This window comes from Patella vulgata, chromosome 5 (genome assembly GCF_932274485.2).
Source record: "Patella vulgata chromosome 5, xgPatVulg1.2, whole genome shotgun sequence".
Taxonomy (NCBI): domain Eukaryota; kingdom Metazoa; phylum Mollusca; class Gastropoda; family Patellidae; genus Patella; species Patella vulgata.
In genome coordinates, this window is record NC_065883.2 from 53,562,123 (window position 1) to 53,706,301 (window position 144,179).

General features: G+C 34.7%; 6 protein-coding genes and 1 long non-coding RNA gene across 12 annotated transcripts in view; 5 read left to right on the plus strand and 2 right to left on the minus strand.

Moving 5' to 3' along the window:
* Positions 1–3,827: 3,827 nt before the first annotated feature.
* Positions 3,828–60,574, plus strand: LOC126821815 (probable helicase senataxin). Of its 4 annotated transcripts, XR_008788174.1 has the most exons (23): positions 3,836–4,179; positions 5,209–9,228; positions 10,946–11,361; positions 15,039–15,624; positions 17,715–17,851; positions 19,962–20,070; positions 21,541–21,756; positions 23,834–23,940; positions 25,991–26,125; positions 29,522–29,674; positions 36,035–36,140; positions 40,238–40,342; positions 40,587–40,714; positions 48,351–48,434; positions 48,570–48,743; positions 50,242–50,304; positions 52,515–52,622; positions 53,718–53,887; positions 54,181–54,267; positions 55,025–55,171; positions 55,440–55,547; positions 56,848–56,935; positions 57,217–60,574. XR_008788174.1 is itself a non-coding variant. In XM_050550315.2 (22 exons), the coding sequence occupies exons 1-22, from the start codon at positions 4,110–4,112 to the stop codon at positions 57,343–57,345; spliced, it is 7,383 nt and encodes a 2,460-aa protein (XP_050406272.1). In that variant the 5' UTR covers positions 4,070–4,109; the 3' UTR covers positions 57,346–60,574. The 4 variants fall into 4 exon arrangements, 3 of the variants coding, with proteins under 3 accessions (XP_055957143.1, XP_050406272.1, XP_055957144.1); XM_050550315.2 differs by lacking the exon at positions 50,242–50,304 and having other exon boundaries at positions 4,070–4,179; XM_056101169.1 differs by lacking the exons at positions 17,715–17,851; positions 50,242–50,304 and having other exon boundaries at positions 4,070–4,179.
* Positions 60,575–61,211: 637 nt separating this feature from the next.
* LOC126821821 (peroxisomal trans-2-enoyl-CoA reductase) lies at positions 61,212–69,876 on the minus strand. The gene is made up of 8 exons (XM_050550333.2): positions 69,719–69,876; positions 67,354–67,481; positions 66,952–67,117; positions 66,503–66,584; positions 64,778–64,874; positions 63,606–63,713; positions 62,527–62,638; positions 61,212–61,725 (listed from the first exon to the last, which is right to left on the minus strand). Exons 1-8 carry the CDS (start codon positions 69,846–69,848, stop codon positions 61,643–61,645), a joined length of 906 nt encoding a protein of 301 aa, XP_050406290.1. The 5' UTR covers positions 69,849–69,876; the 3' UTR covers positions 61,212–61,642.
* Positions 69,877–70,077: 201 nt separating this feature from the next.
* LOC126821816 (protein phosphatase 1 regulatory subunit 37) lies at positions 70,078–88,991 on the plus strand. Of its 2 annotated transcripts, none has more exons than XM_050550319.2 (12): positions 70,078–70,500; positions 71,742–71,839; positions 72,595–72,640; positions 74,142–74,242; positions 74,765–74,884; positions 75,434–75,584; positions 77,643–77,788; positions 78,567–78,686; positions 78,870–79,011; positions 79,977–80,143; positions 81,047–82,523; positions 86,085–88,991. In XM_050550319.2, exons 1-12 carry the CDS (start codon positions 70,200–70,202, stop codon positions 86,189–86,191), a joined length of 2,976 nt encoding a protein of 991 aa, XP_050406276.1. In that variant the 5' UTR covers positions 70,078–70,199; the 3' UTR covers positions 86,192–88,991. The 2 variants fall into 2 exon arrangements, with proteins under 2 accessions (XP_050406276.1, XP_055957015.1); XM_056101040.1 differs by lacking the exon at positions 86,085–88,991 and adding an exon at positions 84,098–84,231.
* Positions 88,992–90,979: 1,988 nt separating this feature from the next.
* Positions 90,980–99,830, plus strand: LOC126821819 (actin-related protein 10). The gene is made up of 13 exons (XM_056101041.1): positions 90,980–91,123; positions 91,682–91,754; positions 92,066–92,145; positions 92,344–92,452; positions 92,747–92,854; positions 93,430–93,497; positions 93,622–93,701; positions 93,869–93,904; positions 96,624–96,703; positions 97,145–97,218; positions 97,982–98,063; positions 98,330–98,531; positions 99,114–99,830. The coding sequence occupies exons 1-13, from the start codon at positions 91,047–91,049 to the stop codon at positions 99,254–99,256; spliced, it is 1,212 nt and encodes a 403-aa protein (XP_055957016.1). The 5' UTR covers positions 90,980–91,046; the 3' UTR covers positions 99,257–99,830.
* A 16,533-nt stretch (positions 99,831–116,363) lies between these two features.
* LOC126821822 (uncharacterized) lies at positions 116,364–123,670 on the minus strand. Its single transcript, XR_007680504.2, has 4 exons — positions 122,199–123,670; positions 119,333–119,465; positions 118,558–118,633; positions 116,364–117,787 (listed from the first exon to the last, which is right to left on the minus strand). It is a non-coding gene; the product is annotated as an uncharacterized LOC126821822 (long non-coding RNA).
* A 2,740-nt stretch (positions 123,671–126,410) lies between these two features.
* LOC126821434 (leucine-rich repeat-containing protein 74B-like) lies at positions 126,411–135,213 on the plus strand (the record flags this gene model as incomplete). The annotated part of the gene is made up of 7 exons (XM_056101006.1): positions 126,411–126,554; positions 126,921–127,028; positions 130,007–130,100; positions 130,975–131,052; positions 131,274–131,359; positions 131,957–132,145; positions 135,208–135,213. Coding segments are annotated over 7 exons (705 nt in total), but the record flags the coding sequence as incomplete, so codon positions are not given.
* A 7,105-nt stretch (positions 135,214–142,318) lies between these two features.
* The window catches only part of LOC126821818 (coiled-coil domain-containing protein 85C), a 5,684-nt gene continuing 3,823 nt past the window's right edge, over positions 142,319–144,179 (plus strand). For both annotated transcript variants that reach the window (XM_050550324.1, XM_050550325.1), the window contains exons 1-2: positions 142,319–143,370; positions 144,078–144,160. In XM_050550324.1, the coding sequence (XP_050406281.1) occupies positions 142,695–143,370; positions 144,078–144,160 (759 nt within the window). In that variant the 5' untranslated portion in view covers positions 142,319–142,694. The remainder of the gene's footprint in view (positions 143,371–144,077; positions 144,161–144,179) is intronic.

Here is a 144,179-nt window from a genome sequence, read left to right on the forward strand (position 1 = left end):
ATCACTTGTTCCGACTGATCTTGAACCGAGTGATCTTTGGTCCGAGTGGTCATGGATTCTTGTCGTAATTGTACTTGAATTTCCTATGCTGTCACCCCTAATACGAAATGATATCTTCCGCAGAGTGACGTAACCATCTTCCATATTGGTATTTTTCTCTGGGAAAAGTTTGTGATATTTCAATTTTTCAAGAGAGAACTTGTTTTCATCGTTGTGATAATTAGTTGTGCAATGGATTTTATCGAACGGGAGTTCATTACAAACACACAGGTAAGTTTATAATAACCAACGTTAAGTAGTTTGTTCATAATCGAAGAAATCCGTTTAAAATTTACGATGAATCAGACAGTAGTACTAGGGTTAGGCTACTACTACTAACTTACCTAATGGACTAACACAGCACTCTCTTTTACATCACCATATACAAATTATGCCAAATTCCCTTTGGTATGGGCCTCCCTAATTTGCATGACGAATGACAAGCGAATAATGAATGACAAAGAATTTCTAAGCAATAACTGCTCCCTTTAGGCCAATATAATTCAACTACCGTATTGAGTTTAATAACTATCGACTTAATTTGTCTTTTTTGGGGTAAATAATATTTGATTTCAATTGGATGAAATTGATCAGGGAACAGCCTGTATTACACTAGATAAAAATCTCATCTCTTAACCTTCCGTCAGTATTTCTCAATGTTTTTACCTATGTTATCGTAGCTAGTATCAGACCTCTTCTCATACAAAAAATGAATCTGCCATTCATCTGGTGACTTGTCATTCACTTTGTTATTCGTCCAGTGAATCTGTGCCATTCGTCTGGGGATTCGTCATTCACTTGGTCATTCGTCTGGTGAATATCTGTCATTCTCTAGATCTTTGTTACTCACTTTGTCATTCCTCCGGTCGGTGGATTATGTCATTCAGTTTGTCATTTGTCCGGTGAATCTGTGTCATTCTCTGTCATCTGTATGAAATTGTCTATTAAATGCCCCTAATTACTTACAAAAGAATAAATATGTGACAACCCTTGTAGACCGCTCGGACCATTTAGCTGCTGTGGGCATATGTTTTGTTGTCTGGCAACATATCTTTTTGTCATTCGTCCGGTTAGTCTGTGTCATTCGTCTGGTTTACCCCTGCCATTCATTTTGTCGTTCGACTGATGAATTCCTGCCATTAGCTTTGTCATTTGTTTGTTGAACCCGAGCTATTCTCTGTCATTCGTTTGTTGAACCCGTGAGGCAATGTCATTTGTTTCTTGAACCCATGCCATTCTCTTGTAATTCCTTTGTTTAACAGTGTCTCTTGTCATTCGTCTGGCGAACCTGTCATTCGTCTGGTGAACCTCTATCAATCTCTGTCACTCGTATGGTGAACTCATGTTATTCATTTTATGAAGTTCTGTCATTCCCTTTGTCTTCGTTTGGCGAACCTCTGCCATTCTCTCTGTCATTCATTCTCTCTGATATTTGTCTGGAGAACCCAGTCATCCACTTTTATTCGTCTGGTAAACTCGTGTCATTTTTTGTTATTCATCTGGTGAAGCTCATTTTGTCATTCCCTAAACTTCAGTTATTCCCTGTCATTCGCCTGGTGAGCACGTCTCATTCATCTTGTCATCCGTCAAATGAAGCCCTTTCATTCTCTTCATCATTCATCTGGTCAACTCGTATTATTCTCTGGCATTCGTCTGTCGAAACTGTGTCATTAATCTGGTGAACCTCAATCATTCACGTTGTCTTTCGTCTGGTGAACCTTTGTCATTGGTGTGGTGGAACTTTGCCATTCTTTGTCATTCGTCTGGTGTACCTCTGTCATTTGTCTGGTGAACCTGTCAAAATGTGTGACACGGAGAATGACGCAACTTCACTGGACGAATGGCAGAGGTTGGTCAGACGAATGACAAAGTCAATGACAGTGGTTCAGCAGACGAATGACAGAGAATGACACGTTCACAAGACGAATGACAAAGAGAATGACTACCGGATGAATGTCACAGCTTCACCAGACGAATGACAAAGAATACAATAGATTCGCTGGACGAATGAAAAAGTGATGACAGAAATCACCGGACGGACGAATGACAAAGTGTGTGATACTGAAAATAACACAGGTTCACCAGATGAATGACACAGAATGACAGAGGTCCATCGATGAGTGACACAGAATGATACAGGTTTACCAGACGAATGACACAGTGAATGACGACAGAAATTATCTCAGACGAATGACAAAATGTATGTCACAATTTACTGGACGAGCGTACACTAAATAGGAAATAATGTTTTACCTACAAATACTTCAAACGTCTTTATTTATTTTTCTTAAACATAAAAAATGTTTTAGAATTTAATTTGTCGGACAAATAACAAAGAGAATGACAAAGATTCACCAGATGAATGACAGAAAAAGACAGCCAGACGAATGACAAAATGCATGACAGAATTCGCGGGATGGACGAAAAAAGTGAGTGAAACTTGTCATGTCATTCTCTTTGTCATTCATCTGGTGAAGGTCTGTTATTCAATTTGTCAGTCTTCTGGTGAACAAGGCATTATCTTTGGCATTCAATAAACAAAACTATTAACTATACTATTCCATAGAATTAAACAAAGCTATGGAATCTTACTTGACATAATTTTTATACAAGAAAATAATAAATAATATCTAGACTCAGTTTATCATTCCAGTGACTTAAATTAATAAATTGATTTATCCTAAATATAAATTTTACTGGTGGATGGATGGCGGATGCCAAGGTGTCACCACTTATAAAGAAAAAATAAGTCGATAGTTATTAAACTCAATACTGTAGTTGAATTATATTGGCCTAAAGGGAGCAGTTATAAACAGGAATTTCTTGTCATTCGTCATTTGCTTGTCATTCATCATTTGCTTGTCATTCATCATTTGCTTGTCATTTGTCATGCAGATTAGAGAGGCCCCTTTGGTATTAAAGCATTTCACCATATGAATGTTGAATATTAACATGGCCAACATTTTAAAGTGGATGTATTGATGTCACAGTTTTTTGTGTAATAATTTTTGTCCAATTAGGAAGGTTCAATTAGCCAAAATGGCCATGTCTGCAAAAATGCGTCTTTTTGATGGAGATTTAAGGCATAGTTAAAATCAGAAATGAACGTTCTGAATTCTACTGAAATGAAATAAAATTTGATAGGATAAAAAAAAAAATTCTGCACAGTCTAAAGTGTGTGTATGTGGCTCTGCCACCTTTCTTGAATTTCACCTTCTTGTTAGAAAGATGTGCATTTCAGATTTTAACGAAGCCTTCAAAGCATTTTTGGCATTTGGACGTTTTGGCAAAGCGAAACCTCCTGTTTATATCCCAATGATCTCCGATGGTTTTGATTTTGGCACATATTGGAACATAACTTCCTGGATAGCTGTTTATGACAGATGATGTTATATGCTTCCAGAATTGCTATTATATTTAGGTGTTGTGCAATGAAATAGGACATTAAACCCCCATCATTTATTCCTTTATTTAGTGGTTGAATTAAATGAATCAAAATGTTATCACATTGTGTTGAGTGTGGTGTTTTTGAAAGACTAGATGATAGTTCTTAATGTATTTAGAATTTATGCTTCGTTATGGTTCATCATCCCAAAACTTTATGAATGAAAAATCCTGCACTGTTGAAATTTACAAAGAAAAACAGTCTAAAGTTTCTGACCAATTAGTACCACTGACCGATATGTTTCACAAATAGCTATCACAACAGGTCAGTTATTAGGCAGAAATTTTTTAATTTATGCGATAGGACTCATGAATAATAACACTACAGTTGTATATAAAATATTTGTTTTGTTTTTTACAACAAATAGCGGAATCTGTACTTTGTGACAATATCATTTTATTTGTAAAATGAAGGATACAGCTGCAGGTTGTAGCCCTATACCATAAGCTCAAGTGTTCAATTTAGTATAAATCTTTATTCTTTTGTGGGGGCGGGGGGAATTTGTTGGTGTCCCAAATAATTCACTAGTGGTAAAAACCCGTGAAATTGAAATTGATTCATGAATTAAATAATTAGCTCATCATTCCACTTTACCTATGAATAATTCATCTTTTGCATTTCCAGTATGGGCAACCTCTTTTCATTTGGACAGTCAAGTCAAGAAAAGGATGAAACAGCACCATTTTGCCAAACAGGTACAGATAGCTTATCTATTATATCAGTAGAATATAAGAGATGAGAGTGGCTATTAACCCTTAACCGGTCGACGTCATTTTGATGTCAAGTGGTCAGGCTTAATAAAGGCTGACATGAAATATTTTGTATAATCCGAGTCGGAATAATTCATAAGTATTTCAACCACTTCAAGCGTCTTTAACGTTCCCGACATCGTTAAATTATGTTTTTCGTCAAAAAATGTTGAACAAAGACATGTTTTTCTCAGTGCCCTTGGCAAGACAAGTTCCTGTCTGACACGCATGTGTGGCAATATCAATTAAATACGAAACTAAATACTCAAATGCGCCTTATAAAAAAGCTTCTTGCTGCGGTCGACTACCACTTAGCTGTATAACGTTGTGGTGATTATATTCGACAATGACTAGTTACGGGTTAAGACTTGGTTATCCCAGGTGTGAGTGATTAGTTTGGGTCATGTTGATTAGACTGATTAGACTTATGGCAGGCGTTTATTTATAATATTCCAAAACCCCAGCAGGGTTTCCATGGTAACAATTTGGCAGGGTTTGGGAATTTATTACCAGGGTTGTACTGATCGCGTAGATCGATGTGCTATTATCCCATATTTGCGGTAACTAAGTTGCCTTGTGTTGAATTGTGACATTGTTACTTGACATAAAAATAAAGGGATAGTATATAGACAAGTATGTTGATGTAACACCTGTGAGGTTTATAAATCTAGATATAAATCCAATGTTGGAACACCCAGAGGTTGGGAGTTGGGGTGCCAAAGTTTAGATTGTTGATTCTATGCTGTCAGGTTTTTGAACGTTTAATACAGTGTTATTCAACATGGCACCCAAGGGTGTTAATATATTTAGGTACGGCGTAGTACTAAATAGTTTATTTATATGGCAGCATGTATGTATTGATAAAAACTCATGTTAAAATGGATCATGAGCATGAAAAACATTTTAAAAATTCTAAACATCCATAGTTTCCAGTAATAATGCTAATTAATTATACGTTTTTCACACTCTTTTCAGATTCAGAGACAGACTCTGAGGCAGTAATTATGTCAGATGTGAGTGTTTTCCAGACTACTTCCAGTTCATTACAAGATGACATCATATGTGTTAGCGACAGTGATTCAGACTCAATTTTTAGTCATTTTAACACACAAACAAATCATAAAATTAAGAAAACATCTATAAAAACAAGTTCATCAAAAAAAGTTTCATCACCTAACAAAGAGCAGCTTATTATTAATGAAACAGCCAGATCATTGCTTTCACAAAAATTTAAAAAAAAATGCAAATCCAAAAACAATACACCCGTTACCAAGCCTAATGCATCACGAGAAACAATTTCACCAAAGCAAGAGGATAGTTCTATTATCAAAAAAGATCCATCAGCCAGTCATTGGCCAATATTTTCGGAATATGTTCAAAACAATTCTCAATCAAAACTGAATAAAAGAAAAGGTTCAAGATTAAAGAAACAGGCTAATGTTAAATCTAATCTGAAAGTTACTAAAAGTTATAGACAGAGACTTGCGCAATCCTGGAATGGACGGCGTAAAAATTGCAGTCAACCTGCCATTAGCGATCTTTCAACAAGTGCTGATGGCTCGTCAAGTCTGGAAATTGATCAAGTAGAATCGTGGTCTGAATCAGATTCAGATTTTGAAACGAGTCCTATTCAACAAAAGACAAGAGTTTTGCAGAAAAAAAGTACATGTAGTACATCAACTGTAAATGCGAGTCAAATTTTATCACCAATTTTATCTAAAAAACGCATAAAAAATAGAACTGATGATTCTCTATTAAAAACAAAAATCATTTCTGATTGCATTAATGTCCATAATGAGCGAAAAATAAATTCTAGCCCTGCATTAATGTTCACTGAAAGCGACGAAGAAAAAATCACTGAACTACAAATCCCCCAAAAGAATTCAGGCAAGAGGAGAGATTCATCATCTCCTACTTTAATACCAGAATCAGATGATGAAGCAAGTCAACCATTTCCTGAACTATTACCTGCAACAGTGCATAAACATCTGCCAACCTTAGATTCTGATGAAGAAACTCAACAACCTGATTATACTGATGATGAGATTAACCACATATTCGAAAGTCAAGTAGTGGGGAAGAGCAGCCAAGAAAGTACAGTAGTAAGGAATGTGCCTCTTCAAGACAGTGCTGATGAATCTACACAGGAACCTGATTCAATGTCAGAAATGAGTCCCAATGTTGCTAGAAAATTATCTGACAGCATACAGTCAGATAGTTCTGATGAATTACCAGATTGTGATTTTCTGACTCAACCATTTGAAGTCAGATCACCAGATGTTTCAGCAGCCAAGGACAAAATGGACAAAACACCCACAGATGCTAACATCTCTTATCCAGTTCCAGTTAGTTCTGGTGTCCTACCACATTCAACTGATTATGTTAAATTTAACTCCAAAGGAAAATCCAATCTTTATTTTCCTTCTCATTCGAAGAATAACCAGGCCGAAGTATTGTCACCTCAGGTGAAACCTTCAAATAATAATTTATCAAGATTTATTTCAGACCTTAAAGGAAATGACAATACTAAGAAATCCACACAAACAATTTCCAAGACACAACCATTTTCTTTAAGTCCGCTAAAAAGTCAGAATATATCAGTTTCTAGTCCTACACCAAGCATATTTGAAAAAATGGCAGCATCTAGTCAAGCCCTAATGAAGGACAGTCAGTATCATAGTGATGTAGAAATGGATGAATGCATCATTGTTCCTGTTTTGAAATTAGGGAATAGCAGCTCTGTTAATGATAATTCTGCTCCTTTCAGTGATAACAAGGATACTGATGATAGTGGTGATGACAAAAAAACTGGGGATGGTAACCCTTGTTTGGGAATATTTGAGTTCAAGCATCCTGAAGCTTTTAAGGACAAATCAGATAAAAGTATAAAAAATTCTGTAAATTTTGGAGCGGTAGAAATAAAGGAAGAAGTTGATAATGGTTGGAGTTATACACAGGCTGATGATGATGATGATGATGTTGTGGAAATCTTTGATTTGGATGATGAAGATGCTTTGTTTTGTTTGTCTCAAGTACCAGTCAATATCAAATCTGAACCGGTGTCAGAAGAAGAGGAGGAAGTAGTAGGTGATGATGAATTTGGCGCAATGGCCAAATTGTATGACAACGAAGAAGAGGAAATTGAACAACCTAAGCTAAAACAGGCTAAATTCGATTCCTCATTAAAACAGACAATAGTGGAAGCAGCAGATAAAGATGTTGATTTATTTGATTCTTATTTTCAAGATGATTTTACCGATGATGAAGAGAAGGCGATAGAGGAAGGTAAAGATGCTGATGAAAATGAGTCTGATGCATTTTCCGATGAAGATATTTTTAATCAGTCAACTACTAACTTGTGCGACAAAATTAAATTTGATAAATCTGAAAATGAAATAGAAAATAACCAGACAAAACATCTAGCTACTGGTGCTAATACTGGTTTCCAGGAGAACAATATATTACCCATGTCCAAACAATCGTCAGAAATAAACTTAAATCTGATACCAGATATAAAGAGCATAGAAAAAGATGGAATTAAATTGAGTGAGGAAATGGAAGATATATCGAGTAGAGAGATAGGTAATGATTTGACTTTTATTAATGCTTTTTTCGATGATTGTGGTGATGCTTTGCCAAGAAAGATAGATGCAATGAAATTGAAGTGTGATGATGTTGATAAACCTGTAATGGGACCACCCACCATTGTAACTCCTGACCAGGACGTCACATCTGCTTCTATTACAACAAATATTACTCCTATTCTGAATAAACCTGAAACAACTAGTGATGATGAAATCTATAATGATTTAACCCAAATTGACAAGGACGTCACATCTGTTTCTATTACAACAAATGTTACTCCTATTCTGAATAAACCTGAAACAACTAGTGATGATGAAATCTATAATGATTTAACCCAAATTGACAGTTTTCATAGTCCTGGACATGTTACATTATACAAATCTGATGAAGAAGACAGAGGTACTTCCACTAGTTCTAAAACTAATTTCAAGAGAAGAAAGAAACTCCTTTCAGAAAGCAGTATCGAGAGGGCTGTTGATGATAAAGGAAATTGCTGTTTAGAAATATCAGAGGATGAGATATATTATGCACCTACACAGCTTATTACTGATATTACTGAGCCTTCTACTTCTAGTGATGATCTTGCTGTGATTGAAGATTTGCTTGCTAAAGGGAAGACATTAAATAAGAGTAAATCAGTTACTAGTAACAAACCTAAACAGATCATTCAAATTAATCCTCAACGACAAGAAAGTAAGAAAGAAATAAGAGATAAATATAAAAGGGCCAAAGAAATGAATATTAGCAAATCTGGAAAACTATCTTCGCATTGCAAATCAACATCATCTAGCATACCAGCATTATGCAGTAAACCCACTGTCAAACCGTCTCCATCTAACAAACCATCTTCATCTTCACACAGTAATAAATCTTCATCTAGCAAACCGTGTTCATCAAACAAACCATCTTCATCCAGTAAACCAATGTTATCCAGCAAACCTTCAACTGGTAATTCAACTTCATCTAACAAACCATCTCATTACAGTTATTCAACCTCATCTACTAAACCCTCTCCAAACAGTAAACTACCCATATCTGCTCAAAAGGTATCAAATGAACGATTAGATTCAACAGTGGAAAATTCCACAAAATCCAAAAATTTTTCTACCCAAAAATCAGTTTCCAGATTTTTGAGCAAATCAAAGCCCCATTCAACAGTTCCCATTTCCAAGAAAAATTCCACTTCTTTCAAAGCAAACCAAAGTAGTAGTTGGTTGAATAAAAATCATCAAGTTCCTGGGATTTCCACAAAAAAGAAAAAATCAGCAACGAAGAGACTGAAGTCAGTTGATGAACCTTTTAGTCTGACACAAAAGATTACTATGGCTAGAAAGCAGCTGAAACACAGGAAAAATCAAGCTAAAGCTACAGAGGTTGCTATTGCTAAATATAATAATACTAGAGATGAAAGTAAGTACTGAAGAATGAGGTACTAACCCTTATTTATATACATCGTCAATATCCCCAGTGTCTCATTCCGTTCTACTCCATTAACCCCTGGGTTAATCTATGGGGGTGGGGTGGACACGTTTTCAAGTTATCTGCCCTTGGATGATTGTGCTATTGTTATTGACCAGTCCCATAAATCTTTAGTTGCAAAGGAAAATGGCAAAGGGAAGTAACTGCTTTGATGATTGTTCTATTTTTATTGACCAATCCCATAAATCCTAAATTGCAATGGAAAATGGCAAAGGGAAGTAACTGCCATTGGGTAATGTAAACAAAACACTAAGACTCCCCTTCCAGACAAGGTTAGGATTTAGGAATTAGCCAGATGATAGCCTAAATAGAGAAGTTCAAATTATACTACAATTATTAAAATTATTATATAATATATTAATGAAGGCCTGACATGTGTTTATATAAATATTTTTATTGAGAATTAAATTGCCAAGTATAAGTTCAATAATAATAAACATAACAGAATGAAACATTTCAGACAAAGAACGAATAGTAATAATAATAACAAAAGTCAAACATATAGATGTTATACATATTTGAAATCAGCAAAAGGTACTACAGATTTTGATAATACAATTAAATATAAATAAATTAGAAATGTATACATTATTTACATAAATCATTCAGTAAATTTACATGAAAATGGTTATCTACCCTTATAAAAAAGAATGCGAAATGAAGGCTGTTTAATTAGTAAAACAGGTTTGTAAACCTGGACAGATAATCAGAAATCTTTAAAACCCTATGGATTAATCCAGGGTATAGTGGAATAGAACGGAATGAGACCACTGGGGATACCGAGGATGATTTATATATAAGGCTTCAAATAAAGCATAGTTTTTAAAAGGGATGAAGCATGTAACTACAGCTACAACATTTAAATTGTGGTAACATGCTTCATCCCTTTTAAAAACAATTTTGTAATCCAGAGGGGAGCCATGATGGCTTAATCTGTATGGGACTGACCTACTTACTATGAAGTCCTGGGTTCAATACTGTTATTGGCTAAGAATGTTACATGAGATTTTCCAGCCTAGTTTCATCTTTTGAGTGATGCTACTAGGCAAAGACAGAGTTTTTGGCAAGGAAGGGCATCTAATTATTTGAAAAACCGAGATCCCATGTGAACATTGAAATGCATAATAAGAGAAGACTTTGCAGTTATTCAAAGAAGAGTAGGTGGACATTCCACTGTCTAGGCAAAATTTCCCTACACAGCATACTGCATGGTGTTAAATTCAGAGAGCATGTCCACTTCTCAATTGGAATGACAGCTCCTTCCATAATTTTGCACATGCATATATATTATTAGATCTATTATCAACTCATTTACAATGCTAATAACATCACTGATTTACTAATGGAGCAATTACCTATAGAAAAAGTGTAATGGATTTTGAATAATATCATATTCAATTTCAAATAACCTTATCCTGAATTAATTGTAGAAAACCAAGTTCAGATTGCCATGATGCTTATGATGATGCTAATAATATAGACTTTTAATGAACCACGTCACAGTATTATGTAACTGTCTGTCTTTAATATAAAACCAATTCTTATGAAATTCCCAATGCCGATTTCAAAAAGAAAAGGAATCTGATCTGATATGCTCTTTTGCATTTATTATATTTATCAACTGAAACGAGTTCTTTTAAATCTTCAGTGGAAAACTTAACAGGTAGTGATGTCCAGCTACCAGATGTTAATGATATCTTAAATAAACAGTTACCTATTCTTTCGTGTGATGTCAATGAAATGCGCAGAGGTATAGAATTGGAGAACGCTGAAAATGTTCCAAAAGAACCATCTGCTGCAAGAGAAGGTGTGACAAATAATGAAGCACGTACCATAAAAGCAAGGACTTTGTCAGACAAACCAGATACAGTAATTGATCCATATGCAGAAGCTTCTACATCTATGTGTGCTTTGACTGACCATAATAAGTTTGTTGAAAAGAATGAGACTCTTGTCAGACATAGTGTAAATAAAGTCAATAAGAATAAAAGACAGAAAACTTTTGACAGTGATAATGAAATAGGACCCACAAAAAATGCAGAAATAATAGTGCCAGCCAAAAAGGTATGTATACGGCTGTACGCATTTCTGCGCAGGTTTCCGCCACCAAAGAACTCAGTCTATGCAAATGTAAAGGGACTGCTTCCATGTAAGCTGTCAGGTTTCCTGCTGTACAGATAAATCCTCACTTATGAGGTCATTTTCGTGGGTTTTCCCAAACTTTACAGCAGATTTTCTGGAAATAAAGAAAATCGCATGCATGAACACTGCATTTCTCCGCTAGCAAAAAGTCATACATTTAAAACAGGCCTAATGAAATGTTTCTTTGATACAAAATTTGGATATAATGCATGTAAAGCACCTAGTAGTTGACCCTTAAATCAATGGTATTGTCAAACATAACACACTTCCAAATTATACAACAATAATCAAAGATGGTTAATTTCATGGTAGGCTAATCAGAGTTGTTGACAACGTTATCTGGTAAATGTTGATGTGATAGAACTGGTTAAAGAAATTCCAAATATAATTTTAACACAGAGATCTTTGCTACTGTAAATGCATAATGAAGATTTGAAGAAACAGGAAGTGACACAAACAAAATAAAAAAAAAACAAGTTTTCCTTATATATAACATACTGAAGTCGCGATCGATAACAGATAAACGGGCGATTTTCAACTTACTGATAATTTCTTTGAAAATGAAAAGTTGTTATATTAATTAGACTGTGAGAGGATAGCTGTTGAAAACTAACAATTTCTACCCAGATATTGACCGTCATGTAGGGGTCCAGGGGCCTCTCCCTTGAAAATTTGGAAAATTAGGCTGGCCAAATGCGTTTTCCTGCTATTCCGCACCTTAAGTACAGCAACTTGAAAGTGGTTAAATATAGCCTTATTGGTGTTGTGTCGTGTTAATGAAATTCTCGGTTTGAGTCCACTGAATCTTGGCCTGCAAGGATGAGAATTAATATGAATGCAGTATTTGATAAATTAAGATGGCCTATTTGTCGTTTTAGAGTGCATACCAAATTATGATTTGTGATCCAATTGGCGGAGACAGAAGTAATTGTAAAAAAATAATGATATGTCTCTATAGGTCTACCGGAATAAACTATTATTATCGCTTAAAATTTGTAATAGAGAATTGATAAAAACAACATACTCCACAGGCTATTTCTATTTTTCTTGCTTTCTCTTATCTAGTGACAGTCAATTCTTTTATGAATTATCAGGTTGACCAGATATCCTGTCACAGTCTCATATAACAACTTTTCGTCTTCAAAGGAATTATTGGTGAGCTGAAAATCGACTGTGGATCAGTTATCGCTCTGTACTTCAGTCAGTTATATGAAAGGACAACTTGTTTGTGTCACTTCCTATTTCTTCAAATCATTGTTACGCATCTACTGTATCAATGATCTCTGTGTTAAAATTATATTTGGAATGTGTTTATAAAGATCTATTACATTTATGTATTATTGGCTGACACCAACATTGTCCTTTAATGTGGACATAATATATTTTTACCACCTGTGTCTGTTGTTCATTGGCCTGTCAGTTGGTCAATTTCTTGTCAACACTCGACGGGTCTAAAGCAATGACCTTGTTTCACAAGGTTGTGGACCCTCTAGTAGTAGGAGTCACAATTTTTATACGTCCACATTGAAATGTGGTCGTATATTGTCGTTGCCCCCGTCCGTCCGGCTGTCTGGCATCCACAATTGCTTGTGGACGCTCTAGAGGCTAAAGTTAATATCCAATTGACTTTAAATTTATACACAGTGTTTAAGGTCATGAGACAAAGAATCTTATTGATTTTCTGCCAGAGTTATGTCCCTTGATCACCTTGAAAAATCTTGTGGACGCTCAAGAGGCTAAAGTTGATATCTGATTGACTTTAAATTTATGCACAGTGTTTAAGGTCATCAGACGAAGACGCCTATTGATTTTCAACAAATTTCTGATAATTACTGCCAGAGTTATGGCCCTTGAAAACTTTGAAAAATCTTGTGGACGCTCTAGAGGCTAAAGTTTTGATCCGACTGACTTTAAATTTATACACAGTGTTTAAGGTCATCAAACGAAGAAGCCTATTGATTTTCAATGATTTCCGATTATCACTGCAGAGTTATGGCCCTTGATCACTTTGAAAAATCTTGTGGATAGTTATCGTCTGATTGATTTTATATTTATACACTGTGTTTACGCCTATATTGTTTCGATGGACTTTAGATTGATACATAAAGTTTAAAGATACTTTCCCAGAAAAGTATTTATCAGTTGGTTATTTTCAATAAAAATATGTCAAATTTGGTATATATGGAAAGGATAGACACCTAATCTTACTAGAAAAATACTGGATTACCCGAAAAACGCCCATGTGTAGGGTGACCCACCATAAATAAATATCTCCAAATTTCTCGACAATTACGCCACAATATTTATATATATGCCAAGCCTCAAATCAGTTTCACACAATTATAGTCACTAAATAAACGATCATGTTGTACTTAATTAGCTATGACCATTAATCATCTATAAATAATAGACTGAAAACTGGTTCCAAATGTCGTCCATAACATCCAGACACTTTTGAAATTAGTCTCGCTTAACCAGTCTATCGACCATTCTACGTCTGATTGACAGGTCGGGATAATCAAGACTACTTTTTTACGAAACATAACAGAAAGCTAGAACAAGAAATTGAATTTAGAAATAAGCACTTTAGACAACTCAACAATTGTTTTAAGAAACTTGTAAAAGTAAAATGAAACTACTGCTAGTATCATGTTCCTGCTAAAGAAAGTGATTCAGAGATAGTATTTGTACTAAACCAAAAGATGCCGCTCCTAACGGTACAGTTAATGATAAAGCAATTTAAAAAATAAAACAAACGTAATTTCTAAAGCTGCTGTAATAACCAAGAAGTTAAATTTTACTGCTATTCAAAATCGTCAACAATAGATTTTTTACGGCTGTAATAGTTGATACATTTGTAGAGAATTGCACGTGCCACGGCTATTTATCGACTCAAAGAGAGTGCGGGGTAGTCAGAAATCAGTTCGAGACACGCAACTGAGGCATGCACATTTAGCCGTGTCGAGACCAACTTTCTGTAGAGTGCACGGGTCACCTACCATGGGTCAAGTACTGGGCAAAATTGTCAGGGTATCACTAACTGGCAACCCGACTGTTATCTGCCAGCTTACTGTGTGCCAGCTTAAGTTTTGTTACCGATAAAAGTATAATTATGCGACAACTCTTGTTGACTGCCCTGACGATTTAGCTGCTGTGGGTGTATGTTTTGTTGCCTGGCAACCTATCTTTATCAGATCTGGATGAAACTTAAAGTATATGTTTATATCCAAAAGATCTTGGTTCCTTTTGATATTTGTGCATATCGGACTGCAACATCCTGGATTATGACCACTGATTGTAGCTTGTTCTCTATCCATCTCTTGGAAATTGTGGGCATATCTTGCATGGCAACTGCTGGTTTTATAAGATGGAGCTAGGCAGTTTAACACTTGAAGACAATGTGGAGTAACTTGAACTTAATTCTTTGCTGAATTGGAAGCCACTGTAGGAATTGCAATACAGGGGAGATGTTTTGATGTATACTAGTGTTAGCTGCGGAATTTTGAACATGTTTGAGTGAGATGAAACAAGCGCTTGCTTCACTTTGTAGGATCTTGTTAATGCTCTTTAAGTATTTAAATGTTGTGTTCTTTTTTCAGAAGAAAGAATGCATTGAAGTAATAGGTATTAAGAAAGGAAAGGAAAAGGTGAACACAGCTACTAGCACTGCTAAAGACAGTGTTTTATTAGATGAACTAATTGATAAAATGGGTCCAATCAATCAACCTACACATCTCCCATTTCAAAGAAAAGTTACTCAGTTGAAACAAAGTTCAAGTACAGCAATCAGTTTGGCAGCTTCCGTTCACAAGCCCTTGGAATCATCATCTAGTGTTCCTCTACATTCATACAAATTAGATAATGCTAATTCGGTGTCAAAAGTTCCAAATACATGTAATCAGTCAAAGGTGGACCCTAGAAAGCAAAAACATGCACTGCATTCAGCACCAGCAGCTTCATCAGGATTACCAGCAACTGGCATTTCAGTAAATTTAATGTTGAAAAATAATCAACAGCCACGTCAGCCTCTATCTACATACAATGCTGTCTCAAGCCACTCTGTTTCAAAAACTGTTATGTCAAAGCCAGCAATACAGGAGAAAGCACAAGTTAATAAGATATTTAAGCTAGATGATTATTATAGAATTATTCTCAGGTGGAATCCTGTTTGGTTAGATGAGCAAGGTAAAGATTATTTATACTATCTTATGAATCACATAATTCATCTATGGTCCCAGGTTCAATCCTGGTGTTGGCCGTAAAATTTTCTTTGGAATTCCCAGTGTGGTTTCCCCCTTGTCAGTGTTGTTGGATAGAGAACCTTATAGTGTCTGTTTATTTGTATTGTTCGTAAAAAAAACCCTGAGGTCCCTTGTACACAATACTGCGTGATGTATGTCTGTCTTCATTAGATCTGTTGGTGCAGAAAAGTAGGGCATTTAATCTCATTTCATTTTCATTCTGTCACACCTTTTGGAACAAAATAAATATAAGTTGACTCTTCTTCTAAGTTCTAATTGAGGTAGATGTTTATTTCATTTGGACAACAATAACTTTGATTCTGATTGAGTGAGAGTGATGAAACTTGGTAAAGAGCATTTTCTGCTTAGCTTAAACATACAGGTCTTTCTTTAGGCCTGAAATGTTATCTAAATTATTAATTAGACATTAATTAACTTATCCAGTAAGTGGATTGTGATCCGATTTACTGCATAACTTTCCTTCTCGATTAAACGATTAAATGTATAATCGAGACTATGCTGTTTAACGTACTGACTTTAGTAATGATGACCGAGGCTAGGCAGAAATTTAATTCGCTTAGTTCTCGGTTCATGGTGGATCTATTTGAATGAAATTTTCAGCAAATTGCCTTTACGTTATCTAGTTTTTAATTATTATAGTGAGAAATGCCAACTCGTTATCGAATCTCCCATAATGTATCTTTAAGCATAGTGATAAGAAATGGGTTCATCCGGCTGTCTGTCTATCTCTCTGTCACACTTTTTTGGGAACACAATAACTCTGCTTCTAATTGAGTTAAAAAAGCAATTTGATTGAACCATGACAATATTGATTCTTCTTGAGTGAAAGTGATCAGTGGTGAAGCTTTGCGACATCTTCATTACGTCAATAAGTTCAATAATGAGCATTTTGACTAAAGCTAAGCAACAATAAGCATTATAATAGGTCAAAACTTTGGAACAAAATAACTCTGCTTCTAACAGAAGATAAGTGAAGATAAGCAATTTGATAGATGGATGATTTACAAAAAATATGCGGGGACATTAGTTAATAATTGTCATCTATTTATTTTAGGATTAAGGCTGTCCCAAGTCTTACTGTTAGCTTGCTAATCACTGTTACACCCTAATAATGGTTGAGTTGGAATTTCGTGTAAATTGGACCGAAACTGACAGACGAAATGGCTACTCCTTCAGAGTCCTTGTACGCAAATAGTGTAAACATATATAATACCAAGTTTGTGGACTCTCTAGATGTCATAATTTTTATCCGATTTTGATGAAACTTAAAATATGTGTTTATATCCCAAAGATCTTGGTTCCTTTCGATATTGCCACATATTGGACTGTAACTTCCTGGATCATAGCCCCTGATTTTAAAAAATTGCGATTTTAGCTTGTGGAACCTGTAGGGGTCACAATTTTTATCTGATTTGAAAATATATCACCGTTACACTTTAATGATAATTGAGTTCGAAATTTCAAGCAAAACAGACCAAAATCGTCTGACAAAATGGCCAATCCTTGTGCGCTAATAGAGTAACTAAAAGTATGTAATGCGAATGCCAAGATTGTGGACCCTGATCTTGGTTCTTTTCAAGGATTATTGCCCCTGATTGTATGAAAAGGTCACAATATTTATACAATTTAGAAAAAAAACATTTAAAAATATCACCGTTAAACCATAGTGATGGTTGAGTTTGAATTTCGTAAAAATCTTAGCGAAACTCATAAACAAACTGACTGCTCCACGTACGCACATAGTGTAAAAGTATGTAATACCAAGGTTGTGGACCCTTGAGAGGTCACAATATTGATCCGATTTTAATGAAACTTAAAATATATGTTTATATCTGAAAAATCTTGGTTCCTGTCAATATTCACGCATATCGGACTGTAGCTCCCTGGATCATGGCCCTTGATTGTACGGAAAATCTTTTTTTTTTTTTTTTTTTTTTTTACTTGTTCCCAGTCCCTCTCTTGAAAATGTGGGTGTATCTTGCATAGTAACTGCTTGTTAATGTATCATTACAGATAATGCCAAGAATAATGGACAACCGCCACCATTACTAGGAAAAGCAAATGTATTTCAATTATTAGAATCTTATACAAATATACAAGAGTACCAGGAAATCATGCTTAATCTATTAGCTTTAGAGACATGGGAGATGGTTAGTTTCAATTCGTTATTAATCTTTTAAAACTTGTACAGGTACTCATGACTGTCACCCATGACTGTGAACTGTGTTTGCTATGCTGTATCTTGAATATAATTTGTCATTAACACGTGACACATAAGGCTCTTTCTTTTTTGTGTTCCAGTAAGGGTTTTTGGCCATTTGGGCTGAATATGAACAAAGATGTTAGATCCTTGTGGTATAATAAAGATACTAGAAGTTCCTTAATAATCCTTCAAATTGTACTGTTCACCTTTTTAAGACCATTTTATCCTATGATTTTGGTTTCTTAATGGCATGGTTAAACCAGGATTGTTATTATAAATTAAAATATACTTGGGTCAACAGAGGTCTTGCAAATTTCCATCACTAGCGTTACTAAACTTCAATTTCCTTGAAAGTTAACAGAATAACAATGAAAAGTTTCGTTGGTTACAGTATTTCGCCCATATATTCCGGACATGTCCGACGCTATTTTCCAAACCTCCGAAATTGTCCGACCAGGAATATGCACAATCGGACATCATGATATGGTGAAAAATATTCCAAATTCCAAAATTAAGTGGACTGAGTGCATAACTACCACTGAACTATTCTTATTTCGGAAGTTCTGCATTCATTTGCTGCCATATAAACAAAGACACCTAATTTTAAAGGAATATTACTGTTTTGAATTTGATGTCGAAGCAGGATTCGGCAAGCTTTCATTCAATCATCAATGTATTACAAAAATGCATAATTTTGTAGGAATGTTGCTGACATAAATTTGAATACCTATTTTTATTACATACAGGATTTGAATATTTTGTTGACACATGAATTTTATATGCCCGCATAGAAATGTAGACTATATTGCCGTCGTCCCTTCCATCTATCCGTCCGTCCGTTGTCCACAATTTCCGTTTATAACGTCGAGAGTTATGGCCCTTGTTTCACTTTGTTGAACCTTGTGAACGCTCTAACGCCAAAAGTTATCATCTTGTCTTTGTGAAATTTATATGCATTATTTGAATTAGTGAAACAAAGAAGTCTATTGAATTTCAGCAGTTTCCGTTTATTACGTCTAGAGTTATGGCCCTGGTTTCACTTTATTGAACCTTGTGAACGCTCTAACATCAAAAGTTATCTGCCGATCTGTATGAAATTTACATGCGTCTTTTAGATTAGTAAAGAGAAGAATCCTATTGAATTTCAGCAATTTCTGTTTAATACTTCTAGAGTTCTGGCCCTTGTTTCACTTCGTTGCACTTTGTGAACGCTCTAACCTATACTAAGTCATCATGCAATCTGTATGAAATTTATATGCATCATTTAGATTAGTGAAACCACGAAGCCTATTGAATTTCAGCAATTTACATTAATTACTTCTAGGGTTATAGCCCTTATATCACTTTATTCAACATTGTAAATGCTCGAATGATGAAAGTTATCCGATTCCGATATGTATGAAATTTATATGCATCATTTAAATTTGTGGAATGGAGGACGGAGGTCTATTGAATTTCAGCATTTTCCATCAATTATTTCTAGAGTTATGGCCCTTGTTTTACTTTGTGAACCTTGTCATCGTTTGAATGACAAAAGTTATCATCCGATCTGTATGAAATTTATATGCATTATTTAAATTAGTAAAACAAAAAAGCCTGTCAAATTTCAAAATTTTTTGTAAATCACCTCCAGAGTTAAGGTCCTTGTTTCAGCTTGTAGAACCTTGTGAACCCTCAAACAGCAAAAATTATAATCTGATCTGTATGGAACTGTCTTGTAAAGGCCCCCAATTACCTACAAAGGAATAAATATGCAACAACCCCTGTCAGCCGCTCAGACGATTTAGCTGCTGTGGGCGTGTGTTTCGTTGCCTGGCAATTAATTGTGGTATGAATTCGTCTGCTAAAATAACGATAAGAGTTATGCCCCTTTATTTTCGATAAAATAAGAAAAATTTTGAAATCCCATCACTGAATGGTCCTATGCCTATGGTAGGGTGTAATCTAACAAAAATGTCCCACATTTAACTTCAAAAAGATACTGCTGATTTCTAAAGCGACACATATCATTCAAAATGTGTCATTTTCACTACATTATCATTTTCTTGTTTATCTAGATAACTCGTGATTGGAAGGAAAAACATCACAAACAGAAATCTGATGATTTCCAGATAGGACTTGAAAGTATACAAACAGAAGAGGAGTTTATCCGATTTGTATGGCTTGGTATGTAACATAGCTTAATGATATTAAGTGTTGTCATCTTACATAACAGAGGATTTATTTTTGTCTCTTGCCTTGTAAATCTGTCTGTCTGTTACACTTTTTGGGACACAGTAACACTGTTTCTGATTCAGGTCGAATATTCAAACTTGGTGTAGCTGTGCATTGAGTGAATGTATTGACTGATTTTGATGATGAACATTTTCTGCAGAGGCTAAGCAGAGATTTTTGGACAATAATGCTGATGAAACTTGGTGTATGGTTTCAATGCATCAAAACCTTGACTAAGTTCAATAATGAGCATTTTCTGCCCAGATTAAGCAAGTGATAAGCAGTTTGATTGCTTAATGCTTTTATAAAAAGATAAATCGGCAATTAATTAATTGGGATTGGAGCAGGGGATATCATTGTTTAATGTTGTCATGTTAAAAGTAGGAGAGAAAGAGAGAAATGGAGTTTAACGTCCACTCGACACAAACACGTGGGGTCTTTAGCAGTGGGAGGAAACCAGAGGATCTGGAGAAAACCCATGAGGTTGGACAGGCGACCCTATTCTTTGTCATGTACAACTGGGGAATTGAACCCACACCAGTTGACTCAATGATAGACTTTATAATCTTTAAGTGGCATTTAGACATCGGAAACACATAAACAGAACACAGTTTTTATGGGATACAATCATTAATTTTATTCTAAAAGCACAATGTTTCGACAAGTATCCTCTTATCGTTCTCGAGCACAATGACATTTGGTTCGTTCGTTCGTTCATTTCTGGAGTTTTACGTCCACTTCCACCTAAGGTGATATCGTAGACAAGATATCTAGACATTTGGTTCGTTCGTTCGTTTCTGGGGTTTTACGTCCACTTCCACCTAAGGTGATATCGTAGACAAGGATGTTTCCTAAGAAACTTACTGGAGGAAGCCGTATGGATTAAGCTTTGGTCCAGTTTAATTAGACATTTGGTAAAGTTGAGGTCAATATATACAAAATTCATAGTGAAACCATCAACATGGATTAAAATAACAGTAACAAAAATAATATAAGAGGTAAAGGATATTTAACAAAAACAACAAGCACAACATGGTAATTAGCTGGCTGAATAAACTCTAATACATGAGTAGGGGGTTATTAACTCATATGAAGGCCTTCAAACGGTGCTATGAATAAACAGGGTAAAGCTGATTAGACACAGATAGTGAGGCCATATATGCATGAAATTAAATATGATATGGATTTATAAATACAAATATAACAATACACAAATAATGGACAGGTTTGGAATAATCTATAATAGCGAAAACTTAACAATTAAAAAGGGGGAAGTGGAAATTTTAATACAACCAAGGGTGCTAAATTACTACAGTTTGTCTTGGGTGTTTTTCTATATTTACCAACCTGTTATTTGGTCAACATATAGATTGAAATAACACACAACGTATAAACAATAATTTATAATATTTTATTTATTAGGCATTTTATCTCCAGAAGTATTTGACCGTGGTAATTATCCTAGAGAGATGGACTTGGTGAGAATTGATATGTTTGGAGTGTATTTACATGAATGTAAAAAAGGGAATAAGCAAACACCACAAAGTAAATGTTATCCACAGATGGCTTTTGTAGAAAAAGTGATGGTGCACAAAAAACAAGAGGCTGGTGCTATAATAAAAAGAGTGATGGCATTAGGTAATCTTAAAATGTATTCCTTTTAACTCCCTCCCGACAGCCATCGCTGTAAGTAATCTCGGAGTCGGTCTGCAAGCAAACATTAGATCATTCATTCTGTGTGGATTCTCCCAGTGACGGATCAGGGCGAGGGCAACAGTCAAATATGCCTAGGGCAAAAATATTTTTTTCATATTTTGTAGAAAAATATAATGAAGACCCATTTCCCCAAAAACGTGAAATGAAGTGTCCTTATTTGGATGAGTTTTGAAATTACTAAGTACGGGATCTAACGGGCATCAGATACACACCACAAACCACCATTTCAGGTCGAAATTTCAAAAACAATTCATGGGGGAGGACCCCTGGACTGCCTTTAATTTAACTGTGAGAAATTTGAAATTTTTAAAAAAATGCAAAACATGCACATTAACAGTAGAATATGTATGAGCAGCCACTCCTATTCAGCGACATCTCCTTGTAAGTGGTCACGATAAATTTCCCCCGTAGAAATTCATTTGTTTCATCTCTTAAATCAATGGTCACTCCTCTAACGCGGCCAGCGGTCACTATTTTACTAATAAATTTAACAAAACATCGCCTATTCAACGGCCATTGTTGAATGATACCATCTTGTCGTACTTCATAGCACCTCTGCTAATCCAGTGATTAGCCGAGTTTTGTCAGGACCATCTAGTATCTAATTTTCATTGCCGCTTTGTTGCTAAGCAGAAGTTTTAGCCGCGCCTATATTACAGAGTTACACCCCCTGAAATTGGTGACGAATTCGGCGATGTTTTTATTTTTGGAACATGAGCTTTTTCGATAAAAAAAAATTACTTTATGGATTTTCTTCAAAAAAATGGGTAAATATTATCGAATACATCACAATGGTAGACAGTAGAGTAGTATCAATGCTGGTACAAAATAACAAGTTTACAGAAGTTATATCAGAGATTTGAGTCAAAGAATTTTTGTTCTGAAAAAGTTTCAGGGATGGCCAAATTTACCGATGCAAGTATTGATGTTTGCCCCCAATGCATCCAAGCGTAAAATTTACTTGATGTCAGCACGAACAAACACTGAGATTACGTATTAGAGGTCACTCCCGTTAAGCGGTCATGAAAATTCCCTTGAGTGGCTGCTTAATGCAGATTCTACTGTACTTCAAAGCAGTATTAGGTAAGATTAGATAAAGATCTGACAATTCTCGCTATAAGAGTTTTAAAAATAGATAATGAAAAAAGAATATGCTAAAAATTTCAGTCAAATTATTTCATTCTGAGCCTTGATATCGTCGAAACAATTATAGTCTAGCCTCAATTGTCATTACTACTGTTGTTACGATGGCCGAATTTACAATAATTGAATAATGCATCAACTTCATAACGTATTTAAGTCTACTTATATCACAGCAATCCAATGGCATCGAGAGTTGATTATGGTCTTGGTAAGTTAATTATTGTCTAATTAATAATTTATATAACAATTCAGGCCTAAAGAAAGACCTGCAGTACGCAGATTTAGCTCTTGCATAATGCTTGTTTAAACATACATTATGCAAGAGCTAAATCTGCCAATTGCACATCTTTGTTTAAGCCTGAGATGTTATCTAAATTATTAATTAGACATTTATTCACTTATCCAGACCATAATCATCTCTTGATGTCATCGCTAGCCTTCGATATTTTCTGGATTAGAATCCTATCAGCTGATTAACACTCATTGATAATTAAATTAAAAAAATGGAGAATCGAGACTATGTTTTTTTTTATCAAACCAACTTTAGTAATGATGATCAAGGCTAGACCCAAAATTCAATCGCTAAAATCTCGGTTTAGAATGGATCAATTTGACTGAAATTTTCAGCAAATTCCCTTTACGTTATCTAGTTTTTAACTAATATAGTGAGAACTATCTAATCTCCCATAATGTATCTTTAATTAAAGTTCTAATAATAGTTAATAATAATTATTGAAGTTTCTTAGAAAAGACTTCAGAAAATGTCAAGTAATGCTGTTGGTTTTTTTTTTTTAAATAAAACGAAAGTGAAAGCCTACCTTTTCTTGTATTATCTAATTTCTTTTGTTTTTTTTAGAAAAACATCCATTGATCAAAGGTCGGACATTGATAACCATGAAAATCATAACTAAAGTCAAATATAGAAAGTTTTCCCCAGATAGTTCGAAACTCATGAAATTAGAGGTACAATCTGTTATTTAATTTCAATACACTCAATCAAATATGATGATTATTCAGTAACCTCATGCATGCTTTGTCACTGGCAGCTTGCTCAAGTGGAGCTTGACCATTCATCATGACTTTGCTTAATCCTGGCGCACACTACGCGACGACATTAACGATTTTGGCTGCCGACGATGAAAAATCAAATCCTCGCCTAGTGTGTGCACTCGGTCGGTAAAGATTTTTCGTCGCCAGTGACCATCGCAGTTATGGTCGCCAATATCAAACATGTTTGATATGATTGCACAAGCCGTCACTTCGACGGCAACAAATTGTGTAATGTGCTCACCATGGCGACAAGTTAAGCGACAACCATGGAAATAAATGCACCTATTAAACCAGTCATTTTTGGTTATTCTTCTCATTTGACATAACCACACACGAGGTTTCTCAGAATTTTGTTTTCTGTTGCATGTATAAGTGGTTTGAGTAATCTAATTTAGGCCTAACTGATTGAAATTAAGTTTGCAATTCTGGCACTTCTTATTTAATGTGTGAGCTATCGTATACATGGTAGTCCCAGTGGATTGTTCCGTTTGTATAGCAATATACTTAATAATAATAATATAGTCGCAGGATTTATAAATGGTACTTAGAATGGGTGTTTTTTTCCAGTACCTGTAGCGAGAAAACGAAGGGTGACAGTTAATCACTCTCCTGGGCGTATTGGTTGTCCCATCTTGGTTGTTTGTTTGGTAATGAGGATTTATTATCTTTAGGATATTCTGGAATATTTCTGGACTCATCCTCACGTAGCCTATTTTCTATATATATATTCATGTTGCAATATAACTATTGTGGCGATATACAACATGCTGTTTGTTTGTGAAATAATCGTAATATAGACCATAATTATGGCCTGTGTATAAACTTTTTATGCACCCACATTTTCATGTGGACGTATATTGTCATCACCCCTGTCTACAGGTCACAATTTTTATCCGATTTTGAAGAAACTTAAAAAATATAGGTCTTTTCTCCCAAAGATGTTGGTTCCTTTCAATATTGGCATGTATCAGACCATAACTTTATGGCTTTTTGATAATCGTGCATATCCGTACGTAACTTCCTGGTATATGGCCCCTGATTGTTCGAAAAATCGCATTTTTAGCTTGCGGATTCTCTAGAGGTCACAGGTTTTTTTTACCTATTTTAAAATCTGTTTAAATATATCACCATTCCATCATAATGAAGGTTGAATTCGAATTTTTGGAAAATTGAAATGAAAATGGCCGCTCTTTGTACGCAAATTGTGTAAAAGTATGTAATACGAAGGTTGTGGACTCTCTAGAGGTCACAATTTCTATACGCCCAAATTTTTATACGTCCACAATTTGTTTGTGGGCATAATTTTTATCCGATCTTAACGAAACTTGAAATATAGGTTAATCTCCCTAAGATCTTGGTTCCTTTCAATATTGGCATGTATTGGACAGTAACTTCATGGATTATGGCCCCTGATTGTACGAAAAATCACGTTTTAGCTTGTGGACCCTATAGACTTCACCATTTTTATCTGATTTTGTTGAAACTTGAAATATAGATCTTGGTTCCTTTCGATATACGCGCATATCAGACTGTTGCTTCCTGATTTATGGCCCCTGATTGTACAAAAAATCACATTTTTAGCTTGTAAACCCTATAGAGGTCATAATTTTTATCCAATTTGGATGAAACTTAAAACATATCTTTATATCTCAAAGCTCTTGGTCCCTTTTGATATTTGCTCATTTCAGACCATAACTTTCTGGATTATTGCCTATCCATCTCTTGCAAAATGTGGGCGTATCCTGTCTGGCAGCTGCTGGTTATAGTTTTTTTTTTTTTGTTTTTCCGAAATGACAGATCGATATACAAATTACTGCTCATTAACAATTGACGGTTTCAACTTCCTGTATTCATGTTTATTTCGTAGGGTGATGAATTTTGAGTTGTTGCTAAAGGTCTGTATTATTCCCTCCCTGAACACTTTTAAACTTCTGATCATGCCTTGTATTTATGGATATTTTAGGTCTTAACAAGTCTGGTAACAAATCAACGTCAGATATCAGCACTAGCTTATTTTCCCCGAAATCCACTTCATAAAGATATACTAAAACCTGGTAATAAACAAATCTACTCACATCAACGTACCAATCATTTACTGGTAAGTTTTTTATATGCCCACATTTTCATGTGGACTTAAATTGTCGTTGGCTCTGTCCGTCCGTCTGTCCACAATTGTTTGTGGACACTCTACAGGTCACAATTTTTATCCGAATTTAACAAAATTTGAAATATAGGTTTATCTCCATAAGATCTCAGTTTCTTTCGATATTGGCATGTATTAGACCGCAACTTCATGGATTATGGCCCCTGATTGTATGCAAAATCGCGTTTTTAGCTTGTGGACCCTATAGAGGTCTCAATTTTTATACGCCCACATTTTCATGTGGACGTATTATGCCGTCGCCCCTGTCCGTCCGTCCGTCCGTCTAAAATTGTTTGTGGACTCTCTACAGGTCACAATTCTTATCCGATTTTGACGAAACTTGAAATATAGGTTTATCCCCAAAAGATCTCGGCTTCTTTCGATATTGGCATGTATCGGACCGAAACTTCATGGATTATGGCCCCTGATAGTACGAAAAATCACGTTTTTAGCTTGTGGACCCTATAGAGGTCACAATTTTTATCCGATTTTTTTGAAACTTGAAATTTAAGTTTATAACCCAAAGATCTCGGTTCCTTTCGATATTCGCACATATCGGACCGTAACTTCCTGAATTATGGCCCCTGATTGTACGAAAAATCACGTTTTTAGCTTGTGGACCCTATAGAGGTCATAATTTTTATCCGATTTAAAAAACCGTATTATTATATCACCGTTACACCCTAAGGAAGGTTGAGTTCGAATTTCGTGAAAATCGGCCCAAAATTGACAGACAAAATGGCCGCCGTTCGTTCTCAAATAGCGTAAAAATATGGTATATCAAGGTTGTGGACCCTATAGAGGTCACAATATTTATCCGATTTTGTTGAAAATTGAAATGTAAGTTTATAACCCAAAGATCTCGGTTCCTTTCGATATTCGCGCATATCGGACTGTAACTTCCTGAATTATGGCCCCTGATTGTACGAAAAATCACGTTTTTAGCTTGTGGACCCTATAGAGGTCATAATTTTTATCCGATTTAAAAAAACGTATTATTATATCACCGTTACACCCTAAGGAAGGTTGAGTTTGAATTTCGTGAAAATCGGCCCAAAATTGACAGACAAAATGGCCGCTGTTCGTTCTCAAATAGCGTAAAAATATGGTATATCAAGGTTGTGGACCCTATAGAGGTTACAATTTTTATCCGATTTTTTTGAAACTTGAAATATAAGTTTATAACCCAAAGATCTCGGTTCCTTTCGATCTTCGCGCATATCGGACCGTAACTGCCTGAATTATGGCCCCTGATTGTACACAAAATTGCATTTTTAGCTTGTGGACCCTATAGAGGTCATAATTTTTATCCGATTTAAAAAAAAAACGTATTATTATATCACCGTTACACCCTAAGGAAGGTTGAGTTCGAATTTCGTGAAAATCGGCCCAAAATTGACAGACAAAATGGCCGCCGTTCATTCCAAAATATCGTAAAAATATGGTATATCAAGGCTGTGGACCCTATAGAGGTCACAATTTTTATCCGATTTTGTTGAAACTTGAAATGTAAGTTTATAACACAAAGATCTCAGTTCCTTTCGATATTCGCGCATATTGAATTGTAATTTCCTGAATTATGGCCCTTGATAGTAGGAAAAATCACTTTCTTGTTAGCTTGTTCTCGATCCATCTCTCGAAAATGTGGGCGTATCCTGCCTGGCAGCCGCTGGTTATCTGATTTTGTTAAGTTTGAAATGTAAGTTTATAACCCGAAGATCTTCATTCCATTCGATATTCGCACATATCGGACCATAACTTCCTGAATTATGGCCCCTGATTGTATGAAAAATCATGTTTTTTAGTTTGTGGACCCTATGCGGGTCACAATTTTATTCTGATTTATCACTGTTACAATTTGAGGCCACAATTTGAACTGATTTTAAATTTATATTCATATCACAATGATCTTGGTTCCTTTAAATATTCACACATATCAGATTGTAACTTTCTGAATTATGGCCCTTGATTGTACGAAAAATCACGTTTTTTAGCTTGTGGTCCCTCTATAGGTCACAAGTTTTATCTGATTTAAAAAAATGTTTGAATATATCACTGTTAAACCATAATGATGGTTGAAATTGAATTTCGTGAAAATCAGACCAAAACTGCCGGACAAAATGGCCGCCCCTTGTTCACAAGTAGTGAAAATATATGGTATATCAAGGTTGTGGACCCTCTAGAGGACACAATTTTGATCCGATTTTGATGAAACTAGAAATACAGGTTTATAACCCAAAGATCTTGGTTCCTTTCAATATTCACGACTATACCAGAGGTCACGTGTTCGTAGAAGATCCCTTGGCAGTTGCCGTCATGCAGCTGTTTGAGCAAAATTTCCCTCATAGCACACTGCATGGCATATGCCCGTCTTCATTAGCCCAGTCGGTGCAGAAAAGTAGGCCATAAAACCACAGTTCATTTCCATTAATATCTAATGTAATTAACAGAACACAATTTTATGGTAAACAATCACTGGATTTATTCTAAAAGCACAACGTTTCGACAAGTATCCTCTTATCGTTATCATGCACAGTGTACAATACTTGATAATGATAAGAGGATACTTTCAGCTTTGAAGAAATCCTATTCTATATCAAATCCAAATATACTATTGTGAACTTTTCCGAGGTCATAAGAGAGGTCAAAAGGTCACTAGTATACCTAATGAAGCTCAAGGGAACATTTTTAGTTTATAACAGATAATAGATATTTTAAAAATAGATTTAAATATTTAAGTTTAAATTCTTGGACATACCTAAATTCTTTTCATGTAAATTGACTGACAATTACACTGTAACCCAGGTATCATTTAATCTTGTGTATCTAGCACTAATTTCTTTCACATTCGTTTAATATCCAATCTTTGTTTAAAAATTCGTAAAAACTGTTTAAAATTGCAATAAATTGTTAAATTTGTAATTCTGTCCAGTTTAAAGCTGACCATTCAATTTTGATAAAAAGTGTCCAATTTACAAGTGTTTAATTTCTCAATCACTGTTAAAAAATAAATTACCCAGTTGATTAATGACAGTGGTCAGGAAATTAAATACTTGTAAATTGGACACTCATTATTAAAATTAATCAGTCAGCTTCCAACTGGACACAAGTACAAATTAGATGATATTTGGTGAATTTAAACAATTTTTACGAATTTTTAAACAAAGATTTGATATTAAATGAATGTGAAAGAAATTAGTGCTAGACACATAAGATTAAATGATACCTGAGTTACAGTGTAAATTCCCCAGCTGGTTAATTTCGCAGATAGAAATGATAGCCTTAGGCACACATACCAAAGACATCCATGCTTATTCATAGATATTCTTCTGTCAATGTATCCTTTTTCAGACTGGTTTTGATGTATCACAGAGTCAAGCTATTAGTTCTATATCACAGGCAGTTAAACAACCAGTGATATGTCCTAAAATCTGTATTTTACAAGGTCCACCTGGTACAGGAAAATCTCATACAATAGTTGGTCTCTTAAATTCCATAATTAAGGTTTGTTGTTTTCTGATAATCTTTTTGTAATCAATTTGTTTCAGGCATACTCATAACTGATATATACAAGGTTAAATGGTATAGGTAAATGACAGGGATAAATTATGAATGAATGAATGTGTAAGGATAAATTATTTATGTATGAATAAATCATTATGGATAAATAATGTATGTATGAATAAATGAAAATGGATGAATTGATTATGTAGGATTAAAATGAAATGGGGTTTAACATCCTACTTTTGTGCTCCATATTGGCTAATGAAGATGGGCACACATTATACAGTGTGCTATGAGGAAAATTTTGCCTGGACATAAATTACCAAATCCGTATTGACTTTTCAGTCTATGCAATTTATCTGCATTGTGTATTAATTTATATAATTAGTATTCACTGACTATCATACTCTTCACAGTGGCCCTGCTTGATTTGTCAATACCGGCGCATAACGGCTGACCACAGTTTGGCAGTTTTGCGCGGAGTCACTTGATTTCACCGGAAGTCGACAAAAGTTCGGCTGCGGCGTACGCCGAATGCGCCGCTTTGGCGTCAGCGGCGAACACCGGCGCAAGATGGTGAACATGTCAAAAAGAGATAAAATTCACGTTATTTAGGAAAGCCATAAAACACTAATCTTAAAGCGTTAAAATTAAACCAAATGTTTTGTAGTTGAATTTGAGCTTCGTAAAACCAGAAGTTCATATGTCATTTATTTTTTCTCAGTAATATTACTAATAATAATTTTCTGCTTATTTTGCGGGCACTTTCAAGTCATACTTTCAAGAATACTGCTCTTGATTAAAACATGTCATGTAACCGGTTTAATATTATAACATTATCCAACGCCATATTGTTTATCAGCCGGGTCACTTGATTTGCTTCGATACGGTAACCTAACCGGTATACGCCGTAGTAGAAACCGGCTCACCTATCAGCCGACAAATCAAGCAGGCCCATCGTTTTGTTTGATTAGACCTAATCCCACTTAACACTGCTGTAATGGAAGCAAATTTATGTTTCAAATTATGACTGGTCAATAGTCCAATTAACAACCAGTAGCTAACTGCGTAACAATATCATTCGAGTTTAAACAGAGCTCCAGATATGTTTACATAGCGTTACATCATAACCCATGAAATTTATTATGCTCAATTAACAGTGCATAGGAGAATATTACAGAAAAACTAATTGTGTGACAAATGAGGCTATCAAAATGGTCACAATGTAAACAATACTGCATGGAGATGAACAATACTTTCGCCGTTTTTAATACCTTAAATCACTGTCCAAAGTATCAGAAGTCAATCCAGCAATAGCCAGAGAGGGATTTCTTGGGTCATTGCTTCAGGAATATACTGACTGTTGGCAGTAGTGGAATATCTGGATGTATTAAGGATTTCTTCTGTAAGAGATTTCTTTGACAAAGGTACAAATATTTGAAAGATGTTGACGTCTCATTGCATTATAAGGGTTTTAGATAATAATTAAAACAGTAACGATGTTCACAATGAAGGGTTCAGTAAAGATAAAAATGGCTGTGTGAAAACAATAGAAATAAACATAAAATTTAGATGCCTATAACTTATTCAAGGATTGATCATTTTCAATAATTTTTGGCCAATATGGTCTTTGGTAAGACCCATCTTATTGTATATGGTCAAAAAGTCTATACAGTGGACTCTGTCACTTCCGACATTGTACAGGACTCGATACAATATGCCGGATTATACAGCATGACGGAATACTCAATTGTCTCAATACCGGAAGTATTATTGTACCTCGAATACTGGAAGTATTATTTTAATGCACCTTTGAATACCCTGAAAGTAAAATCTGATAAACCCTTCTGTACATTCAAAGGTTAGTTGCAGAATTGACGAGTATTTAAGTAAGAAGTGGTACTAACATCGCTAGTCATTTGTAATTTAGTACACTAGATATGATTGGAGTGACAAATAAGACGTATGTTTCAGCAAATGAAAAAATTGATTTGATTACTAGGGGGCAGTGATGGGATTTCAATATTTTAGTTGTCGGACATTTTCTTCCCGAAAATAAAGGGACATAACTCTTATCGTTATTTAAGCAGGCGTTTTCAAACCACAATTAAGAATCACTTGTCAACAAAATATTCAAATTCATACGTAATAAAAAAAAATAGGTGCACCTCGTTATTTTTCAAATTTAATTCCCGTACGGTATTCAAATTTGTGTCAATAATATTCCTACAAAATTACATGACATCGTAATACCATAGAATGAAAGTATCCGTATACCGGTTTCAAATTCCCCCAAAATTACCGTATTTTTCGGGTCATAAGTCGATACATTTTTCAGCGAAGTCGACCGGCATACGTCTTATACTCTGTTTCGATTTATATACGGAAGGTAAAAAAATGACATCCCCGAAATTTATTTGACCGTAAACCGTAGTAAACGTCGCTCTATAATACAACGAGCAAGTGACACCAACTGCTAAAAAATCCCATTCGACTCTAAGCGTGCGCTCTCGTCTAAAACAATTTCCGTAACTAATAACGTTATTCCAATCAAAATATTCTTCAAAATTTTTACCGTGTTTATGTATTCATTTAAAAACATAAACCCCATTCAAAATATGATCATAAATCCGACAATATGCCATCAAAATAGAATCTTTTCTCCCGACTTCAGACGTATTAGATTCTGCACGTTTACACCTCTTAATTCCACGTGTCTCGCGAGATTTCTACTTTCATTTTGCGTAACTACTTACGTTATTCCAATCAAAATATTCGTCAACATTTTTTAGCGTGTTTATTTATTTATTTAAAAACATAAACCCCATTCAAAATAGGATCATAAATCCGACAATATGCCATCAAAATAGAATCTTTTCTCCCGACATCAGACGTATTAGATTCGGCACGTTTACACCTCTTAATTACACGTGTCTCGCGAGATTTCTACTTTCATTTTGCGTGTGTGTGAAATAGCTTTATTTAACTTTGGCTTCCACTGAAGAAATATCACAGACAAGTTATCGGACACAATGTATATTGATTTGTGGTGTTATATACTATTAGGATATGTGACATATGACTAATGTCTACGGCCGACATCAAGGAGATTAAAACATGAGACAATGGAGAAATCACGGGATAATCACATAGATAAAGTTTATTGGATTGATATATAGTCTGACAAAGAAGAAGCAATGATTTCTGTTCAGGATTGAATTGATGAATTGTCCGACAAAGAATTAAGTCAGTCAATCAAGGCAGATTAAGTAGTTAATCAAGGTATGTGTATAGACCGTATAAAACGATAAATACGTTGATCACTTAATTACCTAATCAATCCAGCCTATTATCAACGATAATCGGGTTGAGTGGTAGTTATACACTCAGTACACTATATTAATTTCGGAATTTTGAATATTATTTACCATGTCTTGATGTCCGATTCGGCATATTCCTGGTCGGACATTTTACGACGTTCGGAAAAAAGCGTCGGTCAAGTCCGGAATATACGGGCAAAATCCCATCACTGCTAGGGGGTCACAGTACGATAGTGCCTGCCTATTAAGATATGGTTTCTTATAAAAAAAATTTAGCAGTTTTTAATGAGTTTATTTTTTTGCTTTTGCAATTTATATATATTGTTGCTGTATTTGATGTGAGAAACTCAAATGAAATACCAAGCGCTCTCTTACAAGAGATCATAAAATTATCAAGGTAATCAACAAAGACCGACACATGGTTTAAGCTCACCGATAATTGATTGGTGATTGCTTGCTGGTTAACACCCACTGATTGAAAGCCGGATTATCCAATGTTAATTCAATGCAAATCGTAATTCGGAATATTCAGAATACGGTCTGCTCAAAACATTTTTGGTTGAAGTAATGAAAATAAATCGGGATATGAAAAGGATGTGATTTCACAGAATGCTGTAGTATTCACATGGCAGAAGTGACAGAGTCCACTATATTAGACTTTTAGCCTGGAATATTGTGAGGGGTTAAATAGGCCATGCCTGTGTAGTCCAGTCAATTTATGATTTTACCCCCAAAAAATTGCAAGGAAACGTTTTATGTATTTTTGCATTTATTTAGGTTTACCAAATTTTGTGCTTCGGAAAGCGGTAAAATCCAAGATGGCCGACATTTGCCTAATCAATGTACAAGAAAGCCCTAAACTGTTGGTTTAGGACCCTATAAATGTGTTATGAACATATAAATTAATGTTTTAGGGTCATTCTTTCATTTGAAAATATAGCCAGTAGTGTTAAAGCGGTAAAACCGTTTGATGTAAGACGCTATAAGTGTAATATGAACATGTAAATTAATGTTTTTGGGGTCCTTCTTTCATTTGAAAATATACCTTGTGGTGTTCACTTGTTCTTTAAAGTTGTAAAATCCAAGATGGCTGACATTTGCCTAACCAATGTACACAAAAAATCTAAATGTTTTTTTATTTAAGACCCTATTAATGTATAATGAACTTATAAATTAATGCTTTAGGGGTCGTTCTTTCTTATGAAGATATACCCAGTGGTGTTAATTGGTCCCTTATACCTTTTAAGGGGAACCCCTACCCCCTACCCCCCACCCCCCACCCCACCACCCACACCCCCACAATCTGCTACCGATAACCCAAATTTACAAATAGGCTTTACCCTGCACTGTTTCATCATAAATATAGCACCTTTGGTATCTGAAGTAATGTTTTTGGGGTCAATATTTCCTAATGTATCAACAATGTCATTGATATCACCATGCAAAAGGGCACTTATTATTAGTTTGGTACCTCAAATCAGCCAAAAAAAGTGTTGGTAAACTTAAGATTCATAATTGCTAAAAAATTTAACTAGTTGTACAATATGATACATAAAAAAAACTCCATTAACATTATAGAACAATATTATCTCATATTTTAAACTGTTGGCTTTACTATAGTGCCATACAAATTAAGTCATAAATGGAATCGGATTTGTCATGTAAACTGCCAAGAATTATTGTCCCCCGCCTTTCGAAGAAAGCAGGGGACTATTAAAATGGGGTCTGTCTGTCTGTCTGTCTGTCCGTCCGTCACACTTTTTGGGACACAATAACTCTCTTCCTAATTGAGCTAGAATGTTCAAACTTGGTGTATGTGTTTATTAGGTCAATGCCTTGATGGAGTTCGAAGATGAGCATTTTCCGCTTAGGGTAAGCAGAGATAAGCAATTTGATTGGTTGATGCTTTGGGACACGATAACTCTCTTCCTAATTGGGCTAGAATGTTCAAACTTGGTGTATGTGTTGATTAGGTCAATGCCTTGATGGAGTTCGAAGATGAGCATTTTCCGCTTAGGGTAAGCAGAGATAAGCAATTTGATTGGTTGATGCTTTGGGACACGATAACTTTTAATTGAGCTAGAATGTTCAAACTTGGTGTATGTGTTTATTAGGTCAATGCCTTGATGGAGTTCGAAGATGAGCATTTTCCGCTTAGGGTAAGCAGAGATAAGCAATTTGATTGGTTGATACTTTGGGGCACGATAACTCTCTTCCTAATTGAGCTAGAATGTTCAAACTTGGTGTATGTGTTGATTAGGTCAATGCCTTGATGGAGTTCGAAGATGAGCATTTTCCGCTTAGGGTAAGCAGAGATAAGCAATTTGATTAGATGAGCATTTTCCGCTTAGGGTAAGCAGAGATAAGCAATTTGATTGGTTGATACTTTGGGGCACGATAACTCTCTTCCTAATTGAGCTAGAATGTTCAAACTTGGTGTATGTGTTGATTAGGTCAATGCCTTGTTGATTGATGCTTTAGGACAAGATAACTTTGATAGAGAGTGATGAAACTTAAGTGTATAGTTGATAATCAGTTTGATTGCTTGATACTTTAAAAAAAATAAATGTGCGATAAATTAATGTGTCATCTATTTATTTTGGTATTTTGGCGGGGGACATCAGCCTCACTGTTGGCTTGTTACACAGTGGGGTTCCCATACAGTAAAATAGGAATGAAAAGCCACATCCTTATTTCAAATAGCCTGTGCAGCATAATTCAGCACTTTGGTGTTACCCAGGCGCAGATTTAATTTACTTTGTGTTTATCTGAAGTTGTACCTTTTAATGGAAAATGGCTTAAAAACCTGAACTTTACCCTCAAAATTTGGGACTTTCCAGTACTCCAATTTTGGTAAACTTTTAGGATGTCATTGAGCACACCCAACGCTACCAAAAACCTTCAAAAAGCCTTTTCATGCTATTTTTGGGGGGTTGACCCCCTTTTTTTCATAAATTGACTGTACTAGTCTTCTGATCCCATTTGTTTGTAATGAATAGAATATTGTTTATAAAAAAAGAATATTTATAATGACTTATAGAGTGATAGGACTCGTGGTTGTGTTTGTCTGGCTACACCATCAAATGGCGCGGCTGATGAATTAATGAGAAGATTAATTAGAGATAACAGAAAGACCAAAGAAAATAGTAAGTTTTAGATTTATTTGAAGTGTGTATTAATGTCAACAATATATAGACGGAATTAAAAAAAACTAGGATCTCTTTCAATTAAGGCAAAAGAAAGTGTTGAATTGGTTGATGTGTTGCGTTATTGTCCCCCAAAGAAAGCAGGGAACTATTAAAATGGGTTCGTCTGTCTGTCTGTCCGTCCGTCCGTCTTGGCTGAGACTTAAGAACACAATAACTCTCCTTCTAATTGAGCTAAATTAAGAACACAATAACTCTCCTTCTAATTGAGCTAAAATGTTCAAACTTGGTGTAGGTGTTTATTAGGTCAAGGCCTTGATGGAGTTCAAAGATGAGCATTTTCTCCTTGGGTAAGCAGAGATAAGCAATTTAATTGGTTGATGATTTGGGACATGATGTCTTTACTTCTAATTAAGTGAGAGTGATGAAACTTGGTGTATAGTTTAATTACATCAATACCTTGACTAAGTTCGATAATTAACATTTTCTGCTCGGGGTAAACAGAGATAAGCAATTTGACTGGTTGATACTTTGGGGACGATAACTTTAGTTCTAATTAAGTGAGAGTGAGGACACTTGGTGTGTAGTTTTATCTCATCAATACCTTGACTAAGTTTGATAATCAACAGAGCGATAAGCAATTTGATTGGTCGAGACTTTGGAACACAATAACTCTCCCTCTGTTGAAGTAGAATGTTAAAACTTGGTGTAGGCGTTCATTACCTTGACTAAGTTCAATGATGAAAATTTTAAGTTTAGGATAATGAGCGATAAACAATTTGATAGGTCAAGACTTTGGAACATAACAACTCTGCCTTTAATTGAGGTAGAATGTTTAAAACTTGATGTAGATGTTCATTAGAGCTAATCAATTTCATTGGTTGATGCTTTGGGACAAGATAACTTTGATTCTATCTGATAGAGAGTGACGAAACTTAGTGTTTAGTTGATAATCAGTTTGATTGCTCGATACTTTTTAAAAAATAAATGTGCGATTAATTAATATGTGCCATCTGTTCATTTTGGGATTTCGGCGGGGGGACATCAGCCTCACTGTTGGCTTGATTGTCCCCCGCCTTTCGAAGAAAGCAGGAGACTATTAAAATGGGTTCGTCTGTCTGTCTGTCTGTCTGTCCGTCACACTTTTTGGGACACAATAACTCTCTTCCTAATTGAGCTAGAATGTTCAAACTTAGTGTATGTGTTTATTAGGTCAATGCCTTGATGGAGTTCGAAGATGAGCATTTTCCGCTTAGGGTAAGCAGAGATAAGCAATTTGATTGGTTGATGCTTTGGGACACGATAACTCTCTTCCTAATTGGGCTAGAATGTTCAAACTTGGTGTATGTGTTGATTAGGTCAATGCCTTGATGGAGTTCGAAGATGAGCATTTTCCGCTTAGGGTAAGCAGAGATAAGCAATTTGATTGGTTGATGCTTTGGGACACGATAACTTTTAATTGAGCTAGAATGTTCAAACTTGGTGTATGTGTTTATTAGGTCAATGCCTTGATGGAGTTCGAAGATGAGCATTTTCCGCTTAGGGTAAGCAGAGATAAGCAATTTGATTGGTTGATACTTTGGGGCACGATAACTCTCTTCCTAATTGAGCTAGAATGTTCAAACTTGGTGTATGTGTTGATTAGGTCAATGCCTTGATGGAGTTCGAAGATGAGCATTTTCCGCTTAGGGTAAGCAGAGATAAGTAATTTGATTGGTTGATGCTTTGGGACACGATAACTTTAGTTCTAATTAAGTGAGATTGATGAAACTTGGTGTATAGTTTCATTACAGTAATACCTTGACTAAGTTTGATAATGAGCATTTTCTGCTCAGGGTAAGCAGAGCGATACGCAATTTGATTGGTCGAGACTTTGGAAAACAATAACTCTCCTACTTTGATTGTCGAGACTTTGGAAAACAATAACTCTCCTACTTTGATTGTCCCCCGCCTTTCGAAGAAAGCAGGGAACTATTAAAATGGGTTCGTCCGTCTGTCTGTTTGTCTGTCTGTCCGTTCCGCTTATGGTAAGCAGAGATAAACAATTTGATTGGTTGATCTTCGAATTGAGTAAATGTTCATGCTTATTGTCCCCCGCCTTTCGAAGAAGGCAGGGAACTATTAAAATTTAATGACAGAAAGAAAACAGTGAACTTTGCACAACTTGCAGCAAGATGGAAAATAGACCCGTTGATACAACCAAACTCTAGATCTGTAGGCATAGAACGTGTTTTCCCCTTAATATGCTATAATTATTCCATCAAAAACATTGTATGCTTAGACTATAAGTAAAGATATACTGTTTGATTGTTCAATACTTTGTAAAAGATAATTTGTGATAAATTTATATGTGTCCTCTAATTATTTTCCTATTTCGGCGGGGGACATCAGCCTCACTGTTGGCTTGTTTGATTAGTGATGGGATGAAATCTAAATGTCAACATTTCGGACTGACAACCTTTTGAACTCAATCAAAAGAATATGTCCTCAACGCTACGGACTCGAGAAGGTGACATTTCGGATTCTGGTCTCTGGTAGGTAACATTTCGGACTTGGGAATAAATTTAAAGAAAAGGTTGAACACAAACAGTCAAAGCACTTTGTAATAAGCCAAAATGATTTTATGAAATCATTTGTTATCAAGTACAGCATGTAGATCACAGACTTTCTTTGTAGACTGTAGTAAAGGAAGGGCTGTATTTCAAATGTTGAATGTCATATAATATGTGTTTCTTTGTATCAGTACTATTTTTTTATATTTGATATAAAAAAAAGTAGGCAATGGTTTTATTTGAAATGAGCCAACTCAAAATTCAAAAGAAAATATTAACGTGAAACATGTGGTTATTGAAAGGCTCTACCAAACGATAAAACATCCGTTGCACTTACGGTTCTTTGATAATGATTGTTTCCAGTAAAGATAATATATTTTAAATGCTGATAAATTTATTTGAAAATGTTCTACTCAAACACCCAAAAATATTTGCACGGCATCCATGGTACCAACGAATATTTTAAGGATAATCTGTAAACTGCACTTTGACATAAATTCCTCGACAAGCGTACAATAGAAAGCAGTACCTATCGGAAAATATTAAAAATGGCAACTAATTAAAGCTGATTAACCGTGGCTGTATGGTGGATGAGGAAAAATATGAGTCATGACCGTGTGTTTCAAGTAAAATACATTCAGGCTTTCACAATTATAAAAACATTGGCCATGATGGGTCAATCATTTTCATTTACTATTTGATAAAAGAAGAACAAAGAATTATTACTAAATACACAAAATTGTCTACAATGTTTAATTTATTCATCGTTTATTATTGTCTGAAACCTCATTATTATGACGTCCAAACAGTCGTTAAGTAAGTCCGAAAAGTTGTCAGATTGAGTCCTAAATGTTATTTATTATTGTCCGAAACCTTGTTATTATGGAGCCTCAACAGTTATTAAAGATACATAAGATAAAGAGATGGCAGTTCTCACTATAATAGTGTAAAGGTAATTTGCTGAAAATTTCAGTCAAATTGATCCACTATGAGCCGAGAAAGAAGCGGGTGAAATTTTTGCATAGTCTCGGTCATCATTACTAAAGTCATTTATATAAACAGCATAGTCTCGATTATCCACTTTTTCTGATTTAATTATCAACGGCCGTTAGCGGCATATAGGAATCTAATCCAGCCAACATCGAAGGCTAGCCTTGACATCGAGAGTTTATTATGGTCTGGATAAGTTAGTTAATGTCTAATTGATAATTTAGATAACATTTCAGGCCTAAAGAAAGACTTGTAATAAACAGATTTTGCTCTTGCATAATGCATGTTTAAGTAAGTTGGAAAAGTCGTCAAAACTGAGTCCGAAAAGTCGTCAGAGTCCAAATGGTTGTTTCTATGGAGTCCGAAAGGTTGTGGTACTGAAACGTTGTGCTACTCTTTATATTCTACTTATGTAGCAAGGATTAGGATAACTTGCACACGTCAGCGGGTATTCTCTAGGTTCTCCGTTTTCCTTAAAAGTATACATATAGAAAAGTAAACATGTTAATCCCAAATTTACCTAGCTGAGTAGAATTTATATACTTTTTAATGTAGATAAAGATAAATTAAGAGTTGTTAGAGTAGGTAATAGTAGTAGTGTACATCCAGATGTAAGAAGTCATTGTTGGGATGTACTAATAAACAACAAACGAAAATCAGGTATGTTCTTTTCCATTATTTCATTTATCTTATTGACTCGGTCATAATGAAGATCATGACCATTGTTTTGGGGGTTTTTTTTCTCCAAATTTAAGAAGTTGAAAACTTATGTATACACTTGGATCTTTCAATTCTGAAAGTTACCTTTCTCCAATGAAATTTACAATCATCCATTTATAAAAGTGGCATGTTTTTATTGTACTTCAGTATGTTAATATTATAAGTGAATGATTTCTTAATCCAGTATTAAGAGAAAAACAGAAACAGAATATTCCTGACAGTGTTCAACAAGATATGAAGAGACTAGAAGAAAGAATAGATAAATTAAAAAAAGAGCTTGAAACCTTTAGGAAACAAAAAGATAACCTTAAGGTAAGTATAACAAGAATTAAATGTCTTGAATGTGGTCTTGATGAAAACCCTGGAGGTTCAGAGAAGACTATACTCTTTCTCAGTTACAAACTTGATGTCAATACCACAGAACTTGACTCATTGACAGACATTATGATTTAAATATTAAAGCAGTGTTTTTTCATTTCTGCTTTACTGGTCCCTGAAATGTCTCCTATTTTCATTGGTATAAAAATATACAATATTAAAGATAGATTGCCAGGCAAAGAAACATACGCCCACAAGAGCTAAATTGTTCGAGCGGTTGATAAGGGTTGTTGCATATTTATTCTTTTGTAGGTAATTAGGAGCATTTACAAGACAATTTCATACAGATCAGTCCATAATTTCTGTCGATTGAGGGTTTACAAACTGAAACAATGACCTTAACTCGAGAAGTAAATTACAGAAATTGTTGAAATTGAACAGACTTTTTCATTTTACTAAATTAAACAGTGTTAGAAATCTATGAGTGGCGAGTAGCTGTCTGAGATTTCTCTCATGAAGCGTCTAGTTTTGTTCTGTTCGAACCAGTGATGGGATTTCAAAATTTTTCTTGTCGGACCTTTTTACCGAAAATAAAGGGACATAACTCTTATCATTATTTAAGCAGGCAATTTTAGACCACACACAAAAATTATGTGTCGACAAAATATTCAAATTCGTACGTAATAAAAAATAGGTGCACCTCATTGTTTTTCATATTTAATTCCTGTACGTTATTCAGTTTTATGTCAGTAATATTCCTACAAAATTACGTGATGTCGTAATACGATAGAATGAAAGCGTACTGACCTGTACCTATTTCAAATTCCTCCAAAATAACCGTGTTTTTCGGGTCATAAGTCAATACATTTTTCAGCAGAAGTCCAGCATTTTTCTTATACTCCGTTTCGACTTCTATACAGAAGGTAAAAAAATGACATCCCAAAATTTATTTGGCAGTAAACGTCGCTCTACCACAACGAGCGAGTGACACCATCTGCTAAATAATCGCATTGGACTCCAGCATGCGATATCGTCTAAAACAATTAACTACTTACACTATTCCAATCGAAATATTTGTCAACATTTCCTAGCATTCTTATTTCTCTATTTAAAAACATAAACCCCGTTCAAAATATGATCATAAATCTGTGAATATGCCATCAAAATAGAATCTTTTCTCTGACATTAGACTTGTGAAATTTGTCACGTATTCATGTTATAATTTCATGCGTCTCGCGAGTTTTGTACTTCCGTTTCAGTTATTGTACTATAAGTGCATGTGATCAGAAACAGAGCTTGCTTTGTCTAGTATTTTTATACGCCCACATTGTAATGTGGTCGTATATTGTTGTCGCCCCTGTCCGTCCGTCCGTCCGGTGGTCCGGCGTCAACAATTGCTTGTGGACGCTCTATAGGCTAAAGTTAATATTCGATTGACTTTAAATTTATACACAGTGTTTAAGGTCATGAGATGAAGAAGCCTAATGATTTTCAGCGATTTTCGATAATTACTGCCAGAGTTATGGCCCTTGATCACTTCAAAAAATCTTGTGGACGCTCTAGAGGTCAAAGTTAATATCCGATAGACTTTAAATTTATACACAGTGTTTAAGGTTATGAGATGAAGAATCCTATTGATTTTCAGCAATTTTCGATAATTACTGCCAGAGTTATGGCCCTTGATCACTTCAAAAAATCTTGTGGACGCTCTAGAGGTCAAAGTTAATATCCGATTGACTTTAAATTTATACACAGTGTTTAAGGTCATGAAACGAAGAAGCCTATTGATTTTCAGCACTTTCCGATAATTACTGTCAGAGTTATGGCCCTTGATCACTTTGAAAAATCTTGTGAACGCTCTAGAGGCTAAAGTTAATATCCGATTGACTTTATACACAGTGTTTAAGGTCATGAGACGAACAAGTATATTGATTTTCAATGAATCTTTATGACTTGAACAGCTAAATCCATGATGTTAAAAGTTTCGTATACTAAAAGTTAGCATGGGGCAGACCTTATTAAAAACCAAACAAATTCTAATGGTTTTCTGATAATTACTGAATGAGTTGTTACTCTTTATCAGATTTTAATGTATTATAAATGTTTCATTACCGAAAAAAGTAAAAATATGTGACAACTCTTGTTGACTGCCCGGCTGATATAGCTGCTGTGGGCGTATGTTTCGTTGCCTGGCAACCTATCTTTTAGATATGTGTGTGTGTGAAATAGCTTTATTTAATGCTTGCTTCCACCGAAGTGATTTCGCAGACGAGTTATCGGATACTTATTGATTTGGGGTGTTATGTATCTATTAGGATATGTGATATATATGACTAATTTCTACGTGTTGTTGGCTGACATCAAGGAGATTAAAACGTCCGTCAATGGAGGAATCAAAGGTCAATCACATAGATTTATAATCACTCTTATTGGATTGATACATAGTCCTACAAAGGCAGATTAACTAGTTAATGAAGGTAGGTGTATAGATGGTATAACACGGATAAGTATTTTGATCACTTAATTACCTAATCAATCCACCCTATTATCAATGATAATCAGGTTGAGTGGTAGATATACACTCAGTACACAATATTAGTTTTGGAATTTTGAATATTATTCACCATACCTTAATGTCCAACAATTTAGAACGTTTGGAAAATAGTGTCGGACATGTCCAGAATATACGTGCGAAATCCCATCACTGGTTCGAACTCATCAGGCTTAAGTGAGATTGTGCGGATATTCCCCTTATATAGTTGTCAGGGACCGGAGCACAAAATGGGTCTTGGAAAGTCTGGTGCAGTGCTTACTATTACCGGAGCAACTGCTTCTGTTACTGGTGAACAGAGAGACAGCTAAATAATTGCCGTTATAAAATTCTTATTTGCATAGACTATAAGGCTATGTCGTTTAAAATAACAAACAAATGGGAATTATTTGGATAACTGGACTGGGTTATTGCAATGTGTAGTAATATGCACTAAGTTTGTCTAGTACTATTGGATAGTTAATTTGGAACTCATCCAAACATGCATTCTTAGTCTACAATCAGACTTAGTATTCAACTGCTATTTGGCAATAGTGTTGTCAGGTTTTATGATCATGACATGATAAAAACAGCTAGTTATCTTCACTAAGTTTTAGATTTGCCATATATATCGCGTATATTGGTGCGGAAAAATGTCTGGGCCTCTAAACTGAGGAGCAGATCAACTCTATCGTTACAGGTTTTCCGTTACTAATTGTGGATCTTTGTTTAGGCCTGAAATCTTATATAGATTATTAGTTTGACATTAATTTACTTACCAAGACCATAATCAACTCTCAATGCCATTGTATGGCTGCAATATAAGTAGATTTAAATATGTTTAGTGGTCAATACGGTAACCGTAAAAATGGATAATCAAGACTTTGTTTATTATCGTAACAATGGTAGTGATGACAATCGAGGCTAGACTATAATTATATTGCTAATATCTAGGCTCATAGTGAAGTAATTTGACTGAAATTTTCAGCATATGTGACCCGTGCTGGCAAAATAAGTTGGAATGTGCAAAGTCTAATAATGAGCTACAGACAAAACAAGTGAAAATATTTATTTTGATCGAAATAGCAATAAAACATCTTAAAACACCTTTATTTAGATGTTTTGTAAGAGTACCGTATTCTTAAATCTTTCTTTTTTCTGAAAAATCTCGGCGAAATTAGCTATGTTTCAATGCTCGTAGCGGAACGAGCAGTCAATCTCTTTCTGTAATACTTAGCCGTGAATCTCTAGTTTATAAATATGGCCAAAGTATTACCAATTATCCCATTTCGCAACGAATATAAACAAGTTTTTAACCCATACAATACGTAAATGTACTCGTCCCAGACACCTCGCACGCTGCATTGTAGTATCATGGCTGAGTTCTGGGTTCTCACTGTCAGTTTAAAAAATTGAAAGTGGTGATAAAAATTTGATTTTGGCAATAATCTTTTGCCTAATTGGATATTATTATTTCAAATTCTATTATCATCATGTGCCGGAAACTTGAGAACAACGAACGAGTCGAATAACAACATTTCTTGAGACTGAAAACGATCCAAAAACATCTCTTAATACTAGTCTTCCAAATAAAATTGAAATTTCTATCATTCTATCAAGAGTTCAGATTCTGATACCATTACGGTACCCAGGCCTCGAAATGTTTAAAAAAAGCTACCTGTCGCAAGCGTCCGGTAGCTTTTCTTCATACCTGTCACTTCAGTAAATAACCTGTCATTCTCAATTATGAAACTCAAAGACTAATCACATCACACATATCCATACATATAGGTACACACACACGTGGTTAGGTCTTTGAGGTACATTGCTCTATATAAATATCATAATATAATATGAAACCTTTTTATTTCTTCGACATTGGAATGCCTAAAAGTTCTTGAAAGTCGGCGAATCTGCTTTGGCTCAGCGACTCGAAGATTCGTACAATTCTATCATCCGTATCCACGTGAATTCCGCAAAGTATCATGGGACCACACTTCCGTACTAAATCGAATACTTCACCGTTGAGTTGTAGAATTCAGATTTTAAAATATCCGTAATAATTGAATATCAAAACACAAATCACACCTGTGCATGGCACCGTATTTACATGTACCGCGTGCGAAGGACAGATAACGCCACCTGGAATTCCCTTTTCACATATCCGGACTATATTTACGCTACGAATTATATTTATATATGAAATATTTTTCCGACCTGATTTTTTGATTTTGTCAAATTGTCTTATAAATTATTCATAGCCTTTATTTATGGAAATTGTTTAAAACTTTTTAAATGATTAAATACACCAAGCAACGAGCCGTGTGTATTTCCATTCCAACCACTACTATATTTACTGTGGTGTCGTTACGGTAGAATTATTTCAGGTGATTTGGGGGTGCGTTTTAAATTATTGTCCCCCGCCTTTCGAAGAAAGCAGGGGACTATTAGAATGGGTTCGTCCGTCTGTCTGTCTGTCTGTCTGTCCGTCTGTCTGTCCGTCACACTTTTTGGGACACAATAACTTTCTTCCTAATTGAGCTAGAATGTTCAAACTTGGTGTATGTGTTTATTAGGTCAATGCCTTGATGGAGTTCGAAGATGAGCATTTTCCGCTTAGGGTAAGCAGAGATAAGCAATTTGATTGGTTGATGCTTTGGGACACGATAACTCTCTTCCTAATTGGGCTAGAATGTTCAAACTTGGTGTATGTGTTGATTAGGTCAATGCTTTGATGGAGTTCGAAGATGAGCATTTTCCGCTTAGGGTAAGCAGAGATAAGCAATTTGATTGGTTGATGCTTTGGGACACGATAACTTTTAATTGAGCTAGAATGTTCAAACTTGGTGTATGTGTTTATTAGGTCAATGCCTTGATGGAGTTCGAAGATGAGCATTTTCCGCTTAGGGTAAGCAGAGATAAGCAATTTGATTGGTTGATACTTTGGGGCACGATAACTCTCTTCCTAATTGAGCTAGAATGTTCAAACTTGGTGTATGTGTTGATTAGGTCAATGCCTTGATGGAGTTCGAAGATGAGCATTTTCCGCTTAGGGTAAGCAGAGATAAGCAATTTGATTGGTTGATACTTTGGGGCACGATAACTCTCTTCCTAATTGAGCTAGAATGTTCAAACTTGGTGTATGTGTTGATTAGGTCAATGTCTTGATGGAGTTCGAAGATGAGCATTTTCCGCTTAGGGTAAGCAGAGATAAGCAATTTGATTGGTTGATGCTTTGGGACACGATAACTTTAGTTCTAATTAAGTGAGATTGATGAAACTTGGTGTATAGTTTCATTACAGTAATACCTTGACTAAGTTTGATAATGAGCATTTTCTGCTCAGGGTAAGCAGAGCGATACGCAATTTGATTGGTCGAGACTTTGGAAAACAATAACTCTCCTACTTTGATTGTCCCCCGCCTTTCGAAGAAAGCAGGGAACTATTAAAATGGGTTCGTCCGTCTGTCTGTTTGTCTGTCTTTCCGTTCCGCTTATGGTAAGCAGAAAAAACAAATTGAAAAAGAAACTATTATAAATTAATTAAATATGTAGTATGCAATAATGAATTGACATTTAATGACAGAAAGAAAACAGTGAACTTTGCACAACTTGCAGCAAGATGGAAAATAGACCCGTTGATACAACCAAACTCTAGATCTGTAGGCATAGAGCATGTTTTCCCCTTAATATGCTATAATTATTCCATCAAAAACATTGTATGCTTAGACTATAAGTAAAGATATACTGTTTGATTGTTCAATACTTTGTAAAAGATAATTTGTGATAAATTTATATGTGTCCTCTAATTATTTTCCTATTTCGGCGGGGGACATCAGCCTCACTGTTGGCTTGTTTAGATATAATACTCCATAATGCTATAAACTAGTGTCAAGCAGATGAAAACAAGCGTAGATGGTGTGAAATTCATTGATATAAAATTGTCTACTTCCAAACTGTGTGAGTAACTGTAGCCTACGACAGAGGGAAATGTAAACAGTGCAAATGGCGGCTTTTCCGTGCTTTTCAAGTAAAATTTAGACCAACTGTCGCAAGCGACAGGTAGTTTTATTTGCTACCTGTCAGACGAAAAAATCGCCTGTCGGCGACATGTAGACAGCCGAACATTTCGAGCCTTGGTACCTCAAAATAACAGTAGACCTATTGTACACGCAAAAATTTTAATTCAGTCGTGACGAAGATAAAAGAACACACGTTTAGCTGAGACAGCTTTGTTGATAATCAAGAAACTGAACTAGGATTACCCAATCAACAATCTTAATCTCCTGAGCACTAACACAAAGGTGATAATTAATTGGTGAGATTAACATAAATTATTTCCATAAAAATTATAATATGCAAAACCCAGATTAATAATGTATGGATGATTCTCTTTTGTTCTAAATTATAACACAGCGAGAAATATTAAACGAAAAATAACAAATATATTGCATGGTTGCCATGTGATTTGTTTTAGAACATACCAACATCTTTAATTTGCTTTATCTCAAAACTACCTTTTCTGACTTGGGCAACTTCAAATAAATATAGCTCAGTCAATTTTTGCCCAATTCGTACCAACAATCTCTACATCATTTTAAAGGTACCGGTATTGAGGTGGAGAATGTGAAAATAACAATGACTCAATTTTTAAAATTTCCTCATTGCGACTCAGTTTGCTAGCACGGGTCACATATTCTCTTTTCATTGCTAAATTCACCTTTGTTCTTTGTGACTCTGGTGGTTTAAAGGTCAAATTTTCTGTTTTTGCACTAGGAAGATTTAAAGCAATACACGTCAGTGTAAAATATAAAAATTAAAGCGGTGTGGATTTCCGGGAATCCCAATCTGGGAAAACCGGCGTTAATTTCTGACTGGGAAACACGTATCTGGCGAGTTTTCATGACAAATAAAACTGACGGATCCATTGTACATAATAGCTCACGGAATATAAATGCTGTATTGGTAAATGTTACCGGGGAAAGTTTGGCAGGCTTCGGGACACAGCCTATAGGCTGGAGTCCAACCATGAAACTATTCATTGTGTTAACCCTTATTACTTTCCTCCAATTGATAACCCAAATTTATCTCTTTGTTTTAGGCAGGCAAATGTCAAGTTGATCTGAATAAATTGGTTAATCAGCAAAGAAATTTAGAAAAACAGTTTGCGAACTCTCTGAATAAGGTAAAACTACAATATTATTAAACATATTAATGTCCAATGTTATATATAAACTAATAACCAATTTAAGTATTTTATGGATTCACCTCTTCAGTGAGAAACCCAAACATGTTTTTCTGAATTTTTACTTATTTACAGGATATAACATTAACTGGTCAAGAAGAATTTATGATCAAAAGTAATATCTTATTACATGCTGATGTGGTCTGTGGTACACTTAGTAGTTTTGGAAGTCAGAGACTTCTAGACATTCTTAGAAATGGCCGATCTGCTAATCGTAGAGAACATTTTACATGTTTAATCATTGATGAGGTAAGTTAGGAATAAACATAAAATGTTCATCGACTTTAGGAATAGACATCAGATGTGTATCTACTGTATAGTAGTAGCGAAAATAAGATGTGTGTCTATTGTATAGTAGTAGACATTAGATGTGCATCTACTGTATAGTAGTAGAGAACGTAAGATGTGTGTCTGTTGTAGTAGTAGACATAAGATGTGTATCGACTGTATAAGTAGTAGAGAACATAAGATGTGTCTACTGCATAGTAGTAGTAGTAGACATAAGATGTGTCTACTGTATTGTAGTAGACATTAGACGTGTGTCTACTATATAGTAGTAGATATTAAATGTATGTCTACATTAGGAATAAACATAAGATATGTTTATACTTAGGAATAAACATAAGTGGTGTATCTACTTTAGGAATAAATGTAAGATTTGAAATTACTTTAGAAATGTAAAATGTGTACCGGGTATCTACTGATTAAAAAATGTAAGATGGGCATCTACTTCAAAAACTCTGATGATCATCAGAGAGATTTGAATTACTTGCCTACAATATTTTGAAAGTTTAATCTCTAAAAGCAATATCAGTCTAACTAGGGTTTAATTCCAGTTAAAATTTACAAAGATATAATGGAATTTGTCAACGATTGCTATCCTCTGCGAGCGATATAAACTGGATAGGGTGAAAACAAGCCAACACCGCTATAATGCTGTCACAATATATCTTTGAATATATGTATAGCGATTCACCTTCTCACAATTCATGTATAGAATCGCAATACGCTGAATTGATGTATCGTGATTCTTTTTGATAGGTTTTTTTTTGTCGTTTCAGTACGTAACCTTAATTATCCAGGTCACACATTATCCATAGGCACACAAACACTCTTAAATTTTCTTGGTCCTTATTTTGATCCACATCAGGAATAAAAATTCAATTATTCATTTGCCGGTATACTGTTGTTTTCTTGGTAAATATTAACCTGTTATAAATCGTGATACAATTCGTATCGTAGCACCTGACCCGCAATGCGTATCGAATCTTGACTTTATTTTCATAAGTAAATGTTAAATAATCAATCTGAATACTTTTTAGCGTGGATTAGCCGTGAAAAATTAGATAATATCCACGAGATGTAAATGATGGTTGCGTGTACAATAGACATATTGTTATTGTCAGGTTCCATAAGGGTATCAGAATTTGCATCACTGATAAAAATTCCAATTTCATTTGTAAAGAAACTTACAGTCAGGCTTGTTGCTCACATTAGAGCATTTTGGCGGCGGTAATTGCAAAAGTGGGGGACTGTTTTCTCACTCAAGAATTGTCACTATTCGACTCATTCTTATGTTTCTGACTCATGGGGATCATATAATTTGAAAGAATAATATCCAATTAGGCATGCTTGTATATTTTACATGCCATAAGAAAGCACAGTAAACGAAATTCAATTATAAAAATATTTATTTCTATTCAAAAAGAATTAGCAGACATTTTGATTATTTCCCTTTATCTTTAAGACAAAATGAAACATCAGAAAATCACCGCTTGGATTAATTATTAAGGGCAAATAATGACTTGAGGTAGGCTTTATATATATATGTACCATGGCAATTATCAATCAACTAATCATTAATCCAAGACATTTGATTAGTATATATATATGTACCATTGGCAATTATCAATCAACTAATCATTAATCCAAGACATTTGATTAGTATCACTCATTAACACAATCCGAAATTATCAGATAGTTGAATAAAAGTAGGACGTGTATGTACTCTAAGATATCACCTTAGGTGGAAGTGGACGTAAAACCCTAGAAACGAACGACGTACTCTAAGAATGAATATGGTGTTGAATGTCTTACTTTTCTGCTCTGACTGGACACACACAATACAGTATGCTACGGCCTACTCTTAAAACAAATTCCAACTGTCAAGAATTCTTTTACATGCACCCCAAAGTGTACACGGGACCTCAGTATTCCGTCCCATCCGAAAGACTATTTATTTCCCTTGCAAGGCCCCAAGTCCGGCACCCCTGTCAAGGGGGAAGCATGACGGAAAATCACGATAAACTTTCTGGTCCAACAACAGGATCGAACACAATACCTCTAGGTTAGCGCAGGGCTGGGGTAATGGTAATGGAATGTAATCATTACATTTTTTAAGTAATGGCCATGTAATGAGTAATGGAAGATTTCAAAAGTAATGAGTAATGGAAATGTAATTAATTACATTCCAAAAATCATGTAATGGTCAATTACATTTCAATTACTTTTCAATTACATTTTATAGCACCAAAGAAGTAATGAAGTGTATCTGACACAAATCCAATTCATTATAATTCTAAAAAAAATATTTAAATCAGTTTTAAAAAAAAATAAGAAAAATAAGAAGGCATTAAACATTTTCTTTTATTACTTTTTATGTAGGAACCTTTTTTAGACATGTAACCTAAGAAGTGGATTTCTGATAAGATGTATATTATAATCAAAGATTAGTACTAATTTGCAGCCAATCACTCAGTCAATCAATCAGTCAGTTAGATTAAAAGACAATAAATAGTCTTACTGCACTTTCATCTTAATCTTACGGTAACAAGTGACAAAACAAACAATCACCTTCAAGTATCTCATCATTTTATGGTTACTTAAAACTAATATACAGTATATTTTGTTTTAGAGTCATGCTGAATAATTTACCAGTTATTATACAATATATTATAGAAAAACTATTTGGACTGATTATTTTTTTTTTAAAAATTACTTAAAAGATAATACAGTTAATTAACTATAGTTTTGATTCATTTTTCAAGTCATACAGTGAAAATGTCGGTTTTTGTCACCACTGCCCGTCACTATAAAATTTGCCTTGATGTTATAATTGCTAGAAATAATAATTCATAAACAAATATCTATTAAGTGAATCAAGGATTATTTTGAGTTTGATTTTGTAGGTACTTCATGGCAGAAAAATAAGGTCTTTTTAATTTCTATGAAAAATGTTGTTTTTTTTTATTTATATAGTCATAAAGTAATGGGTAATGGTAAATAATTACTTTCAATGTAATGGGTAATGGTAATTAATTACATTGCTAAAAATGAGAAAGTAATTGTAATGATTACATTTAAAAAGTAATGGTAATGGTAATGTAAATAATTACATTGGCAATGTAATGGCCCCAGCCCTGGGTTAGCAAGCTAATGTCTTACTCACTGAGCCACCATGGTTCCATCCATTTTTGGATTAAATTAGAATGTGTATGTACTTAAGGAATAAATGTAAAATTTGTATCTGCTTTAGGAATAAACATAGAATGTATATCTTCTTTAGGAAATAACGTAGAATGTGTATCTTCTTTTGAAAAAAAAAACCCCATAGAATGTGTATCTTCTTGAGGAATAGACATAGAAGAATACATTAGGAATAAACATAGAATGTGTATATACTTTGGGATTAAACTTAGAATGTGTATCTGCTTTAGGAATAAACATAGAATATGAATCTGCTAGGATTAAACTTAAACTTAGAATGTGTATCTACTTTAGGATTAAACTTAGTATGTGTATCTGCTTTAGGAATAAACTTAGACTGGGTGTCTACTTTAGGAATGGAGTCAATAGACTTAAAATATATATTATCTGCTTTAGAAACAGGGTCAATTGACATAGAATGCATATCTGCTTTAGGATAAACACAAGATGTGTATCGGTTTTAGGCAGATACTGGTAAATAGAATTTGAAAGTATTTTGGATGGGAAAGCATATTTATATTTTGATATTTACAGGCAAGTCAAGCATCTGAATTGGATTGTTTGATACCATTACAGTATGGTGTTAATAAGATGGTGTTAGTCGGTGATCCCGAACAATTACCTGCTACTGTTTTATCTAAGGTAAGACAAAAAATTAGACCTCAATATGTTTTACCTTACTTATACCTGGAAATATGAATATGTATTTGTTTTTATACGCCCACATGGAAATGTAGACGTATATGTCTGTCGTCCACAATTTCTTGTCAACGCTCTAACTCCAAAAGTTATTATCCGATTGTTTTAAAATTGATATATGTGGTTTACATATTGATATATGTGGTTTACATTAGTGAGATGAAGAAGCCTATTTATTTTCAATAATTTATGTTCATTACGTCTAGAGTTATGGGCCTTGTTTCACTTTGTTGAACCTTGTGAACGCTATTACACCAAAAGTTATCATCCGATCTTTGTGAAATTTATATGCAGTTCCGTTTATTACGTCTAGAGTTATGGCCCTTGTTTTACTTTATTGAACCTTGTGAACATTCTAATGCCAAAAGTTATCATCCTATCTTTCTGAAATTTATATGCATTATTTAAATTAGTGAGACGGAAGAAGCCTATTGAATTTCAGCAATTTCCATTTATTATGTCTAGAGTTATGGCCCTTGTTTCACTTTATTGAACCTTGTGAACGCTCTAACATCAAAAGTTATCTGCCGATCTGTATAAAATTTATATGCATCATTTAAATTTGTGAAACAGAGGCCTGTCAAATTTCAACAATTTCTGTAGACTACTTCCACGGTTGAAGCCCTTGTTTTAGTTTGTAGAACCTTGTAAACCCTCAAACAACAAAAATTATAATCTGATCTGTATGGAACTGTCTTGTAACCTACAAAGGAATAAATATATGACAACCCTTGTCGACCGCTCAGACGATTTAAATAAGTGGGTGTATGTTTTATTGCCTGGCAACCTATCTTTTCTAATTTACAATATTTACATTGGTAGGTTAATGCTTCAAGGACCAATGACACAAATGGTCCTAACCAAGGCACATGAGTGACATTCAAGTTGCCGTGTGGGATTTGTTGAAAATAAGTTTAGAGCTAGCAGGGATCACTTTGCGACTCGTTGGATTATTGGGGAGCCTGAGCAATCTCTGATAATTGATTTTTTTTAAGATGTTTTATTGATTTTTGTCCGAAAATAAATCTTTAATTTCAGAAAGCGGGTGAAATGAACTTTGGCCAATCATTATTGGAAAGATTATATAACTATTTTAAACATAATGATGAACGAGCTATATGTATGTTAAAGACACAGTATAGAATGGACAGTACCATATTTTCCTTTCCTAATAAACTCATATATAATGATGAACTTAATACACATAAGTAAGTCGATTTAATTAGGGTTCACATTTTGTGGCAAAGATTAAATGTAATGATAATAAGGATCAATAAAATTGAAGGTTTACTGGGGCATTTCCCTTTCTATAAATCAAATGATTGTTTGATATCTGTTACCAAATTTATTGTAATCATCTTCCTTAAATGAAAACAAAAATGATTTTAACATTTTGTATGTTAAAAATATTGATATGAAGTTTTCTTACCATTATTCAAAGATTGAATCAGTTATTTAACTTATATTTTTCACAGTTTTTTTTTTATATTATGTCTTATAGAAGTGTTCAACAAAATAGTGAAAAGTTTCCATTGATCCCATATTTAGTGTTTGATGTGATTTGTGGAAAAGAAACAGCCAATGCCGAGTAAGATTGCTTGACATATAACATATTTTAATATGTAATATATAATTAGAGTAGGAACTAATCCCCAAGGGTTTCTCATCTTGCTGTTGTTGTTCTTTTATGGGTGACGCTTGTCAAAAAAAAGCCCATGGTTCTGCCAATTCAAGTATGATCGATTTGGAATGCTTATTCCTTGGACAGTTGTGCATCGATTGACAGACCTTTGATATGTCACAATTCCAAGATCTGGGCAATAGCATCATGCTCGGTTCCCAGTTCTTGTACTTGTTTTTTTTTAATACAAATTTTAACAGTATGTTACAAACACTGACTGTGGTCAGAAAATATTATTTTATGTGTGTATAAGTCTTGCATGTGCCTTTTGAAATAGACCCCACAAGTCAAGGGTGGCTGATAAGGGAAGTGTGCCTAGTTGTTCAGATGGGACACATGTATACTTAGATATTGATTAAGAGAGGCTTTAACACTGCGGTCCGAGGAAAATTCACTTACCTTGCATTGCACATGTAACTATATAAATAGAAATTACCAGATGTTTGTCTCAAAATAATAGAAGCATTGTCTAGATTTCAGTCCATATCCGGATGTAGGTAAACAAGAGTGCATAGCAACACCTATCTCACCATCTCATGGGCTCACTTTTACCCTGTCTTAGAGTAATATCACACACTTTACACCTTGTAGCAAAGAAAAAGTGTAATGGATTAATAATTTATTTTGCTTCAATAATATTAATGGTTTGGTTGTTGTATTTCAGATCTATTTGTAACACTGCTGAAGCTCAGTGTACAGTAGAACTTTGTCAAAATATTGTGAGAAGAGCTAAACTATCCCAATCTAGTATAGGTGTTATATGTCCATACCAATCACAGAAAGCTTTAGTTCTTGCAGGACTAAAGAACAGGTCAGACTAAATTCAAATCTAACAATTTTATTTGTTATCATCTAAAATCTTTACTTAAAAAATACTTATAAAATCAATTACCTCTATATTAGTATTACTAATTCCTATAGTATGCTAAAGGAGTATAATTTACAACTAAATTTTTGGGTGTATTTTCTTATCTAAATATAGAAATATTAGTGACATGCATATTGCCATACCAGTTTAAGAGTTAGAATTATGTCAAGAATTTGGTTTTCAAGTGATTTCCTTGTATTTTTAATTACAGCAATCTGAATAATATAGACGTTGGAACAGTCGATGGTTTTCAAGGTAGAGAAAAACCTGTAATTATATTAAATTGTGTAAGATCACAAAGTGCCTACGGAGGAATAGGGTAGGTGCTAATTTGATGCATGTCAATTGAAACAAAATCTGAGTTAACTAACCCATATTCCATTAACCATATTCTTAAACCCTCCCAAAAATACTGTCAAAGAATATAGCAAATTGAATTATTAGTTTCACCTCACTTGATGGTCTCGGTCACCCAGAACCACCGAGCCTTCGGCGTACGGAGTGTCTGGGTTTGTTGCCAACATTTGACAAAAAGTTCCATTGCCCATGCGTAACCGGGAGTTTGGTTTTTATACGGCCACATTGAAATGTCGTTGTATATTGTCGTCGCGATGGTTCTCCGTGTTAATATCCGATTGACTTTTACTTTATACATATTGATTTTCAACGATTTCCGATAATTACTGCCAGAGTTATTGCCCTTGATCACTCTAAAAAAATCTTGTGGACGCCCTGGAGGCTAAATTGACTTATACACAGTGTTTAAGGTCATGAGACGAAGCGGCCTATTTATTTTGGCCCTTGATCACTTTGAAAATTCCTGTGGACGCTTTAGAGGCTAAAGTTAAAATTTGATTGATTCTATATTTAATACAGTGTTTAAGGTCATGTGACAAAGAAGCCTATCAATTTTCAATGAATTCCAATTATTATGGCAATTGATATTAAATGTTTTGTATGCTAAATGTTAGAATAGGTCAGAAGTAGAAGCCAGATGGGTTGTTACTTGTAATCAGATTTTAATGTGTTGTAAATGTTTCATTTCTGACAAAAGAATGTGTTGTAAATGTTTCATTTCTGACAAAAGAAAAAAATATGCGATAACCCTTGTTGACTCCCCGGACGACTTAGCTGCTGTGGGTGTTTGTTTTTTGCTTGGCAACCTATCTTTTATATGGTTGATTATCCTGTAAATTTTTGCAAAGTCAAGTAAGAGTTGCGACCCTTCCCGTTTTAAACCCCATAATTCATGCATTATTATAAACAAACATAAATCGTGACAATGAATTGGGATTAATTCAAAAACATAGATATGGTCCAGGAAGAGACAAATTTTACAAAAAAAACATTGAGAGTGTTGAATATTAAACTGGCAATGCAAGTGGATTTTCTGAAATGGCAATTCTTAAATTAATTTCATGGGTATCAACATTTTGTTTTAGAACTAGTTACCTCCCTTAGACTTTGTTCATGATAATGTAAAAGACCGGATAATCTAGCTAATGGCCTATTATTCTCAAATGTTGAAAACCCATCCAGACTAATATTCATAGATAGAAACTATCTGTCTGAATGATAGAGACTACTCATTTGATAAAGTTTATATAATTCGGTTTCAGTTTTCTAGCAGATAGACGAAGAATGAATGTAGCTATTACAAGAGCTAAGAGTGCTCTGTATATACTTGGTAATCTTAATTCATTGAAGGTAGGCAAACACAAATTTACTTTAGACTAAGTAATATCTTGCTTGCAGGTTGGTGCAGCTTGTCGGCTCCTATAGTAAGTGGTATCATAGGCAAGTAACATATCATGTCCTGCTCCCTTTAAAAATGGTTGTATATTGCTGATCTTATTTCATTTGCTTGACATGATTTTAAAAAAGAAAATTGTTTATAATTTGTCTTATAGTTTATATGGGACATTACTCTGAGTATATTCATTTCCTGAAAAGTAAAATATATAAAAAATGTTCATTTCAATTTGTAGAAAAGTGGTGATTGGAGGCTTCTTATTGAAGATGCTGTTAGTAGACGTCGTGTTATTTCTGTTAATAAAGTGGCTGACTTCTGTTGTCAAACAGATGAATGTTTTAAACGACGAACCCAGACTGTGTAAATGGCTATTGAGTAAAACTTTTCATTGGATCTTATTATTACAAGTGGATTGATGTGTTTTAAACACAACATATGTCTTACCGTCTTTCAGTTTTTAGTTTATTTATTGAAGAATCAAAACTGCCTACCAATGTGTTGAAATACCAGGAAAAAACTATGATCACAATTTAAACACATACTTATTTTGTTATGAGTGACTTACTGTTTGAAAATGTTAACACTGGATAATGTTTAAATTAACTGAAATATCTAATGTAACAAAATAGTTACTTGTTTTCAATTCTTGTACTTAAAGGAGTTGTTTTTTTTGTTAATTTTAAAGGCGCGCGATTGCTCACGAGAGCCTGCCGCACTCCTGAATGTCGACAGAGGGAAACTTTTTCTCCCTCCCCTTAAAATTGAAAACCGCTCTCCTTATTTGTAAAACTGGGACTTGTGTATTTTCTTATAAAAGAGTGTGAAAGACTGAACATTTTTAAAGAATATTTGAACAAGTTTTTTGTTTACGTAAAGTTACTCACATTCCGATCGCTGACATACTGTCATTTTAAACATTTATTTTGTGTATTCAGTTAGTGAATAACAACAAAAACAACAACGTGGTTTTAATTTTCAATATATCGGATAAATACTATACAATACACACAATGTTTGTGATCGCACATTGTAATAAAATTCTGATGAATGTTACTAAAATCAGATGGCTTCTATGTACGAATGGTAAAATGTAACTGAAAACTAATGTAGAACTCTCGCAAGACATGAGAGATGGTACGCAAAAATTTTGGAAGAAAGATTCTATTTTGATGGAATTTTCTAGCAGTTATGATTATATTTTGAATGGGGGTTATGTTTTTTAAACAAAATTTATACAAGCTATATTTTGAAATGTCGACAAGTATTTTGTTGGTAACAGACTCTTAGAAAAATTAATTTTATGTGTTATTAGTTTCATATCTTTATTTGTGTAACCCTGGATAACTTATGAACAGCTCAATATTTTTAGCTGAAAATTTCTGACAAGAATTAGCTATTTTTTTTTTACAGATAGCCCATGAAGCAGGGGCTGAACCTTTAATAATTTTTCATTAGACAATGGCAATTATTGTTATAGTTTGGAGGCTCAGTGCTGGGGGGTGTCCATCAAATGGGCACAAAACCAAACCAAACTTTTCCATAGAAAAATTGTGCATAGAATACGTTGCCGAGTGGTAATCAGTCTGCCGATTGTTTTTTTTTTTTCTGGAAATATTCGGGGTCAAACGTCAGCTGTCTAGTCATTCGGATACGACGATAAACAGAGGTCCCTGTGTACACATTGGCGTGCACGTAAGAGATCCCTTGACAGTTGGAATTCGATATAAGAGTAGGCCCTGAACAAATGAAGAAGTTGGATTATACATTGTCTTAATTTAAAAATTACATAAATAGAAGTTAAAAATTACATGAACAGAAGTTAGAAATTAGACGAAAGCGCGTTAGAATTTTGAATCTAATATACCGCCATAAAATTTTAGTATAGAAAAGTTGGGTCTGGTTTTGAGCCTCTGGTCTATAAAGAAAGCGCCATTTACAATATGATGAAAATATATATATTTTAGTAATATATACTTATAATATGTAAATACATGTAGATAGTTTTGTATGTTATTATTGTAAATTTACTGCGTGACAAATAATTTGGCAATATATTACATTATATTTCCATTATTTGATTTTAGCACTTTTTACATGAAAATTTCGACTACCCTAGTTCTTTGAAAAAGAATTAGTGATCTAATTCATACCGCATTATCCCGAAGCCATCTGAATAGTGTCTTGTGCATAGCTTTCAGTATTGTAGGATTTACACTTATTGTTCGGGACGCAACAATTATTCATATGACTAATTTTTGGGGCGCAACAATTATTCATATGATTCCGCCCTTCTTCATTAGCCCAGTCAGAGCAGAACAGTAGGACGATAAACCCCATTTCATTTCACATGACTCCAGCGATCTAAAGAGCGCTAGTTTGTGGCAATCAAGTGCTAACGGTTTAATCCAATAAAATAGCAAGAAAAAGTCTGTATAAGAGTGAAAAGTAAAGCATTTATAAAATGACTAATGACTAATAAAATGCATGTCTAATTCCCTTTTTGGTAACATGTAAATTTATGTTCTTTGTCGTATTAAAATACAGTGGTTATATTCTTACCTTAGTGCTTAGAGAAATATTTGAATATTCTAATTCAAATACTTTATAAGTTATTCAAACTGATTTTTACTATTGGTTATTCAAATTTCAACTAATAGAATTGTGTCCTGTCTGAATGTATTTCCTGTTTAACAACAAAATACCTTTGAAACAATTTATGTCATACCGCTTTCCATGTTCGCTAGTCAACTTTGCTTACCGGTATAATTATTATTTTATATGTCTGTATATTCAAATTAAATGACTTTATTTTTGTATAGTTATAAATAATCAGTGTAACTTATGGTGCTTTCAACATATGCCTTTTTTTTTTATTCTGTTTTTTTTTTTTTTTTTTTTTGTCCTTGAAGGAGATCATTGTTGAAAAACTATCTGAATAACAGCATTTACAGTATTGTTATTGACATTTTCTGTTTTGTTTTTTTATAAATTTAAATTAACTACAATATGTGTAAATGTGATCTGTATATATTAAAAGAATGATTTTGATTTTTTTGTCAGGTTCATTTTTGTATGCAGTTTTGATGTGGAAGTATATTGTGATCTGTTGTCAAGCATTCGTCCACAACCTCTTAAGCTTACAGGGATTGTTCATTGGGTCATATTGAAGAACCCTATCGAAATTTATTGTTTTGATCACATATTGCAGACATAGGCGCATCCCCCCTCCCCCCACACACAGACTTTTTTGGATCCAGGGCTGTATGTCTATTTAGATCCAAATTGTGAGCACAATGCAGGTCAGAGTTCAGTGGGAATGTTCAGTGGGGCATTAGGAAGATTCCCGTCAATTTTAGATTGTAAATTTGAAATGTATTTTGTGAAATTATCTTTCTGCTGAATTTTTTGTTACAGTTTTACTTCAAGATTTTAGAGCTAGGCACAGATGATTTGGCTGCTGGTGGGCCTGACAAGCCCCTGCCTTTGTTACATTATGTGGTTTTATTATTTGGTATATGTAACAATACATTGACAATGATATATAAATTATATACATTCATGAATTACTACAATAAATTAAATTTATTGGCCTAGTTGTTTTTGTTTCCATTCATTATTGAATTATTTATATTCTACATCTATTTTAACTGACACTAAAATACAGAAAACTGCTTGTCTGTCATTTTTGGGTAGGAAATTGTAATATATCAGAAATTACTTTCATCCAGAAAAAATGAAATTGAAATGGGGTTAACGTCCTACTGCTTTGCTCCGAACTGGGCTAATGAAGACGGGCATACGTCATACAGTGTGCTATGAGGAAAATTTTGCGCAGACAGTGGAACTATGACCTACTCTTATATTGAATTCAAACTGTCAAGGAATCTTTTACGTGCACGCCAATGTGTACAAGGGACCTCAGTTTTTCATCCCATCTGAATGACTAGGCAGCTGTCCTTGTCAGGCCCTCCATCCTGCATCACTGACAAGGGGAAACCACGCTGGAAGATCTGGATGACCTTTCTCGGCCAATGCAGGGATCGAACACCCACTTAGCCACCATGACCCCACTTTCTTGCAGGAGGTGTAAAAAAAAAATAGATTATTTTGGATTCCATTCTCTGCCACTTACCTGTCAATAATACACAGATAATGTGCAGAACATAAGGCATGTAGAATGGGGAGTGGGGTCTGATTTTGGAATTCATTACTGAGACAACATTGATAAGATGGTGTTCATATCTCCAACCCCCACCAGAAGGAAAAGGGTTAAGTTTATGTTGTATTATTATACACCTCTACACAATACAACACAACTATGTCTTTTAAATATACTGATGACAATAATCTTTATAAAGAATATGTATATCAGTATTACAAGAGGTGCTTATGTCAACTTCATATAAACAAATTTTTATAAAATGTAAAAAAGTTACCGATAAGCCATTATTAAATGCCATATTGTAATTTTGAATTTGGTTTAATCTGTTTCTTCATCTGTATACCATTTGTAAGAATTAGATTTATTATGTACAATAAATATTAATTGTTTAAAAAAAATAATTGATGCCTATATCATTAATTATCAGGTGCTGCTATCAAATCCATAAAAAAAGATCAGTATAACAGTAGTTGAGAGATCATGACTAAATGCTTTATTATTACAATTTTGAATTTGGTTTAAGATTTGGCTGATCTGTTTCTTCATCTGTAGACCATTTGTAAGGTTTGGATTTATTGTGATCTAAATATTCAAATTTAAAAATACATTTAGCTAAACACAAATTTAAAGTAAATCACAGTGAAATAAAAGGTTCCAGTATATTAATATGGCCAGCATTATGTTTGGTCAAGATTAAGATATCAAAACATATATTGGCTATTCATTTTCTGATAAGATTCATTTGTGAACAAATTGGAAATGATCTGAAATGGGGTTTATTGAAGAAGCATATCCAGTGTACTGTGAGGAAAATATTTCCTGGAGAGCGACTTCTCTGCCTACACTAGATTGACTTCCAACTGCCAAGGATTTTTATGATTACAATAATGAGCACAGAAGTGGACCTTGGTTTCTTATCTCATCTGGAGGGTTGGATGGCTGAATGGTTAGCGTGCGCGCGCTGTATCATGAAGTCTGTCATTGAGTCGACTGGCGTGGTTTCGAATCCCCGGTCGTACGTGGCAAGGAGTAGGGTCGCCTGTTCAACCTCGTGGGTTTTCTCCGGGTCCTCCGGTTTCCTCCCACTGCTAAAGACCCCTACGCGCAAGCGAATTATGTAAATAAAATTAAACCATATGTTAGTCCCGAAATGACCTAGTTTGTGTCGAGTGGACGTTAAACCCCATTTCCCTCTCTCTTATCTCATCTGAAAGACTTCACTTTTCTCTTTGCTAGGCCCTTCATCTTGCACCACTGACAAGGGGAAACCCGGTTTATGCCAAGGTGATCAAACCTGCGAACTCTACTAGTTAGTGAACCACCTCCATAGATCCATACTCACTGAGATACCATGAATAATTATAGATATATAAAATAATGTACCTGGTATATTCCACATTGTAGAATAAAGACTAGCACCTGCATCTACTTTAACTGTTTCTCCTGATATAAAACTAGCAGCCGGTGACAATAAAAAACACACTGAAGCTGATATCTACATAAAATCACAAATAAATGAAGATATCCAACGGGATTCAAGAATAGTTTAATAAAGTGAAGAGTTCAATACAAATGAAACTAGTCGCTGATACTCGGGATAAGTTTGTTTTAAAAACCTTGTGATCTTTTCGCAGCGTTAACCCTTTGTGTGATGAAGACACAGTCAAATGTGGCAGCTTCTTTGATTACCAACAAACTAAACTTGATTACCCAATCAACAATCTTAATCTCCTGACCACTAATTAATTGGCGATATTAACAGAAGTTATTCTCATAATAAACAAAACAGATTACTAATGTATGAAAGTTAATGGACTATTTTCGTTTTGATTTGTTCTAAATTATAACACTACTAGAGGAAAGGTAAATGTGTGGAAGTTTCGTTACGAATAGAGTACATTAGTCAGTGAGATAAATACAAATGTTAATGAACTTGCAACCAAATGCAAATCTGGATTTGAACATCCAGTAACTTCTTTAAAGATAGGTTGCCAGGTAACAAAGTATTCGCCAACATCAGATAAGTCTTCAGAGCAGTCTACAAAGACTGTCACATATTTGTTCTTTATTAAGTAATGGAAGCAGTTACAAGACAATGTTGTTTAATAGGAAATCGTTGAAAATCAACAAACTATTTGTCTCATAAATATAAAAGCTGTTTAAAAATTTGACGTTAAACAAGATTTTTCAAAGAGATCAAAGGTCATAACAATAATTAGCAGAAATCTTTAAAAATAAATAGTTTCATGAATATAAACACTCCGTGACAATTTCAAGTCATTGGATGATAACTTTGGACGACAGATGGATGGGGCGAAGAGAATGTCAAATGGCCGTATCAAAAGCAAAATTAGATTAGTGTATCTTGTATGAATACAATATATGTATATTTTAACCAGTACATGCACACAATATTGTCAAAATTATCTAGCACTAGCTGCAAAGATATAATGGTAACTTACTTCTTCTGTAGTTCCAAGACGTTTAGCTGGAACTAATGGTATTCTGTGTTCAAATATTTTACTATCACCATAATTAGCTGCTGCTGTTTCAGAGTATATAGAACTACCCTGCAATTGAAAAAGTTCAAAATTTCCTTAAAATTAAAAGGTTTTTACATTTCAGCGTTTGATTCATTAAATACACAATATAAAATACTTTTTATTTTTGATGGATTTAAATTTGCAAATGATAAAATTTTATTTTTATATGCCCACATTTTCATGTAAATGTGTTATGTTGTTGCCCCTGTCTGTGTGTCCATCGATTATGTCTGTTCACAAAGTTTCTAGACCATCGAGAAGCCACAATTTTTGTCTGTTCAGAATCAAAAGATCTTGGTTGAATGAGTTTCATTTTGGTGTGCATCAGACCTTCCGATCTGGAGTTATGCCCCCTTTTATGAAAACCTTTTGACCTTGTAAATGATGTATTTTTTAACAGCTTCTTTCAAATTTTGTTTGAAGCATAGGGGTCATGACAGGACAAACCCTATTGATAATCTGTGTTTCACAACCTTTTGTTCCAAACCTATGCCCCCTTGGCTAAAAACTTTGTGTATGTGATAGAAGCCACAGTTTTTAACAAATTTTTTTTAATTTGATATTCATAAATGGATGAACCCTATGGATATTCAACAGTCTGCAACCTTCCATTCCGGACTTACCCCCATTTGCTGAAAACCTTCTGAATGCGATAGAGGCTACATTTTTTAAAGGACTTATTTCAAATTTAGGTTGTATCATTGGGGTGAGTGATGAGAGGAGAAATCCTATCAATAATAGTCAGTGATCCCTGACATTCCCTTCCGAAGTTATCCCTACTTTTTGGAAAACCGTGTGAAGATGATGGAGCTACAGTTTTTAACAGATTTATTTCTAATTTGATCAAGGGAACAATAGAAGAATGAGCCCTATTTCCCAGTTCTCTGCCCATCTATTGCAAAGTATGGGCGTATCATGTATGTCAACGGCTTGTTTCAAATAAAATAAGATTACAATGACTAATAGACCAACTTGTTATTTTCATTACCATTTAGTGCACTATAAAAGGAAAGGTAGGTCTTTTAGACATAAACTTCTAAATTCTGACATTATCAAACATACCATAGGTTGAATTATTTTACAAAACTTACAGGAGCAACAGAGTTGATACGGATGCCTGCTTCAGCCCATTCTATGGCTAAACTTTTAGTTAGATTATCTACTGCTGCCCTTGCTGCACCTGTATGACTTTAGAAAGGACAAATATTTAATAAGAACAAAAAATTAACCCATGGGCACACAATAATGAGCATTATTATGTTCCAAGACTGACACAATATTACTGTAAATCTTAAAGTGTAGCTATCATTTTCAACTCAATTTTTCACAGCAGAGCAAGTTATCATACATGTATGCAAACAAATTATTTGATTATCTATACCGATACTGGTTATTGTTATTAATACATCAGCCATGCCCCAAATTTGTGCAATAGCTAATTATTCTGTATACCAATGAACAATACATATATAGGCCTACTGATTAATATTATTTATAAACACACCAGTTAGTAATACATGTGCAATATATTTCCTACGAATATGTCTGATTTAAAACATGGGTAAAGTCAATCAAATGACAACATGAGCCTCCAGAGTGTCCACAATATTTTTCAGATTGATCAAGGGTGATAACACCGACAGTAATTATCAGAAATGCATATCCCTGAAGCAATGGCCCGAGAAATCCCTCTCATGGCCAGTGCTGGATTGGCTTCTGGTACTTGAGCTTTTGAGGGAGTTTGTCTATTCTTCCCTTTCAGTCAAATCTATCCCAAGTACAGCAACATGACAGCCCATCGTTTAATCTGGGTCTTTCCTAAAACTTTGGACAGTGATTTAAGGTATTAAAAACGGTGAAAGTATGTTTGTCTCCAAGCAGTATTGTTTACATTGTTTTCGATTTGATAGCCTCATTTGTCACGCAATTAGTTTTTCTGCAATATTCTGCTATGCACTGGTTAATTGGGCATAATAAAATCGTGAGTCATGACGTAATGTTATGTAACCCTATTTGGTCCAATTTGGAGCTCTGTTTTAAGTGTAATGCTTTTGTAACGCAGTTAGCTATTGGTTGTTAATCGGACCATTGACCAGTCATAATTTGGAACAGAAATTTGCCTACGTTAAAGCAGTGTTTAGTGGGATTAGTTATAATCAAACCAAACACTGCGAGGAGTATGTCAGAAATGATGAGACTACTTTGTCTCATGAACATAAATGGTATGTATATATTTAATGTCATGATAACTTTAACCTTTGGACAGAGATGACAACAACATTCGACCATATCAATGTTGGAATATACAAATCTGTAGGTTTTTAACATACTAGGGCATAGATTCAATATAAATACTTTTTTCCGGTTATCGTAAAATTTAGGCTAATCCTGCAAAGTAACTAATTTTTAGGGTATAGAGAGAGAGAGAGAAATGGGGTTTAACGTCCACTCGACACAAACTAGGTCATTTCGGGACTAACATATGGTTTAATTTTATTTACATAATTCGCTTGCGCGTAGGGGTCTTTAGCAGTGGGAGGAAACCGGAGGACCCGGAGAAAACCCACGAGGTTGGGCAGGCGACCCTACTCCTTGCCACGTACAACCGGGGATTCGAAACCACGCCAGTCGACTCAATGACAGACTTTATGATACAGCGCACGCACGTTAACCATTCAGCCTTCCAACCCCCCTTTTGGGGTATAATTCAACCACTTGTTAACTTTTTCACAATAATGAGGTAGTATTTAGTTAGTATTGGGGTAATCATCCTGTTGTTTTAAGTCTAACATATGACAGAAATACATGTACTTTACCTCATCAAAGGCAATCCTTTCCACATGTCAGCAACAATATTTACAATGACACCACCATTGTCTCTCATCCATTGTTGGTAAGCTATAAACAGAATATTAAAAAATCTTTTTGTAACTATTTGTAAATCAATGTCATTTAGACCAGTACAGATTAATTTGTTAAGGTGGAATTTTTAGTCTGGTCATTTTGAGACTAAAATATAATTATTTCTATTTACTTATTCTGAATGTGTAATCTGTGATAGGTGAATTTTGCTTGAACAGCAGGCACAGCAAGATGAATTTTGCTTGAACAGCAGGCACAGCAGGCTAATTTTATTGTCATCTTTGCAAATGTTATCCCTGCAGTTCATGCTGGTATTCCAAGTATGTCAAACCACTAACCACTCAACAAGATGAGCTCGTTTTTTCAGTAGATAATTAGTATAATTAGTTAATATTACACTTACCTTCTCTACAACATAAAAATGTTCCTGTTAAATTTGTTTCAATAACAGCATTCCAACCTTTCAAACTGATATTTGCTGCCGGACTAGGAAACTGACCACCACCATTATTAACCAAGAAATTCAGCTTACCATATTTCTCTATTGTTTTGGATATTAAATTTTTAACCTATGTTGTAAAAATAAACTTCCAAAAATGTAAATGCCATATGATATATTAGCCAGACATAAAATGATGTTGTAAAACTGTATGAATGCTTTTCCACATAATATTTCACTTATTAAATCCCCCTTTTTATGGTAACCATTCTAATCGTTTATATTAAATATAATATAGTTTATATTAACTAAATTAAATAGACTGAAAGTTATTTCATATACATGTATTCTTAAAAAATTGCTTACTTGGTCTTCTTTACGAATGTTACACTGAATACAATCAATAACACCATAGGCAGATGGTGAACTCTTTATTTCATCAACTGCCAGTTTTAATTTCTCTATATTTCTTGAAGCAATCATGACATTACAACCTGAAAATTACATATATGTTTACAATGAGTGGGTAAAATGAATTCGTGGAGTATTCAGTTAACTTCATTTTGATCTACAATTTATGAGAACCTGTAATGTTAGTTGTATTCTGTGACAAATGATGTCACATCCATCTGGAAAACTTTAAAGGAGTCAAGTCTTTAACTCAATATCATCCATATTTATTCAACATTGCGAACATGACTTATTGGTCAATTTAAATCAACATTGATGTTGTTATTTTACCGTGAAAAGCTGGGCTTCTGATTTAAGACAAAATGAAAATTTCAAAATTGGCACATAAATCATGTGCCAGAATGCTTTTGAGCGCCAGTTGTATGAAGCGACTCGATGACAAGGCTAAACATATCTCATTTAGGAAAATACTATCAGTGTAGACTGGAATAACCAGACTCAAAGACTGCCATTAAATTCAAACTCTTCACGCATTTTGCCGAACATAACTGATTAAAAATTACTGTAAAAACATTATATATTACATTATCATTATATGCTTTGCAACCCATTTGTGTCCATTTCTAGGTGCCAAAGAATAGCGATTTCACTTACGTGAAAAAAATTAAAGATACATTATGGGAGTTCGATCCCTGCATTGGCCGAGAAAGTTCATCCAGATTTTCCGGCGTGGTTCCCCCTTGTCAGTGATGCAGGATGGAGGGCCTGACAAGGATAGCTGTCTAGTCCTTCGGATGAGATAAAAAAAACGAGGTCCCGTGTATACATTGGAATGCACGTAAAAGATCCCTTGACAGTTGGAATTCGATATAAGAGTAGGCGATAGTGCCGCTGCCCGGGAAAAATTTCCGTCATAGCACACTGTATGGCGTATGCCCGTCTTCATTAGCCCAGCATAGGAGCAGAACAGTAGGACGTTAAACCCCAATTCATTTCATTTCATTATGGGAGATAAGATAAAGAGATGGCAGTTCTCGCTATAATAGTTAAAAACTAGATAGTGTAAAGGTAATTTGCTGGAAATTTCAGTCAAATTGATCCACTATGAAGCGGGTGAAAATTTTGCATAGTCGGTCATCATTACTAAAATCATTAATATAAACAGCATAGTCTCGATTATCCACTTTTTCTGATTTAATTATCAATGGCCGTTAGCGGCATATAGGAATCTAATCCAGCCAACATCGAAGGCTAGCCTTGACATCGAAAGTTTATTGTGGTCTGGATAAGTTAATTAATGTCTAATTGATAATTTAGATAACATTTCAGGCCTAAAGAAAGACTTATAATCAGCAGATTTTGCTCTTGCATAATGCATGTTTAAATCTGATTCAATTAGATTAGATTTGATTTTGAAATGTTAATTTATTATGTAAGAGCATATCTGTACTACACATTGAACATCAGTAGGCCTACCGGTATTGGGCGGTAATCATTTTATTGATAATGTCCCAACATCGAAATGGTTCTACTACTGATGTCTTCCGTCTTGCTCCAGCCACAGTAGTGGACCGTTCTAAGGCCTTCCTTTGAGCAAGTTTTGTAGTCATTTGACTACACAAAAAGTTACTGGCCCATAACTCCCTTAAATTCCAATCACACTGACCCCAAACTGTACTGTACATAGCTTAACATATAATAAACCAATTCCTATTGAAATAAAGGTGAAACCATACCGTATAATTATATGATTTGATTAAACCCAACTGCTATGCGAAATTTCGGTTCATTTTAAAATGGCCGCCAAACATTTCGAATTCAACTGTTAAGGGATCTTTTACGTGCACGCCAATGTGTACACGGGACCTCGGTTTTTCGTCACATCCGAACGAATAGACAGCTGTCCTTGTCAGGCCCTCCGCCCTATATCTGGATGAACTTTCTCAGCCAATGCAGGGATCGAACACCTGACCTCCAGACTAGCGAGCCAGCATCTTACCCACTTAGCCACCGCGCCCCCTCCAAAATACAGAAAAACTGTTTGATAAGATAAGATTATGATTTCAGTGCTCCACTCTTCACTATTTGTAACATAATTTCTTATTTCCATGCAAACTATGATGATATGTGTTGGAAATTTTGCAATCGAACCTAATTTTACTTGCTCAAAGCCTCGAATAGGTATTAAAATCAATTGCTGCCGGAGATAAGAATAAGATATTACTATTTAGGAAAAGAATTATAACGGCTACAACAATACAAATTGCAGCGACCAGACGCGTATTACTTACTGCACTAGTATCTACAAAGGTTATGTTACCTAAAAAAAGAAGTTCCTGTGTTATAGCCTTTCCGATACCGGTCGCTCCACCAGTGACAATTGCAACTTTGTCATTAAAAAGGCCTTTTCTAAATACACTTGAAACTTTACGCGTTGTGACAGACGCCATTTTGAACACACTAAAGTCACGTGATTAGTAATTTAGATTTTTTTTTACGTACGCCGTGCGTTCGAACATTGCAGGTGCTCTGAAAAACCAAAACGATTGAAATAGATCCTTTCATCTCTATTGAATGAAACGGTGGCATATTTAGCTCATTGTCGGACATACTGAAATTATGAATGAGTTCCAAAACTAAAAATAAATTTGCAAGGTTGCGTATTCAAGAGACTGAACTTGACGCATGCGCCATTATTAAATCTTGTGGCAAGCAGATGACGACAGACTAATTTATAAAATGCACAAAACCAATATTCAGTAATCGATTAGTCATATTGAGTAATTTGTAGAAATGTAGATATGACAATGACAGAACCATCTCCACAAATCGCAGAAGATCAAATAGATTGTAAAACTGTCAATGGAGTGAATAATTGCGAGACATTTGGACAGGAAGTAAACAATGTAGATCTACCTTTAGAAAGTGGGGGAGTGTCCAGTGGCAGTGAGCAACTGGAAGACTGTCAAGATGATAATATTACATCACAGGCCCAGGACTCTGAAACAAAAACAGAAAAAAAGGGCAAAGGAAAAAGTGTAAAATTTCCAGATGGAGGGTTTGTTGCGGGCTACAATGAACCTAAAGATCCATGGAAAAATGGTAAGAATTGAAAATATAATAATACAAATATTACATGTACTAAGTAATACTAATAATAGCCCAAGTTATTTTGTAAAATATATATATTATATAGGCCTTTATAATTGCTGACAGTACTGACAGATACCATGCCGAGTCTCTTAACAAAATTATTTAGTAAAACATATTGCTATTGGCATTGCTAACAGTGACACTATTATTCATGCATGATGCAGAGGCACTTTGTGACTTATCAAAATTTTAAAATCTAATGAATCAGTCATAGATATGTTAAAGAAGCTAAGTCTCTAACTCAATATCATCCAAAGTCTTTGACATTGAAAACACAAATTATTTGTCAATTTAAATCAACATTGATGTTGTGATCCTACTGGAAAAAATTGGCTTCTGATATTCAATATTTAAGACAAAATAAACATTTTACCATTGGTATACGAATCGTGTACCATAATGCATTTCAGCGTCATTTGTAACAAGGGACTCGAAGAACGAGGCCAGATATATTCCACAAGTCGTGTCAAACGGCGACCTCATATTCTTATCTAGAGAGCATGCTCAATAAATACTATCAGTGTAGACTGGATGGAATAATCAATACACTAGAGATTGTCATTCGATTGAGATTTTTGGAGTGTTTCGCCGAACATAACTCATCTGAAATTAGAGTAAAAACAGAAACGATCGAATTTAAATCAGTTTATATATATACATTCACAATACATTATTATATGTGTTGCGACCCATTTGAGTCAATTTCTAGGTCCCAAATATTAGCGATTTAACTCCTTTAAAACATGTGCTAACAGGATTACGTGTAAGTGATTTGTTAATTCTGATCTGTTTACAAATTGAAAGTGCTCTTTATAAATTTTGATATCCAATGTACCCAGTTCTGTGTGCTTTATTTACGGTTATGAGAAGTATATTTTCTTGCTTTTGACATATATTAGCCAAACAGGATACATTGGTTTGAGAGTTCTGATCTGTAAATTGAAAGTGATCTTTATAAGGAATTTATTATTAATTTTGATTCAGTTTGCTCCATTTACAATTTTACACGTATGCTGAGTAGTTTATGCTATTATTATTGTGAACAATTATTTTCCCCTTGCCTAGGTTATTTATATTAGTTACTATTAGTATTAGAAACAGAAATTACAGTACACCCACATTCTACTTGCCTGCTCCAGGGTCTGTGCATGAGTAACAATATACATACATTGCAATATTATTTTTTACAGCGGAAAATTGGACTACAGATGAACTTGTTACTGCTTATAGAAAAAGTTGTGAGAAGCATGGGACAAAACCATTACCTAAACTTGTTCAACAGCTTCAGGTATGACCACAGTTTTTACATGGATCAAATGCAAACTAAATGTTTAAATCTGATGTTTGGTACTGTATTTTGAAAATTATATGATTCTGATAAAATAATGTAAAAGATTTAATCTGTATATAGGGATGGGTATCTATTCAAGATAATATTTATTATAACTGTATCTTGTGACCTATAAAGGTTAGTCAACACTTACATTTTATAAGAAATGTTATCTCAGTGTATGAAACAATATAATATTAAGCAAAAGATTCAACAATGGAATTTTATATTGATAAGACCATAACCCCCAAAATATATTCTAGTTGGCAAACAACCCTTCCTAATAATCTTATATGAGGTACATTTAGAGAGGTTTTATTTTTTTATATGCCCACATTGCGTGTGGATGATATAGAGGCTAAAGTTATTGTCTAGTTGACTTGAAATTCTATTCATTATTGACAATCTCTGATAATTTCTGTCAGAGTAATTTGGGAAAAACAACTTACATTGACCATGCTAGAGGCTGAAGTTATCATCAGACTGACATTATATTTATAAATTATACACAGTGTTTATGTTTAAGAGACAAAAAATCCTATTGATTTTCAACCATTTCAGTAATCATTAAGTGTGTTTTGGGGTTGTAGACTTTTTAAGTGACACAGTGCTATCTTAGAACCAGATTGATTTTGTTACGTGGCCTAACAATAGAGTAAGCTTATTCATTGAAAATGCATAGAATAATTTTCTTGATTTTATTTTTTTTATAGAAAATAACATGTACTGGAAAAAGACATGATAGTTTGATTTTGAAAGGTAAGTAAACTTTTTAACATTAGTTTTACATAACATTTGCTTATCTCAAGTGTTGTGAAAAGGTCAACATAGCTGTATCTACAAGTACAAGTATTATTACATGTTAGCCAGTGACATTTTACATTCATAGAATTTGATAATGTGAATGAAGTTGTATATAGCAGATTTTCTATATAATAATAATATTTAATGAAAGTCACTGTTGATCAAGGGAATGATACAGTTTTTGGGTTAAGCCACCCTTCCCAACATCTGTATGTAGTACTAGTAGTGCAATAGGCGAGGTTAATATAGTAATTAATTAAGTGATTAAAGTAAAACCAATTACAATGTGAGACTTCAAAGATAGAAAAATATTTTTCTCTCTAATGAACAAACTATTTAACTATGGTTATTAAAATCTTACCTATGTGTTTTAAATCACCTCCAGTTAAAGATACTTTCCCGCGTACAAACTGTGATTTGATGATAAATTTGGACAAAAAACATATTCAAACTAATAAATCTACGAAAAATTTGCTTCAAACAGTTCAATTCCCTCTCAAGGCTTTGTATCGCTATAAATAAATTGTTGTTAGACGCCATGTCTGTCACCTTACTTCATTGTGGGAGGTTCCATTTTTCAGAATGTATTTTTCATTACTTACTGTCTATTTACCATACATATTGAGGCCTAAGTAAAGTCTTAATCTTAATTATTTTCTGTCAACTTTCTTTTCCACCATTTAATTGCAGAGTCTTTTGTACGTTGTCGCCCTTCAATGTTCCCCAAACTGCCTACCCATTTGATCAAGAAATAACAACTGCTCCTTCAGTCAAGCTAGCACACAATAAGCTGGCAATAAACAATCGGGTTGACAGTTAGTGATACCCTGACATTTTTGTCCAGTGCTTGCCCCATGGGTGTTTTTTGGGTAATCCAGTATTTTTCTAGTAAGATTGGGTGTCTATACTATACTTTCCATATATACCAAATTTGCCATACTTTTATTGGCAATAACCACCCGATAAATACTTTCAGGACAATGTATCTTTAAATAAAATCCATTGTACAATTAAATATTCCAACGAATAAAAAAGTACCCTCTTGAAAAATCAATGTTGTTACTTGTATTTTCGACTAAGTGTTGGACAAAACCAATAAAACCTGTTGTGGGGTAGATGAAGTTTGACAGAGGGTTTGACAACTATGTTGGATTGTTTGAGTTTGAGCAACAAAAAATATCAACTGAAGGCAATTATATAGCAGATTTAAATTGAAACAATTTATTGCCAAAAGTTTCAGAGTGTTTTATCTATTTGATGTCATTTTTTCATGCCAAAGATAATTAACATTTATCAGCTTGTTTCTACAGCCCTGAAAGTACCTATTTAGTGGGTGTATATGCCAACTAAGGATGTAAAGGGTCACTTGGTTAACCGGTCACGGTTTGGTTGCACTGTTGAACCGGTTCAAAAAATTACTAGTCGCTAACTGTATGTGATTTATTATAATTTTCAGGAGAAAAGCTAGATCAGAAACACTGTGAATGTTTGGAAGAAATATTTCGACGAGTACAGTTTCGTCTTGTGGATCTGGAATCCAGCCACTTGGATGATGAGGTATTAAACTTTTTGTATTTAATGTATTTTGATTGTCATGTGATTGTTTTGATTTTCTTGTCTACATTATACCATCAGTTTATTCCTCCTATAATTCTGCATTCATCATCAGAAGTAAATCTATGTAAGCCAGTTTAATCTGGATTCTGAGCAAGTAGTCAGTTATTTTCCTCATATTAGGCAACAAGATAAGAGTAGTGTTCGATTATGAGTACTGAAATTCTAATTTACAATCTAGTGATACAGAATCAGTTATTTACTTCATATTAGGCAACAAAATAAGAATGGTGTTCGATTATGAGTACCAGAATTCTAATTTACAATCTAGTGATACAGAATTGAGATCCACTTAAATAGACTGTCAAATTGCATATGTGGTCTGAGTAGAATTATCATTAAACTTAATGATGTGGTGAATGTTTTGGATGATCTCATATACATGTACTTGACCATTACTCTGGCATTAAAAGAACTGATTCCAAAATGTTAATTGATGGTTTTAATGTGATATTACTATTTCAGTGTGCTGTAGCCTTGTTTGATATGATAGAGTTTTACTGTTCAGCTTGCCAGTTAAACATCTCCTTTAATAAAAACATCAGTATGAGAGGCTGGCAGTCTTGTTCTCGTCTTATCAGAAGGGTATGTGCCAACTTATTTCAATGTACCTGTATTCCATTTACTTGGATTTTTTTGGGGGTAGATTAAGGGAGAAATCCAAGATATATTTTATTGAATCAAGCTGGTTAATTTTTTTATGAATGTTCTTCAAATCCTTTTTTATGGTCCCAAACAATTATCTGAAGCTGTGTGATAAGTTTCAAAGAAATACCAGTTGCCAGTAAATTGGAATAAGGGATTAATGGACAAGTATTCCAGAATTTTGCAAGGCATGAATACATGTAGCTAAAATACGTGGAAATGTTAGAAATCTTTATAACAATTGAGTGTTCACCAGGAATTGTGAACAGTGGATGACATGGTTGATAGAAATATGTAACCACATTATAATGTGAGTTATTTGTGCATGGGGCTTATTTTTCTTATGTTTTGTTTAAATTCTACTATAAACCGGTACATATCAGCAATATAGGTATTTAATGCATTGTGAATACTAAGCTAATTTACCTTGATGAAAATTATGAAATCCTTGGAGAGGATGTTAATTTGTAAAATGATTTATATTTTCAGACTCCCAGCTTAACGTTTTTAGATATGCGTAACTGTGATTTGAATGAAAGATCTATCCCTATAATGGGTAGAGCTCTTAAATTAGGTAGTCATTTGACCATTCTTCATTTAGAAAACATATATCTCTCTGGTAGACCATTGGTTATTCTAGGTAAGTCTAAATTATATTTAGTGTCAATATCCATATAGCTGTTAGTCTGTTACTGTAATACATTTTATATACGTCCACATTTTCATGTGGATGTATATATTGTCATGGTCCCTGTCCGTCTGTATGTCCATCGGTTCACAATTTTTATTTTATGATCAGTAGTGGAATACCGCAGTTTATCAGTGAAATAAAAGTGTTATTCCACTGGCTAGCAGTAGTCCATGTTGTTTTTACCTAAAATGATTGTAAAATCATAAAATAAATAGAACATTTGTCGTTTTGTCGTGAATAACATATTTTATTTCATCTCTAAGCAAGAAAACTTTTATATTTTCACTCATGCTACGCATTCGTGAAAATATAAGTTTTCTTGCTTCTCGGTGAAATAAAATATGTTATTCACTCTAAAACGACAAATATCCTCTATTTATCCGATTTTGACGAAACTTGAAATATAGGTCTTATCTCCCAAAGATCTTGGTTCTTTTCAAAATTGGCACATCACAGATTATGGCCCCTGATTGTACAACAAATCACATTTTTAGCTAGCTTACAATCAAGGGATCACAATTTTCAATTGATTTTGATGAAACTTAAAATGTATGTTTATAGCTCAAGATCTTAGTTCCTTTCGATAATCGTGCATATTGGATCGTAACTTCCTGGACAATGACCCCTGATTGTACGAAAAATAGTGGGGTTTTTTTTACTATTTTACTAGCTTGTTCTCTGTCCATCTCTTGCAAAATGTGTGCATATCGTGCATGGCAACCGCTGGTTTTATAATATACCTAGCTGTTACAGTAAACATGAACCGCAGAGACATAACCATTCCAATTATAAGTCTAGTCCCCATTTCACAAGGTACATGCAAGACTTATTATGTACACTAACAGTAACAGCTATTGAAATTGTGACCAGGTACACTGAATGAAATGGACCCCTGTTATTTAATATGAAAAATAAAGAAAACATGATTGTATTAGTGCGACCCATCACCAGTACATGGTGGCTATCTTGTATGTTATAGATAACGTCAAATCAATAAATAAAGTAATAATTGCCCGTAGCAACATAACAAAGATTCAATTATTGGACCAATAGAGATGTACTTCTTAGACAGTTTAAATTTTAAAAGCAACCATGATAAAAAGTATGATATAGCATTAAAAAGTAAATAAATGTAATTAACTGATGGAAAATCCAAAATGATATTTTTACTAAAGGAAAAGGTTTCCTATCTTATGGAAAATCCAAAATTATATTTTTACTAAAGGCAAAGATTTCCTACCTTATTAATGTCAGTAGTTGGCATTAAGTTATTTGATATATAAATATTTTCAGTTCAGTATATTTACATCAGAAGAATATTTCAAATGTGATTAATACTCAAGGCTATTGAATGTTGTATAGGGTTAATCTATGTTCTTTAATACTCGTCCAGAAGACAGTGGTTAGCTGGTCGGTCACCTCTGACTTGCGGTCGTGGTTTCGATCCTTTGTGTGAGTGTGATAGGGGTGCCTTCTCAGCCTTGTGGGATTACTCCGGGTACTCCGGTTTGCTAAGATAATGAAAAAATGAAAATAAGACAACTTGTCTGCAATGTCAACTAAGTAATTACTGAACAGGTAACAAGTAGAAGCACTTAAGACAAGAGCCCGTAGTCTCGTAGACAGACTTGTTTGTTTACATTACGTCACAACCACATGACGGAGGATCCACGCACAGCACAAATCGTTTGCAACAAAGCCAGAGATGACGAAGCACAAATTAATACTTTAATAGTTATTTAGAACCTATTAATAAGTTTCATGGTCTTTCTTAACTGACGAACATATTTTTAAAACGATACGGCGATACGGCTCTATTACGTATCGATATAAATATCGCCAGAACGTATCGATACATATCGGTTTATCGATATATCGACACAACCTTGGTGGAAACAGGCGTTAAACACTAATAACAACAACAACAACAGTGGTTAGCCCATAAATATAATGAACAAAATCTTTCATAGACCCATTCAGAAAATTTTGTTATGTTTTATGTTTCAGTTGCGGCTCTAAAAATGAATGAAAATTTGTTAGAATTATTTTTAGCTGATAATAAACTAATGCCCAGTGATGGAATACAGCTAGGAATATTGATGAAATATAATCATAAACTAGAGCTATTGGATCTTAGAAACAACCATCTTCAGGTAATTTTGAAAATTATTTGTTAGTTTTAGTATTAATTAGAACCAGTGAAGTAGATAGATAAAAATATAGGCATTTGTTCAAAAGATTAGTTTATCCTACTTTTCATGTATCTATTAAAATGTTTATCATGATGAAATTAAATAGGTGATAATTTTAGAATGACAGTAAAATGTAGATTAACATGATGTAAATATTAATTAACTTAGTTCTTTCATATAACCACCCAAATTCTGCATTTTCTCAAAGGAGAAAAAAAAATGCACAATTTTAGTCTTCCACAGCCATTATATAAAAATAATATAAGTATGTAGATATGATTGGTGTATCATCATGCAATATTCAGTTATATTTCTAGCAATGCCAATTATGATTGTGTCTTTCATGTTGATAATGATTTTCATGAATTGGTTTAAATATACCATTTAGATACAAAGAGTTAAACCTTAGCATTCATACCTTTGAAAGATATATCTATGTGGCGAATGCAGAATCATTTAATTCAGTTAACGATCAAAGGAATTAGCAAAGGTAACCATAATAATCACATAATTATATTACTTGGCAAGGGACAATTTGTCAGCAGATGATTAAGCCTATTCAAAGGAATGGAAGCTTCTATTGACTCAATTGTGGTTGGTTCATTGGGAAATGGATTATAGCCCTGATACAAGGTATCAAAGGTAAGAGTTGAAGAATGTAAAACCCAAGCCTCCATCATCTATTAAACCACATTATTAAAAAAAAAACAAATAGTAATAATAATTTATTTTATTACAGGATGTAGGTACAAGACATCTTTCTGATGGACTAGCTGAACAGACTGCAGGTCTAATGACGTTAGTACTTTGGAACAATCAGATCACTTATCAGGGAATGCCATCTCTTGCTAATGCTTTGGTAAGTTTGTGTTGTAATATAAACTTTTTGTTTTCCACCATTGGATTCAACATTCAGTGTTAACTGATGGGTTCAACTTAGTATAGTTTGCAACCGATTCAAAATCCCTCATATGATGAGCGGCTTTAAGTGGGGAAATACTGTAGACCGAATGCAACTTAATGTTAATAATTCGTGTTTCAGATGTTTGTACAAAATTTAGAAACACTAAATCTTGGTCATAATAGTATTACTAATGAAGGTATCCACCAGTTAAAAGAAGGCTTGTTAAAGAATAAATCCTTACTTCGATTAGGACTGCAGGGTACAAAAGTAACATGTGAAGGTATGATTTTATTATTATATTTGATGTAGAATGTTATATGTTTACTGAACATGATGGTATCCAGGTTACTTATCATTATATACTGATTCCATATATTCCCTAGTTTTAAATGTTAAATCTACCATATTTTATGGGGTAAAAATCGATGTGGTGTTTTATGTTGAATCATCATATTTTTCTGTTTTTCCAACCTCCATCCATAGATAAGTCGGAGCAGTGTATAAGATGAATATTCTTCAGCTCAGTCTTTTATTGAGATACAGGAGTACAGCAAAAAATGACCAATATCAAAAGTCTGTTATTATTTAGCTGATGATGTCATACAGAATATTTTTGAATGTTGATTTTTATTGACCTTCATCCATATGTAGGGGGGTTGGATGGCTGAATGGTTAGTGTGTGCGCGCTGTATCATAAAGTCTGTCATTGAGTCGACTGGCTTGGCTTCGAATCCCCGGTTGTACGTGACAAGGAGTAGGGTCGCCTGTCCAACCTCGTGGGTTTTCTCCGGGTCCTCCGGTTTCCTCCCACTGCTAAAGACCCCTACGCGCAAGCGAATTATTGAAATAAAATTAAACCATATGTTAGTCCCGAAATGACCTAGTTTGTGTTGAGTGGACGTTAAACCCCATTTCTCTCTCTCTCTTTCATCCATATGTAAGTCGATGCAGACTATAAGACAAAGGCCCAACTTTCGCAGAAAAAAGTAATGACTTATCCCCTGAAAAGTATAGTATGAAAAAGGACTATCCCTCATACGCTCTTAAAACACTTCAGTAATTCTTAGTATCAAAACCATTTATTGCCCATTTTTCAATAGAACTGAGTGGAAATAATCTATTATCACTATGAGTTCTGTCAATAATACTTGACAGACAGACAAAAACAGGTATTCAAATAGTATCCAACAGACTGTATTACAAATATGTTTAAAATGACTAGAATTATGTTATTATGTTTTGTAGGGGCTGTGGCATTAGCTGAATATGTGGCTGATAGTTCTAAATTATTAAGATTAGATCTTAGAGAGAATGATATAAAAACAGCTGGTTTGATGGGTTTATCATTAGCGTTAAGTGTGAATGAAACTGTTACCAGAATTGATTTAGACAAGGACACTAAAAAAGAATCAGTACGTTTTATCTTTTAGTGTTGATCCTTTCACAATGTACTTTGTCTGTAATGTTATCCTCTTTTGGAAAAGATCATATTTATATTTTGAGTAAAGCATTTTACTTGTTGATGCAGTATGCCAAAATGATACATGCCTTGCATAGTGGGTATGATTAACCAATAGTCCATGGATAATCGGCAGAATGTCATTAGATATTCATATTTTATTAAGAAGTGTAACTCTGTTAAAGTGATGAATTTAAAACGAAAATAAACCCTTTTATGCAACTAAAATGTAATAGCACTCATTCCAGACCTAGAACCATACTGCTAAATTCTCATATTCAAACCAACCGAGATCTCATCCACTGAAATTATTCAGTCTCTGTGTAGGATGGAGTAGAGTTCGGTTAGAACTTGGGTAGTTTAAATGACCATTGAGTCTGCCCCAGTTATTTCAGTAAATATGTGCATGACTGTAACCATATTATTGTCTGTAATGATCTGCACCTTAATTAGCTTAATTTAACATATCTGCAAAACTTCCACATAACTGTGCTAAGAACAGGTTAAGCACAGATAATGTAAATCATTCCAAGATCCTGAATTTTATTGGGATCATTCTTTATCAGAAGGTTATAGACCAAACTCACATATTAGGCAATGTTTTGCTCTTTGCCATAAACATATGTAGAAAACTTGTGATGCTCTGCCAACAGTCTTATCAATCAAGCACAAAACATGGGGCATGTATAAATTAGGTCTTTCCATAATTTGATCGCTTTCTGTTAGGCAAAATATTTTAGAATGGTATTTTATTTTTTGATATAGTAAATAATTGTCACAGCAGAAATAAGCAAATGTGATTTCCATAATTACCAATCAGTCTTATCAGTCTAATGCTATATATTTGATATTCCAGGGTGTAAAGGATTATGCCGATCAACAACGTAGATTACAACAGGAAATTATCTGGTATCAGGAAAGAAATCAGGTCAGAGCTTTAGAACGAGAAGAAGAAGAACGTAGAAAGCTAGAAGAGCGTGCCCAACAAGAGGCAGATTTACGTAAGGCAGCTGAGGCATTAAAAGAAGCACAGTTAGAAGATCAAGCTATGGCTTACATTCCATCAATGGATAAAATACAGAGACCAAAACTTTTGTTTTCCAATGATCAAACACCTCAACAGACATTAGAATCGCCCATAGTAAATGATGCTCAAACTACACCCGAAAAAAACCGTGTAGCTGGGCATTCACAAGGAATGGACTCCCCTTGTTTTCTTTCTCCACCTCCAGCAGACCTTCTTCTTAGTCCTCAGTACTGCCCCGATTTAACAGCTAAAAAGATATTTACTGTTAGTCGTGTAACTGATAGTACTGTGATCAAAGGCGGTATACAGACTGTTGACAGTCCAGGAGCATGTGTCGACATAAGTAAGTCCCTTGATGAACCGCACCTATTGGTTAGTCCTGGTACCTTATGTCAAAATATGGCCTCCGAAACTATGAATGATTACATTGAGCAGATTGTTTCTGAAGCCAGTAAAGAGGATGATGATTGTGATTCTGGGGAATCAGATGCAAACGGCACTATTGACACGAATAGCACAATTGAATGCGATTCTGAAAGTGACAAACCCCAGTTGTGTTCAAATGACTCCACCAAATTAGAGACAGAGGACATTAAGCCAAACTTTATTCCTCTGGCAGTTAGTCCTTCAGACGCCCGAAATGATTTCTCTGAACCAGTAATTGACAGTGGATCCTCCAATGTTAAATCAGGAAATAAATTGGATCCTCTTGGTGTATTGAATCTTGACTCTAAATTATGTGACAGTGATTTATTAACCATTGCTAACGCAAACAGTGAAGTTATATCAGAACCACAAGATAATGTGAATTTATCAGATGTTAAATATAACTCGGAAAACGTGAAACCCATTGAACTATCAGATAGTATAGTAGCAGAACTATCAACTTTGCCATATGAGGAAATCAATCCACCCTCCTTTGATATGTTGAATAGTTTAGAAAACACAAAATTTAGTGACAGTGTCACAAACTATGCGAAGGATAATAATTTAAACTTTGAAAAAAGTATTGAGAAACTTGTAGAAAATGAAGAAATGGGCGAGTCAAGCAGTGCTATCACTATGAACACAGCCAATGAGTTAAATTTACCCTCTAATGTGAAAAGTAGCGAAAATATGGATTCTTTAACAGGGCCAGATCAGTGGTTAAAAATAGATTCATTAGATCTTGTACAGCAAAATAAATTAAAAACAGTGTTTGATACAAATAAGCCTGATTTTCACACGAATCTTACTATGAATGGGTTAACAGAAGAATTAGCCAGTGCTTTGGATATATCTGAAGAACCTTCAGATTCAATTATGGGTAAATATTCATTTGAAATTTATTTAATAAGATATTTGTAACCTCATATGTACTTGCCAGCTTAACAACTTGCCTGTGCAATAACAGAGCTGGTTGAAGTTTGAAATAGCCAATCTAAAATATAACCTTACATTTAGGCCATACATGTACAAACAAAATATTCTGATTCTCAGACAACCCTTCAAAAAAATCTGATAGGGGAGGGATGTTTTTTCCCCTTATTATTTTGTCAGAGGCTAAATGGGCGAAATGATTACCCATAAATATCACATTTCAAGGCACTAAATTTATCCTAGGCTGTTTATACAATAACATTTATCAGGGTTGTGAACTTGATAATTGAGCCTATGGTACACTTCCGTTAAAATTAGAAATGTTTTATATAGTTATTTTCTGTAACCCAGGAGAAAATAAGAATTTGTGGTAATTTATTAGATTAATGAAGCTTTTTATTTATTAAAACAAAAACGGGTCAAGCAGCCGTTTTTATGTGGCACAGGAGTATCTGAGAAACAAAAGGTTTTTTTTAGATAGCCTTAATTTGAAATAAACATTTGGCATGTTACAAGGGTTGATTGGTTGATTTGATTGTATAACTTATTAAACAAGTCTTTGATGTTCATTACATGTATATGCATTGATTTAGCTTTTAAGAATCAAATTATAAAGTAACTGTTAATGAGTTTAGTTCATTTCGTGATAGTCATATACAGTGGATATACAGTAGAATCTGTCACTTCTGACATCATACAGGGTCGTTAAAATATGCCGAATACTTGATACCGGAAATATTATTGTACTTTGGAATACCGGGAGTATAGATAGATGTATTTGATGGCAAAAATTTAATATTTATGTTGCTATTGCGCTCGCATCTTTATCACACAACATGATTGGTGGGGTTATACTCTAAAATTAAAAATGTTTTCAGGAGAATCCCCATCAATAATAGACGGAATGCGTAATTCTTCAACGGTATCAGGATCAACACCCGCACTAGATTCGTAGAATTGGGTGAGGTGTGCCGAATGTTTAAAGTCTTTGAGGTTGAAACAACTCGTGCGTCATTCTGTTGATATCAAGGTAATCTCACCACTAAGTGAATGGCAATTGCTAGTCAATCTTTTATAGGTGAATACCAACGGATTGAAGGCCGGATTATACAATGTTAATTCAATGCAAATCCTGTGACGGGACCGCTGATTGATGTCGTAATTCGTAATATTCAGAATATGGATTACTAAAAACCTTTTTAGTTGAAGTAATAAGGAAATAAATCCAGACATGAAAACGATGTCAGATTTTATAGAATGCTGTAGTATTCAGAAGCTGGATGTGACAGAGTCCACTGTAGTTATAATAGTGCTCAGGACAACTTGTCTGTGTTAGTCATATCCAGTACTGTTGCCATCCAAAATCTTTTAACATGGCCAAAATTAAATCATAATCACAGAATTGGCATGCAGAAAGTCAGTTGACTAAATGTGGCAGAAAATGATGGCATCTTTTTTACATATTCTTGGTTAAACTTAAGAGTAGTGTTATGAAATATGATTATTTCTCCTACATGCTAGCCAATCTGTCATCCCCAGATGTATTTGAGCAGGAATTGGATGATATGTTAGCTAAATTCAAGGATGATATAAATGTTTGGCCATTTAATGTCAATAGTAAGTAGTAAGATGGGTGATGGGTTGATGTTTTATCTAGTATTATTAACATGTTTTATGGTGACTGCAATATTGTTTTCTCTCTGCTTCTACTTCATCTGTATAAATGTAGGTAGAGATACATCCTATGCAGGTTAATACATGTAAAAGTATACTGTATTACAATTTATCACATAAAAGATACATTATGTAAGATTTAGATGAAGAGCTGGACGTTCTTGCTATGATAAGGCAAAATGAATATATTAAAAATTTCATTCAAATTATTTTATTCGGAGCCAAGTTATCACTGTAGTTTTGACAATATGTGTGCATTGATTGTGTATTATTGTAACAACAGTTTATTCATGATATGTTTTAATTAAATGGCCGAACCGTTCTAATCTACCGGTAGTTAAAATCTGTAGCATCAGATGGCATCAAGTGTTGATTATGATCTTGCCATGTTAATAAATGTCTAATTAATCATTTATATAACATTTAAGGCCAAAAGAAAGACCTGCAATAAGCAGTAGGCTGATTAAGCTCTTGCATAATGCGTCTTTAATGGAGACCTCTAATGCTTGATGGATCCGTTTTGTTTTTGTTATGAATTTTCAGCATAACTTTGTGTGAGGCCGTGTTTGATGAACACATTTCATGCATCCATACCCTGATGCTGCACCACCTGCATATTAAATATATATACATAACTTTTAAATAAAAAATAATAAATTGGAACACAAAACATCTTAAAATATATCTAAAGTAAATAATCAAGTTATCTAACACCCACTAAAGTCAAATCTATATTTTATTGCACGTGTGTTTGGAAACACCACAGTGTGAAGGAAAAGGAATAATGCTAACAAAATCCTATTCTTGATTATTCTAGCCTTTATTTGTAATGCCAAGATGTCTAGAAATGAACAAAAGCACAATAGTCTGCTCGTACTCTAATTTTAAGGTCCTGTTGGTTACTTATTTGAGCACTAGAGGTCATTGTGAAACTATTAGTCTATTTGGTTATTCTTTGTGTAATATGCAAGTGATTTTGCCTCAACAGTGGATTCTAACGCCCAAGGTCTGTTGTTACGTGTATGTCTATGCCAAACTCCAATGTGTACAAGATTTGACCTTAGTTTTCTGTCCTATTCTAATGAATAATCACATTCTCCTTAGAGTATACTATACACATACGTCCGAATCTATAGACAATGTAGGGAAAATACTTGGGGAACATTAGGAGAACAAACAAATTGAGCACACACATGAATTTTGAGAATAAATGAATATTGTTAGAACAATACACATGTAAGCTACATAAAGGCATACTACCATGCATCTTGAAGTAAGGTTTTAAGGTATTTATTTTAGAAAATTTGCTTTATCTTTTGATCAAATGTTTTAATTCTATATTTTGTATTGTTTGTTATTTCTTATATGGAGTTTTACTAAATCAGTGATCTGGGGAAAATCATCTGTTGGTTTCAGGATGTTTGATTTATATACTGAGGATTTTTTTACTCGAGCATGACAATCTAAAACTCAACTATCAAATAAATTCCTTCTCTTTGCTACTAAAAATGAAATTCTTTTAACCTCTTAAGTGGGGCATGTATTTCATAAAATATATTTATTTGGTTACAGAGGATAATCACACACCATACACAAAATATGAAAATATATATTTGGCAAATGAAATTATTTGTGTATTCTTGAGAAAATGAGAGACTTAATGTATTCCAGTCATATTATTCTTCTACAAAACGTAACACACATGTAAGCTTACTTGTGCAAATACTTAATCTAAAAATAAAAATACGGTCAGTTTGAGGACACAACATCTGTTATTTGTAAAATTTTATATCTGATTCTCTATTTATAATATGATATTGATTATATTTTACAGGTGATAAGACAACGCTCTCAACCAATACAGTATCTAAACCCGTTCCTGAAACAGTTCCTGGTGAACCAAACGATACAAAAGAAATAAAACAGTCTGTTGTTAATTAGATATAACTAACTTGCTTTATAATCAATCTTTCTAAAATTATTTTACCAAATGTTCTATAAAAAAAAAACAACAAAAAAATACTTTAAATTTATTACCATACATGTAAGTACATTTGTTGGTGGACCAAGTTACTTTACATAACAAGTACATATACACGATTGAATGGGTTGAATGTCCTAGCTTTATGATTGAATGAACATCTTATCCAATTATGTAGTTTCAAAATGCAGTACCTTTTATTCATTTTCTGTTATAGTAATGCACAAACCAAAACAAGTTAGGTGTCACCACAAATGTAATGCACCAATTCGTTTTGATTTGAAAAATACATGAAATCACCCTATGAATAGTGTTAGTGAAGAATTATAATCCAATGTTTAATCGACTGTGATCCCTGTAAATTTAAAACAAAAGGCTACCTATATACAGTGATGTATTTGTAATATAAATTGTATCCTTAATTCACCAGGTGTGTACAAAATATTCATTGAGCATTTATGTTATGATTAGTTAAATGTATAGCTGTGATACCTGTATCATTCATTAATTAAGACAAACCACATATCTCTTTCACTAAATAAAATAGTATAACAATTAACAAAACATACAAAATGTAATTTTCATCTAGATATTAATCAAATTATATGGAAAATAAAAAAAAAAAAATTTTTTTTAAATCAAAACATATTTTGCAATTATTTACTATATTTTATTATTCTTTCATCTTGGTTTTCAAACAAGACAAATATAATTGCTATTAAAAATTAAGTGAGTTCATGTATTTAGTAAGGATTCTTAAATAATTATTAGTATCCATTATAGTGGATGTTAGGTGTTTGTTTATGCAGGTCAGCTGTTTCTCCCCTATTACAGGAATACTGTAGAGATAGAAGTTAGAGCACCCTGATCTTTAATGTCTTACAGATGGTATACTCAATTTTGACATAAAATTAATGTCAGGGCATTAATTTGGTTTCCTTGGTAACTGGATATTATATGTAATGCACTTGAACACTTATTTAGCAGAGAATAAGATGTCTATTTTTGACAAATAGGGCACAGAAAAAATTGAATGTTTTTAATGTCTTATAGTCAACAACAAACTGTAGTCATATGTGGAACATGGTCAAGAACAATCAGTAGAACAATGGGAGTTGTGTTTTGTTCGCTAAAATTGAAATCAACTGTATGAACTAGATCTATAGCCTTTTGTCATATATTTTTACAAATATGTTCAGTTCCTTGTGAAAACATTTGAATTATCATGAATTATATTTTTTGCAATAGTTTGTCCTATCATCCATGGTGTTATATATGAGTTTTAGTCTGTGATACCATCAGGCTTTTGTTTATATTTGCATTTACTATTTAGTATGTACATGTATATACATGTATTTAAGTATATTAGTGTGTATAAATTGTATATTATAAACTCATGTAATAATTCTGTTGTATACCATTATTAATATTCTATACATGCTGAGGTAAAATGTGTATATTCATGGGAATATAAGGGAAATTAAGCCATTGTACATATATTAAGAAGGATGTGTGTAATATCCTTAAAATGTTATTAATTCACACTTACACTGTATTGGAATGGCAATTAATTTCTTTAAAAAAAACCAAAAAGCCTATGACCTTAAATTCTTTCTTAATGAAATTTATTGAGAGTAAATTTTGGAAGGAAAAAAATAATTCATCATGCATAGTTCATTATTAGAAATACTATGAGTAATATTGATAAATAGCTGTCAAAAAATGAAGATGAATGAATATAGTAGAAAAATACCTAACATGTAAACCACCAAAAAGTGTAGTTTAGTTGAGTTTACTTACAGTGTTTAGTCATATTGATTTACCTGAAATTTAAAGTGTGTTATTTTTCTGCTATATTTATTCAAATGATACTGTATAGTGTACAGATATCCTGACCTCTCTTCCATATATAATGTACAAGTGTTGGTACTGTTTATAATGCCTTTTTTTTCATTCTTTTTTTATTATTTCATTCTGTGATAATGGTTTATATATATAATCAAAATAATTCATGGTAAAATTCCAATATCATTTCTTTGATAGAATACCCTAAAAATGAATCACACAAAGAGACACCATCATATTAGATAACTAATTTATTGAAAATCCATGGACTGTCTTAGTTTTTAGATTAAATTTCACAGAAGGCAGTTTTTAGAAATACAGGGTAGACAGTTGATCAAGCCCATAAATAGTTGAACCCAACACCGACAGGAAATTGGATCATTTTGGGCTGTCGGACCTTAAATTCTTTCACTTCAACCAGTTATTATGACCACTTTAAACCACACAGTATGGAAGCTTCTGAACTAGATCTAATACAACCACATTCTACCATGTTACTATCACATCAAATAATTAGAAATGTATGAATGTCTTACATGTAAACTTTTTTTTATACTTTGTTCACATCTTATGTTTATCCTTGATTTCTCTTTTTCTTTTGTATTACAAAATATTAAAATCGTGATGCTTTTCTATAAATTTGTATAAATTATTAAATATTTTTAATAAAGTGTACATATATTCCATACATGGTAATGAGGTAATTTGTGTACATATCATTCTTGTATACTTGTTATTTAGTAGGCAACAGTTGTATTTGACCTGTAGTTAGATATGCTCTTGATTGAATGAGGTAGTGTTGGATGCAATGTTTTATGCAAATTTATTAATTATTCCTCTTTCCGCAATTGTTAGATGTCTCACTATCATGCTTGTAAACAATTGGATGAGTATAAATCTTGCTTATTATTATTATCTTGTATTCTTATTTAATGTTGAGTGCTTTCAGTGTAGGATAAAAGCACAAGACTGAGGTTATGCTGTGGAAAGAAAGACTGAAGAAAATAACTCGAGAAAAAGAAAAACCGAGGCCACCAGGCCGAGGTTTTTCTGTCAAGAGTTTTTTTCTCCCCAGCATAACCGAAGTCGAGGACTTTATCTTGCTTATAAACCGTCTATGTTTACATGTACGCAAGATGAGAATATCCCAGAATTCCTGTAAGAAAAACCTTATATCATGTTTTCTTATGGGAAAAAAAACCCTACCTTGGAATAATAATCTGTTACAGATTTAAAGAAAAACTTTTGGAAGAATAACCCCAAATTTCCCTGTATATATCCAAAGCCGCCCCCAACTTTCAGACCGCATAGAATATACCCCAAAGATCAAAGAGATTTACCGTTTACAGGTTTATAACTAAATTGAAAAGATGCATATTGGATAAGTTCCCACTTATCACAACTCAAAAGAATCATCTTTGTGAAGTACCACAAAGAATTCTTCTAAACCTTTGTATCATTAAGGTAGAGGCAGGATGTTGTAGGGTCTGCTGAAACCGCACCAGCAGTCAGCTAACTATTTGCATTATCCATTGCTAAACAAAAAATCCCATTGTATAAGTGCATCTCCCTCTTCCCAATGTTTAAAATAATTACAAGCTGAAATGTTCTGTATATTTACATATAACTCCGTGGTTTGTCAAGGAAAATTCTAGAAGAGTCTTTTCTATAAGTCTCACTAAATGCTTAAAAAATTATATTGATAATTCTGTCCTTCATTACAATCTCACCAACTATTGAAAACAACAAATCAGATCGTAAATTCCGAACAGATTTTGTGGAGTTATCTTTCCTGTCGCACTTTGACATTTGATTTAATAGCACTATCAAATCTATAGCTACAATAACATCGCTAAAAACATTAAGATATGTTTGCTCGAGACACATAGGGTCGAGATGAGGTACCTTAGCTATTAAAGCTGCAAGCTGCAGACTGAATCAAGCACCCACTGAACAGTACATTCCCGGGTCGACAGTTATACAGGCTTCAGTTAAAACGAAAACAAGGGAAGCAACCTGAAAACCTACAGTAAAACACGAAATTAAAGGTGGTATTTTCTCAACTCTGAGGTTTATCATGATTAGCTGTGTGTTTACAGGAAATCTCATTGTTAATGCATTGAAGAAAAGAATTGAAGGGAAAAAATGCAGGCTGCCAAAGTTAAAATGTAACATCGAATATGTAATATATGGCACATGCCTATCTCTTTCAAGAACGCATAGGCCTACCACTTTTCTAGGAGTTCAGATCACTAACAAAATTTTGTATTACTTTACATTGAACTCCTTATTCCCGCGTACAAACAAGGTGATTTGTTCACATATTTGGACTAAAAACATATTCAAACTAATTTGCTTCAGATCCCTCTCAAACATTGTATTCGCGAGGAAATACCCAAAGCTATACAAAATCTATTAAATTCTCTGATTATCCCCTGCCCACGTCCTTTTCCGTGGTTGTTTATTTCGGCCACTGTTGTACATTTAAGTCAGTCACTTTTTCCACATCCGCTCACCATCAAGGTTATTAAATTAACAAGTGCTCCCTAACGCTATTAGCTCAGACAATCTACTGTGCAACCTTTGACGTCACTCTAGCAGACAGCCCTTAATCGTCAGGCTGATACCCCCTTATTTTTGTCGTGTGCGCACTCCTTGAGTGTTTTTCAAGGAATCCAGTATTTTTCTAGTAAGATTGGGTGTCTCTACTTACCATCTATACCAAAATTGCCATACTTTTATTGGAAATAACCACTTTTGTGGGAAAGTATCTTTAAATTTAACACTTGCCATACACTTTTAACCTGCTCATTGAGGTTTAAAAGATGACGTCAAAAACAACTGTGGCGTAACTCCAGATTTACATGAGTTGTGCCCCTTTGTGAGTTCTTGTTTTACCAAAACCAAATAAATAGAAGCTTCCGGTTTAGTTTGTCATCACAAAAATATATTATTTTTTTTGCAAAAACAATGCCACTTTATGAAAGCTTAACTTATAGCACAGATAAAACTGTTGTTGTGATAGATATAGGAAGAGCCTATACGAAGTACGTATACTTATATTTTTTAAATTTAAGTTTTAGTGCTAAACTAAAAATTCTAATTTCTTGCACTAGATCTAGATCTGTAGGACTAGCCCGTTTGATTCCCATCGAATCTGTATAAACATTAAGCTCTCTAAATCAAACGTTTACATAGTACACCCAATCTATTCAATCTAAAGAGGCATTGCCATATTATAAATTTGGACATAAGGCGCATCAGACTGACCAGTCACAGACTTCAGTTAGTAATAATGAGAATCCACAATTCATTGTATCCATACACATATGTATTATGTCACTGTCATGACATGTGAGGAATAAGCTGTGTAAATTTGTTGTTTTCTATAGGCCTAATTAACAATTGGCAGGGAATTTGAACCATTTCAGTAAAATTTTCTTTTTGTATTAGTTATTACTATTAGGTCTAATCAGTCATTGTGCACAATGTACCGGTATTTTTTTTATATAAACAATATTTATTCAGATAACTGAAAGGATTGAGGAACAGGACAAAGCCTATATCACCCCTATATACTGATATAAATATAACATTTATTTCAGGTGTGGAATAGCAGCTGATACTGCACCAAGATGTATAATACCCAGTGTCGTAATTGATGCTACAACAGGAAAGGTAGTCTCAAGAAGATTTAATGTTTAATACTTATTTCTGTAATTAAAAAGAATAACGTTAGCTTCAGAAAAGCTATGAATCGGATTGTGTGAAATACACCAGAGATATTGCAGTTTTTGCAGAGTTTAGGTTTTATTATTTTCAAGATTTAATTTTCATTTGGTTGACCTTTTGATTTAATTACATTACAAATGGAAAAGAAGAGATAACGTCAATAAAAAGTATATTTATAAGAAGCATATTCTAAATCTAATGTCTGAAATGGGTAATGTTGATCTGTATGATTCGGTTATATTTTACTATTATTTTAGACTCATAACTTGTGGGATTATTCTAATACAGATGAGCTTTATGAAAATTTGAAAGATTTCCTCTACAAATTATATTTCAGGTATTTATTTTGTATATACAAAAAACCTATTTATTTTCTTTGTTTACCAGTATGGTAACCATATTATTAAGTAAATCTGTGTTTATTTCTGAATGGCTCCATAGTATTATAGTCTTAAAAATAACAACGATTTAAATGATTGTCTGATGAAGTTCAAATTTTCATTATAATCTGATTGTGTTTATTATTTTATTGTAGAAGTTTATTAGTCAATCCTAAAGACAGACCTGTTGTTGTTGTTGAATCGCTATTATGTCCTACAGCTTTTAAAGAAACATTAGCTAAAGTCCTATATAAACATTATGAGGTAGGAAGATTTCATTTCATAAATTAACTACGGGGAATATTTCATTTATTTAAACATTTATGTAATATCTAAGAGATTAGATTATTTTTCTGGTATAAAACTCCAGTTAGGTACTTATATGTGACAGAATACTTGTCATTTTTCGGTCTTATAATTTGGTTGGATTATAAATACCTGTGTCTGTTGCAAGTGAAACAGTAGACTGATCGAGCTTACATAATGGAAGATTGTCCCCTTTTTTAAAATATTTTTACAGTATGGCAATTAAACAATATTTTTGTTAAAATTTTGTAGGTGAGCTGTTGTTTATTTGCACCATGTCATATGGTAGCATTATTAACATTAGGTGGTAATATAGGACTGGTTATGGATGTTGGTTATGAAGAAACAGTAGTTATACCTGTATCCTATATAGATAATATCTTACATTCGGTACACTCAATTTATTTGTTACAAACATTAAACACAAAATCTATATTTTGGTGTTATTTCTTGTTTAAAAATTCCCATTTAAACAATAAAGGACAATAGCTTTTAAAACTTGAAGAAATACATTTGTACTCTAAATTAAACATTACAGTTTGAATTTTCATTGAAATTTCAAGAATTTGTATTAACCTTGTTCAGCTAACCATTACATAATATTTATTGTCCCTTCCTTTCGATGCTTTACTAAAAGATAAATGTGTAATTGATTAATAGTGTAATCTATTTAGGGAGAGGGGTTTAATATAGGCTATGCCTGTTCCCAATCCCTATTCAGATACAAATCTGAATAAAAATATTGCTTAAAAAAAAAAAATCTATTTATTTGAGATTGAGACAGGAGGATATCAGCCTCTCTGTTGGCTTGTTTTTATTATTAATTCATAGGGAGTAGTCCATCAATTATTTCATATTAGATAAAGTTCGATATTTAAACAACAGTCATTTTGATGTCAGTATTAAAGAAAAATAATCCTTAATACAAATAAACGGTATATGAAGGAGTTCCTGTGTTAAAAGCTTGGCAGGCATTGCCACTTGGTGGAAGAGCTATTCAAAAGTAAGAACTTTATGTACATAAATATGTGTAAATCTGTTTATCTATTGTGTTGACCATTAGTCTTATGTATCCTGAATATCATATGTATGTTTTATAACTGAAACCATTTCTTTGTTTTGTATAGTCGAATACAGGCTCAATTGCTAGAACATGGAACAATAAAAACACCTCAAGGTGAAGATAAACCAGTATCCTCAAATCCAGGTATATAATATGTACAACATTAGAATTATCTATGAAGAATAAATATTAGATAAAAGATTTGAAAGCATGAAAAGATGTTTCACAGTTGATTAATTGTTAATTTCTTAATACTTGGATAGAAATTTTTGATATGCTAGATCACATTTGTGTATAAAATTGTATTTCAGAAGTAATAACAGATAAGATTTTAGAAGATATAAAAGGTATGATTATTATATTTATAGTATATTCTTCAGACAAAAAAAAATAAAAGGTTGACAAATAGAAAAACAATCTGATTGTCCAAATGTCATCAGATATTTACAGTGATTCTCATACCATAGTTTATTAAAGATGCTTTATAAAAGATTTAGAGAAAGAGCTGACAGTTAAAAAATAGATAATGAAAAGGGATGATAGATTAAAAATTTTGGTCAAATTACTTCACTCACGAAGTTATGACCATTTAAAGAATAGCATAGTCTCAATTGTCATTGCTACCGTTGTTACAATAAACAAAGTCATGAAAGTCCATTTTTATACGCCCACATGAAATGTGGTCGTATATTGCCGTCGGTCCGTCCGTCCGTCCGTCGTCCACAATTTCTTGTGAACACTCTACAGACTACATTTATCATCTGATTGTTTTGAAATATATATATGTTGTTTGCATTAGTAAGATGAAGAAGCCTATTTAATTTCAATAACTTCCGTTAATTTCGTCTGGAGTTATGGCCCTTGTTTCACTTTGTTGCACCTTGTGAATGCTCTAACAACGAAAGTTATCAACCGATCTGTATGAAATTTATATGCATCATTTAAATTAGTAAAACAAAGAAGCCTATTGAATTTCAGCAATTTCCGTTAATTACATCTAGAGTTATGGCCCTTGTTTCACTTTGTTGAATCTTGTGAACGCTCTAATGACAACCGTCATCATCCGATCTGTTTGAAATTGATATGCATCATTTAAATTAGTGAAACGAAGAAGCCTATTGAATTTGAGCAATTTCCGTTAATTACGCCGTGAGTTATGGCCCTTGTTTCACTTTGTTGTACCTTGTTTATGCTCTAACGACAAAAGTTATTATACGATCTGTATGAAATTTATATGCATCATTTAGATTAGTAAAACAAAGAAGCTTATTGAATTTCAGCAATTTCCGTTAATTACATCTAGAGTTATGGCCCTTGTTTCACTTTGTTGTTTCTTGTGAACACTCTTAACAACAAAAGTTATCAACCGATCTGTATGAAATTTATATGCATCATTTAAATTAGTAAAAAAAGAAGCCTATTGAATTTCAGCAATTTCCGTTAATTACATCTAGAGTTATGGCCCTTGTTTCACTTTGTTGAATCTTAATTGTGAACGCTCTATAATGACAACAGTTATCATCCGATCTGTTTGAAATTGACATGCATCATTTAAATTAGTGAAACGAAGAATCCTATTGAATTTCAGCAATTTCCTTTAATTACGCCGTGAGTTATGGCCCTTGTTTCACTTTGTTGTACCTTGTTTATGCTCTAACGACAAAAGTTATTATACGATCTGTATGAAATTTATATGCATCATTTAGATTAGTAAAACAAAGAAGCTTATTGAATTTCAGCAATTTCCGTTAATTACATCTAGAGTTATGGCCCTTGTTTCACTTTGTTGAATCTTTTGAACGCTCTTATGACAACAGTTATCATCCGATCTGTTTGAAATTGATATGCATCATTTAAATTAGTGCAACTTTGTTGTACCTTGTGAATGCTTTAACGACAAAAGTTATTATCCGATCTGTATGAAATTTATAGTTATCGTTTAAATTAGTAAAACGAACAAGCCTATTGAGTTTTAGCAAATTTCCGTTAATTACATCTAGAGTTATGGCCCTTGTTTCACATTGTTGAATCTTGTGAACGCTTGAACGACAAAAGTTATCACCCAATCTGTATGAAATTCATATGCATCATTTAAATTAGTGAAATGAAGAAGCCTATGTCAGCAATTTCTGTCAATTATTTCTAGAGTTATGGCCCTTGTTTTACTTTGTTGAACCTTGTGAACGCTTGAACGACAAAAGTTATCACCCAATCTGTATGAAATTCATATGCATCATTTAAATTAGTGAAATGAAGAAGCCTATGTCAGCAATTTCTGTCAATTATTTCTAGAGTTATGGCCCTTGTTTTACTTTGTTGAACCTTGTGAACGTTCGAACGACAAAAGTTATCATCTGATCTGTATGTATTATTTGAATTAGTAAAACGAAAAAGTCTGTCGAATTTCAACAATTTCTGTAGATTACTTCCAGAGTTACAGCCCTTGTTTTAGTTTTTAGAACCTTGTGAACCCTCAAACGACTAAAATTATAATGTCATCTGTATGAAATTGTCTATCAAATGCCCCCTAATTACCTACAAAAGAACAAATATACGACAACTCTTGTCGACCGCTCGAACGATTTAGCTGCTGTGGGCGTATGTTTAGTTGCCTGGCAACCTATCTTTAAATTAAATTACTAATTTGAATCCATTGAAAATCAGAACCATCCAATAGCCAAGAGAGTTGACTATGGGCTTGCCATGTAAATAAATGTCTAATTAATGATTTATATAACATTTTAGGCCAATCAAAAGAGAGATTTAGCTCTTACATAATGCATCTTTAACTAAGTGAACTCCTCAAATCAAATTTAGTATCACTTGTTATAGAAAGAATGGCTGCCATTACTCCTGCTCAATAAAAGTCAAGTACATTGTAAAATGAAAACTGACATTATGAAAGAACTATAGTTGCTTTCTAATGTATATGTAATTTCTTAATGTCCAGACTTTAATCCCCCTATGTTTCTAAATCCTGACTAGGAATAAAGTACACTCAGACACTTTTAAGTCTAATTCAGTGTTAGAGCATTAATGCATTAATAAATATGCATCATATTTCAGTGCGATGCTGTTTTGTTACTAATACACAAAGAGCTAGTTTAATACAAGATGTAACAGTTTATGGGGGAGATATCAATAAGGTATGGTAAAACAAGTAATATGAAACATTATCAATTCAAAATAATTGCTTGGCATAGTCTTTATATGTGACAGAGACTAAGTAGAGAGGAATAGGGTTTAATGTCCACTTAACAGGAAACCTGGTAATTTTGGGATAAATAGCAGTAATTGGTTAATAGTGATCAGCCTATAAAATACCACCAGCATCACTTGTCGAATGTCGACAAATTTCAATTCATCATATCTATGTAAATACTCAACAAAATCGAACCATTTGTGTACAGATATTCCTATTAGAGATCCACTATTCACAATATTGTAGTTTGCTAGAGATTTAAACATTCTGAAATGACAATAAGCCTTTTATTATAAGAGTAATTTTAGCAATTAATTTGATTTAGTTCCCTTTTTTTAAAATATCAAAAATATGTTTAATAAAGTTAAAATTGTATTTATTTCAGCTACCCCCACCCCCACCAGATGTAAATTATCCACTAGATGGTAGTAATGTTTTACATATTAGTGGAAAAATAAGGTATTGATGTTATTATTATTTTAATAAAAGTTGGTAAAAATGTATTAATTTGAATTATCAAATTAAAGATACCTTCCCGTGTACAAACTGGGTGATTTGATGATATATTTGGACTAAAATCATATTCAAACTAATTAATCGATCAAAATTTTGCATCCAATCCTTCTCAAAACATTGTATTCTTGGAGGAATACCCCTGCTATAGAAATCTATTTAAAGAAGCCATTCAGGAATACCCCTGCTAAAGAAATCTATTTAAAGAAGCCATGCTTCGGGTGTAAAGCCGGAGTAGAATTCATTGCACATACAAGACGATGTTGTCTTTAATCACCGCCCATGTATCATAAATATCGAAGCCTAATTAATTCTCAGATTATCCACTGCCCATTTTTTTTGTTTGGTTTTTATCTTATAATCAAGTTTATCAACATATTATACATCAAGTGCTTACTAATGCTGAGAGATCAGACAATCTTTGCATGCAACCTTTGGTGTCACTCGAGCAGATATCCCTACTCATTGGGTTGCCGATTAGGGAAACCCTTACTTTTTTGTCCTGTATGCATTATATGGGTATTTTTCAGGCAATCCAGTATTTTTCTTGTAAGATTGGATGTTTCTACTTTCTATATACCGGTATACCAAAATTGCCATACTTGTATTGGAAAAAATCACCAAATAAATACTTTTGTGGGAAAGTATCTTTAAAGTAATTAGATGGTATGGTCGAATATATTTATAATTGTTTATTTTCTGTTTGTAGGGAACATTCAGCAGAAGTTTTATTTGAACAAGATAATGATGAAAGATCCATTGTAACATTGATTCTCGACTCACTCATTGATGTAAGTTTTAAATATGACTTTTAGTAACTGAAGTGAAGATTTGTTCTGCACTGAAAGTTTCTCACAATATTCTAGTTCAATATTGCAGTTCCCCCCACGCCCCCTTAATATTATCAGTATATCACAGGACTCCCATTTCACTCATCTCTACCCATGGTTGGAATCAAGATATCAACAAGGATTTTAACTAGAACTGTCTTGTATTTTATAATATATATATAGTAAATGTTTACTACTGTGATAGTTTTGTGATATATTTATTTCAGTGTCCAGTGGATACGAGGAAACAGTTAGCAGAGAATATTGTAATAATGGGTGGGACAACCATGCTGCCAGGCTTTCATCATAGATTAAAATGTGAATTATATGAACATCTAAAACTACCTAAATACCAACAAGAATATGGTATAAAACAATTCCGCTTTCATCAACCACCATCTAAAGAAAATTATACTGCATGGTTAGGAGGTAAGAGCAAGTTCTACCAGAGTAATAGAATATAATCGTTACATGTTTGAAGAAGTAAAAGTGTGAGATATTAAAGGAGCCGTGCCAGATTTCACCGTACTTGTTGATAATAGTGGGTTTAAGAACTTAAAGTATACAAACAATACCCCAAAATGTGAAGGAAATAATCCAAAGAACTTGTATGAAAGTTTCAGCTCAAAATATTGAGTTGTTTGGAAATTATCAGTAGGTTTACATTTCTAATTAAAGCAATTCTATTGTTCAATTGTAGAGTGGCTTTATAATCGTGATGATCCACTGTAAGTTAAGTGGGAGACACGGTGGCAAGCATGTAAAAAAAAACCTTGACAATTGGAATTTGATATAATTTTTTAAGAGTAGACCGTAGTGCCGCTATCTAGGCAAAATTTTCCTTCATTAGCCATAAATGCATTACAAATAACGTTAAACAGCTTTTTACTGTTTGCTACTTGAATCTACTACTTCACAACATCAGTTGTAGCTGGTGAGTGTTTCCATGTTGATAATTAATACTTAATGTTTGGACTTTTAATTATCTGATAATTTGTGAATTATTTCTAGGTGCAATGATTGGGGCTTTAGAAACATTACCCAGTCGTAGTTTATCAAAAGAAGCATATTTACAGAGTGGTAAAGTACCTGACTGGTGTGTTGGTGTATCAAATACAGATCTGGAAGTTAAATCACCAACAAAGAAAACATGAACACTTTAATTGTCTTTGTTATTTTTGTTTAGTATTTATAATTGATTTTAGAATTTGTTTGTTCACGTTAAAGGTACTCATACTAGTACAGGTATGTTAAAATGTGATGTAATGCATGCTGCTAATTCACTCACATTTTTTGGAGTACCCAATCCAGTAACCAGTCTATAATGTACTTGCCTGCCTTAACAGATTCTTCTCTCCCTTGTGAGACGAATTCTTTGCTATGGATATGGGTGCAATAAATAATTTTTCAACACCTTTTGCTTAGTCACACATAAAGTGTTTTATTCCAGGATAAAAGTATTTGTAACCTTGCTGGAGACTAGAAGTGGTTATAAATAATGCTGATCAGATCATAATGTCTCCCTCATTTCAAATTTGAATTCATAATAGCATTTTGAGATTTCTTATGCATTTTACATTTTATAGCCTTTAATTACCATGGTTGTTTGGGATAAGTCTTCTAATAAATATTGCTCTGATGGTATAATAGATTCAATGTAACGTATTGCATACTTGTATTTACATAGTTGTACTACTGCATTATGTGTCATAAAATGATAAATTTTTATCTAAGTTTTGTTTTATTTTTTTTCTAAATGTATTTATAATACATTTATCATATGATTGTTTTTTGTAGCAGCCATATCAAGAAATACCTGTATTCTTTATTCTCCTATTGAGCTTAAGTACACCTAATACATAAAAAAGTAAAGTACAATATTAAAATGACTGTACTTCTTTGTCTAAAAAAAAAATAAACAAAAAAAAAACCTGTCAATTTAATGAAGTTTGAGTGTTGATTGATTTGCTTTGTGAATTAGGGATCTTTGATATCCGAAAACACAGCTAGTTTTCGCCATTTTCAGGTAACTGTCTTATTCGACCATGACCATTTAAAATATGGTGGGTTATCTCATTGTTAATGGAGCTTCCTCTAGTTCTATTTTAAACTGAGTTGAGTTCCCATGTACACATTGGCATGCATGTAAAAGAACTTGTGACAGTTGAAATTCGAAAAAAGAGTAGGTTGTAGCACTTCTTTCTGGCCATGGTGTGTGCTCTTCTTCTTTTGTCTAAGAGAATAGAGATTATAAATAGTGGCGTCATAGATGCGGCATCATCTATAGGGGACGACGACACCAGGTATCCATCATTCATTACTCTTTCATCTATCGCACATTTTTGGCACTAATTCATATGCTCAGAAGGCTCTCATGATTGATTAAAATAAATGTTATAAAACTATGAAAGCCATTCCTTTTGCAAAAAATCACAGAGACGACTTTTCTTTTTTTAGGATATCTTTACTAGAAGGGTTAGGCCTAATGCATGTTGCTTGTCAATGGTACTGCGCACTATCATATTAAGCTCGCAATACACAGCAAATAATCTAGATTCCACCGTTGTTTTTCGGGCATCGATGATTAATTATTTGATACACGAGTAAACTGAAAAAATAAAATTAATGATATTATTGGGGAATAAAAAGTACCCTATAGCCCATGACGTTTTGATCTGGAGCAACTCTCTTCATTGTGTGACATTTTTCGGGCATCGGTCATTATTTTTGTCATCCATTTTTCGGCAATCGAAATTGACTAATGGATACAAATTTAAAACATTTAAAATCAGTCTAGCGCCGCTCTAGTATTGTCCCCCTTGCTTTATGCGTGACAATTTTTATGGGCATCATCATGAGTATTTCATCAGTTTTGCGGCAAGTTAAATTTCTGGTATGCCGTCCAGTGAATTCATTGACAACAGTCTCGTTGATTGGTTCACTGGAGTTCAGATTGGCATTGAATGAGATTTCGGTTGCAAACCCACATAAGGGTATATTGGATCACTTTCAAGTTGCTGTATTCATGTGCTGATATAGCATGAAAACGTGTTTGCGGCCGTCTAATTTTCATAAATTTTCTTGGGGGATGCCCCTCCGCACATACCCTAACGTACTTCACGACTTCGGTAATCGGCTGAGAATTCTAGAAGTGAATTATTTTCTGCCACCTCAAACCTTTCTTCAATGGAAGAATAATGTTGCCAATATTATTTTAATGTTCACGGTGCAAAATGCATAATATGTCAGCAGTTCAAAATAGGTATTTTAGTTTTACAATGTCCATTGCTCCACAATACCAATGTCATTTTATGTATTTTAACATTGTGGAGCAATGGAAATTGCAAACTGTTATAGGACTAAAATACCTATTTTGAACAGCTGACATATGCATTCTGTAACGTGAACATTGAAATAATATTGGCAACGTTATTCTTCCATATTCTCCCTCCAAATCTGAAATTCTGTTCCATAGCCACATAAATAGTTGCGATACCCACGGGCGAGAACAATAGAAAAACGCGTTTTCGGCCATCTATTTTTTCAAAATTTCCTATGTCCCCCCCCCTCCCCCCATGACATTCCCGGGAGTCTTTCGGGCATAACATTTCATTTCAGTTCGACAAACCATCGTTGCTATGAAGCTCAACGAGGATAAGCAAGGTCTTTGGTTTCCCTGATCTCCTGGCACTGATACATGTAGTACAGTCCTCAACCACTCGCCCACATGTGGATAACTTGTCATAGTGATAATGACGTCAGATTTTTTACGTCAGTTATATATTTTGATTCAGATAAGTCCATTGTGTGCTTCATTAATAATCCTAACTCAACTGCAATATTGAACTGAACTCAAGTGCAGTAATGGGATCTAATTCGTCTAAGACACGAGCCCGTGTGCAGAAATCGATGATTTTAAGCAAGAAAACTGCCCAGTGCCGAGACAAAGATTTAAATAATGGCGACGGTTTAACAGACGTTGAAGAATTTCGACCTGGCTCTGGAGACTCATCTCGAAAACTAATTTCAAAAATCGAAGAAAAGTTGTTTCCATTATTGTCGGATGCCGGTCAAGTTTCTTCAAATGGCGATGTGGAGGTACATGAGAATCCAATGTACAGACTAAAGGGAGAGCTTTACGATGAACATACACAAGGTTTCGAAGATTATTTATTGGGAAGGGACATCAACAAACTTAGAAAACCGTCTCTGAGTCTGAATCCTTTAAAACAAGGTCGTCTTGGACTAGAAGGCTGGGATATCACAGAGCAGTTAGCCGACGAGGGTATTCTGGACAAGACTTTGGTTAAACAATCACATGATTGTATCATTAGTGATTTGAGACAGCGGGGGTTAATCTTAGACAGCAAAACTTGCAGTGACCCGCCTTTAGCAAAAACACAGACCCCAACACGGCTACCACCTACCAAGGGTGCCTTTTATGACGAACTTCCTTATTCTATCCAGAAAAATTTGTTTACAACCATAGACTTAGCACCAGCTTCAGCAACAGACACTGAAGAATGCCCTTCTTCCTCTTCTTCTTTCACAGCCAGTGAATTAGTTGAACAGAAAAACGAGTATTCACCCAAAGATGTTATGGTAAAAATGATGGACATAGATTTACGCTAATTTTATTTTGAAGCCATGTTATAATATGAGAGTATTTTATCATAATGTAGTCCCATTGAACTTGTGGGATAAAAGTATAATAATGTAAACGTATAATAGACTGTCCTTTTAATATAGAGAGCGACTGAAATCCTTCTCACCGCGAGTAAATTAGACAAATTATGTGTCGCAATAATGAAATTATTTCTTTTAAAAATATAGTTTAATAGTTGGGCTTTTACGACTCTGCAGCAGAGATCGATGTTATGTGATCGATTGGAAATTTATATATATTATATTGTGGAATCTTAATCTTATTTTTTATAGTACCGTATCAAGTTTAAACAAATCGACAAAATAAAAAAACCCAAATCAGATGCCCAGCAAAAAGTTGGTTTTAAAAGCTATCCTGAGATTTTATTATATGGCCCTACCAAATATATTAATATGGCAGCGTGACCAATCGGTAAATTATTTCTGGTTACTGCATGCATATGCATGACCCTTACAGTATTATTCTGTTCATTGGCGTACGAGCCAGGAGATGGGGAGGTGGGGGGGGGTGTATTATAAAAGAATTCAGCTGCAATTGGATGACTGGAATTCAGGTCGGCATGGAAAGGGATTTCGGTTGCAAAACCATTGAACAACTCACGGACTTGGGAAGAAAAACACTTTTGCGGCCGTAACGCTCCATGGAATAAACGATTGATTTCTTATTTGGAATTCAGGTAGGCCATGAACACGTTTTGTTGATGTAGCGCTTTATAAATGGATATTATTATTATTATTATCATTGAAGTTGCTGAAATAGCAGGAACACGCGTTTGCAATGTTCAAAATCCCCCCACCCCCACCCGACAGCCCTCGTCGTAGAGTGTAAACCATTCATTGGTAGACTGGAATTCAGTCAGCCACCGAAGTTAGGCTATATTAGAAATGAAATGGGTTTAACGTCCTACGGTTCTGTCCCGACTTGGCTAATGAAGACAGGGGCTATATTAGACCACTTTGAAGTAGATGCATTCACGGGATGGAAAAACGAAAATGGGACATCGCCCTTTTCCAGCAATATTTTGATGGTTATAATATTAGGATGGGGGTGGGGAGTGGTGCATTGTTCCATTTGGCGCCAAATGCGCCCTTAATGACTACGTTCCCGTACTAATTTATGAATCCCCACTTGGTATGCAGAGTTATAGCCAACCTCATGGTAACTTATAGGATAACGTGATAGGACTGGTTGATTTTCCGCTCACTGATTTTCCTTTTACATATATTTATTCTAATGGACACTGTTGCTGCGAATTCGGTATTCTGATAAACAAAAACATTTTATTTTGTAATTTTTTTTTATTTCTGTCGTATATCATTAGTTGACAGTAGGACCGCATTACGGACATAGAAAGGTTTTAACTAACACCCGGAATAACCAGTGACAAAATGTAAACAATCAACTGTCGAATTAATTCCATAGTATCTCCTTTGGGATTAATGTTTTAAAACAATATTTTCCACACACATACAGAGGTTGAGAACAGGACTATGTCATTAAATAGTAAGCATTCTAGTTAAGTTCATGGGAAAAGATGCCTTCCATGCTACACTTCGATCCATTCGTATGCTTTGCCTAGCGGCATGGAAGCTTTGCCCAACACCGCAAATCAAAACAATTATGGCAATATCAGCTTGGAATCGAAATAAGGAGAGAGGCGACAAGCAAACATTAATGCACAAATCAATACTTTTAAATAGTCTATTATACTGTTTTGGTATTTTCACTTCACTTTTAGATTCTTCTTTTTGGTAAATTCAAAAGGCAAAGTGGGAGTTATTGGTCGACCCCGGCTATCCTCGTAAGGATGTTCATTTACTTCCATAAATGGTGCTATAGGAGGAATGTCATGCTTATATTTTTCCAACAACTTTAGCGCCATTTGCACAGCGTCGTTAGCGTCTGTGGTAATCATTGTATTTTGTAAGCTACGTGTCCAGGTATTATGATAACTTGATAATTTCTTGAATCTATTGTCTATTAAAACATGGGGTATATTCAATAAAGTGCATAATATATGTCCATGTAATCTATCCGTTATTACAACCCGACCCCTTTGAAGAAACAGCATCCCATTTGTTGCTATTAAAAATGCGTTTTCCATTGAATTGTCGCCCTTTGGTGTCATCCATCCCCACCAGTCCCGCACTTTCACAGTAATATCAGAGGGTAGATTAGGGATTTGATAGTGCGGAGTCTCACTATCTTTACGTTTAAGCCACAAAATATCGTACATGGGAGCCATGAACCGTTTCACTGGACCTATCTGAAAAGCCATGTCGGGTGCCATGACTAAATTTGTTCCATTGTTGAAATATTTTCGCGCCATTTCCAGAGACTGTCTGTCACGAAGAATGAGAGTTAAATTCTTATTACAGCAGTAATTCTGTTTACACGATTCTAAATGTCTACCTTTGTCACTTCGCAGGTAAATACTCTGAGAGAAAATCACAATTTTAAAACCTTGAAATAATCTTAAAATCTGGAATTTCAATACGTCGTTTAAAGCATAACCAACAATGTTACCTCCGCCGTGAATAAGAATAACCAATTCCTCTTTAGTGTAGATATCACTCATATTTTTAGCGTAAACTAAATTATTGTCTTTGCATTGAAAAAAATTACAGTAATAAATTATGTCTATGCCCAGCCTTCGCAGAAGGAAAACTTCACCGGAAGTTATGGCGGGATCCCCCTTATTCTCAAATGCTGCGACGTCAAACAACATGGCGTATTTGAAATGGCCGATCAAATCTTTAAAAAGATTAAAATGGATACGTTGTGCTTCTCTGATGATTTCTATGTTTGTTTCAAGTTGTGGAGATAGAATATCGGTATCTTGAGGATTGCGGGATAACTGAGCACCCAGAAACCGCTTTATTTCTGTTTTATTGGCAAACTTCCCAGAATCAACGTCTGGTTGTAACTCGCGTTTACTCATTATCTGAAAACTGTTCCCACCAAACGATCTTGATTCAAAATCAGCCAGCGATTGGAAATCTGACGGGACGCCTGCAGTCGTGAAGTTAGGACTGTAAGATATACCAATCACACCACAACATACAAGAGCAACGAAAAATGCAGCTACCTTGATGTACACTCTTTTATCTGAAAAACAAATAGCAATAACGGAATCTCTTAAAACAATTTCACAAAACAATATATGAGTGCTTGTTTCCCCCTTCAGCACCACCCTTATATTACAAAATAAAACAACACATTAAAATAATCAACCAAACGATATTCATGCCCTGGACGAAAATCCATTTGTTAAATGTAGAAGTAAATGCTATGTCTTTTTTTAAGCAGAAAAAGTTCTCAAATACGAACATCTTACCTTGGGGTGTGGGTTTCATTTGTTGATTTTCCTTTGGTGTGTTTTGATTTCTTTTAAATCCAACATAAATAAACAAACCCACAGTACTGACGAGAAGGCCAAGGAAATTAGACATGGATGCGTGCCGGTGCCCAAAACTGTACAAGAGAATTACCACCAAGACTCGTTTTAAAATGTTGGTTATAGAATGACTTAAAACAGTCATAAATTTCAATACAATGTTCGTTGATATGTAAGAATATGTCACATGAAAAATGCTTGATAATGAAGCGTAAATAACAACAGTCGTAGTTCCTAACCCTAGGATGCTTCGCGCTTCTAAAAGATAGAGTAGCGGTAGCATAACCAAATGACACATGACAACAATGAGGATCGAAGTTGTTGAGGCAAACATCATGCCAGTCGATTTGCTTTGATCCATTTTTATAGCCACATTTCTAAATGCCAAGATAACGTTAGATAGAAAGGCCATCATAGTTCCTACAGTAAACGTGTGACTTGTGAGTGGGTTTCCTGTGAATATACCAGCTCCACCAATGATTAATGGCAAGCTGATAAAAAGTGATGGATGCAATGGAATGGACAGAACGATTCTTTGAACAACAGCGCTGGTGACTGGCTCTAATAGTTTGATGGCAAAAGTTGAAGACGCGAACATCAAACCCATGCTGACGTTGGTAGATAGAGTTGCCATGAAATGGGTGATTGTCATGGCTGCAAAGATTCTGTCATAGCGAATCTTTACATCCGTTAAACAGTAGCACATAAACATTTGAACTATTGTAAGAAACAATGCTTTTAAACTTCCATTCTGTGTTAATCCTGTAGAGTTCAAAAACTGTTTTCCAGTGTAGTGACACAGAAATGAAGTTATCGTCCACATGCTAAATACAAGCAATCCTTGAACACCTTTACTGATGTTTACCTGAAAATAGAAATATCGATAGTGATATAATCAGGTTCGCCGGAAAGTGTATCAGATTGGGCGGTAGTTTGTATAGACCACTGCAGTGGCAGATTAATTGCCCCCCCTCCCCACCAACACACACACACACACACACACACCCGCACACACCCTCACACACACACACACCCGACCCAGCACAGCTAAATAAATAAAAATTGTAAAACAACACTTTTATGAGAAAAGTTTCGCAGTCGTGTGTTCATCCTTTATCATCATGGTGGGATTGGATGGGCATTCACAACGTGAGATAATGATATCACAATTGATGCTTTGCATCAATGAAATTGAATGAAAATGTGATCCTATTAATTCATATTAAAAATTGACGTCAAATGGGGTGTTGGATTTCTCTCTTTAAAATGATCAGTCTACGTAATTTGGAGACGATGGTTGGTGGCATCATGCATTGTCAACTGTCAAATTTCCCGAACAGGAAACATTCCTGGATCCACCCCTGCGAGGCTATCTTAACAGTTCAAATTATCGTTAAATTTAGCTACAAATAGTGTGGGGAATGGGGTGAAATCGCATATCTAATATTTTGGTTGTAACTACCGTAATTAACTACCGTACATAATAGAGCCCAGTCTATATAGAACGTTACATAAAGCTTGGGGCGGGCGAATACAGTTGTTTTTGGCCTAAACATAGGCACCGATTATATAATAATGATCGTTATCTTCTCATGTTTTGATATAGCAATACCCTAGGCGAAAATATTTCAATTTTTTCAATATTCGGCATCCTTTGCGGACGACAAAAACGGGAATAACGCAGTTTTTTGTGTCATATCCTAACAATTATAAGCTGTTCCTTGCCAGGTCCTTCGTCCACTAACAAGGGTAAACCATGCTAAAAAAAATCCCGAAATACTTTCTGGGCCAACACCGGGATTGAACCCGGAACCTCCTGATAAGGCGAGCCTGCGCTTTATTCACTGAGCCATCATCGGTACTAAAGATTACCTACATAATCGGAAATTAGCCCAGTGAACAAGAAAGTGACAAAAGAATGTATAAGAAGGATTTTTTTTAGACTAAAAATATTATGTTTCTGGCGAAGTCTGTCTAGTTTCAGACCAAAAAGCCTTTGAGACCAAATATACGAATACATTTATGCAATAAAAGAACATCTTGAATTGGGGTATATATAAATATACATATATATATATTATTCATTAAGAATTGATTAGATTGGAATGTATGAAAAGAAGTATTATTGGTTTATCTGGCCAAGCTGGGGTTGTGAAATCAATGTAAACTTTAAATGACCATAATACAAGTTTTTAAAATAAAAGTAAGCCTACTTGTGATGGTGGGTGGTCCCAAACTCTATAATTTACTTTTATTCTGGAAATTTGCAGCCTTTTTGAAGAATGGGTTACGTAACTTCGTTAAGGTAATCTAATTACCATTTCCGAACGTCTTAATATTTCGATTTGCACAGGTTACAAAACTTAAGACTTGCCTTTCCAAAGTGATATAGTGGTTAAATATGTATTGTAGACCCCAAACCTTTTGGACTCAATATTTTAATTAAATCTCACTGGGCTCCCCGACTAATACTTTGAACAAAAAATCGAGGTTCCGTGTAAACATTGGGAGGCATGTAACATTCAACCTGACAGTTAATAGTACCGTAATTAAAACATTAAAAACTAGGTGTCTATATACGAGTACAAAAACTAACCAGCAACAACACAGGAACATAGCACAGGTAATCCAATAAAAATTATGTGAAAATGAGTAGCAAAGCAATTTTTATGCACTCTCGGGGAGGGTCTACTGTGAATTTAAATAAATATATTTTTTAAAAAAATGAATACATTGAAAATTTAGTTGAACAAAAAGGTTTCAAGAAGCAAACTTTCCAAGCAAAAAGTAAAGTGACATATGCACCTATATATACAAAAATAAATGTACGTACCTCTTTAATGGACATATTTGTGATGTCTAGTGTTCGGACTTCCCTTACAAAGACCAAGGGAGTACTAACGTAGATATATTTAAAAAAAACTAAATGTCCTACGTGTAAAATTATTATTGATACAATGTTGATTAAAGATACTGTGACTGGGGGCAATTACATTGTATGTAACATGTAAACGATTTCTTATCACTTTTATTCAATCAGAATAATATTAACCAATTTCCCACGTTTATACTCGGGTATAGCTTCAGGGCAGATCCTCTTTTTAATTGTTTTATTTTATCATAAATATGTTGTCCACTCTACCTGTTGTACCTCGATCAGCAAGTCATATATCTTTATCAAGGCAGTTTAGAAAACCTTTAAAATCTGAAAAAGGTTTTCGGCAATCTTGAAAAAACTCCATTAAAAACTGTAGCTTATATCGCATGCACAATGTTTTCTACTACGTTAATATCCCTAGGGGTCGTCCATTCCAAATTTAAAAAGAAACTGTAGCCGCTATAAAAATGGCAGCATTCTTGTTAATATTCTGCTAGACAGTCATGATTTTATATTGGACAATTTGTTCAACTGTTAGAGATCATTTCATTTCATTCCCAGATATAAGTCCATCTATTAACTCGGGGGATCACGTTGGCTAAGTGGGTAAGACGCTGGCTCGCTGGCCTGACGGTCGGGTGTTCGATCCCTGCATTGGCCGAAAAAGTTCTTCCAGATTTTCCGGCGTGGTTCCCCCTTGTCAGTGATGCAGGACGGAGGGCCTGACAAAGACAGCTGAACAGTCGTTCGGATGGGACGAAAAACCGAGGTCCCGTGTACACATTGGCGTGCACGTAAAAGATCCCTTGACAGTTGGAATTCGATATAAGAGGAGGCCGTAGTGCAAGTGTCGAGGCAAAATTTCCCTCATAGCACACTGGATGGCGTATGCCCATCTTCATTAGCCCAGTTCGGAGCAGAACAGTAGGACGTTAAACACCATTTCATTTTTATTAACTCGCGTTATGGTCTGTGTCGATACCTTGCCAACTGGTTGATGGGCCTATGTAATTATAATATACAGTAAGAATAATTTATCGTAAAGTAGTGGGAATATTTCACATTACTAACTATATATCAAATTACAATCTAGAGGAAAACAATTAGTTAATAAAACACATTTTTTATATTTACAAACACATGTTTAATATCATAAAAAAAATATATAATACATGTATCAAATTATACTTTAAAAAAAATTGTAAACAACAACAAATGTTAATAGAACACATTAATATTATATTTATACAAACACTAGTTTACTATAGAAAATACAATATGCACTTAAAGTCTCATTACGTCAAACGAATCCCTTACAAGCAACATTATTGTGAAAGATAAATCTCTACCAAAACAGGTTCAATTCCGTTCAGTATTTACAAAGATAATATTATACTGACACAAGGTACAGTTTTATGGATACACAATTACTGAGTTTTATATTGACTTGAAATTTATCGATCTGTGCTGCATGCTATGTCCGCGCCCATTTTGTTACGGACGAACAGAATCAATAGGCCTGTCTTAAATCAGATTGAATCCAAGCCGGGGGGTTATCGAGTGTTGGGTTAAATTTGATATTTAGCGAAACATGCAAACGACGCATCATTACTTTAAAATGTATTTCGTCGATAGCCACGATCCGAAATAATATATATCGATTGATTCGAAAACATTTCCACATCTATTCTATATACTAATATGTGTGACTGTCGTTTGTCTGTTTGTCTGTCTGTTCGGGGTTGGCGGCTACACTAGTTCTGCCCCGAGTCTGAGATTTGGGGTATAGGGGTAGCTCAGACCGGGGAGTAACATAGGCCACGTGGCGTTAGTCTACCACTTCCGGTTTCGGAGTTATGACTTCCGAGCGAAGCCGGGTATCCTGGCTACACTAGGTCTGCCCCGAGTCTGAAATTTGGGGTATAGGGGTAGCTCCGATCGGGGAGTAACATAGGCCAGGTGGCGTTAGTCTACCACTTCCGGTTTCGGAGTTATGACTTCCGAGCGAAGCCGGGTATCCTGCTAGTCACCAAATAAAATCTATTTGACATAAACCTGGGTAATTTCGTACTGTTTAGCAGGCTAAAGTTGGGGGGGGGGGGTTATCTGATTTTATAATCTGATGATGATTTTGATTTGAATGACAATTCTGTGACAAGCCATTGTTGTTCGTGCAGCTCTCTTGTTTCTACAGAGGGGATTAGAAGCATCGTTAGTGCAATCTACTGTCATCTCTTTACTTGACTCGCCGTCAACTATAACAAAAACAAATAAATTTACACCCATACAATAACAACTACGACATAAAATTGAATATTTGAATACTTAACATTGATATCTGGTTTGTTTATTCTTTGTTAAAAGGTCCTTGTTAATTTCAAGAGTTGGCTCCCTTCAAATCAATAAATTCACACATTTTACAAGGGTACTTACATTGATTGACAGCCTCCTCTTTGTACATTGTACAGTAATATGTGTGGCTTTTCGTATAGCCATTGTGCAAGTAAAATGTTATAGTTACCTCCATCGATTTCATCAATAACCGAAAATGTTGGAATTTCTTTACAATGGTTAGCAATATTATCTCCAGCAAATTTCCTTAAAATATCTCCATCGATTGATTCATTACTGGTACATGTACTCGTTTGATTGGTGTTGTAAAAGAAAATAATAAACATAAATATTAAATAATTATGCATTGAATTTTACTGCTTAAGATAAGTTCTTCTTCCACAAATCAATTAAACCTGTAAAACTAAAGATATAAACGATAATCAATTGGCTTCGATTAAAATCGATATTTAATCGATTATTTGACTTTGGTTACTAAATGCTATGAAAACAAAAGATATTTACCTTTTGAGCATGTAGAGCTACACCTTCTTCAAATGTACCTTCTAGTATATCAATATAACAAACTTTATTAACCACATCTTTAAATACTAACAATTTCTGAAATTAAAAATACATAAAATATACTTACAATTGTTCAATATATAGCACAATGCGTACGCTGTAGATCATAAGGTCTAAAATAAATTCGAGTGTCGTGGTTTCAACCGATGTTTTTGTGTAACTAATCTTTTTCTGGGTTTCCTCCTACTGCTAAAACCCCCACCGAAAGACAAAGATTTGGCATATCATTATCTCGACAGTCGTGCTGTTGAGTGGACGCTAAAACCCAGTGTTTATTTATTACCCATTTATCTCCTATTATTTCCATATTACAGACAAAAAAATCACAAACCTTATGTTTTGATGCGAGATACACAGTGGTCTATCTACATGTGGAAAACCGTCTATTTACTACAGAACCCAACCACACATATTTTCCATATAGACTATGATATATGTGATATGTGATGAGGCTATAATGTCTATGTTTAAATAAATTAATAGCCTAGCTATAATATTCTTTGAATGGCATTATTTAGCGATTGAAAATATAACACAACACAGTGCTATGGATAACAATCACTAGATTTTGACACCTGAAAAAACTAATTGGAAATAAGGTGATTCGCGGAAAAAAGGGTAAACATCTTCAGAGATTACAAAATGTTCCCAAGAAGTTCTTTCTTTTGCACAGTATTCATTTCGGCGACTATTTTGATACACACTCATTTTTGCTCAGGGATTGATGCCCTTTATATTACGTAACACATAGTGCAGCTTTATTTTTTAAAAACAAAACATTAAGAACAATAAATCATTTTGAGTTATTAGAATGGCAAACGTTCAATACATTTTCATCATTTATTCCCAGAATTATCTTTGTCTGACAAGAAATAAACTCCAGAATCGACCTATGAAAATCTTACCTCTGGTCTGTTGGTAAAGTGCCACAGAACCGATAGCACCAAGCGTCATTATAACCACAGCAGCGCTGATAACTGATGCAACAATTAAACACAATTTTTTGTTGTTTTTCTTCACCGTTGGTTGATGCATAAAATTTGCTGACGGGGAAACCACCTGAAAATGGTGGGGGGAACAACCATGACAATATCAATTTCAACAAGAAAATTTATAACATTAATACTGACCTTTAGACATTTCTAACTAAAGTAATTCCAAGCATTGTCTTATTTGATAGTGAGGCGTTTTGCTCAGTGGTTCATTAAAGTCTTTCAAAAACACTATAAAAGTGATAAATTAAAAAGAAAGATACCAAAAACCTCATTTGACTGACATTTTTAATATATTCTTTTTTCATTATCTATATTTAAACTATATTTAAATCTTCTACATAATGCATCAGAATAAAGTCATTTGACTGAAATTTTCAGTATATTGCTTTTTCATAATCTGTGTTTAAACTATTATAGCGAGAACTGAACTGTCAGCTCATTTTCTAATATTACATAATGCATCTTTAATGAAAATTAATTTGGAATAAAACAATTTCATTTTCTCTTCTTTTTACATTTTGAAATTTCAGGGATTGAAAAGAAGGATAAATATGATATATAACACATAGATTTAATCATGCACTGCTAATTTTGTATTCTATAGTCATGTGTGCAGGCGAGGGGGGGGGGGCGTGACTGGACAGGGGCTCTTCCTGAACAGAACCCATCCCCTCCTCCCAACACCCAGTGGTTTTTTTTTATAGTTTTATATATAGTCTGATATTATATTGAACAACTTTAGTACAACTGTGGGTGGAATTGGGTCTAATTAAACGAAACACTACACGGAGCATGCAGGACACGACTTAAACCAAGTCTGATAATTACCAGAAGTTACAGGTAGCATAATCTTCCACGTGTCCTTCAGATGGCATGAATTATTAAGTTTCGCTAGGGTATAAGACGTACACATTAGTCAGGTCAATATATGGAAAATACCCCATCAACCCCAAAAAAATTGCAACAAAAGGTTTCTCAACTGATTCTGGTAGGGTTTAGTGTACTTTATAACATACTAAAAGTTTACCAAAGTAGGACCCCCGGAAAAGTGGTTTTTCAAGATGGCATCAAAAATGGTCACTGAAACGTCTTAAAATGATCATAACTATGGAACTGTCAACTCAAATTTGATGATCTTGGTGAATTTCCCTAGGTTTATGGGGGTAAAGAACACATTAAGATCATTAAAAATGATGTTGGTCTATTATGTCAAAAATGGCCGCCAACACCTCCAAATGACCGCAAGTCCATAATTATTGACTCAAATTTGATGATCTTGATGTCTGTCCCCAGGTTTTGGGGAACAAGGAACACATTAAGAGAACTTTGGATATCACTGAGCTGTTGAATCATTATGAAATTGAATTCATGAGCTTATGGCGATCTTGATGCGCCGTGCAGCGCAGTAAGGACGCCCCTCCGGTCTGACAGGGGTATTATTGGTAACTAAGATATATCAGATTCCACACGATATAAGATACAATTAGACCGTAACAAAAACACAATATATCAATAATCATTTGACTACAGCTGTATTTTACAGCTAATCTTATTGTATTACTTAATCGATCAAGATTGTTGTTAAGAACGGATAATCTAACTAATCTCCACTATATAGACTCTTGTACATTTTAGTGTGGTTTTGACAGTTCATGTTAACCTATGTGAGTTTATTTGTCACATTGGATATGTTAAAATCATATAAATCTGGTAGGAGTTCTTACTTCTAAGGTATGTTAAAATAAAGTATTATTTTAGAGGTCATAATATGGCGACAGATAAATAAAGCGACCCGTCACACTCTATTCATTTTATTAGAAATATAACGAGTACATAGGTGTGTCTTGACAGTTTATACTGTGTATTATTTATATATACTTTTTTAAATTAAACATAATGATATTAAAGCCATGGTGTGTCTTAAATGTATGATACTCATAGGACATTTTAAAAGTTACGAGTTCTTCAACCCTTAATATTCCCCCACCCCTCTCCCTCTTGATAGTAACAGATTCAGCATTTGAAGCGGTTATTCTCTTTGTGGACTTCACAATAACACACCGTATCATAGTACACTCTATTTGTAGTAAAACTATATTCAATGTATTACATTAATAAGGTGAAATTAGAAATATTTATTACATATTTTACATGACACGCAATAATTATTATCTGGAGCCCTCGTTATTATCTTGTTATTATTTGGTGCGCGGTAGTTAATTACCCGGTGCGATAGTTAGTGACCCCACTAAGGTAATGGTGTATACATGGGTATACTGGATTGATCCGAAATCCACATTTTAGCACAGTTTTGAAAAGTAAATCCTGTAGGTTATTGTCTTCGGTTTTAGCTATTTTGAGAAGCGTTGATCAGTTCAGAGGACAAATCCTACATTAATCGGATATGTTTATACTTTAGGATTTATCAGTAGCCCGAATATGTTTTCACTAGTGTCACTCGACCCTAATAGGGTATAAGATAACCAATAAATTAATTGGAGGCAGACCACCATTAAATTTCACCATCTCGGTACCCGTAGTTCGTCTATTTATAGCAATTCTCTCTCTGTCTCTTTTCTGCCCTTTTTCATGCCCATTTTGGTTGATTTTTTGGTCTAGAATCGACGAAGAGGGTTTGAATTAACATTTTCTGCCAGGTTTTGGTAAATATTCATGATTTTGAGGCGGAAGGATAACGGGGTTATCGGGTTGGCTACGGTGATATGTACGGCAACATGTTTTTAGTATGCTTCTTCAAGTTTGTGTACACTGAAAAAAAACTTGTGTTGAAAGAACACAAACTTGTGTTAAATTCAACACAAGTTAGGTGTCTCTATTTAACAACACAAACTTGTGTTAAAACAACACAAAACTTGTGTTAAATGTTGAAACAACACAAAACTTGTGTTAAAATGTATCAAACAACACAAAACTTGTGTTAAAATGTATCAAACAACACAAAACTTGTGTTGAAACTTGTGTGAAATCTACACAATACTTGTGTTGAAACTTGTGTTGAAATTTCTGAAACTTGTGTTGAAATTTCTGAAACTTGTGTTAAAATTTCTGAAACTTGTGTTGAAATTTCTGAAACTTGTGTGGTTTCATACAAACTTGTGTATAACCATCATCAAAAACTTGTGTTGTATTTTTCCCCAATTTATATCCAGCATAGCAACCTTTCTATGCAGGACCCCTCTCTTTGCTCTGTTAGACCTGTAAAGTTTGATAAAAGAAGGAAACAAAAAAAAATTTTGTAAGATTATTATTTATTCATAAAATCATAGGAAAAAGTAAATTAATACATCAAAACTAAATAGATATTTGAAATGTTAACAGAAAAACAGAGACTTCAATTCTAATACAAATTATGTTGTGTTATATATAATGACCCCTCCCCCCCCCCCCACTTTACCCATCACAAAATATAAAATAGCTATTTAAATTGTTCTTTACCCCAAAACAAGAACTGAGAATATAAAGATATGTACACAGTATCCCTACCCCATACCCCAAAATATATAATTCAAATATATCTAAATTTAATAACATCCAAACTAAGCACTAATAAGATTAATTATGCACTAAATTGAAACAATTTCAAAAACTGAAAAATGCTACAAAATCACACTACAAGTGATTTGTGAGGCATCTAGAAATAACTAGCATACACAGAAAACTAACAAAAGAAAATTGCTCTATTTTGCAGGAGTAATAAAATGATGTAGAGCCTTTTCCTCATTAAAAAACCCCCAAACAAAATGAATATTTTATAAATAAAAGAAGCAAAGCATCAAGATTACAGGATTGAAATAAAAAAATATCATATGTACAAAAGATTTATATACAATCACAAGTCATAAGCCACAGTGGTTCAGTGAGCATAAGGCGTTGGCCGCGAAATTTCAACTGGATTTTCCGGCATAGTTCCCACTTTTCAGTGTTGGATATGGCAAGGGATAATTGGGTACAAGCCCAGAATCAAAAGAGAGAGAGACAGAGAGAAATGGGGTTTAACATCTACTCGACACAAACTAGATCATTTTGGGATTAACATATGGTTTAATTTTATTTCAATAATTCGCTAGCGCGTAGGGGTCTTTAGCAGTGGGAGGAAACCGGAGGTCCCGGAGAAAACCCACAAGATTGGACAGGCGACCCTACTCCTTGTCTACAACCGGGGATTCGAAACCATGCCAGTTGACTCAATGACAGGAGGCCGTATGATACAGCATGCACGTGCTAACCATTCGGCCATCCACCCCCACCCCCCAGAATTGAAACCAACCCAACTGCGTACACTTTGAAGAACCCTTGAAAATTGAATTATTTGAATCAATGACAGACCTTCTGATCAAATGTGTGCGTGTTAACCATTCGGCCCCCCTGGGTACCCTTTAAAGAACCCTTGACAGTTGAAATATTTGATATAAGGGTAGGGTAGAATCACTCTAAGAACACAGAAAAGCAGGATATTAAAACGTATTTCATTTCATAAGCAAGGGAAAGTCACCTTAATGTAGGTCAAGGTTTTTTGTAATTCTGGGTGTATTTGATCTACATTTGGTTTCTAGTAATGCCTATTAAATACTTTATGATTTCCGACCAAATTCTAAGTGATTTATATGTCAGTTTACTTGCTATATTATACATACATATTTGAAGAGAATTAAAATCTAATTGTGTTTTGGAAGAAAATTTAACATTAATAACAAAAAATAAATATTTAAAAATTGGGTCAAATGCATTCTTTCCCAGAAGTATAAAATAAATTGATGCTTGGGTTCTCTTGTTGTTATCATACACCAAATACTCTTTCAAGGGTGTTCCAGCCTAAAAAATAAAAAGTAGGCAATAAGAATACAATGTTTAAATAAACAATTTATTTTGCCACATCGAGACTGTGTCTATATTTGGTTTCAACTTTGCGTAACGCTTATTGTGTCTTGTCCACTTAAAGACCCAGGCAGATTATTATGCTCAAATCAAATGGGTTAAAAGTCAGAAAAATGAAATGAAATGGGGTTTAACGTCCTACTGTTCTGCTCCTATACTGGGCTAATAATGACGGGCATATGCCACACAGTGTGCTATGAGGGAATTCTTATATCGAATTCCAACTGCCAGGGGATCTTTTACGTGCATTCCAATATTCGTCTCATCGGAAGGACTAGACAGCTGTCATTGTCAGGCCAAGTCAGAAAAAAGTCTTGAGATTTGGGACTGAAGTCTCATAATAGGTCAACTATTCACCCGGTTCATACATGTATTGTCTGCAAATCCAGATTCCCTACTACATCATTGGCAGCACCTATTTACTTGGCAATGTCTAATTATTTTTGGACCCATTCTTATTTTATTTCCATTGACAACAAATTGGATATTACCCTTTAAAATCTATTGAAATCTATTTGAAAAGTAAAATATTGTCCATCATTATTTTACTGCTATTTACTGTAATGGATGTGATTGGCAAAAATCAAGCATGCCAAGTACTTGAAATAGCTGAGTCCTAGGCATTGCCCCAAGAAGAATAACTAGATTACCAAGCAAGTGTATAGAACTAGTTGATGATTAAAAATACAAATATGTATGTTACTTACATTTTACCTGATTATCAAGCTCTGTGAGAAAAAGTTTCCATAATATGAATAGCCATTTTCAACTGTCTTGATCTTTCTGATGTAGTTAACGGAGAAAAAAAACATACTATGTATTAGTTGACTTAAATCGACTCGACAGTTAAAAGATGAAAGTTTTAATTTAATTACATTGTATTGTAATGTGTTGGTTTGCTTTGTCACAGATGAGACAAAATGAAAAAAATGAAATGGAATGGGGTTCGGCGTCCTACTGTTCAGCTCCGACTGGGCTAATGAGGTTGGGCATATGCCATACAGTGTGCTATGAGAGAAATTTTGCCGGGTACCGTGACCCTAAGGCCTACTCTTGTATCAAATTCTAACTGCCAGGGGCTATTTTACATGCACGCCAATGTGTACACGGGACCACGTTTTTTTGTTCAATCTGAACGACTAGACAGCTGTCCTTGTAAGGCCCTCCGTTCTGCATTGTCTTACTGCAAACCCGCGACCTTAAAATATGCGAACCAGTGTCTAACCCACTTGGTCACCGTAGGTCCCCACAGATGAGATAGTCATATCTACATGTATCTGGACATAAGTAAGATTCTGTCTGTGCACATACACGTACTTCACAGTTTTACTATACTAAACTGAATTTTAAATTCCAAATAATAAAATGAAATTAAGGTTTATGTCACATCAGCTCCAACCGGGCTATATTGTGCCAAACACATTATGGTGAGATTCTAAAATACCACAACAACAATCTTTTCTATTAGAATTGAACACTCACCCTCAAAAAACAACTATGAGAAATCATAGGTGCTCAAATCACCATTTCTTCAGCTCTTTTTTTTCCCATATTTGGGTTTTTTGACTTATTTTATTATATGATCTTTGATTTGCTATGGCATCTAATATGGAAACTGAAAAATATAAATATGTGACATGTAATTAACTGTTTAAGATACCTTACCATATACAAACTGTGTGATATCTAAAACCATTTGAATCCCGAAGATCTTACCGAAGCCGTGAAAATCTGTTTTAATAACCCTTGTTTGTCATGTGACTGGACTGTCACAGTAATTAGAAGAGAGCCATGTGGCTTAGTGTGTAAGGCACTGGCTTGCTACCCGGGAGTTTGTAGGTTTGCTCCCAGTGTTGACCGAGAAAGCTCATTTGGATTTTTTAGCATGGATTCCCTGTCTAGTCGTCATGGTGACTAAGTGGGTAAGACGCTGGCTCGCTAGCCTGGAGGTAGGGTGTTCGATCCCTGCATTGGCCGAGAAAGTTCACCCAGATTTTCCGGCGTGGTTCCCCCTTGTCAGTGATGCAGGATGGAGGGCCTGACAAGGACAGTTGTCTAGTCATTCGGATGATACAAAAAAACGAGGTCCCGTGTACACGTTGGCGTCCACGTAAAAGATCCCTTGACAGTTGGAATTCGATAGACCGCAGTGCCGCTGTCCGGGCAAAATTTCCCTCATAGCACACTGTGTGGTGTATGCCTGTCTTCATTAGCCCAGTTCGGAGCAAAATAGTAGGACGTTAAACCCCATTTCATTTCTAGTAGTTTCAATGGAACACAAAACCTGAGGTCCAATTGGCGTGCATTTAAGCCGATAGTATGGTAGTTGGAATTTGTTGGCTGTAGCACCCGTGTCACAGTTCGACTGCTAGTTTGTGATACCCACTCGATATAAATGAGTGGTGATTGGCTAATGAATTCTAAAATCAGACGAATGCTTCGGCGAAGCGGACAGCAGGACACACCACTCAAATACAATTCGACCAAATATATTAAACATGTTTGATTCGGGCGTATGTCAGTGGATAAACTAGGTGAAGTTTAGCGCCAATTGATTCAGCCGAATCCTTTGGCTAGTTTATCCAGTACTGACGATTTAAGTTTGTACTTTCTTTATATGCAAATATCACATTTGAAAGAGGCTGTAGGCCTACTTTCTTTATATGCAAATATCTTATTTGAAATAGGCCATTATTATGTGATTCCCCACTTGAATGTGACTAGGAATAAGGTCGCCTGTCCAGCCTTGTGGGTTTTCTCCGGGTCCTCCGGTTTCCTCCCTTTGCTAAATACCCCTAGGGTGTATTCGAAACAGTGTTCCGGTGCAGAGAACGGACGGAGAATGGGTTCTTGTCGGACTTGAGCAGTCTGGAATGCGTTCACGAACACGTTCCCGTTCTCAAATCCCACACTACCTCATAGCTGGTGTGAGGGAGAACAAACATGGTCGACGCATCGATAACTGCTGAGAAAACAGCATCATGGGTGCATTTATTAATTTAAAAGTTTAATACCGTTCGAAAATTGGATGTAGTATGTGGCCAGTATAACATCAAATAAGTTAGGTTGCCAGGCAACGAAACATATGCCCACAGCAGTTTAATCGTTTGCTCAGTCAACAGGGATTGTCGCATATTCATTCTTTTGTAGGTAATGTGGGCATTTACAAGAAAAGATTATAATTTTTGTCGTTTGTGGGTTTACAAAGGTTCTACAAACTGAAACAAGGGCCTTAATTGTTGAAATTTGACAGATTTTTTTGTTTTGTGTTTTACTAATTTAAATAATGCATACAAATCGGATGATAATTTTGTTGTTCGCGCGTTCACAAGGTTCGAAAAAGTGAAACAAGGGCCACAACTCTAGACATAATTCACGGAAATCGCAGAAATTTAATAGACGTCTTCGTTTTACTAATTTAAAAGATGCAAATGAATTTCACAAAGTGAAACAAGGGCCATAACTCCAGAAGAAACTAACGGAAATTATTGAAATTAAATAGGATTCATCTCATTAAAATAAACAACATATCAATTTCAAAATAATCAGGTCTGTAGACGACGGACAAACCTACGGACGAGGGCGATGACAATATGCGACCACATTTCCATGTGGGCGTATCAAAAGGTGATGTAATCGTCATCCAAAGAATTGAAAAGGAGTAAAATGGAGTCATAATTTATCATAAGTATGCCTAATAGCGAAGTCAATACCAAACAAGTTATCGTAACAGATTGTATAAATTTAATTCATCTTGTTACCATGGATACCGTTCTCTCATGTTCGAGACTCATGAAAGTGTTTTCATGTTCTTCAGCCGTTCTCGAACCTGCGCGAACACTGTTTCTAATACACTCCTACGGTACGCGCAAGCAAATCATTCAAATAAAATTGAACAATATTAGCCTCAAAATTACCTAGCGCCAGTAAGTATAAAGGATCTATCCGACAAACACTAACAACAACTCTAGGTTTATGCAGAATTAATATAACACAACATACACAGATGGCAATAGAATGAGACAGTGTTCAGGAAAAGGGCGGAAACGGAAGAAGACTACCCGTCCTACTTGATTCTAGGACATAAAGCATGGGCCTACTTGATTCGACCTTGTCTGCGATATCACCTCGGTGGAAGCGGACGTAAAATACAACTAACCCATCATTGATTCGACCAATTTAATACAAGGAAATGAATGGCATAGTTTGTGTCAAGTGAATTTAGTGAATTTTAAACCCCATTTACTCGCCCTCTCTCTACAGAGATAAATACTTTTCCTGTTACATACAATAACAATTATTGGCCATTATTTAAAAAATATATTAAAAGGAAATGAAATTCTGTTACCTGTTTTTCTTTGTGTAGTACATATGCTAACATCAATGACTGGAAAAAAAATAACGAAACTGTAGAGAAACTTCTGAATCATTGAAAGTCTAATTATTAGGCCTACACATTGATGACATTGATATAAAAAAAAGGCTGATTTGTTTGTTGTTGTTTTTTTCTTTTACAGAAATATTAAGATTACATTTCAAATAAACAACTAACACAAAAGTTAGTATCTAGCTATAGTCCATGTCTGGATATACATTTCTCCTTTTTTTTGGCCCGAACGTCTATAAAAATCAAAGATGGCGGCCAATAATTGCAACCGGGCATTACTATAAAATCAAGACAGATTCTTACCTGCTGGTCCTAGTCGGGGGTTTCTTGCAATTATAAGTATTTGAACAACGGTGTAGCGCCGATTAGCTAATAATAATTAAGCACGATTTCAGAAAAATTAAGACAGATTCATTAGATTGCTGAATTAGCGGAACACTTTTAGAACACATCAAAAAAAATTTCTTTGTGGCGCCATTATATAAATAGAATTTCGGTGCAGTCAGTGGCAGTGGTTCTAAATCTGACTGTTTTAAACGAAACGAATTATTATATACATAGAAGCAATATATACATGCTAAATTAAATACACGGTTTTATTTTTTGTAAAAATTTACAAACCTGCGGTCTGGTATTCTATGTGACCATTATAATTTTTTTTTTAAAAATATCACGGCTAAAGCACTCTGTTGATGCTAACGTCACTACATCTAACTGAATGTCGCTGATATAATATCAAAGAAAGAATTTGTCGCAATGACTAAAGTATAGATACTTCTTCTTAGTTAGTTGTATTTTACGCCCGCTTCCACCGAAGTGATATCGCAGACAAAAAGTATAGATAACTTGGAGAACCATTATATCAATAAGTCGATTATGAGATACACGTGGATGATCAATTAAATTTGATTGGTTACTTTTCAGTTAACCAATACTGTCCAATTTCGATTACATCAACCAATTACATTATTAAGAGTTTTACTCATTTTTTTTGTTCATTGCACATTGAATCAATTTTCGAAAACACCAGGGTGCTGAAAATCACATGTACACTATATATTCATTTGGTCTATCAGTTTATTGGGTCAATAAAAAAAGACAGACATTTTAACTATACAGACAACTTAACACCAATTAACATTCAAGTCTGTCTGGCAATTGTCTGATTAATTGGTACTCACTCCCTTCCAGTGATTTTCGAGATGTGAATTAAGCCCTTTATTACTTTTCTTAAAACTTGACGACTCCCGAATTCAGACTTTGTATGGAGTTTTTTTCTTAAAAAGAAAACAAATCGTGGAAGGTACACATTACTTGTGTTAATGATATGAAAAAACACACAAGATTTTATAAATCGACACAAGTTTGTGTTAATGCAATGCAAAACAACACATAACTTGTGTAGATTAGTTTTAACACAAGTACTTGTGTTGAGATCCAACACAAGTGTTTTTTCAGTGTATCTCAAAATTTTGGTGGTCAACCTCATAGAAATTTTAGTGCAAAGACATGGCCATTTGTTCCTCTGTCTGTAGTGAAAAGCATTCAGCCCAACGAAAATTTGGGGAAAAGTTGGTGGTGGCCAAAGAGGCCAGAATTAACATTGAAGTCAATGGAGAAATTAATGGTGGTCTGCCTCCAATTGTATTATAGAGTTATATATTGGCCCTGTCACCAAAACATTGTACAATACTGATCAGGTATGTTTTAAATGACATACAAAATGTCATTATCTCCAGATTAGACTTTTAGCAGGTATTTCCGTTGAAAACATAATATATCGTCTCTAAAAGTTTCGGAATGCGACTGCATGGGTCATCATTCTGTATCTCCAAATGTCTGTCATTTTATTCCCTTTTAAAAACTCTAGCTTAACGTATAGTAGGGGGTTGGATGTCCGAATGGTTAGCACGTGCGCGCTGTATCATAAGGCCTGTCATTGAGTCAACTGGCGAGGTTTCGAATCCCCGGTTGTACGTGGCAAGGAGTAGGGTCGCCTGTCCAGCCTCGTGGGTTTTCTCTGGGTCCCCCGGTTTCCTCACACTGCTAAAGACCCCTAAGCGCAAGCGGATTATTGAAATAAAATCAAACCATATGTTAGTCCCAAAATGACCTAGTTTGTGTTGAATGGACGTTAAACCCCATCTCTCTCTCTCTCTCTCAGTGTGCTATGACAGAAATTTTGCCCGGGCTGCGGCATTTCGGACTACTCTTATATCGAATTCCAACTGTCAAGGGATCTTTTACGTACGGGTCCTCTGTTTTTTTGTCCCATCCAAACGACTAGACAGCTGTCCTTGTCAGGCCCTCCGGTTCGGTTTGCACCACTGACAAGGGGAAACCACATCGGAAAATCCCGATGAACTTTCTCGGTCAATGCAGGGATCGAACACGCGACCTCCAGACTAGCGAGCCAGCGTCTTACCAACTTAGCCACCGTGGCTCCGATATTCTAAAGAACTTTGGGTATAGACCATTTACTTATAATGCAGTACATCCGGAACAATCTATTGAATCTACGGACGGCCGCATCCCTCAGGGTCTTCATGTAACCCATAACCTCATGCCCATATTGCTAACCTATTTCCAGGAACTTTTGTCAGCGGTTTGAGCATGGAATATTTTATACAATTCTTTTTTCTCCATTTTTTAGATTCTGGTTTTTAAAAGACATCTACAAAAATGCCCCACAACGTAGCATCGTCAGGTCGTCTGCCCATGATTTCAACTAGCAGACGTTCAGCCAGTGCCACTAACTTTTCAACATCAACCAGAAACACTTCCAGAGCATCTTGTCATTCATTTTTAGCCAACAGCATAACGCCGATTAGGACTTCCAGAAGTGCCAACTCGAAGTCTTCAAGGGGGTCTGTAGTATCTTCCAATTGTGGAACATATTCTGATCGTAGTATCAGTAACTTGTCTTGCGAGGAACTCACAGACTACCAGTTAAAGAGGCAGCGTATGAAAGAGGGCAAATTCGGCAAACTATTTCAAAACTATTTTCCAGAACGTGCCGAGTCCCCACCGGAGATATCAGAGCCCTCTGATGATGAACCATATGAAACTGATTTGGACAGTGATATCGGTAAGGCTATGAATATAATATAGAAATTGGAAATACGTTTTTTTTTAAAAAGGCGGGTGGGTTGTAAAGTTGGGTTGGATGAATGACACACTTACTTGATGCAATTTTGAAGGATACTAGAAATCCACTATGTCCAATCCACCAATCCACACCGACACCGAATGGTTGGATGCCGTTTTCGGTTTAATGATGGAAGTGAGAAGGAGACTATCAGCGGGAAGTATTCACTAGAGAAAGACACGGATGGATTTTAAAGAGATTTTTTTCTGGGTTCTGGTGGGGGAGGGATGCGAACCCCTGGCATCCGTCGTGTCCGCCTTTGGGTGATAATATTTTGCCTTGATAACTATGAATTTAGGGTGCTCTACGGTAGGTCCAATTGAGAAGTGTAGTAATGTGAACTTGGTTAATAATAGCGATATGAAATGAAATGGGGCTTTTCTGCACAAACCGGGAAGAAAATAAGTATTTATTTGTTAAATAGTTACTTACTGTGTGTCACGTCGGCTCAACACGTGCTTTACTTACAACTGTTAGTTAAAGCATGCAGCGATATGAAATGAAATGAAATGGCGCTTTTCGACACCAACCGGGAAATAAATAGGTATTTATTTGTTAAATATTTACCACACTGTGTGTCACCGACACAACCTGGATTTTGTTAGGTGCTGTATGAATAGTTAGAACCGCGTACACGACTCCCGCCTGCAGAATTTCAAGATCCGTGACTTACTATATCTACTTACTCATCCAACTCCACGTATCTTTATAGAACCACGAACACGGCCCAGCTCCAAGGGGCACATTCTTTACTCATTACCACCCCACGTACCCACACACAGAAACCCGCCTCTCCACCCCCAAATCCTGTCAAAGACATACCAGAAAAGGTCAGTTCATCCATCTACAGATTATAGTAAAGTTCAAATATTCCGTTATTAGTCTTTTAGTTACATTCATGGATAAAATTTTTTTTTTTTTGGCCATAAGTTCAGTTTTGTAATATTTAAACTTACAAATTCTATTCCTCTCCTGCAGGTACTGAATTGATACGGCAAGAAAAGGGGCGGCATCGTCACGAGCACGAATATAAATACGGACAGCTTTGCCAGCAACTGAAAGTAGTGCCAAATAATTTCTTCTTACGTCACGGCAAGACTGAAGAACTGAGTATGAAATATAGATATTTAAATTATGGAGATGCCACAGCCATGGCTAGTTTAATCCGGGTAAGAAAATAAACGGCAAATATAAACCTTAGGAACCTAATCATAATTATAAACGGCAAATATAAGAATTATAGAATAAAAAAAATTGTGTTAGATCACAAAGTATAACGTTCTGATAACTATCCAAATTAATCCTTACTTAAGGTAACGATGCACCATTGGCTTCTGTAGCTAAAATATCAAAGTTCTCACGCCTTAACCCACACTAATATGTACTCAGATTGATTATTTAACATTTAATTACGAAAACAAAATAAAAATACCAACACTATATAATGGCCCAGTTGGAAAACAATCGGATTTAAAACAGGTCTGTCATTAAATTTTCGTGGGCAACAAAATAATCTCACTTTTCTATTCTTTCAGTCACAAGATCTAATATCTAAGTTAGATTTATCTGATAATGGTATAGGACCAGCGGCCATGCTGTCTCTAGCCGAACTCCTCCTTTATAATAAAACAATAACAGAAGTGGTAAGAATTTGATTGTTATGGAAGTTTCTTGATTTGTCTGAATCTTTCTGGCAGATATTCATTTCGTCTCTCGGAGAAATGGGAAAAACACGAACAAAACTTGTTTTGTTTTCGACAATTAAAACATGCAAGTAAAACATCTAATTCATCGAAATACACATGGTGATGTTAAAATTCTCTTGATATCTAAAGATGTTTCAAGTCATTATCCGCCTCCAGAAAGAAAGTGCTCGTTTTAGTGTGTATTTTATGGATAGCAATACCACCAAAATATTTAATATTCTCATACAATTCGTAAATTTGTCGTGTTTATTAGCCCATAATTTCTTGAAAACACTAGCTCTCTCAAAACGCTAGTTGCAACGATCGCAATCCACATTATTACTGGAACAGAAATTATTACATCAGTTTTACTTTTGTAAGATTATATGTCACATTAATATTTGACACCAGTTTTGGAAATAATTGTATGCGGCTTTATGGCGGTGCTAACACAGGAAACGTAGCCTAGAGACTTTAATCTGCCTAATATGGAAGCCTATAACTACCATTCCTAATTTCTACGTTTCGCCCCTTCAGAACGCGAAAGTCGAAAAGTAAAAGTTACGACAAAATATGAGGCGACAGCCAAGATCGAAACGAAAATGGGGAATTATGAAGTAAACACACCGCGATAATAGCGCCCCTTGTTTTGTCGTGACTTTTACGACAGAATGTGAGGCGACATCACGCTATACAAGCCAAAATCGACTCGAAAATAGGAAATTAAGAAATAAACACACCGCGATAATAGCGCCTCTCGTTTTGTCGTCACTTCTACTTTTCGACATGCACTTTGGCTTATATAGCTGGTTGTCGACTTTCTATGGAAGCCTATACAAAAATATGACTATGTCGAAAGTCGGCAATACGCTATACACGTCAAAATGCAAGTCGAAAAGTAGAAGTGACGACAAAACGAGGGGCGCTATTATCGCGGTGTGTTTATTTCATAATTCCCCATTTTCGAGTCGATCTTGGCTGTCGCCTCATATTTTGTCGTAACTTCTACTTTTCGACTTTCGCGTTCTGAAGGGGAGAAACGTAGAAATTAGGAATGGTAGTTATAGGCTTCCATATTAGGCACATTAGAGTCGACATCACGCTATACAAGCCCAAATGGACGGTGTTATGCAAATGTGATTTAACCCCAAATTTGAAGTTTTGAGAAAACACCGAAAATAGAAAATAGAACCCATTCAAATAAAGAAAAAACTTCAAAGTCCCAGAAAACTTTTGTTACTTTAACATCATGAAATACAATATAGGACTAAAATGTACTAAAATAATAGTTGAAATATGGAATAGTAACCATGGTAACGCATGAAATGTGATTAGGTAATTTTTGCGTAACTTCCAACCAAAATAAACTTAATTTGCGTAATTTTGCCTCAAAATGATACAATTGATTAAACTAATTATTCATCACTAAACTCCAATTCAAAGTCTATGATTCCATTAAAGCTATCAATGTCTTTTCATAAATTTTTGTCACAATCAAAGCCAGTATAAAACTGTGTGCTATCACCAGGAATAATGTGCTTCAAATTTTGGATATCCTACGCACAGAAATTAAATAGAGTGTGGTGAGGTTGTGGTGAAATGCGGGAAAACTCTTTTAAGTGAGAAGGCATTTTCATGTTCTCACTACGCGTACACAATGCCCCCGCTACGCTCTTGGCACACACAATTTGCGCCGCGCAGCAACGTCCCCACCGCTCTCAACCACTTTGCTGCCACAGAAGGCCACGCTGACACGACGCTCCAGCCCCATCATTGATACGCTGTTACAATGATTTCACAATGATTAGTGGATCATTGGTCTGTAGGGCAGATACTGAGCCTCATATTAGGAGATCTAAAAAATAACCTAACTTCACACATAAATCACGACTTTGCTACGACCTAAAAAAAAAATCTGCCAGATCGTGTTTGAAAGCGGCATGGACGTGGCGAGATCTTTGTGAGCATTGTATCGAGAGGCAGTGAAAGCGGGGACAATGTAGTGGAAGCGATGCATATACTGAGAGCTGAGCGGGATGTGGGGAGAGGGGATGGGTTGGGGGCGGGGGGCATAGCGAGGACTTTGTTTTGTGTGAAGGGGACTATACGAAGCCCGTAATAGAGGCGTGAGAGCGTAGCACGATCTGACTGGTCTAGAGGGAGCTTGATGAGATTTTTGTCAACGTACTAAGAGTGCCACCATGGGCGTTCTAACCCGCTCTCTGTACGCTGTTAACACGCATTCTTTTCCATCGGGGATCTGCCTGATTTTTGAAGTGAAAGCAAGGTTTTGGTGTATGTGTGAAGGGGGTACACCTCTCTATTACCAGCATGTAGTCACCAGAAGTAAAAAGGCACAGTTGGCGCTTTAATGCACATTTTAAATCACCAAAGTCGGAATCATTGGGAAGAAAATTGTGACCCAATACCCTAAACCGAAAATGGACATTGTGAAGAGAAAGATCTAACCATCAACATAATTACCAGAAGAATGATCTAACCCACATATAGCTTTGTTATGCAAAATGCATTTTCGGAAATAACAGTGATCTAACCCACTTAGATCAGACTTGTTTAATAAGCAAAAGGAGCCAGAGTATTTTGTAATGGTGTTCTATTAAACAATCTATAAATAACTTTGTTCTATTAATAGATATCGGTTAGAACAATATTGCATATCAATCGTCATGAATTCTTTAATCGAAACATGTACTAAAACCATTTTTGGAAATTTGAGGGTTAGAACACATTTGCACAACACAGTCCAAATGCAAGTCGAAAAGTAGAAGTCACGACAAAACGAGGGGCGCTATTATCGCGGTGTGTTTATTTCGAATCGATTTTGGCTTGTATAGCGTGCTGGGGCGAAAATAGAAATTCCGAGTGGTAGTTATATGCTTCCATAGTCTGCTGTATTTCATTGATTGTAATTCCAGAATTTTTCCAACAACCGAATAGGAACGTATGGTGCCCGACTGATGAAGACTATCATGCAGAATAACAATAAACTTAACAAAATAGATATTTCTGGTAAATATTTCTTTGTGTTTTTATTAATTAACATTTGAACAACTTTACTTGCCATCAGCTATCCTCGTCTGATATGGTGTGAGGGGGACGCTAAAAGCCTCTGATCATCCTGTATTAACCCGACCAAATTTCTTTTTATTATTGGTGTTAAATACACCCCAAACAACGTAAAATTTTTAAGTTAGTTAGTGATAAAAAAACACATTTGTAAGTTAGTTCTGACAAAAACCACGTTTGAACATTAGTTACTGATAAAAACCACGTTTGTAAGTTAGTTACTGATAAAAAAACCCCCAACATTTAACCATTTTTATATTATTTAATGGGTGCCTCTGATAAAAACAGCAGTGTCATTTTAGATGCAGGGTGCGTCTGATAAAACAGCATTTTAAAGATAGTTTCCTGGTGCGTCTGATAAAACAGCATTTTAAGTTAGTTACTGGGCGCTTCTGATAAAAAAACAATAGTCTATGGTTACTGGGTGAGTCTGATGAAAACAACACTTTTAAGTTGGTATACTAGGTACGTCGGATAAAAACAACATTTTTAAGTTGGTTACTGGGTGCGTCTGATAATAACAATCAAAGTCAGTTACTGGGGCGTCTGATAAAAACAACATTTTGTACCCCGTCCAAAATATTCTACTACTATGTTTTATGTTTTTATTGACAGGTAATTGCATAGGTGAAAAGGGTGGACTTTACTGTTCTCATATTATACAGGTAAATGATATTTATTGATGAATTTATATTCGGACACCATGTTGGTGATAAGAAATAATACATTAAAAATTCGGTGTTGTTTCAAATAAGTTTTATCTTGAACATATACATACAATTGCTCAACAGTGTACAATAAAATCTGTTTCAGCATAATATATATCTTAAAGAGTTTAAAATTGGTAATAATAAAATTGGGGATAAAGGAGCCGTTGCAATAGGGAAAGCTTTAGGTAGGTTATATACTTGCATATAATAACTTAATCCACGGTAAAATAATAAAATTGATTATTTAACATATGGATTTAACAAATCCAAAATATCATATATACATTTTAGATTTTTTTAAATATAAAAACTCTGGACATGGCAGATTTAATATTCGCGTCTACATTTTATTTTAAATTTATATTAAAGCCATGTTTTAAATGTATAATGTTTGATTTTATTTAAGGTAATAATGTTACGTTAGAATTATTAGATGTCAGCTGGAATCATATACAGTTACCTGGAGCTTTGGCTATAGCACGGGGGGTTAAGGTAGGCTGTTTCAAACTACGTGTAAACTGTAGTTTTGTACGTTACTACATGTAGGGGTGTGACCATTGATAAATGTCGGGATTTTATCCAAGAATACATTCTTACTTATCAATCTTATGGACGTGGTTGGACAAGGTTCTCAGTAAACCAGCAGGTTGGAACCTATCAAAATTCAAAATGCTCGAATATTAGAATTCGTATGCAACCCGTAGTGTTATTACGTTTCTTTTTTTATGTACTTTTGTTAAACTTTGGTTTTGTAATGTACTCGTCGGGATTTGATTATAAAGATTTTAGAACTAACGTGGATCACTTTGCAGTTGGTCGGTGTTTTATGAGGTTGGACAAGTTTTTCGATTTGAATTCGTCTAAACCATTGCTGAGATACTGGCGTTTTAAATTCCATTTTACGAATCGTTGGCATATAAACGTTCCGGTGTTATTCAAGTCCTGTATGTTGCTTCTGTAGAATACGTCATTCGTATTAGGGCAAATAATAGAGCGAGTCTTGGGTTATTGTGAACCTGAAATTATATTTGTTTTCTTGGCGATAATGCCACTTTAATATAAATCCCTGTTTTTAATCTTAATGAACAGAACAATGAACAATTGAAGATATTAAGAGTTGGTATGAATGGTTTTAGTAAAGCCGGTACACAAGCTTTAGTAGAATGTTTACACAACACCAGTATTATAGAACTAGATTTAAGCTCCAACAGAATTGGAGTCGAAGGTGCTAAACTGATCGCAGATGTATTAAAAAAATCAACAGTACAGAATCTGAACGTAAGATTTTATCCTTTTTGGGTTATTCTGGGTTCATACGACTAAACATAGCGCCCCCTCCTACTAATATCTGTACGTATGCTTATTGTTAGATACGGACATACGGAGCTTTCTAGATAAGCTAATAAGTTACATGTAAATAAATTTAAATGTGTTAGTATGTCGTAAACCGTGTGTATCATCCAGCAACTAACGATCTTCAGACTGATTTGTTTTGGCTTTTCAGACGTATGCGGTAGTATGCTTTGCTTCCATTTCCTGGCAATCTATCTTATTTTTGTATTAGTTATTCAAAAATTATTGCCCTTCTTTACATTGTTTATTGATAAATCAAAATTAATACATTGCTTAAAGTCCTTGTTGCTTATATTACAGCTATCAGGAAATCCCTTAACACCAGAAGGTGCTAAACGTATTCTTAATACTGCTAATGACTGTAGTCAATTAGTTTATCTTGACTTACAGGTAAGATTATATATAGTCAGGTTTCATAAAACGTTAGGGGTCGAACTGGGGTTTGCTACAATACTCCCTTCGTCAATGCAATAATGCAATCTAATTAAAATACAGACCAATATGTCGTTTCGTTTTTTATACCTTCCATGACCTCGACTATATGAAGATCTGACTAGTTGTAGTAGGAGGACGCGTTAGGGGTCATACGAGCAGCTTTTGACCCTATGACGCCAGCCATTTATTAACCATTCAGCGTTGATGTTTCAAGTGGGTATTTTTAAATACAACGTTTGATTTGTCTTCTCTGTGATTGTGAATGTCTACCCACAGTTCCGTGCACCGCACAACTAGAACTCACCACAAAAGACAATTTCATTGGCCAATCCCTTACATCAAACAGAACACAGGTTATAAAACAACTCTTCCAGGTCCTTGTGTAGTGAAGGCAAGTAAATCAAAATTCTGAACTATAAAAAACGGCACGAAATAGGATCTGTGTTTTAATCAAATTGTGCAATAATCGGACTCATATTTGTCCCGACGAAATGACTAGAATCACTTCATAGTCAGATACCACATACTTGAATCCTAGCAATGTGATGTAATGGTGCATTTTAATAGAGTATGTTTGTCATGGCGGCTTTTACAGTTTGTATTGCACACACTGTCAACAAAACGACGCACTAAAATTGGACGCACTATCAATTTTTACAAGATCACGGATGTCTGTGCATGGAACTGAACCGCCAACACGATCATGTGTTAAATGAAAATACCCCACGACCATCTAAAAATAATAGGCTGATACACGGAAGAATTATGACCATTCGCGTGAGACTAGAAATCTCGAGCACAAGCTCTGATTTGAACCCCCGGGGTCTCCTAATTGCAACCCAAATCAGATGGCAAATAGATAGCGTTCAAGTTCCAAATACATGTTTATAGCAGATTGGTGTAGGAAAAAACATATAACACTCTAAAAAATATGCCTTCAACATTAGGTTCATATATTTACAGAAGGTTGTTATTGATGATGAATTTATAACAACAGCAGAAAATATGAAAACAAGCAACAATATCGATATTAGATATTCTTATGAACCGTGTAAGAGAAAAAGTTCACGAGAACTGTCTAAATGTGAACTAGAAGAACTGGCAACAATACTGATGGATACTGGTGTTCTGATCAGAGATATATTTGATGACGTCATCAGTGCCAATTCTAAGATGCGCGTGGAAGATTTTTTGTATTTGATTGAGGTAAACTTTTATTTTTTTGTTACCACCCGATTGTTGTTGAAACTTTTATGACCCTTTTTAGTCTGTATATGATTGGATATTTACGGCGCTTGCATCACGTGGTTTGTTGATATTTCGGAAATTATTTCAATTTGGGTGGCCATGAAATTCATATAGTTTATACGATGTCTTGAAATAAACAAAATTATCGAGTATGCCGCGGTTGGTTTGAAAAGCGAAATATCCCCCAAGTTTGATAATCGAGAGTCACGGCTGTGCAAGAAAGATATATTTGGCGTTAGAGCTAGAATTGCGGCGCGTCAGCATTTTACAGCAACTGGTTATGCCTCCGGTTTTACAAATGGAACACTAATGTTAATTTTGTGTTTATCGTCTATTTAAGATGTCAGAAAGGTGCAGCGACGATACCTTTAAGGCTCTAAAACAAAGGACAACACAAACTAGAAATCACAGATTTATATTAAAGTAAGTACCAAAAGTTTTAGAAAGAGTATGCATATTATAATACATGTATAGTCTTTATCATGAACGAGTCATAATACAGACTGTACATAGACGTTTCACACGCCCATATTTCATGTAAGATAAGAATATATATGTTGAATTCAAAGGCGCTTAACAACATTTTGCTGAGTTACTGTCCATGGAATAGAAACCTCGCAATCCTTCAAAAGGTCAGAGTTTGGGGTATTTTCGAACTTGTTGGATTGTTTAGATAACCCCGCCCAAGAAGCAATACCACGGCGCACAAATTTTGCTGAGATAACGTCGACAGGTCAGATTTGCTGTGATTGTTCCGTTAGTCCGAAGAAGGAACCCATTGTAATTGAGACTTGCCCATCAATTTTCCATGTTACTGCTAGTGAAACTTCAAATCCGCCTTTCAAAATGCTTCTGGTGGGCGTATATTAAAATTTGTTGCCGATCAACACCATGTTTACCGTTAGGTGGCTTTATAGTGTGCAAAAATGGTCCGGTTTCGATTTTAATTTTTATTCCTCTCGTATTTTTTCCAGAGATTTATTAGCCATAGAAGATCATAACTTGTCCGGTGGTGGATTAAACCAATCATGTACAACAGACATAAATACTTCTGCAACTGAGAGTATAATTCGTCGAGATATTGAAGACGATATAATATTACCAAGCCCTACTCCATCATCTCAAGCAAAAAACAAAAGAAAAACAAAAAGGTCTAAATCGAGAAAGAATAACAATTGAACAGTTATTAGCATAGTAACCGAGGGCTATTTTTTTGGGAAAACTATTTCTTTTATATTTATGTCCAGGCAAACTATTGTAGTGGGCTGATAACCCTTTTATAGTAACTATCACAAATGTTTCAGTGGTGAAAAACTAATGCCGGGTGCACATCGAGTCAAATAAACAAGCTTATAACAAATTCGTGTAGCAACGATTTGGTTAAAACCAAGAATAAATTTCTTTAATATGTTTATTTATCGTTTGTCGTTTACCTTCACAAAGGCCTGTACTGGACCAAACTTTATGCCAATGCAGGCCAGTATCGCGGACAGTCATAATGTGGACTATCATAAGTTAATGTTCCTCTCAATCCAAGGAAATTGTTGTTAATATGTGGGTCGAACATGTTGCTTGTACAAAATTACACTGACAGGGAGACGAAAGAATTTAGCAATTTTCTTCAATTTACTTTAGGCTGCCAATTTAAATGGTGTGATTTGTCAATGATTTTATTCCCCGCTCGTGGCGCTATTTGGTGGTTTAATACATATTTGTGTCTGACTATATGCAATCCCTGTTTCTAATATGCCGACAGTACATAATAAACTCACCAGTTTTCTGTTTATTTGAATACATGTGCCCGGGTTAAGATTTTTACTACTAACACATTTGTGCTATATAACTGATGAAAGGGGACAGGTTGGCTTGGTCCGCTCTTCCTACAGTTCCCCCTTTTCTGGCTTGACTACACTCTGACTTTTAAGTTGATTTATTTGTAGCACTGTGCGTGCTATGAGTCGCTGGTTAGATGTGGAAAGACGACAGAAAAACTCGACACATCCAACGTGTGACGCATACTCTCTTCTGCCACATATTTTAATAGCCTTGAGATCGTCTAGCAATTGTAATTCTCTTCTTTGGATTTCTTTTCACGTTGTGTATTTTCTTCTTTCTATCTCAGTAGTTAAGACGTTTGTCTTACGAGGAATAAAAAGGAATCAGTTCGTTTCCACATTTTATGTCAATCACTGGATACATAAGTTACAAGTATAGATTACAACACAATACTTAAAATTAACTTGTCTTTCTCTCCACCCCGTAATTTACTGGCGGAATGCCCACATCATATGACTCTCCTACAAATCAACGGGGTCTACTCATCCCAGCTGGTGTACCTTGAACCTTGGCGATCTCTCTCGAATTTAGCGGCTGTCTCCCGAACACCAAGAGCTCTGGTGGTTTTCTACCCTTAGGTTTCGGCTTTCATTTATCTAATTGGTCAAATGTGATGCAATTAATTATAATGATTGGTTACTAAGCCAAATCATGCAATAGTAATTTTCCACCGCGACTGATCTGGTGATATTTTGTTTTTACACAGAACTAGCTTTGTCTTGGTTTTAAAAATCTGTTTATGTGTCAATTCATCACTCATTCATTTGAGTAACTTTAGATATGACTTCTATACAGTGTGTGAATCTGATAATTAGTTAAAGATACAATATGGTCGCAAAGACCACTGTACTACACATTTCTTCAAATTTATAATGTATAAACCATTGAAAATGAAACTGCCTATTTGTCATAGCTACCAATTTTTCATTTGTAAATAAACAGACCAAAAAAATCGAAAACAAAGACTTAAATGAAGCTGTTGTTTCTCTTGAAACACAAATCTAAACTGCAACTCCATTTACTGCCTGTTAATAACACTTCTCATTTCATTGTTGATTGTATTCATCTCACGAACATTGTATTGTTCTTTATTGCTCAATAAAAATAGTCATAAGCATTTTTAAAAAGACCAGGTGTTAAGCTGATATTCGTTTGCCAGAAACCTTTCAGTTGGGCACCTTTACTTCCAGACCTTGCATAGGTACGGGAAAGTGTCGTAGTGAGGGGTGCAATATTGTTGCTATAATGGACATCTGATTTTTTAAAAACAGATTATATGAGTACACATTGCGAGTATATAATTTCTTATATAATTTGTTGTTATTTTTTAGATATGCCTTTAATAAAATAGGAATACAGTGTACAGTGTTATTATATACTCTTCAAAAAAAGTAGGGAATATTCAGAAACGATACAAAACTGCGGAAATCCACTGCTGTTTTCATTACAGGTGACCAGTGTAATAACAGGCCAATTGCCTACACATGAACATAAACAGTTCATATGGGCGGCTTATCGGACGGCCCCATTTCACTCGCAAAGAGATACACTGCCAAATATGAAAATGGACGTTTTTGATTTTCGTCTTAATAATGAGTAATTGCTCCACCAATCCTCAGACATTCAGCAATTCGTCGTGCCATGCTCCTAATCAACCGTCCAATCACGATTTGGGGCAATCTAACCCACTCCTCTTGCAGTGCCACGGCCAATTCTTGCAGTGTTGTCGGTTGACGTTGAGGTCGACGATCACGTCTCCCGATCATGTCCCAGACATGCTCTATAGGTGAATGGTCAGGACAGGTGGCTGGCATATGGACAATATGGTGACGCTGGAGGTAGTCTTTCACGACACTAGCGCGGTGGGCACGGGCGTTATCATCTTGAGAGATTGAAACGTCGACCTTTACGTTGAGCAAAGGGCAGAACTATCGGTGCCAGGATGTGGTCACGGTAGTACACACCAGTGACAATTCCTTGAACCATATGCAAGTCCGTTCTGCCAGTCATGGTGATTTCTCCCCACACCATAACAGACCCACGCCCGAATCTGTCATGCTGTCTGACGTTAACGTTAGCATGAGGCTCATTTACACGCCTCCAAACGCGAGCACGCCTATCGGTGAAATCCAGAGTAAATCTGGACTCATCTAAGAACATTACATGCGCCCATCGACGACACCCCAATTTCTACGCTGTCTACACCACTGACGCCTGTTTGCCATGTGCTGGCGAGTTAATGTATGCACAACACGCGGTCGTCACGCATGCAAATGGGCTGCATGTAGCCGATTTCTAATCGTTTGGATGTAACTCGAATTCCTGTAACTTGGTACAAGTTTACAGAAAGCTGATTGGCCGTTTGTCCTCGATTTCGCAGGACCTGTGTACGAATGTATCGATCCTTGCCTTGTGTTGTGGCTCTAGAAGGACCTGAACGAGGTCTATCATCAGCATTGTGTGTTTGTTGTTACCGGTTCCACAGTCTGCTGATCACAGACTATGACACATTAAGCATGTTGGCTACTGCTCGCTGTGTAGAACCCATTTGAAGCATGCCAATAGCACGTAGACGTTCATCGTGTTGAAGACGTCTCATTGTAAATTAAAGAGAGAGAGAGAGAGAGAGAGAGAAATGGGGTTTAACGTCCACTCGACACAAACTAGGTCATTTCGGGACTAAAATATGGTTTAATTTTATTTCAATAATTCGCTTGCGCGTAGGGGTCTTTTTGCAGTGAGAGGAAACCGAAGGACCCGGAGAAATCATTGTAAATTAAGCGTAAAACACTAAAGCAAAGATACGCTAAACAGTAAATCTTATGCAAGAACCGATAGGAAAGCAAATATGGATAGGATAAACCAGCACGCGGCAGTTTTCATCAACCCTTCCTTGAAGTGTCAAATTTGACAATGAACCCCTCCAAAATGTATGGCGCTATTGCGTGCGCACGTGCAGCTCAGTGGTTCTGTTGGGGCGAGATAAGTTCTTCATCTGTGAACATACTCTCAAAGCATGTCAAGTGTCCATGACTATTTATCATATCACAACCTGCATAGGTATTTGCATTTAAATATCCCCTACTTTTATTTAAAAGTATATTTCTCCTTGTATGTTTATTTATCAATTGCAATCTTCCTCGCAAAGACGTGCTGGTGGGGGGGGGGCGGTAAGTAGACCAAACTTGGGGCACCCTAGAGGGCGGCATGTTTTTACAGCCCCGGGAAATTTTGGGCTCTCTGGCAGATGCTAGAATAGATCTGACGTATATATGAGCCATGACATACCAAGAAAAGGGGACTGGTATTCCTTATAAAGGGTACCTGCCAAGTTACATTCGATTCTGTTCGCAAATGAGGGAGGAGTAGCACTTTAAGGTAAACTGACACAAGATGACAATCGAGATCTAGACACTCACACAAGATGATGATCGAAATTTAGACACTGACTGTGGCTCCAGCATTATCAAACATTTCCAGATTGTTTGTTTTTTTGCATTTATGAGGGCAAGGTTGTGTATGTGTGTGTGTTCGTCCATCACGATTCGTCGCCGCAATCCACCCCCATTTATTTATCAAATTAACCAGCTTAATCTCGTGAATTTTTTAGACCATCGAATTTGGGCCCCGGGCGAATTGTGGCCCCCGAAAAATTTGGCCCCTCGGCGAATGGGTCTCCTTATCAATTTGGGCCTCTGGCGAATTTAGGTTCCGGGTTAAGTCGGGTATTCTACTAGTGTAGAATAGTAGCTTAATTTAAACGTTTAATCGAGTTTAATTCGTCGCGTAGAATATTATCTAGAGTCTAGTAAATCTAGCGGATGATAAGAACATGCGTGAAAGTGAAACTGAAAGGTGAGTGGTGTGAGCTGGCGACAGTGTACTGATGCCTTCATCCTTAATTTTGATTTAAACAAAAATTCCGAAAGCATAAAGGACAAGGGAACCCTCGAAATTTTGGAAATCCAATAATGGTACAGGGTACAATGAGTTATCTCCCTTTTTGGTAAATATCAATAATTATTGACAAAAGTATTTAGTTTAAACAATTTATTCGCTAAACTGAATAGGATTTAACAACAGGCAATTAAGGGTCTATAATATAAGTTCTCCCCAATATTATTTCTACTATAGTATCTGTAAACCTTTATTTTACATAGGAATTGGGGATAAATATTTAGTTTTCTTACATTGAATTTAAAAATTTAAAATTCAGCCAATGAGCAATCTTTTCTTGGATTAACTTTAATCAGTCCGTTAACCAAGGGACAATAAAATTGACTTTCCAGAAACAGAAATTTAACGGACCGTTAACAAACGAAACGTTAGCAAGATAACGATCCGTTCGAGTTTAACGGGTCGTTAAAATAATTTCGTTTTGAGCACCCGGTCACGGGATATTAATTACACAGTACCCCTATCGGCTATCACTTTCAACAAATGAACAGGTCTACACGCCAGTATAACTTAGTTGATGCACATCGTTGGTCCGGCGACCGCCAGTTCAATGCCATTGGTCCTACAAGGGCCATTTTATTGCTCCATTATTACAGCTATACACTCGTTTCGGAATAATTAACTTTCGATGGGCTGAATATCAAATTTTGTTAATTGCATTTTAGACAAATCCTTAAACTTTGGAAGCCCATTAGAGTATAAAGGTTTGTCATAGAGGCAAGTGTTATGGTTTTCGCTCTCCGGCTTATAATTTTACGTGACAATGAGTTGGGTAGTTTGCCTAAAATGCGCGCGCGTCCAACACGATTATGTTGATGATAGTTGATAATAATTTTACATGGAGTTTAATTGGAACATACCAGGTCATTCTGAACATCTGAGACACGCTACCTGCGGAGAAGTATCTCAGACACAGTCAATAGCCATCTTATTCATATCACGTGATCTACACATCACAGGTCATGACATTAACGTCAATGGGTCATGAGGTCAACAACACCTTACATTGTATACAATAGGTTTATCTTCAGCATTATGTCCTTTGCACCCATAAAGACTATATAATTCGTACAGTCCCAACATGTTCTCTCTTTTCCAATGATTTTTTTTACAAAAATAACATTTACAACTCATAGAATTGACGTTGTCTTCAATGACACTATTGACAGCGTCTGCAGCCATCTTGGCACTATTTTGTGCGTCGGTCGTGTCTATTTCAGATATAAACAATCAATTCTGTTTATGTTTTTAGCGTTGGGATTGACTAATAGTTAATTTATTTCAGTTCTAAAACAAATATTTTAAACTTTAACGCAAATTTAGAAAATAGCCAAATTCTGGCTGGGATTACTGAGCAAAATGGCCATTCACTGTATACGTGCGAAAAAAAAGCTAGCCACCAATAAATTTTCGGACGTTAGTTACGTACGCATACCAGGTCTGACTGCATCAAGATCATGAATAATATATTTTTTTTCTACAAGATTACGAAGGTATTTTTATTTTCTTTCCGTTGACCACATCTAAAATGTTGATCATTTGGCTACATGAACAGTAAAATTAGAATGGGGGTCTTTGAAACTTTAGGCAGTGTTGTCGGTTGACGTTGACGAAAACGTCCCCCGATCAAATTAAACGTAACACACTAAAGCAAAGATACGCTAAACAGTAAATCTTATGCAAGACCCGATAGGAAAGCAAACATGGATAGATAAACCCGCACGCGGCAGTTTTCATCAACCCTTCCTTGAAGTGTCAAATTTCACAATGAACCCCTCCCACGTGCATGGCGCTATTGCGTGTCGCATGTGCCGCTCAGTGGTTCTGTTCGGGCGATAAGTTCTTCATCTGTGAACATACTCTCAAGCATGTCAAGTGTCCATGACTATTTATCATATCACAACCTGCATAGGTATTTGCATTTAAATATCCCCTTCTTTCTTTGAAGAGTATATTAACGACCAAATATGTGGTTAAATTTATCTAAAAAATAAGATAGATAAATTTTACCACGTGTTTGGTCGTATATTTAGATAAATTTTACCACATATTGACTCGTTTTGTCCATTGTGGATTTTGGCAGTTTTAGTTTAAGTCCGTTTTGACCACATCCAGTTTGTAGCGTCTGCTGTTCCAAAATTTTCAAATTCATCACATTATTATCTTTACAAATAATGAACAGAATTGGACCATTTTTTGGCTTGTATTCATTTTAAAGATTAAACTTTCTCAGTATTGCATTTTGTAAGCGTTTACCACTCCCTCAAATGAATTTGGGGAACTTGTACCGTGACAAAAGATTAATTCTAATAGTTCGGATTTTTGTCTAACCTTTCCTGCCATAAACTTACTTTCTGGTGTTTTTCTTGACCCTGTCACTGTCAGCCATGTTGATGAACTTACCTCACATATTAAATCTTTCACAATATTGTAGTTTACAAGAGAATAACAGTCTCTCCAATGACATTGGTGGGCTTTAATTAATAAATCAAACGTGCCGCAAGAAAAGATTAGTTCACAAAGTTTACAGTTTTATCTTTAGTTTGCATTTTTATCTAACCTTTCTCGCCATAAACTTACATTCCGATGTTATTGTCGCCCCCTAGTGGGAATTTACCTTGACCCTGTCAGCCATGTTGATGAACTTACCTGTTGCAATTTTCGGAGGTTCCCCCTAAATATTCACCAAATAGTGGATTAACGATGTGAAATAATTATACAGCGATACATATTTATGTTTTGGGAATATAATTTTGTTGAAAAGTAATATATTTCCAATCTTTCGCAACGTGCTGAAGAGGATTGTTTTTAACTGGTCATCAGCCGAGTTCTCACGAATGACAAAAGTTTACGTTTATTGACAATATTTGACATTCACATTGCAATCATTGTAGTTGAATAACTTCATTTTCGTGCTGACTGACGCCATATGTTGCTGTCAGTTCTAGGCCTAGTGTTTAACAATTAATTCAAAGTTTTGCTTGATTTAAAATCTAAGATGGAGTGGGAAAATCAACGTGTGAGCACTCCATCAACACCAAACAGTGTTGGAAGCCATTCAACTAGTTCATCAAGGCCGCCCTCTTTCAAACCCATGCAGCCTAGTTCATCTATCAGTGCCTTGGCCAAATTAACAGATGAAGACTTAAGAAGAAAGGGGGTAGATGATTTAACTAGAATAATAAGACGCGTTGAGAATGATTATAAAGTGTTGATGGGGGAACAAGGTCACATGGTTAAGGAGGTAACCCGTAAAATGCAAATTTACCTGATGGAAATCCGCGGATTGAAAGAAAATAATCAGAAAGTTCAAGAAGAGTGTCAAGAATTACGCGATCTGTGTTGTTTTCTTGATGATGACAGGCAGAGGGGAAGAAAACTAGCCAGAGAATGGCAGAGATTTGGTCGCTATACTGCAAGTGTAATGAGAAGTGAAGTAGCTGTCTACCAAGATAAACTGAAAGAACTTGAACAAAAGCAAGAGGAATTGATTTCACAGAATATGGAACTAAAGGAATTGTGTTTGTATTTAGATCAAGAGCGTATTCATATGACACAGGATCGTGATGATGGGGATGGTAGTAGTAGTGGTACTATGGCTGGTCAAGAAGATGGAGTACATTTAACAGAAAATGATAGACAGCAAACTCCTACACAAGCTAACACATCTAATAGTTAGTACAATATGAAATCATTTCATTAATTAAAAACTGTATACTATTAGTATTATTACTATATAATATTGACTAGGGGAAATAGATACATGTTAATGATTGAAGGCCACTTTTTTTTTTAACAAATTTATCTGCATTTCTGAAGCTTTTGCATTTATGCAAAAAAAGTATAGTATAAAATAATAGTTACATTTAATTTAGTAAAGAAGTATACCGAATTCAAGTAACTGTCCTTAACAATATATGTACATTTAAAACTTATATGTTAAAGACTCATAACAGTCATAGGTATCTTTTCAGTTGTTGTTGAGTAAAATACAATTTTATACAAAGGTACATGTATAAAAGGTTTGATCCCATGAACAACCTGCTTTAGTTAAACAACACAGTGGTATGAATTTGTGTCATATCCCTTGTACATAGTTTAAGTTTCTAGGTCACTATAAACATGCGGGACATGTTTGTTAGATGTTAAACTTTTATGGTCTCCCCTCTTCTTTCATTAATATCTCCATTGTTAAATTTCCAGTAAACAAATATTTGTCTTGATCAGTATATACAATGCTAAGCTTTGTAATGCTATAAATATTGATATACATGTAACGTACGGGTACCTAGTATATAAAAAGGGAAACACTCATCAAAATTGAGTTTTGGCATTATGTCCCTTTTAATAATTGAATATTTACCTTATTTATTTCTTTCAGTTCCAGATCATACAGCCCAGTATATTCGCCAGTTAGAAGATAAATTAAGAATATTAGAAGATGACAGAAAACAGTTAGCCCAGGTATTGAATAATTGATCTA

What these genes read in the sequence shown, in the direction of transcription:
- LOC126821815 (XM_050550315.2), top strand. Translation starts at nt 4,110, where the DNA reads ATGGGCAACCTCTTTTCATTTGGACAGTCAAGTCAAGAAAAGGATGAA. An exon ending in AAAAAGAGTGATGGCATTAG is followed by an intron (nt 21,757 to 23,833) that starts GTAATCTTAAAA and finishes TGTTTTTTTTAG; the next exon opens with AAAAACATCCATTGATCAAA. An exon ending in GTAATCTTAATTCATTGAAG is followed by an intron (nt 56,936 to 57,216) that starts GTAGGCAAACAC and finishes TTCAATTTGTAG; the next exon opens with AAAAGTGGTGATTGGAGGCT.
- LOC126821821 (XM_050550333.2), bottom strand. Translation starts at nt 69,848, where the DNA reads ATGGCGTCTGTCACAACGCGTAAAGTTTCAAGTGTATTTAGAAAAGGC. An exon ending in ACAGGAACTTCTTTTTTTAG is followed by an intron (nt 67,482 to 69,718) that starts GTAACATAACCT and finishes TGTAATTTTCAG; the next exon opens with GTTGTAATGTCATGATTGCT. An exon ending in AAAGGATTGCCTTTGATGAG is followed by an intron (nt 64,875 to 66,502) that starts GTAAAGTACATG and finishes TCCTTTCTAAAG; the next exon opens with TCATACAGGTGCAGCAAGGG.
- LOC126821816 (XM_050550319.2), top strand. Translation starts at nt 70,200, where the DNA reads ATGACAATGACAGAACCATCTCCACAAATCGCAGAAGATCAAATAGAT. An exon ending in TTAGAAACAACCATCTTCAG is followed by an intron (nt 77,789 to 78,566) that starts GTAATTTTGAAA and finishes ATTTTATTACAG; the next exon opens with GATGTAGGTACAAGACATCT. An exon ending in CATCTCTTGCTAATGCTTTG is followed by an intron (nt 78,687 to 78,869) that starts GTAAGTTTGTGT and finishes TTCGTGTTTCAG; the next exon opens with ATGTTTGTACAAAATTTAGA.
- LOC126821819 (XM_056101041.1), top strand. Translation starts at nt 91,047, where the DNA reads ATGCCACTTTATGAAAGCTTAACTTATAGCACAGATAAAACTGTTGTT. An exon ending in ATAGGAAGAGCCTATACGAA is followed by an intron (nt 91,124 to 91,681) that starts GTACGTATACTT and finishes CATTTATTTCAG; the next exon opens with GTGTGGAATAGCAGCTGATA. An exon ending in CATATTAGTGGAAAAATAAG is followed by an intron (nt 97,219 to 97,981) that starts GTATTGATGTTA and finishes TTCTGTTTGTAG; the next exon opens with GGAACATTCAGCAGAAGTTT.